The sequence below is a fragment of the Solanum lycopersicum genome, chromosome 12 (genome assembly GCF_036512215.1).
Source record: "Solanum lycopersicum chromosome 12, SLM_r2.1".
In the NCBI taxonomy this organism is placed as follows: domain Eukaryota; kingdom Viridiplantae; phylum Streptophyta; class Magnoliopsida; order Solanales; family Solanaceae; genus Solanum; species Solanum lycopersicum.
In genome coordinates this window covers 2,201,652-2,331,973 of record NC_090811.1, presented here as the reverse complement: position 1 = coordinate 2,331,973, position 130,322 = coordinate 2,201,652, and the positions used below count along the sequence as shown (strand labels likewise).

At 31.8% G+C, this 130,322-nt stretch overlaps 12 protein-coding genes across 21 annotated transcripts; 6 read left to right on the top strand and 6 right to left on the bottom strand.

The window, feature by feature from the left end:
- Positions 1-9,432: 9,432 nt before the first annotated feature.
- Positions 9,433-19,581, top strand: LOC101259712 (uncharacterized). Of its 3 annotated transcripts, none has more exons than XM_004251590.5 (14): positions 9,433-9,852; positions 12,338-12,393; positions 12,526-12,700; positions 13,149-13,250; positions 14,330-14,401; positions 14,997-15,113; positions 15,222-15,299; positions 15,972-16,034; positions 16,154-16,250; positions 16,773-16,851; positions 16,948-17,159; positions 18,263-18,408; positions 18,562-18,684; positions 19,089-19,581. In XM_004251590.5, exons 1-14 carry the CDS (start codon positions 9,766-9,768, stop codon positions 19,239-19,241), a joined length of 1,560 nt encoding a protein of 519 aa, XP_004251638.1. In that variant the 5' UTR covers positions 9,433-9,765; the 3' UTR covers positions 19,242-19,581. The 3 variants fall into 3 exon arrangements, with proteins under 3 accessions (XP_004251638.1, XP_019067180.1, XP_069148941.1); XM_069292840.1 differs by having other exon boundaries at positions 9,782-9,852; positions 12,506-12,700; XM_019211635.3 differs by lacking the exon at positions 12,338-12,393 and having other exon boundaries at positions 9,597-9,852.
- Positions 19,582-24,829: 5,248 nt separating this feature from the next.
- On the bottom strand, positions 24,830-28,002 carry LOC101259027 (cytochrome B5-like protein). Of its 3 annotated transcripts, none has more exons than XM_004251588.4 (6): positions 27,869-28,002; positions 27,478-27,575; positions 26,710-26,750; positions 25,689-25,766; positions 25,475-25,566; positions 24,830-25,036 (listed from the first exon to the last, which is right to left on the bottom strand). In XM_004251588.4, the coding sequence occupies exons 2-6, from the start codon at positions 27,557-27,559 to the stop codon at positions 24,970-24,972; spliced, it is 360 nt and encodes a 119-aa protein (XP_004251636.1). In that variant the 5' UTR covers positions 27,560-27,575; positions 27,869-28,002; the 3' UTR covers positions 24,830-24,969. The 3 variants fall into 3 exon arrangements, with proteins under 3 accessions (XP_004251636.1, XP_010313740.1, XP_004251635.1); XM_010315438.4 differs by having other exon boundaries at positions 27,860-27,996; XM_004251587.5 differs by lacking the exon at positions 27,869-28,002 and adding an exon at positions 27,683-27,866.
- Positions 28,003-29,042: 1,040 nt separating this feature from the next.
- LOC101258728 (senescence/dehydration-associated protein At4g35985, chloroplastic) lies at positions 29,043-35,301 on the top strand. The gene is made up of 5 exons (XM_004251586.5): positions 29,043-29,808; positions 30,893-31,011; positions 32,567-32,733; positions 33,141-33,225; positions 34,934-35,301. The coding sequence occupies exons 1-5, from the start codon at positions 29,236-29,238 to the stop codon at positions 35,088-35,090; spliced, it is 1,101 nt and encodes a 366-aa protein (XP_004251634.1). The 5' UTR covers positions 29,043-29,235; the 3' UTR covers positions 35,091-35,301.
- A 1,158-nt stretch (positions 35,302-36,459) lies between these two features.
- On the top strand, positions 36,460-40,514 carry LOC101258439 (tRNA A64-2'-O-ribosylphosphate transferase). Of its 2 annotated transcripts, none has more exons than XM_004251585.5 (7): positions 36,460-36,823; positions 37,351-37,508; positions 38,471-39,164; positions 39,414-39,514; positions 39,620-39,728; positions 39,989-40,048; positions 40,185-40,514. In XM_004251585.5, exons 1-7 carry the CDS (start codon positions 36,541-36,543, stop codon positions 40,352-40,354), a joined length of 1,575 nt encoding a protein of 524 aa, XP_004251633.1. In that variant the 5' UTR covers positions 36,460-36,540; the 3' UTR covers positions 40,355-40,514. The 2 variants fall into 2 exon arrangements, with proteins under 2 accessions (XP_004251633.1, XP_010313738.1); XM_010315436.3 differs by having other exon boundaries at positions 36,466-36,823; positions 37,356-37,508.
- An 857-nt stretch (positions 40,515-41,371) lies between these two features.
- LOC112940459 (E3 ubiquitin-protein ligase RDUF1-like) lies at positions 41,372-41,683 on the top strand. The gene has a single exon (XM_026028666.1). The coding sequence runs from the start codon at positions 41,372-41,374 to the stop codon at positions 41,681-41,683; it is 312 nt and encodes a 103-aa protein (XP_025884451.1).
- Positions 41,684-44,604: 2,921 nt separating this feature from the next.
- LOC101258131 (NADP-dependent malic enzyme) lies at positions 44,605-50,644 on the bottom strand. The gene is made up of 19 exons (XM_004251584.5): positions 50,436-50,644; positions 48,952-49,072; positions 48,716-48,790; positions 47,996-48,147; positions 47,803-47,908; positions 47,567-47,632; positions 47,390-47,485; positions 47,215-47,286; positions 47,057-47,140; positions 46,883-46,981; positions 46,563-46,610; positions 46,422-46,475; positions 46,259-46,357; positions 46,083-46,172; positions 45,921-45,998; positions 45,658-45,732; positions 45,468-45,558; positions 45,021-45,149; positions 44,605-44,879 (listed from the first exon to the last, which is right to left on the bottom strand). Exons 1-19 carry the CDS (start codon positions 50,579-50,581, stop codon positions 44,791-44,793), a joined length of 1,770 nt encoding a protein of 589 aa, XP_004251632.1. The 5' UTR covers positions 50,582-50,644; the 3' UTR covers positions 44,605-44,790.
- A 1,918-nt stretch (positions 50,645-52,562) lies between these two features.
- Positions 52,563-64,734, bottom strand: LOC101257834 (probable RNA-dependent RNA polymerase 5). 4 transcript variants are annotated; one of them, XM_010315435.4, is made up of 19 exons: positions 64,222-64,734; positions 62,049-62,265; positions 61,830-61,965; positions 61,470-61,544; positions 60,927-61,080; positions 60,114-60,315; positions 59,933-60,020; positions 59,623-59,763; positions 58,471-58,545; positions 58,271-58,342; positions 57,990-58,096; positions 57,218-57,366; positions 56,421-56,646; positions 55,550-55,775; positions 55,186-55,328; positions 54,489-54,660; positions 53,922-54,060; positions 53,675-53,838; positions 52,563-52,888 (listed from the first exon to the last, which is right to left on the bottom strand). In XM_010315435.4, exons 1-19 carry the CDS (start codon positions 64,625-64,627, stop codon positions 52,616-52,618), a joined length of 3,165 nt encoding a protein of 1,054 aa, XP_010313737.1. In that variant the 5' UTR covers positions 64,628-64,734; the 3' UTR covers positions 52,563-52,615. The 4 variants fall into 4 exon arrangements, 3 of the variants coding, with proteins under 3 accessions (XP_010313737.1, XP_069148938.1, XP_069148939.1); XM_069292837.1 differs by having other exon boundaries at positions 62,049-62,229; XM_069292838.1 differs by lacking the exon at positions 64,222-64,734 and adding an exon at positions 62,329-62,401 and having other exon boundaries at positions 62,049-62,229.
- Positions 64,735-69,411: 4,677 nt separating this feature from the next.
- Positions 69,412-75,008, top strand: LOC101264408 (probable LRR receptor-like serine/threonine-protein kinase At3g47570). Its single transcript, XM_004252013.5, has 4 exons — positions 69,412-70,471; positions 71,320-71,655; positions 71,822-73,828; positions 74,504-75,008. Exons 1-4 carry the CDS (start codon positions 69,550-69,552, stop codon positions 74,851-74,853), a joined length of 3,615 nt encoding a protein of 1,204 aa, XP_004252061.1. The 5' UTR covers positions 69,412-69,549; the 3' UTR covers positions 74,854-75,008.
- An 843-nt stretch (positions 75,009-75,851) lies between these two features.
- On the bottom strand, positions 75,852-88,905 carry LOC101257537 (golgin candidate 1). Of its 2 annotated transcripts, XM_069292836.1 has the most exons (22): positions 88,575-88,905; positions 86,950-87,030; positions 86,112-86,161; positions 85,363-86,031; positions 85,218-85,280; positions 84,727-84,804; positions 84,432-84,635; positions 84,071-84,127; positions 83,881-83,955; positions 82,761-82,832; positions 81,942-82,004; positions 81,674-81,772; positions 80,918-80,995; positions 80,699-80,767; positions 78,405-78,452; positions 78,213-78,308; positions 78,023-78,099; positions 77,441-77,486; positions 77,197-77,295; positions 77,041-77,085; positions 76,198-76,298; positions 75,852-76,086 (listed from the first exon to the last, which is right to left on the bottom strand). In XM_069292836.1, exons 1-21 carry the CDS (start codon positions 88,600-88,602, stop codon positions 76,227-76,229), a joined length of 2,169 nt encoding a protein of 722 aa, XP_069148937.1. In that variant the 5' UTR covers positions 88,603-88,905; the 3' UTR covers positions 75,852-76,086; positions 76,198-76,226. The 2 variants fall into 2 exon arrangements, with proteins under 2 accessions (XP_069148937.1, XP_004251630.1); XM_004251582.4 differs by having other exon boundaries at positions 75,852-76,298.
- A 10,955-nt stretch (positions 88,906-99,860) lies between these two features.
- On the bottom strand, positions 99,861-100,767 carry LOC101257239 (uncharacterized). The gene has a single exon (XM_004251581.5). The coding sequence runs from the start codon at positions 100,612-100,614 to the stop codon at positions 99,961-99,963; it is 654 nt and encodes a 217-aa protein (XP_004251629.1). The 5' UTR covers positions 100,615-100,767; the 3' UTR covers positions 99,861-99,960.
- Positions 100,768-108,086: 7,319 nt separating this feature from the next.
- LOC101256945 (SNW/SKI-interacting protein A) lies at positions 108,087-111,758 on the bottom strand. The gene is made up of 2 exons (XM_004251580.5): positions 111,394-111,758; positions 108,087-110,231 (listed from the first exon to the last, which is right to left on the bottom strand). Exon 2 carries the CDS (start codon positions 110,195-110,197, stop codon positions 108,401-108,403), a length of 1,797 nt encoding a protein of 598 aa, XP_004251628.1. The 5' UTR covers positions 110,198-110,231; positions 111,394-111,758; the 3' UTR covers positions 108,087-108,400.
- Positions 111,759-113,032: 1,274 nt separating this feature from the next.
- LOC101256652 (dolichyl-diphosphooligosaccharide--protein glycosyltransferase subunit STT3A) lies at positions 113,033-125,793 on the top strand. Its single transcript, XM_004251579.5, has 23 exons — positions 113,033-113,218; positions 113,363-113,425; positions 114,925-114,980; positions 115,086-115,157; positions 115,293-115,398; positions 115,552-115,602; positions 115,800-115,895; positions 116,030-116,089; positions 116,193-116,306; positions 117,129-117,215; positions 118,432-118,535; positions 118,700-118,795; positions 120,504-120,624; positions 120,720-120,800; positions 120,886-121,005; positions 121,099-121,323; positions 122,551-122,694; positions 123,679-123,865; positions 123,939-124,036; positions 124,513-124,592; positions 124,686-124,773; positions 125,197-125,286; positions 125,369-125,793. Exons 1-23 carry the CDS (start codon positions 113,099-113,101, stop codon positions 125,426-125,428), a joined length of 2,319 nt encoding a protein of 772 aa, XP_004251627.1. The 5' UTR covers positions 113,033-113,098; the 3' UTR covers positions 125,429-125,793.
- Positions 125,794-130,322: the final 4,529 nt, after the last annotated feature.

Here is a 130,322-nt window from a genome sequence, read left to right as displayed (position 1 = left end):
ATTCTGCCTTTCACACTCCTTGATTTTTTTATTTATTTTTTCATTTTATTGATTGAAGTCAAGGGGACACCTTTGTTGAATACTCACGAAAGACGATCGGGATCAGATGGATTTAAAATTTAAAATTTATATTTTTTTATAATAATTTAAATTTTATAATTATATGTTATAAAATTTAGATAAACATTATTAGATTATATGGAACAACGTCTTACCTAAAAATAAAAAAGAAAAGAAGTCAGTTTAATGATAAGTTATAGAGATAAGAATCAAAAACACAATTGAAATTATTATTTTATCACTAATTCGTAAGTTTTATTTTCAACTATCAATCGTTTTTTCTTTTCCTATTGAAACTATCACCATCTATGTATTAAAATACATATACTTGAGTATTAGGCTATAATAATTTTAATAGGAAAAGAAAATAATTGGTTATAGTTGGTCTAGTAAGCTTCGAAGTGTGTTTTAGTACGTAGATGGTTAAAGTTCATGTACGAGAACATAATACGATGATAATTTGAGTAGGAAAAAAAAGCAATTGATAGTTAAGATGAGAAACTCGCGAAAAAATAATAATTTATACATATTTCATAATATGTTGATCGTTTTTACAAAAAAAAATTAAATAAATTTAACTCAAAACGAACAGTATTGTATATATATTACAGTTATATTAAATTTACGTGAATCCGTAATTTATAAACGTGATTACATACGCTATGCCAACTTGTTGGATATATTTATATTTTCTATATAAATAATAAGGCATATGTATTGTATAAACGTAAGTCAAACATTTTGCGTTCACGTACTGAATATTATTGTAGCTAAGATATAAATGAACTTGAAATTTTAATTAGTTATAATAACTTAAAATTTATATTTAAATCACTTAAAACCATGGTAATTATTTTGTAACATTTAATGTTTTGTTTTGTTTCTTATTTGGTGTTGGATGTTTATTGTTATTAAATTCGAATTTGAATTAAAAAGTTTACATTGGGAGGTAAAACGTTTCGTATATGCATGAGCCTTTACCAAACGAGCTCAACCATATACTTCAAATTCTAAATTCGACAATTGAGGTTTAGTTATTCCACCTTAGATCTATCTTAAGTCGGACATTCATTGTTTTGAAGATATGTTTCAAATATTCCATAAAATTTGAATATTCATAAAGAGATCAGAACATATCGTCTATCACAAAATATTGAATATTTATACAGAGATCAAGACATCAAATATTATTTTTCACAAAGCAAAGTGTTGTCCGATATTATATTATTGTCTATCAAATATATTATAAAGAGGTCCATATCATTATATATTCAAGATATACGTTACTAACGACTCTCGAATCACAAAAAATATTTAGAAAAAAAGAATCAAAAGATAAACCAATACTATATCCATACATATTCATCACAAATCTATTGCAAATACACTATAATAAAAACGATTCAATATCTAAAATTTAAACTCCAAAACCTCTAATTAAAAGTGAACGTATATACAAACTTATTTCATCCATCAACATCATAATAAATCAATACGAAAAATCCTTCACTACTTTTTCTAAAGGGGAAAAAGAAACAAAACCTTTTTGTCACATTTACCAATTCAATGTTCAAACCTTGACTAATTAATTATTATATACTTTCTCCGTTAGATATTATTTGTTATATTATATTTTTTAAAAGTCATTTTGATTAATTTTTAAAGTTAAATTAATTTGATATTTTAAACAAAAAAAATAGATATTCTAAAACTATATGAAAAGTACTACAAATTGCAATTTTTTGTATATTATACATCTTAAAATATTAGTCAAAATTTTTATATTTAACTCTAAAAATAAAAACCATGACAGACAATAACGGGCGGAGAAAGTATACCATACGTCACTTTAATTTTTTTTGCCTACATCATTATATTTCTTTTTAAGCAAAGCAAATACTCATGTATTATTAACCAATTATCTCCTCCTCGAACTAATTTTCACATGATTCAATTAACCTATCACCATGATTCACATGTTCTCTTCTTGAATTAAGTTCCACATGATTAACTATTACGATTCATGAATTAATTTTCAAGATTCATTGCATATCACTCATATGATTGGATATGTATTTATTATCGTTGAAAATTAAAATCAACTTCTTATTGACACAGTAAAGGTTCTGCCATTTTCATACTATTCTCGTTGAAGCATAGACTTTAATATCAATTGTTAGACTAAAAGTTTTTAACTCTATTTATATATATATATAGTTATGTTTATACATATCTATTTACTTAGATATTGTGTTCATAATTAAATAAATCAAGCCTAAGCTAATAAGCAACAATTATTTTTTTTACCTTTTTTTTTTTTTCCATTTATCCATTTCAAAAGATTGATCTTTAGTTTTTCTCTTAATAATCGAACTTATATTTTTGAGACATAACTTATAAGATATTATGATCCAAAAATATAAACTTATACTCTGGCAAAATAATTACTTTATTATTGAGACAAACAAAAATTGCAAATCATCCATCTAAATCTTTATGTATAAGGCCCACTAATCAATTTATTTTTGTTTGAATGCACCTTTTGACTGATATAATTTGTAAAAGAGGCTGGATCTTGACTTATTTTTAGCTAAAAAACGTTTCGCACGTATAGCTTCAATAATTAGTAATAGTCGTTGTCGTGGTGTCGTTTTTAGATCAATTAAAATAGAAAGTGTGTCGTATAAATTGAGACAAAAAGAAATATATAACGAGTGTATCAGTTTGTGCTAATGACATTTGGAATTGTGAGACTGATTCACCATTAACCTTAGGTCTCGGGTTTGAGCCCCCGAGTATGGATAAAATTCTTTTGGAAGCGTTCACCCCTGAATGACTCATGCAATGCACGATCTTAGTTTAGTTGGGTTCTAATGTGGGCTCTGAACACCGAGTGGGAAACCAAGAAAATAAAAAGGCTACGACCCACTTTTGCACATTTAGATATATGGGCTAATTTTAGAACATTTTACTTGGGCTATATATCTTGGACCCAAAAGATCAGATCAATAAGTGGGCTGGCCCAGGTAACAAATTTAAGAACATTTTACATGGTCTATATGTAATGGGCCCAAATTTAATCAGTGATTTTAATTTAATTCGAGTATAAAAATTAGTGAAAATTTCATATATGACAAATTGAATTTATGAAATAACATTATATGGTATAGTTTACATAGTACATTTTATGAGTATAGTTTAGTTTGTTATGTAGCTTTTTATTTTGTATAAAACGTTTTTTTTTTAAAAAAAAACTTGTACTATATTTTACTTTTCCATTAAAAATAGTTTCGCCTTTTCGAAATTTGAACTATGACCTATAAATTGGGACGTCCGGAATATGTATTGTTATTGATATACTGTGAGTAACGTACATCAATAGGACGCCATCAACTTTTAAAAAATAAAATATATCCTAAAACGTTACTGTGGAATACGTTTATACTAGTTTTGTAAAATTTTAGAAAAAACATATTATTTTGGTGAATGACTCTATATAACGGCTTAGTTTGGTCAAAACCTCGTAATTGGTCAATATAAAAAATTCATCTGGTTAGAAATAATAATTTAATTAAAGTTTGAGTAGGAATCCCAATTTGATAAGCATTTGTTATTTATGGTGTTTACTTTTATTTATGATTTAATTAGGATTTTTCCTCTTCCTAGTTTAATTTACTATAAATATAGGATGTTACTAGTTAGTTTTCTATATATATATATACAGTAATACACAAAAAAAAAAATTATTCAAATTCTGTATCGAATTTGTGAGTATGAATGGTGTGTCTAAGATGAGAAAGTATGAGATTTGTGAAGATATTATGATAAAAATATTGGATTATTTGCCTTCAAAGTATCTGCTAAAGTTTAAATGTGTATCCAAAACTTGGGAAAAATACATTACTGATTGCCGTAGCAGACGATGGAACCAAAAACCACATCTAGTTGGTTTCTTTTGTCAACATTCATTCATTAAGAATTGTGACTTACGCTTCTGCTTGTTGGATCATCAGCTGGTGGACTGTATTTTGCGTTGAATATTGTAGTCAAGGCAATTGTTATTGTGTGGTACCTTGCCAGCGATATTCGTAATCGAGATCCATCATGGATTAAAAAGTATGAAAGAAATGTAGGCAGAACTATTCTACAATGCCCCGATAATGATTTTGAAGCGGAGGGCAAATTTTACATGATCAATTACATGGTCATTCATCCTACCATTCCACACATATTATTTGGGTTTTCGGCTTAATGTTATTTCTTATGACTTTGAGATGGATGTTGTACAATTTGTCAGTATTTTCTCAAGAAGGCCGACACTCTACAAGTTTTTTCCTTTTGAATGGTATCAATGGCCACGTCGTCTTGAATAATATTTATTCCATATAAGGATAATGCTCAAGTACCCCTCAAGCTATGTCCGAAATCTCAAAGACACACTTATACTATACTAAGGTCCTATTACCCTCCTGAATTTATTTTATTAATAATATTTTACCCCTTTTCGACCTACGTGACACTATCTTGTTGTGGGCCCAACGATGATTGACTTTTTTTTTTCAAACTAATGCCACGTAGGCTAAAAAGGGGTAAAAAATTACTTATAAAGTAAGTTCAGGGGTAATAGGAGTTTAGTATAGTATAAATGTGTCTCTGGAATTTCGGGCATAGGTTGAAGGGATGCTTGTGCATTTTCCCTTTTATATGTACTATCAACTTAGATACAAAATAATGGAATTCCTTTGTTTCTATTCTAGCTAATTATTTTGAAGTGCATATTTTCATTATATGGTTTTCAATTTGCTCAATGTTTGATCTAATATACTCTTTTAACATAAAATAATATATGCGTATACTGTATCTCCATCACTATTGACCTGGTCGATTCCTCACTTCCAATTCTAAGATTATGAGTTTGAGTTATCAGAGAACAAAAAGGTCGGAGCTCCTAGGGAGGGTTAAAAACATAAATAAATACATATTTATTACATATTGATAGTTTTTGGCTTCTATAAAGCAGCGGCGGAGCCTCGTAATAGTGAAGGGGTGACGATTTCTTTGTTGGAAAATTGCGTTGTTTAGTTAGAATCAAAATATATTTTATGTATATCTATATTACATATTGATAGTTTTTGGCTTGTATACGAATTTATTTTTTTATATTTTGACACCCTTAGACTAAATTCTAGCTTCGAAAGATAGCTCCAACATTGATGACAAAAAGATGGAATCTCAACAACAATAGAAATTTGAATTCGTATTACATACGATCCATTAAATTTATAAAAAAAATCAATTTTAAAGTTCGAATTCAAAATTTCTAATTAACCGACTCATTCGACATATGGGCCACTAGTTAAATGGTCAACTACATAGCTATTGCCACAAGGAATGATACTACTCTGCGCCAGGTTGCACCACTGCATTGTGTCAGCGCTAAAATATGCATAAAATTTGTTACGTACGTTAAGTTATATAAGACTCATTTAATCATAAAAGTTATTAATTTTTTTCCAAAAATATTTTACTTTATTTAAAAATTAATATTTAATAGACGTAATTAATATTTAATAGACGTGAAGTTTGACAAAAAATTTAAAATTATTTTTAACTCTTAACTTCATAACTATAAAAAAGTTCCATCCACTCTGTCCCGCTTCATCGTCATCCCTGCCCATCAACATGACAATGATTAATACTAAAGTATTTTGGTGACAAGTGACAATAATATGATTTTTTGTTATATTAATTAGTTTGCTAGTTGACAAGTACAGCTCTGCCAGTTGTATGAATAATGAAATGTTATATTGGCTTATTTGATAAAATAAATTTTAAAAACTTTATAATAATACTAACATGTCCAAAAAAAAAATTTGTTTTTTTTTAATAAAGGAGGAGGAATTTAAACGCATATTCCATTTTGATCATTGCCATTTGGATACAGCTTGCATCATTGGCAAAAATTTCTTCACACAACTAGTGTGGTCACGAAGAGGTCGATAGAATCGTAAAAATTTCTTTATTTTTAATTAGAATGTTGAATTTTTTGATATAAGTTTTTGTTAGGTAGATAGAGATAACATATTCACGTTCTTTTCTCTTATTTAACTCGTGAATATTTGAAATTTACTATATTGATTAATTTATACTGACATTGAATATGTTTTAGTCTTTAAAACACTTCGTATCAAAAAGTAGGGCGTAGCTAGTAAGGGTTAAGGGGCTTTTTGAATCCCGTTTGACGAAAAATTACATTGTTTTTATATATGATTAAAATTATTTTTTATGAATATATAATATATGTTGAACTTTCTTTGACTTTTTTATATGTTAAATTTCTTAATGAAATTTTTAATTCTACCACCATTAAAAAACGCTACACTCGTTAAAGTCAAATTTGAAATGCTTAGTTAAAAGTGAAAGAATGTCAATTGTCTAATATTTAGTATTGATATCTACTTCATAGTGTGTGCTTTGAATTATTTATGCTTTAATTTGATGCGTGCAAGCTAATAACGATAATGATATTGTTAATTTTCCTAATTAATAACTAATAAGTTTGATTTAGAAAGGTTTATTTAATTAAGATTTGGAAATTGTGTTTTTAAATTATTCAAGAAACCCTTTAATACTTTGACTAAAATCAAGACCAAATCTGGGAAAATCAATGAAGAAATTAAAAAATGAATAAAAGGGATTGTTGGGTCCAAATTATTATTTCGATACGTGTTTCTTTTTCATATGAGATGAAATTAAAATATTATATTAATATGGATTTTGAGAAATGGTTTGTGATATTATTGTTTTATTAGTGGTTTCGAATTTTGAATATTTACGTGTACTTTTTGTTTGTTAGGATCACTATTTATAGAAGTTGATTATGTAACATGTTAATTTGAGTTTAGTTAAATTTTAATAAATATATCAAATATCGAATAAGATAAAAAAGAAATATCTTTTATTTATATTTATATGTCGTTTTTATTAAAAATAAATATACCTTAATACTTGTAATTTCATAAAAAAATCAATAAATAAATGATACTATTCTCCTTGATTTATCGTTGAAAGTTACTAATCTTACATGTACTTATCGAAAAAATGCTTTTGTGTTTATTTATTAAAAAATTAAATTTAATAAAACATTAAAAAAACATAATAATAAACTTATCTAATTTCTTAAAATAATATAATCTAAAATAATAACAACGAAATAAGAACGGAACTATTTATTATTTTGCATTTAATGTGTATCATCGTAATTTAATTTGAAAATGACACTAATAAACACCTTATCACGTGTTAATAAATATCCTTTACAAATATAGCCACTAACGGTGCCACTTTCCTTCCTGGCTAAAAAGTGAAAATACTTTAACCAAAAATAAATAAATAAGTGAAAATACTTTCCCTTGTATTTTTCATAAAGATTCTATGGTAAGTATTTAAGTAATACAACTTTAAGAATTATTCAAACTCATATAATATGATATACAATAGCAAATGATTAATTAAATTAAATGCTATAAATATAATTTAATTTAATTGCACTCTATAACAAATTATTGTTATTTTCACTTTTTTTGGGTGGAATTTCGCTCGCTTGCTCGTCTCTCTCGTTTTTTATACATACACAAATATATAAAAATGTATTTGTGTTTGTTTAAAGCGAGAGAAAATTATATATATACAAATTACAAATACAAATGCATATATTTTAGTCCTATACATTTTTTATTATACAAATACAATTTTTTCATGCTCGGTTTTCTTTTGTCTTTCTCGCTTTATACAAACATATACTATTATCCGATTGATCTTTTGTATATGTATACTGAAACAAATTATACAAGTACTTTTTTTTGTACATGTATAACAAATTATACAACTGCTTTCTTTTGTATATGTATAACAATTTATATAACTGCTTTCTTTATATATGTATATCGAATTATACAACTATTTTCTTTATATAAATATAAAAAAATACAAATATTTATATTTGTTACGAAGTGTAATTAAACAATGGCTTAAGTCATCGATAGTCCATTAAAGTTGTTCGCATAATTCACTTAGACACCTCAACTAGAACTGTCCTTCTTTTTTTTGTTAATTACTTTTAAAAATTAACTTAGGGGTATAAATTAAGAAAAAAAAGGAAAATATTATTTTTAATTAATTAACGCGCTCAAGAAAAGTGAATTACACGTTTTTTGTCATGTCAGCATTTTGTGTCTAATAGAAATGACTTTTGAACAAATAAAGTGTTCAATTGACACAAATATTAATTAAGGTATCTAAATAAATTATGTAAACAACTTTGAGTGGCTGCAGATGACTTAGGCCTTAAACAAATTATAACCATAATATACGAATAAATTTTTTATATTTTGTATATGTGTAAGTAAATTCATAATTCATAGTGCACTTGGGATTGTAAATGACTCAACCCACGTGCGTCATTTGATGCAATCACTTTTCCTCTAATGGTCGTTAAATTCTTTTGGCGTTGGGCCAATAAAATAATGATTTGTTCACTTTAAAATAATATATATATTAATTTAATATAAATATTTGTTACAAATAAATTTTATCGTTTTTTAAAATTCTATCGTCTTAAAAGCAAAATGAGTTAATGACATTGAGATGAAGAAAATTAACTAATCTTTTATTTGGATTTATCCGAATTTCATATTTTCCAAGTGCAACATAATGTATATGTAATATTTTATTAAGTTTTTTTAGTAATTAAAAAATTGTCTACAATTTGTTGATTTTGTTATTTCTTTATTTTTAAAGCAAAATCAAGACCAAACCAATTTCTTCTTAAATAGAAAACTAAATCAAATCAAATTCAAATAAACATCTCCTCTTAAGACAATATATTAATTAATAGGTATATTTTAGTAAACACTCATATTAATCACTATTTTTTTTAATTTTTGTAACACCATTATACGTAAATTTGGATATTAAAATATTTAATTTTTTCGAAACAAAATTTATATATATGGACTATCAATTAAAAGCAAAAACAAGATGTTTGTCTTCTGGGTTGAGCTCGTCACATCATGCTTTCCTAGTGCGGGTTACCTCTCCTATGTGATTTGCGAGCTATTACATAGGAGTGGGGTTTTACCCTGTGCACACCAAAAGAATAGCGGCTGCGAGTTTTTCTTGTCGTAAAAAAAAAAAATTACTGCTAAAAGATAATTTTATTTGAATCGCGAAAATAAAAATATATTAAATAAATTGAAACGAATAATAAGATAAGAATTTTATAAAAAATGTGTGATTTGTAAAATTTAAAATGAACAAGTAAAAATCGATGGGATAAGTTTATATATAAGAAAAAAAATAGACAAGTGAAGCATATTCTTTCTCTAAATTACACCAAAATCCATTTTCCCCCTTTCGAAATATAAAATTACGCGGTCTCTCACAAGTTTTTCCTTTTTTTCCTCCATTCATTTCTTCTCTCTCAGTGTTTCTCTCTCTTCTTCTCCTTCCATGGTGATTGATCTGAGAGAAACGCTGAATATAACTCTGCAGAATTTCTCTCTCTCTTCTCTCTCTCAGATCTAGGGCATTGTTTTGATTGCCCTAGCACATTTGAGTTATCTCTCGCCTCGCAACAGACAGGGAGATTGGAGATATACATATATATATCTTCGTAAAAAAAATTGAAAAAAAAAAGTGAAAAAAATGGTGACGGTTGATACATTTGATGAGTATTTGTTTAATGCTAGCAGAGCATTGTGTAGTCCTATTGCAGTTTTCATTCAGATCCAGGTATGAATTGTTTTTTTTTGAATGTTCGTTGTTTTTTAAGTTTTTGTTGTTTTGAAAATGAGGAATAAGTTGCTTATTAATTTATTTTTTTTTGGATTTGGCACGGTTCAGATCTAAGTATTAGGCTTTAATTTGGCTCAATTTTATCTTTTGTTGTTAATTGCTTAAATTTAGCTTAGGATGTATTTGTTTGATGAAGAATTTCATTGCGTATATGTTGCTGAAGTTTGAATTTTTTTTTTGAATTTGCTAATTGTATGATGCTGCATTTTTACGTTAAATTCCCGTACTCCAATTATAGGATTACACTGTGTATGTGGTTGTCTGTATTCACGGTAAATTGCAGCTTGGAAGTTTCTTTTCTTCTGCTTTTTTGTTAGCTTATTATGTTTGTCTTTAGGATTGAGAAGTGTGTAATTTGGAAGTTTTTTTTAATGGTTGGGATTTCTTATACGGACGATCTTATTACTTACCTTTCATTACAAATTATTCAGTAATCAATAGTTGGTGGTGAAGCTTATTTGGCAAGAGCTTAGGCTTGTATGTTCATAAGGTTTGTCATTTAAGTAGAAAAGGTTTTTTTCCGAAGCAATTAATCAGCTCGCATCACTTTTCAATGACTCCACAGCTATAACAGAAGGCTTTGTATGCTCTTCTATGCATTACTGCAAGAGGTTGCTCTTCAAAAATCATTTTGTACGGCTTAGCCTTAGTGATAGAACAGAGAAATAATTTGACAAAAGTAGCTCATTTGTGCTTGTAGCTACAATGTCCTTTCATATCGGATTTAATAGGATAAGACTGATAGATGAATAAACAAAGAAAGTGAATGCCTACTACAACTTATTGAACAAGGCAACTATTGTAATATGAAATCTAATGAAGGAAAAAGGGAAATTATTAAGGTGCAGATTGCAGCGTGAGATGATTTTAATTTGTCAAGTCATGCTGGCTTATACTATTAAGTGCATGAAAGCTTACTACTTTCTTCCCAATTTATTTAAACACTTTTCGCTTCTCGAGATTCAAATTATATGAACTTTGATCATATTTTTTCATCATATTGACTCTTAAAAAAAAGAAATGTCCCACATTCTATATCTCGTTGTTGGATTGGAGTAAAAAGGTTTGATATGCTTGAAGACAAATGAAAGTAGTTGTCTGTTAATGTTTTTTCTAATTTAAAATATTTACTAGTTAAAGTTTCAAGTATCTTGGGTCTTTAGTCCAAGAAAATGAGGAGATTGACTATGTTGTCGCACATCGTATTGGTGCGGGGTGGGTGAAATGGAGGCTCTCTTCCGTTGTCATGTGTTATAAGAATATGTCACCAAAAGTTAAGTTTTACGGAATGGTGGTTAGACCGACTATGTTGTATGGGATGGAGTGTTGCCAGTTAAGAATTCTAATGTACAAAAGATGAAAGTTGCAGAATAAGAATGTTGAGGTAAATGTGTGGGCATATTATGGGAGATGAAATTAGGAATAAAGATATTCAAGATAAGGTGGAAATGAACTCCGCGGTGGAGAAGATGAGTTAGACCGACTATGTTGTATGGGATGGAGTGTTGCCCAGTTAAGAATTCTAATGTACAAAAGATGAAAGTTGCAAAAATAAGAATGTTGAGGTAAATGTGTGGGCATATTATGGGAGATGAAATTAGGAATAAAGATATTCAAGATAAGGTGGAAATGAACTCCGCGGTGGAGAAGATGAGCGCGGTGAGACTAAGATGGTCTGAGTATGTGAAGATGCCTAGATGCCCTATCGATGAGGTGTGAATAGTTGATAATGATGGGTGTGAGGCAAGGATGAGTTAGGGCGAAGAAGTTTTGGGGAGGTGATTAGACATGAAATTCCGCATCTTCAGTTTACTGTGGACATGACCGTAGATATCAGGGTAAGGAAGTCCTGAGTTAGGGTAGAAGATTAGTTGAGTTGAGCGCTATCTCGCTTTTCAGTGGGATAGGCTTGGTTGTAGTTTGAAGCACACATCATTATTTTCTTAGTTTCTTATCTTCGATTTTCTGTTACCACGTACGTTTCTTGTGCGTTAGTTATTGGATTAATTTACTACTGTTAGTTTTTTACTTGATGCTTCGTACTACTTTCCGTTTGTTTGCCATGTCTTCGTCATTTCTGTATTTCCTTTCTCAAACTGCTTTGAAATGCTTTTCTTGAAGCTAAGGGTCTATCAGAAACATCCTCTCCACTTCCGTGAGACTGGGGTATGGTCTTCATATACCCTGCCCTCCCTAGATCCACTTGTGGATTTCACTGAGTATGTTGCTGTCGATTGTCCGCTAATCAATGTTTTGTGATGTGTTTAACATGAATAAATCTGCTCTGTGTTCTACTAGTGTGTGTTATTTAATTTGTTACTGACAAATTTAGAAAACGAAAATTCTCATCACACTTTTCTACTTTCCTGTCTTGTTTCTTTATCTATTCTTCTGTTGTTTTTATGGGACTTTGTGTCTCCAGGGATGTTTAATCGTCTTAATCCTGGCTCTTGGATGGGCTTTAGCTGCTTATGTTAGGTATGGGATCTTTTTAATCTATCTTAGAGTTTATGGTGGACAATTATCTTTGCTGATAATTATAATCAACTTAGGTAACGAATGGATTCTAAGATTAGTGATTTTCATGCAGCTTTTGGTTTCTTTTTGCAGGGGCAGGGAGATCCGACGGATGAAGAGTAGTATGAAACGTGGAAATAGTTTTGCATTCCTTACATTGGACATTAATGAACTTGAGCATTCAAAACAGGTCAATTTGCCTCGAGTCACAGTTGTAATGCCTTTAAAAGGGTTTGGCGAGCACAATCTACACAACTGGAGAAGTCAGGTAAACGATAAGAAACCTTTTGCCTTGGAGCGTTCTTTGATTTCTCAATTAAGCTGTGTACTTGACTTTAATCTACGGTTTCTTTATGGCATCTTCTCAACTTGAAAATAATCTCAAGTTTGCTGCCTAATTTCTTCCTTGTTGCTTCTGAGAAGCCCACATTACTACATAATGAACTTAGTCACATATTTTTGTGTCGTTTAGTCTTTTTGTGAAGTTCTCTACTTTTTGTATATGTGCATGTTTGCCCTTTTATAATGAAAAAATATACTGCATAAATAACAAAGGTAAATGCTGTCTTTTAGCTCTCCATTTGGTATCTAATTTATATTTATGTTATTTTGGATGTACGATGAAAACCTTGAGTTACATGCTCCATTTTTTCTCACTTAGTTCAGATAATTTATAGTCTGCTGTGTCTGCTTATGTTCCTTTGTGAATGGTGCAGATCACGTCTCTTTATGGTGGTCCTTTGGAGTTCCTTTTTGTGGTTGAAAGTACTGCTGATCCTGCTTATCATGCTGTGAAGTGTTTATTAGCGGATTTTAAGGTGTGGTATTAGGGCTTCTTTTGTGTTCGAAGAGTTGGTTTCTGTTTATAGCTTCTTGCACACTTTTCATGATATTCGTTTTCTAAGTTGAGCAAACGAATATCTCCAAACTGGAGAGTTGGTATTAGTTGTTAGTTTAATCATTGATGTTTGCCTTTGATTTCATAGCATATTCAGCACTAATTTGATGTTTTCTATCATATTAATTTGAAAAGCCTAATATTCTTTGAGAAAGTTTTTGCATAGCAGTGATATTCATCACAATATTTCACGAGAACTGGTTATTGCCTTTGAAACTGAAATATAGGTTTTGTGCTGAAGTCCTTGTTATGTTTTCATCATTGGACCGATCTTTGTATTCTTTCTTTCCCTTCTCTTATTATTATCTTTCCTTGCCAAGAACCTCTCATTTTGTTCTTCTACTTTGTCTTTTTTGGAATTTATCTTCAACACTCGCATGTTAATTGGAAATCAACAAAGCAGAGGCACGAGAACAATTTGAAGTTTGCAAATAAAGAAATTTGTATAAACAGTTTAAGACTTGTGATAAAATTTAAATGGCATATAAAAGAGCAAATAAGCATACTATCCTAAAGAAAAAAAAGGAAAGAAAGAAAGAGAAGGAGCATTGAAGAAGAATTAGAGGAGGTACTCTAACCAGGGGTCTCTTTAAATCAATATTTAGTCGATGGCTGGAGCCATTGATATTTAGTTTTTTCCTCGGATGATAAGCAGCTACATTAGGAATGTCATTATTTTGAAGAACCTCCAAGGTATTCTCTCCTTTCCCCTCTCTCGCTTTCGTGGGAAAGTAACCAGATTTTCCTATCACCTATCAGATCATCTCTCCAGAAGAAACAATCTCTTCCCCATTCTGATCATCAAACTTGTGACCAAATCAAAAGACGACCATTATTATTTGAAAAAATGGAAGTATTTACCTAATTATGTCTTTGATATGACATTTTCCTATATCATGCAGTTATAATTTTTACCTGTCTGTGTGTTTATGTCAAGCTCATGTTACATGTATGCATTGCATTCTTACACTCATCAATTGTTTCATGTTCTGCATGCAGGATGCTGTTGAGGCTAAGGTTATTGTAGCTGGTCTGTCAACAACTTGTAGTCAGAAGATTCACAATCAATTGGTATGCATCTGATTTACTGTTTACTGTTGGAAATCTTGAGAAGGTTTTTTTTTGTCCATTTTTCTTTATATTGATTAGGCAAACCAATCTTACCTCTTTTGGAATGGAGGTTACAGTCATTTTTATTTCCATTCTTTGCTTTCTAAGATGGAACAATTTGTGTTAGCATAGTTCAATGTTGTACTTTACTTATTGATGCATGAGTTATAAGAGATGATACTGATGAAAGGGAAGGCAATAAAGCTAGTAAATGGCTTTTTGTTTCAACTACCTCTAGACTTCTATAGGTAAAGAAAGAAGTCATCTAGCTGCAAGGAGATCTTTCCTGTTTCTCTCTGATTCTGTTCTCTTTTGCTCTCTCGCTCTTCTTTCCAATATTCAATTTATGGTTCTTCAGCTGTTTGTTGAGGGGCAATTCGAATCATTGTCCCTTTCAAGAGTCACAGCCAGTTCTTGCTCAATCTTATATATACCCATTTGATGTGAAAGTGTTTGTGAATCAAAATTTAATGTTTGAGTGGTCGCTTAAGATAGTTGTTTTATGAACTAGCACTTCTTTGGTGTTCCTTACCTAAAACGACGGTGTTCTTTGCAGGTTGGGGTGGAACAAATGCACAAAGATACGAAGTATGTTTTATTCCTTGACGACGATGTTAGGTTGCACCCTGGGTCAATTGGGGCCCTTACTACTGAAATGGAGAAGAATCCAGAGGTAAATCCTGAAGCAACCTTTTTCTCTGGCACAACATGCCAGCTCGCTAATAAATCTTCATTTCATCTGTTTGGTAGAGATGTAATATTTTGTCTTTATGCTTGCCAGATCTTTATTCAAACAGGATATCCTCTTGATTTACCATCTGGAACTTTGGGAAGTTACTGCATTTATGGATACCACATGGTATGGTGACATTTTTGCCCGTATCTCTATATTTATTGCCTGTAAAATTTGTTCTTTTGCATCTATTTTTGGTAATTCATCTCTCTATAATGTAGATAGTGATTTTAGAGTAAGATGGTCTATCAAAGGTGTTAGATCAGTACTTTGGTCACTCAGCTATTTGTTTTTAGTTTTAGATCTTGCCGATCCAACTTGCTTGGAATTGAGGTTTTGTTGTTGTTTTTGTTGGTTGGAGTTTTTATTTTTCCATAATTTTTTTTATCTTAAGTAAAAGCTGTAGTAAAGACTTTATTGTTGACACAGATATCTTTCGAATGATAGCTTGAAGTTATGTAGTTTGCGGCTTTGCGCTCTTTGTTATACTAATGTAAATTGAAGTCAGATATAGTGAGCTGCACACTATATCTATAATTGGTTTTAATGAGGCTTTTTTTGTGTTTATATCTTGTATGGGCATGGACTCTAGCTTCTAAATTATATTTCTTGGCCAAGTTGAATTTTCTCCTCTAACTCTGATGGTTTATGAGCTTCCTAAAAGATGTGGGATTATGCATCTCTGTTGTCTTTGCATGTCTTTAGTGCAGATGATTTGATTCATAAAGGTTCCTTTTTAACTTGGTTGTAGCTTTGCTGACTGTCTTAACTTGTTGGTTCATTGCCATTTATTTACAGCCATGTTCAATGGGATTTGCTACTGGTGGAAAAACATTCTTTCTGTGGGGAGGATGCATGATGGTTAGTTTTACCATCACATTTTTTCCCTGTTTCATGAGTACATCCACGTTCTCTATTTGACGAACATTTTACTTGTGTAGCATCTGGTTACAAGTTATTTTGTACCTTTTTAATTCCAGATGCATGCAAACGATTTTAGAACCGACCGCCATTGTGTAGTGTCAGGGCTTCGAGATGGGGGCTACTCAGATGACATGACTCTAGCAGCTATAGCAGGTAAAGTTTACCTCCAGTTTCTCATTCCTAAATAAATGTTACGGCACAAGAGTGGCAATGTAGCTGGTGTGTATCCTCCTCGATGCTGTTGTGATAGTCGAAATTCATGGAAAAAAGAATTTTGAATTATTCTCTTATTCTGCAACTTATGACATTTTAAGAATTGTCCTGGCTATGCTTCACTTCACCTGCAAATATGTTAAATGATCTAGTTTTCTCCTCTGAACTTTTGTTTTTTCACTTTTACGTAGTGATATTCTCGTCACTGGAAGATATTTCTCAGGACATATGTAACTCAAAATAGTTGTGCTTTTTTTGTTGCGGTGATTGTTTTGGTAAAACTTCTTCTGTTGATTTTATAACCCTCGTATATCCACTGGCACTGCGGTGCGGTGGTACTCGTTGGTTTTAGCTTTAGGTGCTCTAGGGACTAGTTGTGAGATATGATTCTTTGCACAATCTTTCTTTTTGGTGGAAACTATTATTTCTTAATCCTTTGTTGGTTTTTGCTACGTCTTCTAGGTGCACACAAGAGGCTTATTACATCACCACCGGTTGCAGTCTTTCCACATCCTCTTGCAACTGATCTTACCTTCCCTAGGTTTCTGAAAAATAGATTAAAATCTTTTATGAAATGTTGATATACATCTGATAACTGTTTGCTGTTGGCTCACCTTATACTCATGTTTATGTGTAGATATTGGAATTATTTGAGGAAGCAAACATTTGTACTCGAATCATATACAACAAAGGTGAACTGGATCATGAATCGGGCTTTATTTACATCCCACTGCTATCTGTCTTGGGGTTTTGTATCTCCATACATCATGGCGGGGATTCATGTAGCAGCAGCACTGAGGCATTACCTTAAAGAAAACTCTCTTGAGGGTACAGCCATGACATGTAATGGTGAGTACATTTCTCTTGTGTAAGTAGAAGTAGAATGCGTCGTGGTAGCCATTTCGGTCACATCTTTTTCTTTTTCCCAGAACTATTACATAATGGAAACCTTTCCATGTCCTATAATGCTGATATGATTTTGAATCCTGATATTCGACTGGTTATTTACCAGTAGTGGTGGCAAATGGGTGGGGTTGGGTCAAATGTGGGCGTGTTGATGGGTAAACATAAAATGAGTAATAATTCAATTCGCCCATATTTGATATGGGTAAAAATTGTTGGGTGATGAATGGGTTGGGTAAAATATTAGTTTACTCATATTTTCATGAATATTTTAATTTTTTTTAGATGAAAAATGTTGAACATGCTTCATTTAGTTGTTTTTTTTAAAGTTTGTTCTCTTGCGTTCTTCTGGTTGTTGTTTCATTCTAGAATTGGGTTCTGGCCATTTGAAATAAAGTGGAGCTTTGGTCCTCTTTTAACAAAATAAAAAATGAATATTTGCATTTTAAGACCAAAACATGCTTAATGAGTGTTAAGCAATGTCAATACTAATACACCATTTGCTTATTTTGCACTAATAATTTATTATTCAATATAAAATTAAATAAATAAAAATATAATTATAATTAACAAATGAAATGTACATTTGACTTGTATATTTTTGGAGGGTCAAATACTTCACCTTTTTAATTATACAGAAGAATAGTTATGTCTATAGCATAAAAATGAAGAGAAGTTACACTATTTTTAGTGATATCATGAGTTTTTAGTGAATAAAAATTAGAAGCTTAACCCATTTGGCAAATTCACATTTTACCCATGTGAAAAAGCACTCACTCAACCCGTTAAAATATGGGCGGATCACCAAAATATGTGCTCATTTGCCGGCACTATTTACGAGTATGCTATTCCCACTTTCCCAGTAGTTGGAATTACTAAATCTTTGTTTGTGGGAGGTGCTTCATGAAACGTTAAGTAGCTCATAGTTGTTCTTGAAAATCTGTCTATCCTATTATTAGTTTAATGTATTCCTGTTCTCCAAGAAAAAATCTGTTTATTTGGTTGCATATTTCTCCCTCTTAGAAGCACATATTTTTGTACTTTGTCAGGGTTGTTACTTGTTGCATGCCTTGCTGTATGCACAGTGATTGAACTCCTTTCCATATGGAACTTGACAAGAATCGAAGTTCACTTGTGCAATATGTTGTCTCCCGAGGCACCTCAACTGTCACTCGCTTCTTATAACTGGTGTCTTGTAAGTTCATTCAGACTTCACCTGTAAACCAAACAGTTTATTTCCGTTTCTTTTCAGTATGAAAATCCTGTATGGTCCTGTTTGCTTTAGTTTTTTTTTTTTATCACAATACAAGTCACTAATGTTTAATCGTTTGATGTCTTGATTGAGTAGGTATTCATTGCAATGCTGGTTGACAACTTTTTATACCCACTATCTGCTATGCGTTCTCATCTTTCTCAGTCCATCAACTGGTCTGGCATCCGATATCATTTGAAAGATGGGAAGATATGCAAGGTATCCCTTCTTAAGTCACCCTTCTGCTTTCAAAGCAACATTATAATCTTTCATATAAATCTACTTGTTCTAGGATTCGGAACTGAGACTAATTACTTCAAAGAAAACCTAGATGAAGCAAAGAGAAATGTTTTCTACTGTGTTGAAACGGAACACTTTAGATGCTTAAATTACTTCAGATGGTTTCATACTTGCACTGACATGTATTAAAAAAATTCGAGTGTAAACCCCAAAATCACGTTACAAGTGTAAAGTAGGATGTTGAGTCATATAACAACACCCCAAACTCTCATTGTCCTTGGTCTAGTATCTCATCATTATACCGAACTATCTAATGAAGAAAAGTAAACACGTCATGAATCACAGCAACGGGAACCATCAGCTCTCCCTTTTTTCTTTTGCAGATCGACAGACACAAACACCTGGTTCCTAAAATTACAGATTTGGCAGGAAAAGATTTGCTTGGAAAACAAGGATCAATACCTAAGGTTGCTATTATTAGTACATTGTCCAGAACTTTAGCTCAATGGAGACAACCAAAGAAATATAACATTTAGATAATATATCCAATCAATGATAAATTATGTGATTCTTTTGTTCCCTTGGTATTAGTGACCAAGCATTTGCTTGACCAATTTTTTTTTTTTTTAATCCCTTGTGATCTTAAGGGGTACATCATTGATGTAGGTTGTAAGTTGTAAGGGTTATTGTTTCTGGCTATTAAATTTATCACTTCATTCTTGTCACTAAGGTCTACCATGCTTTTGAGCTGGTTTTTGTAATTGTAATGTTCATTTTGTAAAAATTTAATGTCCATTTCAAAGTTAGTTTAAGATTGTATTTTGGATGGTGGCTGACCAATAGATAACAAATGTAAGTTTATGTTGTTTCTCAGTATTTAATTTTCACTTCATTCTTCTCATATTTTTTTAATTATTATAAGTTTTTGCATATCTATTCACTTTGAAATTAGTTTTATTACACAACTTCTGAATTTAGGCTTGACAAACTCTTAACTTTATCTTGAAATTTTGGTTTTTGAAATGTTGCTAACACAAGGGAGAGGAATGGTGACATTTTTGCTTCAAATTCAGGTACATATGGCGAATTTTTTGTCAGTCACCTCTCTCTCTCAAACTCTTGCTCGCCACTCTCCCTCTCTCGCTTGCTTCCTCTCACTTTTATACAAACACAAGTGTATAAAATGCGTTTTTGTTTGTATAAAGCTGGAAAAAAAATGTATGTATATTTTTTCGTTCCCCTCTCCCAGATTTCGTTCGCCACCCTTCGCCTCTATCGCTTATACAAACAGAAACAAAATGTATAAATTGCATTTCTGTTTGTATAAAGCGGGAGAAAATTGTATATACACTTGCAAATACATTCATCTTCACTCTATACACTTATAATTATACAATACAAATATTCCCCTGTCCAATTTTCTTTTATCTTTCTCTCTTTCTCGTTTTATACATACACAAATTATGCAATTGATTTGTGTACAACTGCTTTCTTTTGTATATGTATAGCGAATTATACAATTGGTTTCTTTGTATATATATAGTGAATTATACAATTGGTATCTTAGTATATGTATAGCGAATTATACATATTTATGTTTGCTATGAAGCGCAATTATACAAACTTTGCTATAGACATACAAATATAAATTTCGTGTTAGCTATATGCGAAAGTTAGCTCTCCTTTATTATAATGATTTGAAGAAAAAAAAAAGTGATACACAAAAAACTAGCTATCTAAGATATCTTGCCGGCAAATAGGGCAAGAATTGTCATGCTCTAGCCATTTTACAATACAATCTTCATGAAACATATGTGAACAAGGTGTGCACATCACCTCTCTCTCTTTCCCAGGTTTTTCGAAACAAATCACACAATCATCATCCAAAATACTTTTATCAAGAAAACGTTTAACAGTGAATACTGTATCAACAGACACCTCCACTTTTTCGCGTCCCTTGTTAGATTCATCATCAAAAACGTCACGTACTTCCCCTATAATATAACGGATAATATCACTACGATAATTGTCTTCAAACTCCTTTCCTATATTCTTCATATTTTCTTGCAAGGCATTGTAGAACAAGTCGTATGGCACGTATATAGAAGGGTTATATTCAATATGATGTGATATGGTAAACATAGGGCGATAATATTGGAGTTGTTGAGGGTCACCATTGGGTGGTTTATACCAACATAATTCAATTGCACGAAGGTGAAATCGAATAGATAAAAGTGGTAAAGAAGAAGAAATATTATTGCTATCTTTATTAATGCTTAATTTTGCTTTTGGTGTTTTTATTTGACTAAATACTACGCACACGTCTGAGGAAGGAATACCGTAATAGAACATAGTTTCCATATTTATATATCGTTGGTTTTTCACTCGGTGCGGAATTGATGACATATGATAAACGGATATTGTTATTCCAAAAGAACGAAATAATAATAATAATCTCAAACGGTCTTTTATGTATGTATTTATAAGAGTTGAGAAGCAAATTTTAAACCGATTCGACTTGGGAACTATGAATTTAATTAGGAAAAGTTTAGTTAATTATGTTTCAATAATAAAATATAAAAAGTAAAAACAAATACCTTTTCCCTTTGGGAGGTGGATTATATTTTTCCTCGATATTTGAGAAAATCGAGAGTTCAGATAATTAATTAATCGAGTAACTAAAATAGTTAAATATCTGGAAGATCACGACGACAAATAGGGCAAGAATTGCCATTGGCTAACCATTTTGCAATACAATCCTCATGAAACACGTGTGAACAAGGTGTACACATCACACTTCCCTCCTTCCCAAGCTCTTCAAAACAAATCACACAATCATCGTTCAAAATATTTTTATCAACAAAACGTTTAACGAAGAACATTATACCAACAAACACCTCCACTTTTTCACGTCCATGGTTAGATGACTCATCAACAACAATCCCACGTATTTTGTCTATCACAACATGGATGATATCACTACGATAATTATCTTCAAGCTCCTCTCCTAAATCCTCCATATTTTCTCGCAAAGCATGGTAGAACAAGTCGTGTGACATGTATATAGAAGGAGAATATTCAAGATGAAGTGAATCACCACGAGTATGTCGATAATATTGGTACTGATTAGGTTCATTGGGAGTCGGAGTTTTATACCAATATAGTTCATGTATATCAAGGTGAAATAGAATAGATAAAAGTGGTAAATAAGAAGAAATTTTGCTATCTTTATTAATGTTTAATTCTTCTTGTGGTATTTCTATTTGACTAAATACTACACAAACGTCCGAAGAAGAACGATTGTGATTCAAAATTATCTTCATATATATTTTTTTCGATTTATCACTCGATATGAGAGTAGATGGTGCAGGGTTGACGATATATAAAAAATGAATGTTGTAATTCAAAACCTCTGATTAAGAATTAAAAAAATAGTTGAAATTAGGAAGTGGTGTCAAACAATCTTATGTGTTTATAAGAGTTGAGAAGCAAAAATCCTAAGCTAATTCGACTTAGGAACTCGATTTATTTAAGGAAAGAGTTAATTAATTATGTTCCAAGAAATACCCAAAAATAAATTATTATAATGACAAAAAAAAAAAGTAAAGCAAATATATACCTTTTCCCTTTGAGAGATGGATCATATAATAAAAATTAGTTAATATAAAGATTCTTTTGGATTATATATAGATGGACCGTGAAATTTTATTTTTAGAAATAAGTAATATTTTGGATTTCTAATATAAAAAAAAAAATAAAGTTTTTGTCTAATATTCAAACCCTAACCATATGGTATGTATATTAGTCAAATTTTCAAAGATCTAATAAATTAGTATCCATTTTATAAAGTGAGTTGCGTATACATTTTTTTAAATACAAAAATTACAAATATGAATAGTGTTGTTATAATAAAATATTCTTGATTTTTATTATTATTTTGGTTCAATAAAAATATAAATAAAATATTGGGATTGGGTAAGAGAAAATAGGGATTGAAGGATTACAAACTGAGAAATTGAATCTTTACTAAAAAAATTAAAATTCAGTAATCAATCAATGAATCGAACTACTAAAATCTTTGTTTAAGAAATCGTGACGACAAATAGGGCAAGCATTTCCATTCTCTAACCATTCAACAATGCAATCTTCATGAAACACATGTGAACAAGGTGTGCACATTACCTCTCCCTTCTTCTCAAGTTCTTCTAAACAAATCATACAATCATCCGTCAAAATATTTTTATCAACAAAACGCTTAACAACGAATATTGTATCAACAGACACCTCCACTTTTTCGCGTCCCTTGTTAGACTCATCATCAAAAACATCACGTACTTCACTTATGATATAACGAATTATATCACTACGATAATTATCCTCAAACTCCTCTCCTAAATTCTCCATATTTTCTCGCAAGGCATTGTAGAACAAGTCGTATGACGCGTATATAGAAGGGTTGTATTCGAGATGAAGTGAGTTGACAAACATTGGGCTATAATATTGGAATTGTTGAGGCTCATGAAGTGGTTTATACCAACATAGTTCAACTTTACGAAGGTGAAATCGAATAGATAAAAGTGGTAAAGGAGAAGAAATATTGCTATCTTTATCAATGTTTAATTCTTCTTTTGGTGTTTCGATTTGACTAAATACTACGCAAGCGTCTGAGGAGGGAAGACTGTGATAGAACATAGTTTCCATATTTATTATGATAATGAATATTGTGATTTGAGACCATTGATCGAGAACGAAATAATAATAATCTCAAACGATCTTTATTATATATTTATAAGAGTTAAGCAAATTCTAAACCAATACGACTTAGGAACTTCAAATTTAATTAGGGAAGTTACCAAAATAAAATAAAAAGTAAACAAATACCTTTTCCCTTTGGGAGAAGGATAAATATTTTTCTTTTCAATATTTCTCATTTAAATGTGAACGATAATCATTTCTCTTAAGCAATAATTTTTTTATTAAAATAAAATTTTAGTACAATAGGTATTTTTTTTTTAATTAATTAAATATGTTGTTCAAATATTTATGAAAATAAAAAGCATAATGTAAGTGAGCTTGCGATTCTCAATATTCAATATGTTGTATTCAATTCAACTAAAAAAGAATTTTTTAAAAAAATTAGGGTTGGAAAAATAGAAAACAAAAGAGAGGAGATTACAAAATAATAAATCGAGAGTTCAGGTAACCAATTAATCGAGCCAATATAAAACCCCTTTTCTCTTTCGTATAAAAAGTGAAACACAAAAATCTAGATGTTTGAGAGATCGTGACGACAAATAGGGCAAGAATTGCCCTTCTCTAACCATTTTGCAATACAATCCTCATGAAACACATGTGAACAAGGTGTGCACATCACCTCTCCCTCCTTCCCAAGCTCTTCGAAGCAAATAACACAATCATCGCTCAAAATATTTTTATCAACAAAACATTCAACGACGAACATTATACTAACAAACACCTCCATTATTAGACTCATCAACAACAATGCCACGTATTTTATCTATCATATCACGGATGATATCACTACGATCAAACTCCTCTCTCAAATTCTCCATATTATCTCGCAAAGATTGGTACAACAAGTCGTATGACATGTATATATAGAAGGATAATATTCGAGATGAAGTGAATTGACATGAATATGTCGATCATATTGGTATTGTTTAGGTTTATTGGGTGGTTTGTACCAATGTAGTTCATGTGTATCAATGTGTAATCGAATAGATAAAAGTGGTAAAGAAGAAATATTGCTACTATCTTTATTAATGTTTAATTCTTCTTGTGGTGTTTCTATTTGACTAAATACTACACAAGCATCTGAGGAGGAACGACTATAAGTCAAAGTACACTCCATATAATTTCGATTTTTCAATCGATGAGAGTAGATGGTTGTAGTTGTAGGTAGTAATGGTGTGTGGGTTGATGATATATATGAAAATGGATGTTCTGATTCGAGACCTCTGATTAAGAAGTGGTCTCTATGTGTTTATAAGAGTTTGAGAAGCAAAAATCCTAAACCAATTCGACTTAGAAGTGGATTTAAATAAGGAAATAGTAAATAAAATTATTAAAAATGGCATAAAATAAAAAAAGTAAAGAGAGTACCTTTTCCCTTTGGAAGATGGATTATATCATAGATAATATGAAATAACAAATACCAATCGATGCTTTATTATGAGGTAACACAAGCTCCTCGAGTTTTTTCATCACATGAACAATTCGTAATCAATCGATGGAAGTTATCATTTATATTTCTAGATCTCCGATGCAGAAGTCATCAATCATCTCAAATACTCGCGTAGCATGTTGTGGCCTGCAACGCGATTTGAATGGTTAATACAATAGCAAACAATGGAACTTCGATGAAAAAAGGCAATGAAGGAAATGCAGAACCACAAATGGAATAGGAGCAAGTATGATCGGTGATTACATGGTCAAGAGGCTACTTTTAAGTCTCGTATAACTGGGAAAAGAAAAAAAAAATTCCCGAAGATTGTAAGGATGTGTGTCAAGCCATAAGGGATTATCGGAGAGAAACTAGAGTGAAGAGACGAATGTGGATATGATTTTTTTCTTAGTGTAACTGAATTAGTGGAAGATTGAACCGAGTTCTATTGGAAACAGCCTCTCTACGCACAAAGGTAGGGGTAACGTCTGTGTATATCTTAGCCTCATCAGACCCCACTTCTAGGATTACACTGTCGTTGTGAACTGAATTAGTGGAAGAAGTATATATTTGACAAAGGCTTACCCGTAGAAACCTTCAGTTGAATCATCACCAGCATGATCTAGGATGGCATCACCCCCTGGGTGTTCTTCGACATACGAGGTAACATCAAACACCTAAAGACAGAAAAAAGCGAAGAAAAGAGTATATATTACGAAAAGAATGTGACCAGAAAAGGTTAATATTCCATAAGTGCTAAAGTAATGGTTTATGTGGTCAAGCAGAGAAATAAAAAGACCTTATCTTTGATAATAATCCAGCAATCAGTTCTCTTGTTATGCCGTGCAACTTCAGCTTTGCTATACGATTTGACTGCCTTTAGATCAAAAAGAATATATCGCAAAAGAAAGAAAAGTAATCAGCACAATCACAGAACATATGGATAATATAGAGACGAGAAAGCGATTATACAACTGCTGGTGCACAAACAATATGCACAAGAGAAAATTATCAAATCGGTCAGTTATGAAGCTTTGTGCAGTTATACAGCAAAATAATTCGCTCGCAAGAAATAACTACGATAGATGCAAGACTTGCTTTAAATACCAACATAATATTTGTTCTCAAAGGACTTAAGTTTGCCCTTCTTTCTTAAACACATTCCACCCTTCCCTTCGCTCACAAATAATAACTACAACAGATGCAAGACTTGTCAATTGCTTTAAACACCGACATAATTTATTGTTCTGAAAGGACTTAAGTTTTGCCCTTCTTTCTCAACACATTCCATCCTCCCCGCACCCTCCCAATCACAGACACGACCACCACAAACCTTACCCGTACCATAGAAATAGAGAGCTTGTTTCTGATAGACTCCCTACCAACAAGGTTTAACTTTTAAGAATAAGAATAGTTCATGCAGGGCATCACCTAGCATCTATAAAGAGATAAAATCTAATACATGAGGAGTAATTTACAAAATAAACTAATATATCCATGTGTTCTGCAAATAAACAAGAGAAATCTGAGATATCTAACAATCTCTGCTCTTCAAGTTAGGTACACAGTATATGAGTTGTTATTTCCTTATATGGTCTTGGGAAATATTCACAACTTCAGTTGGTTTGCTGACTTGAATTAGAACCAAGATGAAATTTTTTCAGACAGTACGAACCACTAACTATAATCTTGACAAGCATAATTATTAACTACACAACTGAAACGAACTGGCTAAAATTTAACAACAAAAGTAACTTATCAAGGAACTATTTTAACAACCAAAAAAGTTAGATAAATGATATGACTGTAATTTAAAGTACCTTGTTCTGAGCATTTGAGGAAACCTTTCTTTTCTGCGGAACTGTGTTAGAACACAAACGACAACAATCAAACATCAAATTCTTTCTGAGTATAAGAGCATTACAAACTTGAAACCTACAATGATATGACACTTAGACCTGACTCAATCCCAAAAACTAACTCCCGAGAGGACGATTCCCCAAGTCACACATATACAAACCACCCGTCCATTTCCCAACCAATGTGGGAACCTAATCCATCCTAACATCCCATTTACACCTAGACCCAGCTAGAGCGTGAACCTAGATCCCAATCGGGTATAGACTTGACCCCAATACTATATATATAACATTTAGGCCTAACTCAGCTTCAAAAGCTGACTCACGAGAGCGGTTTACCCAAATCCACATCCATTCCCAACTAATGTAGGACTCTAACTCACTCTAACATTACCTTACCCTCACAAGAAGCCCAAACAAGGATGAACCTGAACCTGACACTATGTAAAGATACGACATTTGAATCTAACTCAACTCCAAAAGCTAGCTCACGACAAAGAATTGCAAATCTATATAAGTTCAATGCGGAACTCTAACTCACTCTAACATTACCTTACCCTCACAAGAAGCCCAAACATGTATGAACCTGACTCTGACTATGACACTATGTAAAGATACGACATTTGAATCTAACTCAACTCTAAAAGCCAGCTCACGACAAATAATTGCAAATCTATAAATAAAGTTCACTCTAACAAAAACCCATACAGAATCAACTAAAAAGCTCACCAGATTTACTCCGCAGTCGAGGTAACACAATGAACACAGCTAGCAAGATACCCAACACTACTGTCGCCAAAATAATCTCCATATCTCAAATTTTAGCTCTATAGTTAAACAAATAAGCAAAACAATTAGAAATTAAAGCACATAAATATCGTCAATGGCGTTTAAACCCTAGAACCCCAAATTCAGCTCAAATACGAAAACATACCAAAAATGCACAAAAAAAAAACAAATTCCAGCAAGAAGGAAGATTAAACGAAGAACCAAAAGCACTGAGTGTGTGTATATATATAATATTATATATATATATATATATAGCCAATGAAGACGATGTAAAATATTATTAATGGTGAAAATCATTGTATTAAAAAAATAATACTAATACCATTTACACCTTTGGAAGTTTGCTACCCGTTGTATTGTATTATATTGATAAAACTCGTGTTTGATATTGTTGGCGGAAGATTGTATTTCTGCTTTTAGGGAAAAAAAAGAGAAGTAGGAGAAAAAATTATTTATTTCAAAATCAAAATATTCTCGTCATATATATATATATATTTCTTGTATTTTATTTATTATTTGTAATGAGTTTTTAGTATGTAGTGATTTAATTAGTGAAATAAGTTTTAAATTTATTTTGTTTTGATATTATTAATTACATAATCATCACGTAAGTTATTGCATAAGAGTGGGAATTTACCCCGTGCGCATTCAAAAAGAATAGAGACTGCGAATTTTCCTTGTCATGAAAAAAATTAATATAATTAACGTGTTAATATTTTATTAATATTTTAATTTTTTTTATTCATCTATGAAATATTGGTCGAAATATTTGGATAAATATATTTTGATTTAACAAAATAAAAGTTTAGATTTTATAGATATTTAAATAATCTTTAATATTAGAAGTGTATTCATATTTATTCTTTTTCATAATTGACTTTAAAAATACTTTTTTTTTTTTGGAAAAAAAATTAGTCAAAACACTTTACTTAAGCAATATTTAATTTTGGTTGTAAATAGAACAAAACTTAATGTTTTATTAATATTTAATTTTGATAGCAAGAGAAATAAAATAAAGGTATGCGATATACCTAAACAACAACTTCTCTTTGAAGAATAGAATAAGTATCAATAAAATCAATATATATATATAAAATATAGAATCAATTAAAGTACTAAATTTTCTCTATTAGCCATCTCCTTTGCATCTTTATATTCCCTTTAAATCCATCACTTTCTTTTAGAAAGAAAAAAAAATCATTTCGTATTATCTTCAATTTTAATTTTAAAATTATTTAAATTAATTTCACGTGTTAAAATACCTTTTGAAATTATTTAAAATTTATTAGTTTTACTTCTGATTATGCCTTGAAACTATCACATATTATACTTAATTGAAACTCCATAAGATTCAACGATATAAATATGCCACGATTTGAGTACATTTAAAATATAACTTGAGTAAATTTAAGATGAGTTTAAGTCAGGTACATTGTTGATGTAAATAATTTTTCATACGATTTAAATTGATACATTTAGGTACACTATAAATCAACTAAAAATATGAGATTTGTACTTTTGAAAATAAAACAAGTTATCTGCTATGACTATAAATCATATAATATAAAGATTGTCAACAATTAGTGACGGTGCATATTACTTAAACTCAAACTAAATTATATCCCCCCCTCTCTCCCTCCTTTCTATCCCTTTTTATATCACAAAGTTCTTCAAACCTACAAACACCAAAGAAACAAAATGAGTTTCTTTAAGACAAAGAAATCCAAAAGTTTCCCTATAGACAAAACACCATCACAAATACAAACAAAAGAAATCAAGAACATCAAACATGAAGTTATTTTAAACATCCCATCATGCAAAGTTCATCTAATGGATGAAGGGGAAACTCTAGAACTTTCCAATGGATTTTTCACAATTTTTTCAATATTTGAAGAAGGTGTTTGTGTAGCTACAATCATAAAAGTTGGTGATGAACTTCAATGGCCACTTACAAAAGATGAACCAATAGTAAAGCTTGATTCTTTGCATTATTTGTTCACTTTGCCTATAAAAAATGGACATACTTTAAGTTATGGTGTCACATTTTTAGAAAAGGGTAGTGGAAATCTTGGAGTTTTAGATGAATTTCTTAAAAAAAATGCTATGTTCACTTGTTCATCAAAATCATTAATTAGGAAAAGTGATATTGATTGGAAAGAATTTGCTCCAAGAATTGAAGATTATAATAATGTTTTGGCTAAAGCAATTGCTGAAGGAACAGGTCAAATTGTTAAAGGGATTTTCAAATGTAGCAATGCTTATACTAATCAGGTTTGTATACATTATTTACCTATTAATTAGTTTTGTTTTTCTATTCTTAGATTTTTATTACTATTTGTTGTTTTGTTAGCCTCGATTATTGTACTATCTTGTTGTTGTTGTTTCTGTTTTCTTTTACATTTTTCTTTGAGTTAAAGATCTATCAAAAACAGTCTCTCTACTGTGTTTATTGTTGTTGTGTTGTTTTTTATTTGATGGGCGAGGGAATCCGTTGTTGTCTCTTTATATGGTCTATCTATCTGTTAGAAATTCTTTACATACATAGACCTACTTACCTTCAAAGGATCTTTTGAGTACTCAATCGAAGTATTGTATTAAGGGACCTCTTAAGTTAAATATGTTATAGACTGATTCAGAATATGAAATTTATGAGTTTTTATAATGACATCAAAATAATAATACATTAATAATTGAGTTTAACGTCTATATTTATAGATATTTGATGCATTTCTTAATATATATCTAGTCAATCCATAGCCTACAAGCTAGGTCCACCTTTGTATAGTTCGTTCTCCATCAAAAATGATTTTGGAAGTTGCTTCTTCATACGCCATAACAAAAATAATTTTTAGCGGCATTAAATATTGACACTAATAAAGAGTGCTTAAGTTTTCACTGGTATTAATTAAGTGTCATTAGAATCAATGTCGCTAAAGGCTTTAGGAACATATACAAAGAGTGTCAATTGGCGCTAAAAATACATATTTAGCAGCAATTAAAAATTTAATGCCGCTAATGGACATTTTTGTTGTAGTGATAGAAGATCAGTCGGAGCGTAAGGGGTGGCCACTATTTATTAAAAACACATTACTTTACCAAGTGGTAACACAATGTATAGTGTCTGATACCAGCCCGATGCTAGAAGGTCAAATCAAAAAGTGTTATAAACTTTAAATTGAAGCTCCAGTAAACATCAATAATAACCCTATTTCAAAGTTATATTTGCGCTAAACTTTATTCTCTTGTCAGAATCAGAATTTAATATATGTGTTATATTAATGTCACTCTACTTTATACTTATAATTTTTGAGATTGAATTATATTTAAATTTTTTTTATTACGTTATTAAATGTAGGTACAAAAGGGAGGAGAAAATATTTTAATTCGAGCTATAGAAAATTCTGATTCTACTATTATCAAAAAGAAGGGCAATAATACAACAAATAAGAGTGCACTCAATGAAAGCCTAAAACGGTACTAAAATTCCTTTCTCATAATCTTTTATCATTAAAGTCAAAAAGCTAAAGAAAAAGAAGAAAATTTTGTCTACCCATAATGATTCTTTTATATCATCATGTCAAAAAAGTTAAAAAAGATATTATACGAAATATCTTAATTTTATTATATGTTAAAAGGATTTTGGTTCATTTTGACATTTGTTATTATGATACAAATCTTTTTTATTCTCAAAAAGAAACAGTTTGAGACTGTTCATATAAAACAGTGAATACTTATCTTATTTTACTATATGTTAAATACTTTTATTTTTTTTTGATGTTTGTGTTTTGATACGTCTTTTGAGTTAATAACTTTGATAATGATAACTTAACTACCAATTGTTTTCACAAAAGTTACTCAATTTTCATTTTCAACTCAAAAGTCAATTAATCTATTTAATTATTTTTTCAACAAAATTTAATGATATAAAATTTTAATTATTGACTAAAATTTTAAGAATTATATATATATATATATATATATATATATATATCTATTTAATCCGATCCGTTAAAAATATAATATTGAACATTTTATTTTACCACTAATTTCCTAAATCATTCTTCCTTGTATCCCACATTCTTTTAGCGAATTAATGGTAAAATAAAATGTTCAATGTTCAACGGAAAATGATTTAGGGAACTAATGGTAAAATAAAATGTTAAATATTATATTTTTAGTGGGTTGGATTAAATGGGCGGGTCATTAAATGGTTTAAAGGGGTATGTATATTCTTAAAATTTTGGTAAATAATTAAAATTTCATGTCACTAAATTTTAATGAAAAAACAATTAAATAGATCGAGTGACTTCTGTGCAAAAAAAGTCGTAGTTGAGTGATTTTTGAGTTGAAAATGAAAATTAAGTGACATTCTGTACAAAGAAATCATAGTTGAATGACTTTTGAGTTGAAAATGAAAGTTGAGTGACTTTCTGCGAAAACAATTGATAGTTGAGTGACCATCAAAGTTATTAACTCCACGTCTTTTTAATTCTTAAAAAGAAATTATTTTACAAATTTAATTTAACCGATGAATTTCTAAATTCACAAATTTATATATTAGTACTATCACATCATTTATATTTTTGATATTAACAAATTTATCTCATATTTAAATAATTGAAAAAAAAGGTGGGGTGGGGGGCTGGGAATATTTAGACATTTCTCCAAAATATTTTGACATGTGGAATCCAAGGCGTGTTTGGTAATAGACAAAAATGTTTTCTAATTTTTTTTTTATATTTTATTGATCAAAATACTTTGAAAACCCCACTTTTTACTAAGACAAATTCCTAAATACTTAAGAAAATAAACTTTTTAGCTGGACCGAAAAAATAAATTTCATAAGTGACATTTCAAGATTAATGTCTTTCTTTTCAACTTTTTTAGGTTACGCATAAATATTTTTAAGGATAAAATTACTTTTTTTTTATGAAAATATTTTTCTTCATACCAAACATGTGAGACAATTTGCTAACAACAAAGATATAGATTATCGCGAAATAAAACATGTCATTGAATTTGTTTGTAGTGTGAGGAAGTTGTCAAAAATGACAGAAAAAATGAGTAAATCTATGCTCAATGGAGTTGGAATTGCAAGTGGATCAGTTATGGGGCCAATGGTTAGGTCCCAAGCTGGCCAAAAATTCTTGACCATGGTCCCTGGAGAAGTTCTATTGGCTTCACTTGATGCTCTCAGTAAGTATCCCGTCATGTTGTTTGAAATCTTTAAAAATATTTTTATAATTGTACTGAATTTTTTATAATTTATTTTTTTCTATATTTTTTAGATTTCGAGATTCAAATAAATCTAATTATGATAGTAAAATTTTCATACATCTTATAATTATTTCTTTTATATAGTTTACAAATATATAAATTTCATTTCAAAAATTTAAAAGATTTTACACGTAAATTTCTGATCAAATTTAAACTGTTTGACTCTAGAAAAACAAAAAGTTCACTTAAATTGAAACAGAGAGAGTATTATTTTTGGTGAATTCAATATATACTCGATAGTATTTTTGAAGAGTTCGAACAATTCAGCCTCTCTTTTTCCCATTTCAAAAATGTTTGTATGATTTGATTTCTTGTTGTAAATGTAGACAAGATTTTAGATGCTGCTGAAGCTGCTGAAAAACAAACATTGTCTGCAACATCTGGTGCTGTTACAAGGATGGTCACTCAGAGGTAAATACACTAAAGATGGTGGAAGAAAATGTTTAGATTTTTTCATGTTTCGTTGATCAAAAGTTTTGAAAAATACTTTTTCGAGAATTTAAAATAAGAAAACTGACTTATCGTATAGAAATAGGAAAAAAGGATAAATATACCTCCGAATTATTATAAATGATATGTAAATATCATTCGTCATACTTTTGGAACATTGTTACCCTGTTCAGGGACAGACCCGCAAAAGTCAAGTGGGTTCATATGTACCCACTTTGTTGAAAAATAATGCCATATATATATATATATATATATATATATATATATATGTATGTATGTATATATGTATATGTATATTTGATTAGTTTTTAAAATTTTATATGTATATTAACTTTTGACTCCAAATGTGACTCTTGGCCTAATGGTGAAGAGGGCTTAATTTCTCCAACTTGCCTGAGTTTGATCTTTACTCCCACATTTTAATTTTATTTTTTATATCTTGAACCCACTTCTTGAAAATTCTGGGTCTGCTACTGATTCTATCGTCAAAAAATTAGATCGTATATATTCTTTATGCTAACAAACATATACGTATCATAATATTATCCTTCGATCCGACATTTATTATTAGGGCCCGTTTGGCCATAAATTTTTCAAATAATATTTGGGAAAAATTTGGCAAATAATGTTTGTCCATACAATTTGCCATTATTTGGCAAATATTTTTGGCAAATATCTCAAATTTTCAAATACTAGTTTTTTCTAGTATTTGGGCCAAATCTCATTATTTGGGATATTTTAAAAATTAAAATTTTACCCCAAATCTTTTATCTTTTACAAAAACACCCTCTCTAGTAGTTGTTTGCGTTGTATTACATCATTTTTTACGTGAACACCAAAATAGTGATGAAATATGTAGTGAATATTAAATAATGATATGATTGTTGATGAAAATTATTAAAAATTGGCTTTAGGTAACAAAGTCATGTACTTTGTCTACTTCACGATGTATGAAATAATTCTTGTTGCACTCACTCCAAATTACCACATTGCTTTAGTGTCATGGACAGTATTTGTTATTGTTGTAACGAACATTCATTGACTTGTAATACAAACTTTTAGTTAATTTTGATAGTTTTTAAAACTTGTGTGTATAAATCATATTTTTCTAAAAAGGTAAAATATATTTCCCAAATTTTATGGCCAAACACATGGTGAAATTTCACCCAAATTTTCACTCAAATAATATTTGCCAAGAATATTTGGAAATCTATGGTCAAACGCTAGCTAAATATATTCACATGTCCCTATTTAGTCTTTTGTTAGAGTGAAGAGCATATATGCTCTAGTTTTTAGACGGTAATATCCCAAAAGTGTGACGGAGAATATCCATATCATTTACGATAGTTTTGGGGTATAATTGTTAATTTTTCCCTACAAAAATAAGTACCCCACGCGACATCTCACATTGATTTTCTGCTCATTCCACCATTCTTAGTCTGAATCTAAATACACATCTGAATATTAAGATGTGCATTAAAATCTAGATATGTAAATCTGAATAACATCTAAATATTAAGAATGTTATCTCTGAAGCTGAATAATTAAGATGATTTGTTTTATATATCTGTTGGTTTCTCTTAAGATTCATAAATGATATATATTTGATTTTGTTATTGTATGAATTGACATTATATTAATTTCTTTTTTCTTTTGGAATGAGAAATAGGTATGGAGAGAATGCAGGGGAGGCAACAGGAGATGCATTAGCAACAGTAGGGCATTGTGCAGGAACTGCTTGGAATGTATTCAAAATTAGAAAGGCACTTAATCCTGCTTCTTCTGTCTCCTCTGGTGCACTCAAAGCTGCAAAAAATATAAAATAGATGGAGAAAAGGGAAGGATCGATCGTAAACAATCTCTATGCTCTACAAAAATAGACGTGAAGTCTGCGTACGTTTTACTTTTCCAGATCCTGCTTGTTGGATGACACATGGTGTATGTTATTGTTGTTTGTTGTATGGAGAACAAAAAGAGTTTAAGTTTTTTTTTCCGAGTTGCTTGAAAAATATATTAACATATTTTGAGCCATTATAACAGAGTCGTCAACTAATTTTCAGAAAATATGTGAATTAACACACATAAAAAAATATTTAAAATATTAAAATTTAATGACAACGTAACGCTGAAAATGAAAACGCAACGAATATTGGTCACCAGACCGGACCTGGCCTAGTTTGGAGGCCAACAAAGTCAATCGACCAATTTCTGAAAAATAAGTGAACTAACGCACATGAAAAATTCATAGAAATTAAAATTCCTATTACATGACACTGAAATACAGAAAAAATGGAAAAATTATGCGATTAGACAAATATAAACTAGTTAGTTAGCTAATATAGCTATAATTTGCATGAATTACTTCTAGCAATAATTATATTATATGTCTCTCGCATCTCTCTCATCTCTTTGGAATCTCGCTCTTCGCTCATCTCTTTTTCAGTCATCTCTCCCTCGTCTCTCTCCTCTCCCTGCCCTATCTCTCTTGCTCTCGCTTATCTTCTGTCAAACTGTTTGTGTTTGTATAAAACGAGAGAATTTCGATATACAAATACAAATACGTATCTCTTTGTCATATACACTTATAATTGTACAAACACAAATCTTCCCCTACCTAATTCTCATTTGTCTTTCGCTCTCTCTCTCTCTCGCTTTATAGAAACACAAATTATACAAACATAATGTATATTTTGTACTTGTATAAAACGAGAGAGAAAGATTGAATATACAAGTACAAATGTTTTAACTCAATTTAATTGTATACGATTTCAAATTGTACGTAAATATACAAATAAAATAATTGATACATATACATAATAGTTACATGGTTTTCTTCTCTCCACTCTCTTCCCTCTCCCGCTCTCCTTTTCCCTCCCTCTCCCAATATCGCTTGCCTTTCTCCTCCCTTTCTCAATCTCACTCGCTAGATATAATATATTAATTAATTTGACATATATACATATATAATTCACCTCTCTTCACTCTTTGCCTTCTCTTGATCATCACTCTCCTCCCTATAACATTTAGCTATCAATTGTAATTAGCAAATTATAACTATAAAATATAATTAAATTATTTTTAAGTGACTGTATATGAAAGTTTCCCGAAAAATTTCATTAATGAAAAAAGTATACTTCCTCCTTTGGACACCCCTAAGTGGCCCAAATACCTATAATAAGAAGCCCAACTTGTACTTCCCCTAAGGGTGAAAAATAAAGCTAACACCAAACTTATAGCAAATTTTCCGATCTGCAAACTCTGTTTTCTTCTTCTTCAATGGAGAATCTAGAAAACTTGAATACATACAAAGCTTCGAGAATTATAAAACGAAGTGAAAATACTCTGTACAACGCTCTCCGATCAATTTACGAGGATTCCATATTCGTCGGCGAGATTGCTCAGTTATGGCCGGAGCTTCCGCTGTTAGCAAATCTCCGTTGTGGACTTTGGTACTCTATGAAATTTCACTCTACTTGCTATTTCAAATCAACTGATGGACACACCAATAATTGGTCTTTCAATACATCTCGACTTAATCTACATGTTGCACTTCTTGCTGGTAACTTTCCGTTTATATATTTAAAGTCTCTTATTATAATTTAATTTGTCTGCTCGTAAATTGGTACATAATACACATTTTGAACTACAGATAGATTTTCAATTATATTACATATGGATTTACACTTGAATTACAGACTCATTCAATTGCGGATAGATAGATTGAGTTGAAAATTTAGAATGTATAATCTAAACTTGATTAGCATCACAGAGAATATGGCCATATAACATCACAATGTTCCAAATGGCTTGGTTATATATTGAGTTAATAGCTTTGATGGTCACTCAACTATCAACTCTTTTCGCAGAAACTCACTCAACTTCCATTTTCAACTCAAAAGTCACTCACACACACAAAAAAAATGATAGTTGAGTGACTTTTGAGTTTAACAACATTATAAAATATGAATTCTATGTAATATCTTTGTTTACTTTGATGGTTGGAGGTGGATTGTCTTTGTTTATATACATGATATAGTTGTTTATATACATGATATAGTTGGAAGCTAATTGATAATTGATGGTTAGGACAGAAGGGAGGGTGTATGATTGTTGATTCAACAAGGAAAGGGAAGCGGTTTCCAGATAGTATGTCAAAGACGATACCGATTTGGACGTGTGTGTTGAATCGTGCAATCAGGAATTATAGAACGAGATTTGGTTTGAATGGCAGTGCAGAAAAGAATGTAAGTAATAATTTATTCTTCTTGGTGTATGATTTAGGAATGTAGAATGCTTAATATCTTATTCTGTATCAAAAGAAAGATTTTAGTTGTCTGTCGTGAAAATCATGCATTTTGTGTATCATGTGTATTTATATTCTGGATAGACGTGTCTATTGCCTAGTCAAACAGCTTCACAGTAGAATGGGATGGAGGGATTATTAGTTACTGTTCACTGTAACAAAAACAACTTTTAGCGACAAGAAATATGCACATTAACAACGAGTGTTAAAGTTTTTACCGGCATTAGTTAATTGCCATTGTAACCACTGTCGCTATAGGCTTTAGGGACATTTATAGAGAGTGTTAGTTGCTTCTAAAAAAAACATATTTCGCGGCAATTAAGCTTTTGCCGCTAAAGATCATTTTTGGTTTAGTGGTTGATGTAATTTTGACATGCGTAAAGGTGAGCTAACATTACTTTATGGACAGAAATGAATATTGAACTTAGGCATCTACTTGAATATTTGACCCAACGGATATACTGATATACAGTGACATGCATAATTTATTCCGTGAGGCAGATGAATAATTTAGTTTGAACAAATAAATGGTTAGTTACTTGTACATGTTAACTGTAAATTGGAGGAAGAGGAGCACAAAAATATCTGTTTGCAGCTTACGTCAACATTGATGTTGCTGGTCTCTGAAATATTAGAGGCCATATACTTACTGAAAGAGGAAAAATATATAATGAAAGTAAAAACATCGAAATTTTAATATTAAGAAATTCAAGGCTTGTGATCTGTCGAGCTTTTTGCTCGTCTATCTTGTCAAAGACTACATCATATGCATAATGTGCAGCGTAGACTTGTTATTTATGATAAGTTGTAATGATGCCTCTGCATATGCACATCCGTGCACACATGCAAATGCCGTACGTATCCATGTGCTTATTGATATCTTCTGTGAATTTGTTTCGACAGGAGTCAAATGATTGCGCTGAATGTGGTAATACTATTAATGAGGACTCATATAACTGGGATTGTTCCTTGCATCTCCCTTTGTGGGTCTCAAATACTGAAAGAGTGCTTATTGAGGAGCGTTTAGACGGGTGGACCAAGGATCTGGAGGTCAGTGGAGCTGACATTGCCTCCATTGCTTTATCCCTAAAAAAACCGCTACGCCCATTATGGATTTCACAAAAAACTGTTATCTGGTTAAATGAAGTACCTGATTGTGATTCTTGGGATTTCACTCCAATAATACTTGTTTCAACGTCTTCCCCAAGTAGCAATTTACAGCAAAGAACAACCTCCGAATTTAGTTGGAGGTACATAGCTGGAGCTGGAGACGATGAGGAAAGTTGGGCAAGGGGCCTGTCACCATCTCTTTTCTGGAAACATGCTTATGATCTCATAAACTCTGGTCCCGATACATGTAATAAGACGGTAGCTGATATTGTTGAAAAAGATAGGGTATACCGTGCACAAAGGGGAGAAAATGCTCCTCAAATATCTATTAAGCCTTCAAAATCTTCTTCGAATAGTGGCCATCTTCCTGCTCAAGAACAACTAGGTCTGGAGCCTCTACATATGAACATAGACGAGAAGATTTATGATAAAAATTCCATATCTTGGCTGGGGGAAACGAATCTAGCAGTTGGCACTACTCAACTCGGTACGCTTAATCTGTTCTGTTGTTGTATTAATATTACTTCTGAATCTAGCAATATGTGTTGTGGATTGAAAGTGTAGGTTGGTTAATCACTTGGTAGTCCGAAGAATGGGCTATGATATTTGAGCATATCATGTAATTCTTTTCTCGTTTCTTTTATTTATTTGCTAATCTTTATTTGGTGCCGTTAGTGGTTTATTTTTCTTATGAACTTCTTGCAATGGTCACTCTGATTGATGATTTACCATGCAGCTAAGGACGCATCTGGTGTCGATTGTGTATTGAGTTGTGATTTGGAGACTAATTCTTTTAGTTTCAAGGAATCTGGAGCCCATTTAAACCTATCTATCGTGGTGTGTATAACTTCCTTAAACGTATATTGTCCATTTACCTAATTGTTAGCTAATAAGTACTCTCTTTTATCCTTTTTTTTTGTGGTTGGGTCATGAACAATACAGAGCTCGAAGTTTGACAGGTCTTCTTTGTTAAGAAATCTTCCTTCAGCGGTAAATTTTGCCAAGAACAACTTGAGAAAAGGGAAGAAACTCCTAGTTTGCTGCAATAGTGGTAAGTATGGCTTTACTATGTCGTAGAGTTTGTTTTCCACGTGTGATTTGACTTGTGCTATCTGATGGTGAAAACTGAATACATTTGGTCCTACATCAAATTTCTTGTTCTTGGGTGAGGTTAGTATGGAGGTGGGGTCTTTGAAGACGATACGATAAAGTTGTCTGATTTCTTCTCAATACGATCACTGATAATTCTCTATGACTGTCGTTTTCAAAAGACAAATTATCGTTCACAAAGTTATTTGTTTGTGTTTTCAGGGGAAGATATTAGCATCTGTGTATGCTTAGCAATCTTGATGTCATTGTTCGATGACAAAGGTACGAAACAAAATTTAGCTCTTGCACGTAATCCATTAACGATCCTATTTTCAGTTTTTTTTTCTCAGTAATTGGGAAAATGTAGCTCTCCTTGAGGTTTCAGACAGATATTCTAATTTTCGTATACTTTCTTTAGGGAACTTTGATGAAGGGAGATTTTTCAACGAGACACGAATCAATAAATTAGAATTAAGACGACGATTGGTATTTATCTGTCAATTTGCTGTGAATGCTCGTCCGTCAAGAGGGAATGTTAAACAAGTCTTTAGTTATCTTTGTGGAGGAAATGTTGCGATAACTTCTTGAGCCAACATGAAAGTTTTTGAAGTCTTATAAATTCAATGTATTTTAGCCTCATTGTATTTTACTATATAGTATGATGTAGAAATTATGTTTTCTACTTCATTTGTTGTTTCATAACTCTAAAATAATGTTTTCACAATTCAATGTGTATGAGTTCATCAAATTACTACGTACTTAGAATCCATAAAGGGAATATAGATGGACTGTTTCTGAAAGATCATTGATTATTACTACTTACAAATCCATAAAGGGAATACGACAATCCACCGAGGTAGAGAGACTGTTGTTTCTCTCGGCTCAAGTGCAACAAATCAAAATATACATGACAATGAAACATGTATAATATATTTTGAATTATCAGCTTAGACAACTTGGTCAATTTGTATCGTCACTTGCCAAATTGTATTTAAATACGTTCACCTAATTTATTGACTTATTATACAAAAAAAATAAAATGTATTGGTCCAGTATTATTTTAAATTAGCTCGTTTATGAAATTTCACTAGATATAGTATTATTATCGTTTGCAATATGTGTTAAAAACGCAAAAGCATGGTCAAGTGGCCGTGCAACAAGAAAATAAAAATGTACCTCTTATATATATACAACTTTAAACTCAAAATTTATTTATTTACACTATGAATATATAATATTATATAACTTGAACCTTTATATATAAGCTCAATGACTTGTTCTTTCCCTACTTAAATTAATTAATTAATTTACCCAAACTATGCTTATTTTTTTTATTTTTTTTGCATACGACGTTTTCTTTGTCAACCAAAACTATACGTTGATTCTTTCTAAAGTAATTATATTGTAATCTCATATATTTAATTTCTACTTTATATTATAAAATAAGAAAACCAAATTCATGACATTAAAGTTGTTGTCCAACCCACCACCCAATGGTGAAGCATGGGGTATAAAGTGTTTTTTTTTCCTCTAATAATTAAATCGTCTATATATAGTACATGTTCAAATATCAATCGATCATAAGTTAGATTTTTTTCATTTTAAATGGATAAAGATTTCGATCTTGATTTGGCGTTAACGGTGGTCGGAATTTCAGGCGGTGATGCGGCTGAGCCACCGGCACCGCGGTGTTTCACGCCTCCCGATGATCACGACTCGAGTTTTCGAGTTGAACTGCCTAGTGTTAACTGTGAAAATGGCCTTTGTATAGTATGTATGGAAGGTTTTAAAAGAAGTATTGATGATCAAGGCAAGAAAATGCTATGTGGTCATGTTTTTCATGCAAATTGTCTCATCAAATGGCTCTCTATTTGTAATTCTTGCCCTCTTTGCCGTTATAAAGTCTCCGCCGCTTAACGGTTGCAGATTCAGAAGTTAAATTTGATCGACTCGACTTTTAAGAATGAGTTTATATATATATATATATATATATATATATTTATGCGGATCTCAATTTTTGTGAATCCTTGTTACTTGTTAGTTCGATTAGAAAGAATGACTCTTTTCTAGATTTAGAATAATTTAATTTTATTGTTATGCTTTATCCTTAATGAGATGCTTTTATAGCCACAGAAATGTAATTATGACACGCTTGGAATCATAAATTTAGAAAGTTTTTTTTTTCATATACCATGAGCCCAATCGAATGGATTCACATGAACTCAGACGGAGAAAGTAAAATTTAAAGATTGTAAATGGGATCGATAAATTCATTCTCGAAGACGAGAACTATGTCCGTCGCCACATCTCTCTCCAAGAGCTAATTCATATATACGACGATCGACTAAAAATAGAAGACTGTTGACATGAGAGAAGATAGACGAAGAAGGACATAATTTAAGTTAATTTTGATCTTTAATTTAATTTGGATTTTCCTCAATATTGATTCACCTAGAATGTATCGAACCAGTTACAATTTATATATATTTTTTATATATATATCTTATTTGTTTTATTCTCTCTTATAAATTCGTAATGTGTAATAGTCAATGAAAGTTGCCTTCATTAAAAAAGTTAAGACTAATTTTGTCATTATAAAATATTATAACAATTTTACAATAAAATTAAATTTGATGACTATATTTTTGACTGATAATCTAAAAATATCATGAAAAAACATATAGGACTATATTCGAAAATTCTTCAATTATTCAAAACGTTAGATGATAATCTAATATTTATTTATTTTATAAGATGATAGTTGACTAAAGTTTAATTAAAACGAATAATTTTAAGAAAACAAATAATTATCTTTTAATATGTTATTGAAATTTTATAATCATAAAGTGTACTATTAAAAATGAAATAAAAAGACTTTAAGTTAAAAGTAAATTTAAATATAAAAAGGTGACCTATCCTTTGTAGAATAACTACGAAAAAATGTCATTATTAAATAAAATATTTCTCTTAAAAAATCAATTTTGATAAATTACCTTTATTTGGAAATGATTTTAGTATGATTAAAAAAAAGAAAAAATACGTAATAATCATAAATTTTATAACACTAAACAGATTAGGTTGAAATCAGAAGGATTAATTAAAACAAGTTAAATTTCAAATTCATTTATTTTATATGGATAAAAATAAATTGATTATAAATGGAGTCCTAGTATATTTGCATTAAATTAATCAAACATTCAAGACATATCAAAAGCATTTTAACAATAAGAATCAAAGTATAGAATTGGAGCATATGGTACTCATAAAGATGCTACTAGTTATATATTTGTGCTACAATTCATCTTTGGTTAGAAATGTTAAATATCATCTAAAATATAATTAGATAATTTGTGTAAATAAATATAAATAATAACTATATTGTATAAAATAATTGTCATATATGTATTTAATAATTTATATTATAAGTTATAAATGCACTCTTTAATAATTACTTATATATGAAAAAATTTAAAAAAACTTTTATCACATATTGGTGGAGATACAAAATAATCAAATATATTTAAAGTATTTGTGACCAAAATAATAGTAAATATTGAAAATAAAAAATCCAATTTCAATTTCAATAACTCACACCCCAAAAACTAGCTCTTTATTACCGTATAAGTCTACATACGGAATATCATGGTAGTCAATAGGCATTCCACGAATAAATTTCGTTAAACACCTTATTAGATCTTCATCCGTATATTTCATGTCTATAAATTTAAAATAATGTCAACTCCAACTTAAAAGATGATAGCCTCATAAGGAGTCCACCCATCTCATTAACCACCGATGTGGGAGTTTTGTCATTCTTTAACAAATATGAATACATATTATTGTAATTTTGATCCTAAATTGTTTTCTCGAATTGCTATTGACAAGAGATGTTACAGAGTCTACTAACCGTCTCAAGGGATATTTTGAATTTATACTTCCTTGACTCATCAATATTAATACATTTTGTGATACTTCTCTCATCTCATTTAACACGAAGAATGGAGGACACCAGTTCTTATCAAAGTGAAAGAGCGTTGAAGTCGAAAGAGCTAGAGTCGAAAGGACAGTTTGGATTATTATTTTATGTTGTATCATGATCATTTATTTTGTTTTGTACGAATAAAATTAGACTTTCCGAAACAGAAAACAACTGATACCTAATCTAGGATATGTTGCTTCTTTATCATACTCTACTTGAAGTGTTACATTTGGAGCCTCCACTTTTCTTTTCATTAATGAAATGAGCAAGTTATTGTTATTATGAAAAACACGCTGAAAAATGGATTTAGAACACTTGTTCAATAGAAAAAAATAACGGATTGAATTTGACTTTCAACTTGATTTCGACATAGCGGTGGAGCTAGCATTCATAAAGGCGGTATGCAATATACATAAAACATTAGTCTTGTATGTATAGTGTAACTTCCGAATGAACTCTTACTAGCTCTTTCCCTGATTCGACATGGAAGTGTAACTTTCGAATGAACCCCCAGACTCTTACTAGCTCTATCCTTGAATAATGTATAGTGTAACTTCCGAATGAACTCTTACTAGCTCTGTCCCTAATTCAACATGGAAGTGTAACTTTCGAATGAATCCCCTAGACTCTTACTAGCTCTATCCCTGATTCGACATGGACTACAAACAAGGTCTCAAACTTTCACGCAAAGGGTTCTTTGTTGAGTTCCCATAAAACGTTTTTGAATCTGGCCCATTTAATGTTAGTGGACTCGTTCCTTCACAAAAATGGTTTCTTCACCAAAAAAAAGTATATATATACCGCAAGATATACACATACTATTTATGTTTATGAAAGTTTTGAGAATATATATTTAACCTTTTTTTCAAATATAATATTCTTTATTGTCATATAGGTCAATCAAGACCCATTTTATTCAAACTATAGTACAAACACATTGCTACTTTTACATGGACTACAATTCATCCTTTCTAAAGGGAGCATTATTTTTACCTATAAATAAAATTACAACATGTAAAAAGTTTATTTATTTAATTTTAATTTATCAGCGATAACTGCGATAATTCGGAGTGTACATGCAACTCTCAGCATACTTCACCAAATCTGCAGGCTGAGGCAGACGTGTCGCAACACCTTCACGTATATAACACGATCAGATCACTTAAAAGGTAATTATAAATGAGTTTATATAATGGACATTGACTTATACGAATAGTGTAACATATTTTGCGTTGTCAGTACATATAACTTAAATCCAGGAAGAAACGGGCTCACCGAGTTCATATGCTTTAGCAGCAACATTAGCAGCAATATGAGCTGAGATCTTTCTGATATTACCAAATGGAGGGTAAATCATTCCCTTGCCATAATGTTCTTCAGTTACTTGACCAGCCAACGCTTCCGCTGTTTCGCGTAAACAAAAATTAATACTAAAGTTTAAAGTCGAGGGGAGGATGTTACACGATGGACGATTGGGGAGGGGATCGACTTGTCCAAATTTAACCCAACTCGTCCATTTACCACCACTTATAGTCAAGATAACTCCCTATGTTTCAATTTGATTGTCTGGTTTTAACTTGAGACGGAGTTTTAAGAAAGTAAATGTGGCTTTTGGCTATGTGGTACCGGGTACGTGAACATGACATTATGAAAAGAGAAAAGAGATCTTTGACTTAATAGGAAAGTAATAAGGCGAACAAATTGAAATGAAAGAGTACTTACAAGCTGCTAAAAGCATGTCGTTGTGCACACGGATAGCGCCAGCCATGACCAAGCCAAAACCAAATCCTGGGAATATATAACAGTTGTTTGCCTGTGATATTGCACGAAAAAAACGTAAATTAACCATAGTTGAGTCGATTGTAATGGTACTTCACAAAAGGAATTTAAGCATATATATGCATTTGAAGACCTGGCTAGGAATGTGGAGTTTGTTGTTGTACTCTACTGAAGGGAATGGACTTCCACTAGCGAAGACGGCTCGACCCTTTTCATAAAAGGATAAGAAACAACATCAACGTCGTGAGCGTTTAGTACAAGATTTAACCAAAACACAAATTTGAACTTTGATGGGTTCAACGTTCAAGATTCTTATTAGCATTGAACTCGTTGTACTTTCGAAATAATGGTTTCAAATCATATATATCTCCATTACCATGAATATTAGCTACTTACCTCACTCCAAGTGTAAGCTTCTTCAGCAGTGCATTCGGATTGTGCAGTCGGGTTTGAGAGAGCCATAATGAGAGGTCTCTGCGCAAATCATATTTTAATCCGTCAGCTCAAGAAAATTTCGATTGGAAGGAGAGGAAATGGAAAATCGCGGAAATGAAACACCTTGTTTATGGAGGCCATAGCCTCAATCACTTCCTTAGTAAATGTTTGTCCAACTCCAGACGTTCCGATTATGGCAGCTGGCTTAATGGCCTAAAAATATAAATTTTAGAAGCGTAATCACATACAGAAGGAGTTTAAAAGTGGTGATCCTCGATTAGAGAGCTCAGCGATCAAACCTTAACAGTGTCGAGGAGATTGTTGACAGGTTCGTGTTCATGTGCCCAAGGTTTCTTGTGAGCTTGAAGTGATTCCTTTCGCGCGTTTACAATTAAACCCTGCACATAATCACTTGATTATATAGACGCCTGTGTAACCAATCGTAAATCATGTTTTTTCTACCTTTGAGTCTACGAGCCAGATATTTTTACGCGCTTCCTCCACAGGGGCGTTTGACTGCAGATAACAAACACAATTTATTAAGTGAAACATACTAAACGAGAATACGACTTTAACAAACCATTGGCAACCAAATTCTTTTACCTTCTTTGAAATTGCAAGTGCTATGAGTTCTGCTATACCAGTTCCAGCCTGTGATCACGAAGAGATCGACATGAGAACAATTTAATGACTTTAAGCTTATTTCAATATGATACATCCATATCTGTTATCGACACGAGTAGAGGAAAAAAAATTTATATGATTTCCGATGCATAATATCTCCTCCGAATATAAATCGGATATCTCATTGAATTGTTGTATTCTTTCCCTAAGTTATTCATTGCTACCATTTGTATCCATTTTTAGATGCTTTAGACAAAAAATTGAAAACTTGAATCTTCAAAAGAAAGTTGTAGCCTTACTTCTCCAGCACCGAAGAACAAGAACGTATGATCAGCTAAGGATCCTCCGAGCAGCTTAAGCGATGCAACAAGTCCAGCAAGTACCACAGCAGCTGTCCCCTGCAGCATTAGTGGGATCAGAAACTCGAACAAAAGCAAATGTCCGGTTATATAGGCCAAAAAAAAGCAACATACCTGTATATCATCATTGAATACCAAATGTGTGGTACCATATTTCGCCAACAGCTCAAAAGCGTTGTGATTCGCAAAATCTTCATACTGCACATGACGTCACAACTATCAGACGTTACTTGAAAGTCGATGTGGTCCTCAACAAGTCTCAAACTACTAACCTGTACAAGAACTTTTTCGCCATAGTTTTGCTTCACAGCCTTCATGAATTCATCAAGAAAGTCGTAGTATTCCTACGAGAAGCAAAACAAATAGACATGTCTTAAGAACATGCTGCAAATCTCAATTTATATTTACAACAAATACGATACAAAGTTATGCTATTATAGAAGTGACCTTCCCGGTGACTCTCTTTTGTCTGAGTCCAATGTAGAACTCGTCTTCCAATAGTTGCTCATTATTTGTTCCGACATCAATGGTTATAGGCAAACACTGTACATTTGAGCAAAACGACAGGATGTTCATAATTACAAAGTTATAGTATAATATATAAGTTTTAACGAGTTTTGGTACCGCTGAAGGTCTGACTCCACCGAGTGCAGTATACAGAGCCAATTTCCCTACTGGTATACCCATTCCCTGTGACAATATAATACACAACAACAACATACTCGGTATAATTAATCCCGCAAGTGAGGTCTAGAAGGAGCAACGCATACGCAAACCTTACACCTACCTTTGTGGGGTAGAGAGGTTGTTACTGATAGACCCTCAATGACAAACTAATATAATATGTGTCGATGGATTACCTGGCAACCGAGATCTCCAAGTCCAAGAATTCTTTCACCATCCGTGACGACAATAACTTGTATTTTCCTTTCAGGCCAGTTCTTCAATACCTCAAGGATCCTCCCTCTGCAAAAAATAACCATTTTCATCTTTAGTCGAATTACTTTCATTAAGAAGTAGTAAATACACTTTCCACTCGTAAAAGTACCATACTTTTCTTTCAAACTGATGTATAAACCCTGCGAACGCTTAAAAATGCTTCCATATTTTTGGCAAGCCTCGCCAACAGTCGGAGTATAGACAATCGGAAGCAACTCTTCTACATTATCGATAAGAAGCTTGTAAAACAACCTTTCGTTTCTCTCCTGCAAATACAATAGAAAAAAGAAAACAAAGGCAGAATGAGAAGGCTGGCTAAATAAAATACCATCAGAACGTCAATTTCACGTATGGCCTCTCAACTTTACCGCGTTATAACAGCAAAGTCACAAAAACCATTTTTTTTTGCCACATTCAACAAACTGAAATTCACCAACTATAACAATAACATTACATATTCCAGACTTCCCAGTGTATATGTCATCTTTCAAATTTCGAAAGTCAAAACTTTTCTTTTGTCGACTCTCGAAATATGAACTATGTCATACAATCTTTACCAACTATAACCGTGAAATCACTAATTTTAAGTCTTTTTCCGCTACACGAAAAAACATACATATCAAGATTACCTTTGTGTTCTACCAAACTCTTGTAGCAGGTAAAGTTCAGTTACTTCAATCGAATAAAAAACTAGGCGACTTCACTATTGTGGTCTTATGGACTTACGAATGGATAAAGTTAAAGTGATCGTACGTGACAATGACCCGTGCCCCTGAATAGCAAAGCCGATGCATAACTAAATTCGTAAGTCAAGCCTTTGTGCTTATAGTTTACCTCTAGTTCCATCAAGGCAACATATTTATTCAGAGGGACTTCATATCGACGAAGACTCTGCATAAGTCTTTTCTCCTGAAATGACATCAATAAACAAACTATCACGTGTTCATGCAGGGTTCACAAAAGGGCCACATTACACGGTATATAATAATGTACGATCCTACGTGACACAAACATCAATAACTGATTCACGTACGACACAAATTCATGACCTATAGATCACTCTGGAATACCTGAAGCTCTTGAGGTATAATCGCGGGTGGAAGAAGGCCTCGCAAGTAATGAACATCTCTTTCGTTCTCCGTGAACGCGAGCCCTTTGTTGTAGCGCGGATCCCTCAACAAGTTGTAACCACTAAATTTTTTCCCAGCAAAAATATTAACAAATATACAACATTTTACAGACAAATTTGCTGATAAAAGATCACAAACTCCCAAAATGATCAGAAAAACTATTTTTTCACAAACTTGCAACTCTTAATAATTCATGAATATGACACTAGAACAAAAACAATTTTTTGCGGCAATAAATATTGACATTAATAAAGAGTGTTAAAGTCTTTACCGACTCTAGTACAGACACTAGTTAAGTATCGTTAGACTAATATCACTAAATGCTTTAGGTACATAAACAGAGAGTGTTAATTGTCGCTAAAACTACATATTTAAAGACAATTAAGAATTAATTACCATTATCTTTGATGTAGTGTGATCTCCCTATTCAATGTCTACAAGCTACGTTGCTCGGACTCTTAGAAATGTCAATGGGTGAGAATCGAATTCTCCAAAGAAGTGTATTTTCAGAGAATTTGACACTGGTACAACATCAAAAGCAAAGAATCCGCGCAATTTAGATCACAAGTTTGTTGGTCAATAATATTTCTTAAATATACCATTAACACACTTTACTCAGTGTAATCACCAATTTTTAAGTGAATTAATCAATCACTAACATTTTGTTAAGGTGTTAGTACGTTGAGAATCAAGAGTTCTTAGGTTCAAATACACCGCTACTAACACTACACTATTAATTTTCTCTGTTTCTTATAGGTCATTTCAGATTTCGAGTCAAACAAATTTTTCTTTCATCATAATTTTTGTACTTGTCTTCTAAGTAATGATTAATTATTATGATTTATTATATCATTCTGATTATATTCAAATATTTATCTAGATATTATTCAAAACGGTCAAATGAGAAAAAAAATTAAATTATGCACGTATTATTAGTATACTTTTTTGGTTTACTGAAAAATTAAACTTATTTATTATATTGACAAAAACAAAAACGTGATTTCACCGTATCAAGTTGACGGTAAATTCATAGGCACTTTAAAATAGTGTAGTTGGTTAATTATCGTGATTTACTATACTTTTTATTATTTAAAATTTTATTTTATTTTTTTATGAAAAGACAAAAATAGTTTTATTTGATTAGTATTATTACCTATTGTTATCTTTAACGTATTACTATATTAAAACAAAGAAAGTATAAATTTCAAATAATTATTTTTACTAGAATTCAATAAATATATCAATAATCAAAATTTGACTCTTCAAAACCAAAACAATACCATATATATAAATTGAGACAGAAGAAAATATATACATCATCCTCTCATTGAGGATTAATCGATATTTATACAAGTGAAAGGAAAAATAGCAAATTGTAAATTTAATTTGAGACGTTCGAAAGCTGATACGAACAAAATAATTACCTAGAAACAACGAAAGCCCATGGAGTTATGAGTTGATTCTCCGTGGCACAATCTTCTCCGTAGATATCCTCAACACCACCTTCAACCGTTGATTTGGGTGACATGTCCAACACCGCTTCACTCTTCTCCTTCATCTTGCTATCCATTTTTTTTTCTCATACACTAGTAAGTTGTAAGTAATTTACTTTTATTTTTGCTACATATATAATATAATAAAAAAAAAATAGATTAGTATTATAGTACACGTACTCAATAAATAAATTATATACTCATCAATTCTTGATTCTTCCTTTACTTTGCCACATGTCATTTTCTTGAGAGATGTGGATGATGATTTTGGCATTTTCTTTGGCATATTGTATATGGATGAGTTAATGAATTTTTTTTATGAAACATACCATCTCACCATTTTAGAATGTATGCTAATTTATAAGAATTTAATGGAACAATTTTTTTCTTGTCAATTTTGCGTGAGTGTTAATTTATAAATATTTTGATAATAAGATTTTGAATAATTAATTATAAAATTCGTCATAGGAATTAGAAGAGTAGCTAGCGTATACAATCTCACAAGAATAAAGATGCGTAAATTACAATACATTACATAACAACATAAATGTTTGAATCTCTCTTATAAATTACAGTTTTAAAAACCTTTTTAACAGAGTCAATTGTTACATGAACTATGAAAATTATTCTAAAGTATTTTAAAATAAAATGAAGACAATTTCAGAGTCGAAGTCAGAATTTTCAATAAGAGGGTTCAAAATTTGTAAAAATAAATAGCTGAAGGAGGTCCGAATTCTACTATGTATGCATATAAACTTATTTTAACTATGTATAAATAATATAATTCTTCGTCGAAAGAGGTTCAAATGAGCCCCCCTTCTACGAAGGTAGCTCCGCCCCCTTCTACGAAGGTAGCTTCGCCCCTGCTTGTATTGTATTTCGTAATGCTTTTAGTTGCAAAAATTAATATTATAGTGAATATAAGACATTTCAGGTTAAGATAATATTTTTTTTAAAAATTAATTATTTAATAATCTTATAAAGCCAAATATTAAATCATGACTGATTTAAATTGATCTGAATTAGATAAAGTAAGGAATCAAAAATAACTATAAATTTAATTATTTACGATTTATAAAATTATGATTATGTCAATAATAAAATTTCAAATATATGTAAGAGATTAGCAATAGACTACTAAGAAAAATTTATTAATTAATAGTAATAATAAATACATAATTTTCTTATATTCTACCTAGGGTCATGTAGTCAAATGATACTAGTTGACAATACTTGAAATTATTATTGGAGCATAGTTTTGACTTTTGAGGTTTCTAATTTTGGATATTTTTTAGTCAAATTATAAAAATTAAACAATTTTCTCAATTCTTTTGCGTGTATTCGTTCATAAATATTTTAACAATATACTTTTTTTTCAAAATTTCTATATTATAACAATATAGGGGAGAATCTACATGCTGACTAGAAAACCCAATATAATGGGTTTGTGAATTTTTATCTTATAATAAAATAATGATCGGGCTTTTACTTTTTAGAATTTTAAATTGAATTGTACAAAATGGCACGTTAAGTTTTTTTTAAAATAATACGTAATAATAATATACCAATGTGATGTCTTAAATTGGTGAAAAAATTCACTACAATTTGATCGAATTACTTCATAAATGCAGCTTCAGAAGTTATTATTATATAATTGTAGTTAGAGACCCCTTTTTTTAAAAAAAAAAATTAATAAAAATTGTAGTATGTTTGTAGCTCAAATATTATCCTATTCGAACGAAAACAATTTTTAACGATATTAATTATACACTTATAATGAATTTTTTATTGCAAATTTAAAGTTTGAACTAAAACTATTGAGAACTCGTAACGAACATACCAGCTTAGCCCCTAACTTTGAAAGATTTGGTTAAGAGAAATCTTAAAAGAGAAAAATAAATAGAAACACAATATTTTGAGTGAGGTATATAAAAAATAATTTATGGGGTCATGTCTCATTCAAGTGTGTGTAAATTCCAAAATATTTGCATTTCATACCTAAGTAACTTGTGTTTTTTGTAATAGAGTTCAATTAATTAAAGTGGGAGACAAGAATACTAACACAATAAAAGCATATAATACACTATATTGTCAATACATATATTTACATGTTAGACACTTCTTTGATGGATCCTTAAGTTCAATAAGTTATGTAATATAGAAGGTGACATAGCCATTACCTTTTGGTTATGTTCCTTTGCATGAAGCTCAGCATGAAGTCTACAAAGGGCTGTACCTGCAACTTTCCATGCAAAACCACACTTTCTAACATCGCCTATAGCCTTCGCATAATCATAAGTCACGCGATAAATAGCAAGTGCATCGTTGTATATGTCCGTTGTACTCCTTATGCTCTCCTCCATATCCGGTGCTTCATATAACAGCTGCATGAAAATTTGAAAAATCAAGGGAGAGAAATGAACACTCATAGTGGCTTTTGGATTAAGAAATTTTTTATTGCATCGATGAATCGTGGGAGAGGAAGGAGGAATGGGATCGGTGAGGATTGAACTCGCGATTTGTCTTGAAAATATCCACCTATACCACTAGATTGTGCTATTCGCGTTTGGTTTCTTATAAGAGAAAATGTCCAAATGTGCCCATTTTTTATACGAAATATCTAGTTTTACCCTCATCTAATACTTCGTTTGGTTGGAACAAGTTATCCCAGGATGGGATAACTTATCCGACCATTTATATGGGATAACTTATCTCATCACTATGGTATAAATGGTCGAAACAGTTATCCCAAACATGGCAACCAAACAAGACACAAATTTTATCCCATCACTATTTTCTTATTCGATGATTATTTAGTTTTATCCCTCACACCAAACGACCCCTAAGTCTTGCCAGTAATGGAGCTCCAGATTGAACCGACTTATCCTCAGCTAAACTTAAGTTAGGATACCGATACACACTGGAGCTCTATATTGGGGCCAAGGGTAAGTATGACCCCTAAGGTGTGAATGACCCCCAAGTATAACAAAAGGTAACATTAATATTCAATATAGTAGAGGGTATTTTTCACCTTTTCACCTTCTTAAAATGATTGTTGAAGGTTGTTATGGACCTTCGAACCTAATTCAATCCTAAAAGCTAGCTTATGAGGTGGGCCGATGTGGTTATCAACAAAGAAATTTTCAAAGCTTGAGAAAAGAAGGTTTTACCTGTTTGTACTTTTTAATAACCTGGTCAGCTAAGTCATTTTTCGATTCACTGCTGGTGTTCAGTGCTTCCTTCATCTCAAATCTGTACTTTCTGTACCTTTCTTCCCATAACCTCAAACATGTCTCAGGGATTCCAACCTCAAAAGCCGGAAGTTTCTTAATTTCTGGACATACAAAATACTATATGTCAAATGCACAACCAGAAAGCAATTGCAATATTCAATCAGTATATGGATCAAACACTTGCCTACAGCAACTGGTTCTTCAGCTTTAAATTTCTCAACTCGGTCATAAATTTCTCCTAAGACAGAGGTAGAGTGATAACTTTCTTTCTTTTGCAAGAAATGTGGAAACTTGTCTACTTTCAACCTCTTTGGGATGTAGACCTTGGATAGAAGCAAGAGCGGTAAGACAAGAATTTGATAACTCAACAAAATTAAAAACATTAACAAAAACATATTGAGGAAGACCAAAAACACAGCTAAAGTATCCTGGTTTTTCGAGCTACCTACTTTATAGTTCAGGTTTGAAACTCGAAAAAGGGATACTTTAGGTGTGTTTTGACCATTAATTCAAAAATGTTCAATCAATATCAACTCTAGCTTTAGAAGCAAGAGTAGATTGTCAAATCACTTATGGACTAGATGTGCATATTTTTCTTCAAAACATGTTTAGTAAATCTGAAGTTCTCAGGCAACAGAGGTATCAATCTAATAGAAAAGATTTAGGGAACAGAATAGTAGAAAAGATTCACTTGAGTATATGATTGTCACAATAAGGTCTATCAAACAGAGATAAGGTTAAAGAAAGTAACCTTATTCCCACTTTTTGGGGCGTCTATAGCATCATAATACAAATCAATCAACTCGAACAACTTTTCTTTCACTGACTTTGTCTCTTCATTCTCTATGGTGTTATTTTTCCCCAATATCAGAAGTCTATCCATGAGTGCATACCAGTTAGCAGAAGCATCAGCCATGCTATAGCTGAAAGAGTAAACCAAGTGAATAAAAGCGAAACATGAGCATTTGTTTTAATGTAGTAAAAGCCAGAGGTGGATGGAGAGTAGAAGTAACGGGTACAACTGAACCCAGTACATTTGACACAGAATATAAATATGTGTAAGGTTCATTAAAAAATTTCAAACTAGTAACTATGAAACCATAATTTTAGAAATGCAATGGGTTCAATGGTAAGAATTCAAATGTTGAACCCATCGCTCAGCGATAAATGAGCAATTAATTCAGGATCAGGATTGATATATACAACAGAAATCTTAACCAGGTTAAATTAAAACAACTTATCAAAAAGATTGTCCCTTTCAGAGAAGTGTTCCACAGTCATCAGATGTTCATTAGCTCGGGGACTTCCCGACTCCCAAGGATGAGCAACTTTTACCATTCAGATATACTGGAACTGTGTGTTGCACTCTTCACCAAGGAGACATGTTTTAGACAATATCAAAGAGACTATTCTAACTTTGAAAGGCAAAAAGGGCATTCTATACATACTTTGGCATCCTAGTTTCTAGAAATGTCTGAAAGAGTTCATGCTCCCTTTCCTCCGCAGAGAAGTTGTTGGGCTCCCTATGCAATGCCTTTGGTGTTGAATGGATTCGGCTCCACGGTCTACTTGCAGTGAAATATTTTAACAGCTGAAGCATAAAACATAACATGCGCAAATTGGACGGAACTCGTTCAGTATTTTCATTCATTCAAGAAATGAAATGACCTAACAATATGTTCTTTTTTCTTTTCATTGTCATTACTAGATGGGCATGTAAGGTGCAAATGGAGGATTTAATCTGAGGCAGTTCAATGAAATCATTAAGCAAAGAAATTAGAACAATTAGTCGGTAGTAAAGATAAAGTTGACCTGGGGGTTTTGAGAGATCCAATATTTATCTCCATCAAAATCACCATTAGCAATTTCAGTGGCCGCTGATCTCGGACCTTTTGTGGAGAAAAATATTCCATATTTAGCATTTCCAACTATGTCTCCGAGGTTCTTCACAGGGACAGCAAGTAGCCTATGGATATCACCAAAATGAAGTCCAGGATTCCTGTATATTAATACCTCTCCAAATATTTGCCCATGTTCACTGCATAAAATGTCGTAGTTTTACTTCATAAATTTCCAGCTAAAAATACAGGCTCTGCAACCTTATCATCAGACTAATGAGCCAATGTGCAAAGATAAGATAGATCGTAACAATCAACGGGTAAGTTGATAATGAGTGCATCAATGAAATAGATTCTACCAATCAGCTTTCATCAAACTACTTCAGAGTCATACTGCCCCTTAAACTTGCCGGATACTCCATTTAGACTCTCGAACTAAGGGTTGTTTCAATTGAATACCTCAATGAAGTGTTCCATTTAGACACTTTCATTCAATTTTTTGAACTTTTTGTGTGTGTTCTCATTCATCCATTAGATAGTCACATAAAATATGTCATTTCCTTTAATTATATACATTTGCCTAAACAGGCGATAAATTCCAAGGAATTTTCTACTTGAGGTTGATGCGTATAATTAAAGGATACGACATATTTTATGTGGCTAACTAAACCATCTAATAGACAAATGAAAATACACGCAAAAAAGAAATTCAAAAATTCAATCTTAAGTGAAAACTGAAACACTTGATTAGAAGTTGACAGCGTCATAACAAAAAGTTTTTTTTGGTGAGTCAGCAGGATTGGACGATAAGGATCATATAAGATATATATGAACAGTGTCCTTACAGAATAACACAGACTTCATGGCGATTTAAAGTATCAGTGGGATCAGCTGTCCCCATTAGATAGAAAGTATCAGCAATAGGAAGTCTTCCTCCCTTGAGCCCATTTCTTTCTTCCTTTGCCAGGGAAGATAAACAACACCATAGATACGGTTCAGTAAGAGGTACTCCAGCCATTATCATACTTGTGGCAGTAGAGGCATCATCACGATCTCTATGGTTTACCGCAACTGCATGGCAACAACCAGTAAAACAAAAAAGTAAGGGTCTGATTTGGTAAAGCATTCAATAGAGACTTGGAACAGAGTAATGCATATTAAGATCAATGCAGGTAAATGAATGCTTTCACTAAAACTTCAGCACCAAATCTGCAAAGATGGCATCAGAAGGTATATAAGAAGTGATTGGTTTTATGCTATGTTGCTATAGTTCTCGAACAATGTCGGAGGGTGTGCCAAATCCTCAAAATAATGCATTTTGGAGATCCGACATCGGTGCAACGGTACTTTTAGAGGATCAGAGCAACATAGTTTCTACTTTCTAGGATTTTTAGAAAAATGGTAATGGCACCAGATTGTTAATTGTTCATACAAACATGTCATGCTTTCAAGAGATTAGTTGAAATTTTGAGAACAAAAATGTCACCACATGCTGAAATATAATCCAGATTGCACACAAGTTAAAAATTGTCGCGTAACAACATCTGAAGGTCAACATTTCTCCATGAACATGCTAGATTATAAACTATAAACAGCTGCAGAGAGACTTAGTTTTACTATCATTTTTTCTAAACTAGAATACCTTTTAGTGCTGTCACCTCATCTGAGTATAACCTTTGTGTCTCCTCCAAAGTATTATTGAGTATATCGTAGAAATACTCCACGGGAACACCTCCATAGGTCAGCAGAGCAATAAGAGTTCTTGATAGATAAGTATTCCTAGGTTTAAGACTGAAAGAAGAACATAAGAGGTGTCAGTTGCAGCAGTTGATATACCTGAATTGACTGTAACTACAGAAATTTTAACAGAAAATTCTGTAATACAAAGATAGCATGGAAGAATTCTTTTTAAAAAAACAATCATTGGAAAAGAGATATGTCCATTTTTAGAGCCAGTTGTAATAGGCAAGTTGATCCTTCAATCTCCATAAAAAAATTCTAATGGTAAACCTTGTTTTACTTTTCTTTTTTATTAGGAAACCTTTTTGCTCTTTTAATACTACAAAAATCTCACAAAACAATTCACCTCTTTCACTTGGGATTCTACTGCGACGGGTATGACAAATCGGTCCCGTAAGCAATAAAAATATAGACTTGATTTCTATCAGTAATATTGTGGTTCTTCCAACCTAGTCTTTCCTTACTGTTATTTACTAACTACTGACATGCATAATAAAATATTTTCCCTCATATATGCACATGTATTTGCACGCTTTACTACAATATTTCTAAAATAAGACAGGAAGGGTCATGAAGTAACATTTCAAATTTCATGGTCAAAAGAAGATACCTACAATGAACTTTTTATCTTTCTATTAACAGAAATATTGAATTAACTAAAAACTACCATATACCTGGGTGTATTTATTTCCAATGAGTTAAACATATGAGCTCTTGACAATCTTGGATCTGCCTCGACCTTGATCATTGAGGGCCTAATCTGAATTGTGCGCTGTGGCAGCTAATATTTAAAAACAGAACATTGTATCCATCAGGAAGTTCACTTAGAGAGCAGAGAAATTAAGGGGTGTTTAAGATAAGGCTGCTTCAATAAGGCCATCGTACAGAAGTACGCAATTAAGTTTAAGATATTAAGCAACGCCATATCAGGTGGAGCAGAATATGGTTTTAGTACCTTTCTATTGACTAGAAGGGTTCCCTTTACAGCAAGACCATTGTAGAATAGACGGCACTGCATCAACAGAGGCTAAACAGACAGAGAAGAATGAAAACTAATCAGCTAAGAACCAACCTGACCATGTTAATGATGAAAATTTGCTAATTGCAGCGGTCTGGGATTCCAAATCAATTGTTGTAAACATCAAAAACATTTACCGGTTCCCCACTCTGAAATTCTGCCTCTCCCAACTCAGATGAATTCTCCCCAAGTTTGACACCATTGGCATATCTCTGAAATTGTTAGTTAAAAAATTAATGGGAGGTTCTTCAAGAGAGAAGGAAATAGATACAAAGAACTGAACAATGAACCTGTCAGATACTTTAAATGAATACAAGCATGCAAGAGACAATTTCTAGTGCACTGTCTAGTGCCTACAACCAAAGAAAATCAAGGGAATAAGAGAATTCAAATGAATTTAGATAAAAAAGTATATGAACTACCAATATATTTTTCCAATTTCAGCAGCTCTCTCCGTCAATTTGTTTGTTTGGTTTTGACTTGGCACGGAGTTTGAAAAAGTAAAGAAGACTTTAGAATCTTGTAATCTTAAACTACATAAAGATACATAGAATGCACTAAAATGCTCTTTAATCTTATGGTCTTAAGCATGTCATGTGGAAAGTTGGACTTAAAGAGTTGCAAAAAAGGAGAGGCATTTTTTTTAACGGATTAAAAAGGAAAGTAAGACAAACAAACTAAAACAAAGAGAAAACTATATTTCATCTGCTTGCCTGATCGAGAAGCTAGATACTGGTCCTCAAGTGTTTATGTTATTTAATTTCTCTAAGAACTTTGTAGATGAGCTCACAAAAAAATAATTAGTATGTCCAATGGCTACATGACCAAATGCTGGAACAGCAAAGATATGGGAAGTTCAACAAGAAATCACTTGCTTGATTTTTTAAATATTATTGCTTTCCTCACTTGAGGTTTATTCTTTCTTTAATGACCTTGAGACCCTCAAGGAATTGCTTTAAGTTTATTGATGTTTATACAGTGGCTTCTGCCCAGAGATGTGAACTTGGATACTTCAAATTAGATAAGGAAGTAAAATGCCTCATTATGAGTTGCATGGTTAATGAGATAAATTAGAAGGATTGTGTCTTTATTGCTCAGATGAAGAGCCACTGGAATTATATCCGAACATACGACAAATTTGGAATAAAGCCAAATTATGTGATTCTTGGGCCTCTATTCTTGAAAAGAGAGCACCTACTTCATTGATTAGGTTTACTGGTTCTTAATGCTATACAAAAGCATAATCAACCTCAAGAAAATGCTTAGTGAACTGGGTTTAATCAGATTACCACTAAGTTGGCACACTTATGCTTCACATTGAAAAAATCTTGCGGACACTTTCTTGCCAAGTCTTCTGAAATATATCCAGTCCCATCTGTGTGTATAAGTGGTTTCCCATCTTCATCATAGATAATTCGTCCACTCTTATCCTACAATTTTTTTCCCAAAGGAGGAGGCAGTTAAATGATAAAGAGAAGTCATTATCTTGAGACCATGGAAAGAGAAACTATAAAGAGATGGCATATACATGGAGAGAGAAACAGCAAAGAGTATGCATGATTATATATACACATATTATATGTTTGATAAGTAATATACATGACAATATATATCTTCAATTCTGTCAATATTCACTGAATTCAGATCAACTTGAAGCTTTACTGTCGTGGATAAAATTAGGGAGAACCTGCATTATCAGAGTAACTATGCACTTCAGAAAGAAAGACAGCAAATATGCAATAAATATTAAAAAGTTAAAAGAATCTGGGAAATAATAAACCTGGCCATGTATTTAGCCATGCTAGAGACCATGTGTACATGCATGAAATTGCACCTTGCTTCATGAACCATCTTGTCATGCAAAATGTAAGTTTCATTTTCATAAGGATTAAGAGATTCCATTCGAACAAAGTAGCATTTGACAGAATCGATCTTTTCCTCTTTGTCCTTTAACCTTCTCTTCTTCCCGTCATCCTTATAAACTGTTCAAACACCACATTGACACAAAATCTCATTGGCATCAAACACTTGAAAACAGAACCTCTCAGGTACTTTCACCCCTGATTTTGAGTACAATAATGAGAATGACAATTCTATTTATTGGTAACATGAGAAGTTCCATCAAACAGCTACTTGGGAAAACAAGATCCACATTGACACAGGACAAAAGAAGGCCATAAGACAGGAATTTCTTTTAATTACAAGTTGTTGTAGATAATAAGCAAAATATTTGCCCTCTAAGTACAGTATTTTCATGTTATGGAAGACCATCAGACTTAAATGGGAGCAAATGTTGGGCCTTATGCCCAATATATCTATGCTGTAGAGACACATATGTTAGATGAATCTACTATCATTCAAGAAGAGACAAGATTATATATGTTCTTATATTTGTGTTAAAAGAAATATCAGCAGCACTCAAGCTCAACAATAAATGGACTTGGCCACATGCATTCCAAAATAAAATTCACAAAATGCACCGTCGATCGGCAAAACTATCTAAATTTACAGAAAGGAAGGCAAATTCTCTTATATTTCCAAGACAAGGTAGGAATTTTGAAATACTTTGTCGACATATGTATAAGGTAATTACCAAAAAAGCGATAGCGCCTCAAACCAACAAGAATTCCATTCTGAACAATCTCTTCTGGACACCCTGGGGTGTTTTGCTCAAACTTGACAATCAATACATTCTCATCTCCTAATGAATGTTGCAGATGGGTTCTTTCTGCTTTCAGGTAAGGACCCTGAGGAGGAGGGAAATAAAACAAGTCAAGAAATGGATATTAATGCTTAGGGAAACGTGATGAACTGTCCAAAGTGAATGAATGCTGCCCACTCCTTAATCAATATAGGCATTACAGTTATTTCTTTCGGGCTCTTGTATCAGTATCAAGAGACGGCAAGCTTCAGTAGTTCTATATTCAACTTTTGATGCCTACAAAGCTTAAGTGAATCATTCACAGCCTAGTGCTACAGAAATCAAATATTTACATAATGCAGTATTTACTGGAGTCCGAAATCTTGTTCAGCCAATTCAAGCACAGGAATAACTTAAAAAACACTTTAAAGGCTAAAGGAGTTATCTTGAATAATTTTTAATCACAAAAAGTTATGAACCACAAGAATGACAAACCTTAAAAGTATAGCTTCGATCCGAATGGACATGACAATGATAAAGATGCGTCCTTCCTGAATCCCAATCAAGATACTGAAAGACACCGATACAAGGCAGTTCTTGGATTAATAGTTCCATAGTTAAGACTTAAGAGACAATTATGTGAGTACCTAGACCAAGGTATTACTAGTCTCTTATTTGTGGACACTAATGATAAAAAGAAATACATCAAAAGCAAAAATGTAACGACAGAAATATAAGTTCATAGTCATTAACTCTGGAAAAAGGACATCAGTGGTTGGGACCAAGACCTTAAATCCGAACTAACTAACAGATTAAAACAGACTATACAAGTGTGGTAATTGAATGGAAAATCACCTGCACCCGTTTATTATGTTCACAAAGATGACCATATTTATTCCAAATATATGACTCAAAATGAGACATAGGTTGATATATCATATCCAAAATGTCACCAACATCATGAAGCGTAATTACATCTTCCACCTTCCTCCTGCAAACGCATACCAAATCAAATACCAACTTGTAGCAATATAGAAGTCACAAAGTAAGTATTTGAATAAATGCTAAATTTACCTCCCAATGTAGTTTAGAATCAAAAAGAATTTCCTGAATTCAAGCTTATTGAGTGCCAGCAACTGTTCACTTATTCCTCGTGTGCTGGCCCTGTCTCTGAATTTAGATGGACTAGGATCGTAATGACATTTTTGAAAGCTAGTTGTCACTGGACTCAGTGGAGGTGATGGTATTCGTGGACCTGATGTAGGAGAATCAGATGTATCACCTACTATGTCTGCAGGCATTGGAAGACCATCATTGGTAAACTAGAATTTTTAAAAGGTCTGAGTGTGTTTACATGTTGTGTTGTTCGGACTCTTCAAAAGTGCGTATCGAATACTCCAAAAGTAGTGCATTTTGGGAAATCCAACACGGGTTCAACAGTTTTTGAGGGTCCGAGCAACATAGTTTGCATGTAGAGTTGTAAATATGCAAAAAGGGAAGAAGAGACCGCAACCAATAAAAAGTTTAAACAAGTTCTTCATTAAGCCTAAACTATTTTCCAGATATATACTCAATTTATACATGAATAAACAATACGGGAATTATTCTTTAAATATTACCTATTTTAAGGACATTTGCATCTTTAGATACTTTTATTCAAGTATTGCTAATACATGTATTACTTATTCCGCCTTCTATTCCGCAAAAAATAATACATAAATCCTCATAACTTATACCAATATTAGTTATATAACATTTACTTTCCAGTATTAAAACCTGCATATTTTGTATGAATTTTAATATCACAATCAACTATGGTATAAAGCAATATTGATTATATATCAAGCTTAACTTGGCTTATACCTCAAACCTAATGACTGTTAGTACCTTACAAATTTAGTAGGTAGTTGTGTTTGCTTTTCTTTTCAATCTTTTTGTTACTATCAACATTTGTCTATCAAGTACAATAAATCTGAAGATATTCTTAGACCAGAGACTTTTGAGTCGAATAGATGGAAGAAGGGGCATTTTTAACCCAAAAAGAAGAGGCGACTTTAGTATTCCGCATGGAATGATTAATTTCCAGTTAAGCAAAGTGATTGCATTCTTCTGTCAAACGCTCGTATTTAAGTGGAGAAGTGTATTGGGACATAATTATTAGTATTGACTACTGAGAATAATTAAGTAAGTAAAACTGAGCTATCTCTAACAACTCGGCTTTTAGATGAATTATCCCACAATTTGATATGGTATCAAAGTAGGCATAGATTTTTTTTTTTGAATCTTATTGCCACCTTATCAAAAAGAATTTCCACATGCTTGATCCATAATAAAGAATCGAGCTCACACGTGAGGGAAGGGTGAAGCTAGAGGGGAGCAGGAGGTTCCTAGTCCCCTTAACAAAAAAGTACATTGTAAGTATAAAAGAATATAATTGGTTTTTATCCATATGTAGCAGGAGTAGATATTGAGGCTTCTTAGTTTTCTTGTGGATTTACTTCCTTAAATTTAAATCAATATAATGAAATCATGCCACCATCGTAGAATATGTTGAGAATATAATCAACTAACTAAAAATATCTCCATAATAATAACTTAAACTTCTAGATGAAATAATCATACATTTCAATAATGATCCCAAAATTTTAAAAGTCGTGATTAATCGTAAAGGTTTTGTCCCGGAAGAATTTGTCAAACACTAACAAAAACTCTTCTACCAAACAACAAACTGACTAATGCTTCCTAAAGGAGCTCTCTTTGTATTATTGACTTTATAAGTTTATATTCATATAAGGAGAATCATATATGTATCTTTTGGAACTTTTAAATAGGAAATAAACATAAATTACTTAATAAGCTAACTAGAATTTTATGTATTGGAAATATATTTTTTATCTTTCCAAACTCTTAACTATAATAAAGTGTATCCCTGTTTTTCTAAGAACAAAAATGTTCATCTTCTTCTTAAATTTCATAAATATAACTTCTTTATAATTTTAATATATTGTTTCCAAAACAAATAAATATTATAAGGTTATGGTGTAAATAACCAATTTCTCTAATGCTAATCAGTGAACATAATTTAACCATTTGCAACAAGCCAAAAAAATATACAAAAATAGAAAAACATGCATGCAAGTTCAACAATTTATGTATTTTAAGCACATTTAAATTTGTAAAATAAAAAAAAATATCACTTTATCATTACACTATGCAAATTTTTTAAAAAAAAATTAGGAAACTTTACCTCTATCCTGAAAAATCGGCCGATTTCTAGGTGAAAAATTGACAGAAGAACAAGAGGAATTCGGAGAAGACAGTGAATTTCTTCGAATCTGAGGCGAATGATAAAAACTTTCAGCAGAAAGAACTGGTTGTTCATGATTTTGCTTCTGATAAAACTGTTGAGTTTCCGATTGATAGTATTTTTTCGCCATGAAAACAATGAATCCACTTAGGGTTTTTTTGATCTGACATTTTGAGATTTCGTTCAAAATATAAAGCGAACGTTCTTCTCCGATTGCTACAAGGAGTCTTCGTACTGTATCATCTGGTGAATTTTGTCGCTCTTTTTTGCAGATTTGGTTGATCATTTGCTGTACTGAAGATGGAAGTTCAACTTCTTCATCGTTGTGAGAGTAAAATTCTGCCATTTTTGCTGATTGAAGTGAAGAAAACTGGGATTTTTGAGAGAGAAGTTGAGGACTGCTTACAGTGGGAAATGTTTTAGTGGAGCTCAAATAAGTTAGTTCCCGCTCAATATTCGATATTCATAATATTTCAAAATTTTATTTATATTAAAATTGGATTAAATTAAATTTGAATATATATTGAGAACGAGGATGGTAATAAAGAAGAAATAATTGTTTTTAAAAATTTGAATTTTATTAACATCGAAGTTAATTACTTAGATACACTTGAATTTGCAATATTATATATTTTATCATATTTTTGGGTTGTTTAGATACTATACGTCCAAAATATATGTATTTAAAGATACGTGGGTCAAGCTTAGATATACTTTGTGCTAAATATATAATATACAAGTAGATTCACATGTATCTGAAAGATGCATAGTAAATCTTGTTCGCATTTCGATCATCACGCTTTCATGTATTTATCTCAAATATATATGAATGACATTATATACACTCTAGATGCACATATTGTCTGACTCACGTGTATTCATATTTCAAAATTTTATTTATATTAAAATCAGACTAAATTGAATTCAAACATATATTGAGGACAAGGTTGGTAATAAAGAAAAAAAAACTCATTTTCAAAAATTTGAATTTTATTAATGTAGGCAGTTAATAATTTAGATATTCTTGAATTTATAATATTAGTATTTATCATATTTTGGGTTTGTTTAGATAAGATAATTCCAAATACATGTATTTGAGAGTACATGAGGTCAAAATTATTTGTAATTTGTGCTAGATATATATAGTATACAAGTTGATTCACATGTATCTGAAATATGCATAACAAATCTCATCGCATCTCGATTATCACGCGTATTTAGAATCTCAAATATATAAATGACATTATATACACTCTAGATACATGTATTTTATGTGACTCACATATATTTAAATACATACGAATCTCGATCACTTTTCTCTCAATTTCGTCCATTTTTCCCCTTATTTTTATGTATCTTATAACAATAATATATGTATGTAAATTTATTTTTCTCAATATTTAATTAAAAAAATTAAATTATTGATAAACTACGTAATACTTTTAAATATATAAATAACTATAGTATATATGTCTAATTATACAATTTTTCAAAATAAAACATACTATAAAATTCGGATAAAAAAATAAATCGGTTAATATATGTCAATAGAATACGTAATAATAGTAATATATTAAACTAAAATGTAATCATTTTTCTTGAATTAAATTTACACAATCAAAAGTTACCTAAAAGTGAATAAGAGTACTATTTTTTAAGATATATAAGAGGATTCAAATTCAAATTTTTTTTTTAGTCAAAGTGAATAAACTTTAATCATTTCATGGTAATTCAAATAAGACAAAAGACTTTTTGAATTTTTTGAAAATAAAGTCAAAAATGAGATTAACAAAAATTCAAAAGGAAAAGAAGAAGTGACAATTCAAGATGTGACCATTCAAGACTACAGTAAAAGATCTCATAAAATCTTAAGTTTATATCTTTTTAAAAATCATAATTTTGAAATAAAAATAAGAAGAAAAAAGAAAAGCAAAACAAAAACTCATATGTTCTTTAGAATATTTGAAGACTATATTAAAAATCAACTTGTTGCTATAATGATTGTTTAACTGTAAGGTTATGTATATTTAAAAGTTTGAATCATATTCTATTATTTTAGCTCAAAGTATAATTACGATTTTTGTCATTCACTTGAACATTATTTGAATATATATAACATTATATGAAAATAAAAGCATAATATTTTAATTTTTAATTATCTGACAAATAAATTCACATTTCAATTACAATAATTAGGATAATTGAAAAGACAACAATATGAAACTTAAATTTAAATAACCACGAATAGGATACTCGAAAAGACAATTGAAAGTAATAAATCTTTTTTCCAAATGAATAAAGACTTTCTTCAAGTAAATAAAGAAATGTTTCATCTTTAAGTAAATCATTTGATCTTCATATACAATTCAAAAGCATGGAAAATATAGGAACACCATTTTAGTTAAGAAATCGAAGACTAAGACAATCGTATAAAGTGTGGTGCCTGCAGCGATTTCTCGACAGCGACAACGGTGAGGAACTGATTTTGTGTTCCTAGAAATGTCATAGTCCCCTTGCATCCCATGCCCTTCGTCAATTTTTTTTTTTTTTTTGAAACAGGAAGGTTTCAAATTTTTAACACAATTTTTTTGTTGTTTTCTTAAAATGCTGCTCCCCCCCCCCCCCCCCCCTTATTGTAGAACATGCCTCTTTTTAAATTAACTTGTGATGTAATTCGAAGTGTTCTTGAAATTCAAAGTATATAGATTTATTCGAATATTTTTATAACGTAGTTTCAGTCAGGATATGTAGACCCGTGGACTTATCACAAGTAATTGTATTCTCAAGGCAATCTTATCGTATTGTTGTTAAACTTTAATGTTTAGGTGCTTTATAGAAAAATAAGTCATTTGTTTGGTAGTTATTTTAGGATCTTTTTGTTGTAGTATGCAGAATATATAATTGATATTCATATTTCTGATAAATTTGTCTCGCTCTTTTGTTATTTCATTAAAAGCATTAGATACATATATTATTTTTTCAATGAGGAGTTCATAGACATATTTTACAGTTAGGGTTTCACATATTTCTGGTTTGATAGAAAATGCATCATTCTATTTTTTGATTTATTTTAATGAATAAAAATAAATAGTAAAATTAATATTGTTAATTCCAATATTTTATATCTTATAACTCACTTTTAAATAAATAAAAAAATTATAATAATAGTAAGGGATAAACGTGCAACGCACCTTATCAGAAACTAGTTAATATATAACCATAAATAAAAGAAATATAGAGATATGTGATTTATTAATGTGAAGATTTCACGCATATTATGCATGAGTTATTAATTTTCTAAAAAAGATGACACATATTTTTTCTAACTAACTTTAAAGTAATATAATAAAAAAAATTAATTACTATTATATCGTGATATGTTTTACTACTATTTTAACTCTAAGTCATTTCAAATTTCAATAGAAAGTAATTAAATCGAATTTAAATAAAATCAAATAATTTAATCAATTTGATTCATTTGTTTCAATTTAACTGTTTTTTATCCAAACCGTAAACACCACTAAATATAACAATATGATAATGAAAATAATCAAACCATCATTATCAATTCCCTTTCCCTCCTTTTCATTTTTCCATACTTTTCAATGAAGCCATTAATGCCTTAACCTAAATTTGAGCACTAACATGTTTTTTTGGGTCATTTATAAGAGGGACATTGGCACATTTAGTCCCTCAAGTATTAAAAAATTTTATTTTTACCTTTGTAATATTTTATTAAGCATTTTGAGCCTTCAACTAATTGATACATGCACTTTTGATCCCTCAAATTGTAAATGTTCACAAATTTAATAAATTATCAAGTGCTAAACCATTTAATGATTAATATATTATGTTGAATTTGTATTGCTACTTTAATTTTTAGGTGATATAGTTCCAAAAATACTTTAAATATCACCTAAGTTTGCTCAGATTTAGGTGCCGGTGTTCGATACAAGTGCAAATCTAGAGGTCGAATCTTTTATAATCTAAATTTTAAGATTCAGAGATAAGAATCTATGTATGGATTTAGGTGCGACAATTCGGTTAAAAATAATTTAAATATCTAAAAATACAGTTATAAAATCTAAATTATGAGATATTATGCGAGAAACTTGAGGAGAATATTGATCAAGAGAAGAATCCGGGAAGTAGACAAAAAATTAAAAAGGAATGACCGGAAAAGTTTATATAGACAAGCTATTCTATTTTCTTCAGTTTCACCTTAACTTTTGTTTTGATTATAGACATCATTGAATATGTTCAAAATTTCTCCTCGAATTTGGTCAAATTATCCAAAATTGGTTGACCTGATCCGGTATCGGATCCCAAACTCACGCCCACATCATGTCGACATAGGTGCAATACTGAAAGTGAAGAGTCCAAGCAACTTAGAATGTGAAATATTCCATATACAAAGAGACCCAAAAAAATACAAATTTTAGTTAACTAAAGGTTGAAGACCTTATTTGAATGAACTTATAAGTTATAACTTATGAGTTACAAATCAATTGACTCTGATTTAACTATATTTGGTTTTCAAATATGTAGCAATCACTAATAAAATAAAATATATTACCTATTATAACTTTCTAGAACTCCTCCGTCTCATTTTATGTGGCACTTTTCGTTTTTTGAGAGTCAAATAATTTAACTTTGATCGAACATTTGCGTTTGAAATCTTTAAAAAAATTTAAAATGAAATTTATATATTTGTAAACTACGTAAATGTATTATAAGTCACAATGATTGATAATTCAAAATGTTAAAAGGATCTATGAAATACTTCCAGCCAAAAATAGACTTGTTTAAATCTCGAAATGCGAAAAGTGCCACATAGGACGGAAGCTAAATGCATCATGAGAAACAAGTTGAGAATGGGCCATACTTGCATAATTTAATGTAGGAATTAAAGAATCCTTACCTTCCACACATCCATGGTAGATAGAACATTAATAGGGTTATCTACCTGATTTGACAATCAAAGGCATAGCTAATCCTCCAATGAATATAAGAATTTCTTAATTCATTTATTTTTTTTAAATAATCGTAGTGTCCGAGCAAGCTTGCACCATCACAAATACCAGGTAACTTTATCCACAAAGGCTTGAACAAACGGAAAATACGAAATACCTGAATTATGATTCTCAACCTATTTCATTGTCGACCAAGTCAAGCCTTTGAGTGCAAAAGGAGGATACTATTAATGTCTCTTATCATTTTACAAGCAAATGTGACATTCCATAATTGAGAATACATCAAAATCCACATATGGAGAAGTTATACCTTTTGGTTTTAACCTTCATAACAATTTGGTTGAGTTCAGTCAAGGGATTTACAAACATAGAAACAGATGAATCTGCACTTATTGCTTTTAAAGCATACATCACTTCAGACTATGATCATATCTTGTCCAAAAACTGGACGCCGTCCAGTAACAGATCCTCGATCTGTTACTGGATTGGCGTCTTTTGTAGTGTAGAAAACGAAAACCAAAGAGTGACATCTTTAAATGTCTCAGGATTCAGACTCTCAGGCACAATTGCTCCTGATTTAGGAAACTTGACATTTTTAACATCATTAGACATCAGTAACAACAACTTCAGTGGTTTGATCCCTAATGAGTTAAGTAATCTACAACGATTACAAGAGATAAACGTAGGATTCAATGATTTAAGTGGAGAAATTCCGAGCTGGTTTGGTAACTTACCACAGCTCGAGAGCATTTTTATGAACGATAACACGTTTGATGGTCTTATCCCACCGGTTTTAGGCAACAACACAAAGCTGAAGAGATTGGTACTGTCATACAATATGTTACATGGAAACATACCTCAAGAGATAGGAAACCTTTCCATGCTGATAATAGTTGACACTAAGTATAATGTGCTTACAGGATCTATACCATCTGAATTATTCAACATCTCATCGTTGAAAAGCATCGATCTCACTGGTAATAGTCTAACAGGTGGACTAGCACCGGATATCTGCAGTAATCATCGTCTTGTTGAGCTTCAAGGAATATTTTTATCCGCGAATCAGCTTCATGGACTGATCCCATCGACGTTTCATCTTTGCAAGGAACTTCAGGATTTATCCTTGTCCTACAATCAATTTAGTGGAAAAATCCCAGATGAAATTGGATATATAACCAAGCTCAAGACGTTATATCTGGGGATAAACAATCTCATAGGTATCATATTATATTTATTCAAGTTATATACTAGTCAGCACTCTTATTATATAAAGATGACTGTTGGAATTGCATGTTCAAAGAATTATGTTTCTCCGAATAGTTGTGTTTTAAAAGATAGGGGCAGAGCCAGGAAGGGCCAAATTATATATAGTAATGTTGGACCCTTTGGCTTCTTCATGTGTTTACTTCTTCATATTCTGAACCCCCTTTCTGAAAATAGGGTCGGGGTTTATATTCCTTAATGACGGAGATTTCAGTTAAAACCATCAGTTTTCTGTTTCTTACAAGTTCATTTTCCCAACATATATGTATAACAACTTCAACTCATCGAGGATATGACCATAGATAAGAGGTTGTTGAGTAGATGGATTAGAGTAGAACGTTAGTAGGTAGGAGTGCATTGTCTTGATGTCAGTCCATACTAGTAGTCGTAGTATTACTCCTTAATGACTATCTGTTGTTTCTTGTACTTCAACTATCGTAATAGTATTTTGTTGTAGTACTGTTCTGTTACTATCTATCTGATGTTTTTTGTACTTCCGTTACTTCTTTTTCTGGACTACTGCTGTCTGCTGCTTTGGACTGTTTTCTTCTTGAGTTGAGGGTATTATCGGAAACAACCTATCTACCTGTGAGGTAGGAGTAAGGTCTGCGTATACTCTACCTTTCCTAGACCCTACTTCGTAAAACTACATTGCATATGCTGTTGTTGTTTGTATATGTGTTGCAACTAAATAAGAGTTAAGTGAGTTTTAATCAACAAGAAATTCCTACTTACTACACCAGTCGATCGAGGTGTTTTGCTATATATCTATATTTATCTAGCTTTGACAATCTTTTCGCAGGTGGAATTCCTGAATATTTAGGCAATCTTACATATTTGGAGATGCTAAGCCTAAGAGGTGGTTCACTAACAGGTCAAATTCCACAAGCTCTATTCAACATGTCCAGCTTAAAGCAACTCGATCTTTCAAACAACAGTTTGTCCGGGAGCCTACCATCCGTGAGCAGTCAATGTAATCTTCCTCACATAACTGGTGAAATCCCAGAAAACACGTTCAGATGCAAACGCTTTGAAGTCATACAATTAGCAGACAATATGCTTACAGGCAGCATTTCTAAAGATATTCGGAACTTTACTTTCCTTCAGATTCTAAATTTAGCAGAAAACAACTTTACAGGTACACAACGCCAGATTGTAGTTTCTATTTATAAACATCAAAGTACTAACTTTATGACATCAGATTTTTGTAGCTCATACTTTAACGACACCATGTAGCTTGTGTTGATGCACGCGTATCAGTTATAGTGTACATTACATTCCTAATTCATTTGATACTTTGTCAGGGAGATTACCAGCTGAGATAGGTAGCATAAATCTGAAGAAACTTAACGTCCACGGAAATCACTTGTCAGGTGTCATTGCATCTGAAGTATTCAACATATCGACGTTGCAGATTCTAGACTTAAACAGGAACAGGCTCACAGGAACTCTTCCCTCAGGCTTAGGCCTTCAGTTCCCAAATCTGCAAGAGCTTTATTTAGGTGAGAATGAACTTACAGGATCAATCCCAAGCTCTATCTCAAATGCTTCACAGCTTGCTACTATATACATGTCCCTCAACTCGTTCACTGGCTCGATACCCAACCTTGGCAATTTAAGACTTTTGAAGAGGCTATTTCTAGCAGAGAATAACCTTACAGAGGGAACTTCCAAAGGAGAACTAAAATTCTTGTCCTATTTAACAAATTGTAGACATTTGGAAACCGTAGACGTGTCTTTAAATCAGTTAAATGGTGTCCTTCCAAGTTCACTAGGGAATCTCTCTGCTAGCCTTCAAATTTTCTCAGCATTTGGTAGCAAAATCAAGGGGACTATACCTGTCGGAGTTGGAAACTTGACAAGCTTGACCGGTATGTACTTGGATAGCAATGAGTTGACTGGAGTTATCCCGAATACAATTGGAAAGTTGAGAAATCTCGAACGTATATATCTGGAATACAATAGACTGGAAGGGCATCTCCCAACTGATATTTGCCAGTTGAGTAAGCTGGGGGATATCTACATAAGTCACAACATGATCCGTGGAGCCATACCAGCATGTTTTGGTGAACTCAAATCACTACAGAGAGTTTTCTTGGATTCAAACAATTTGACATCTACCATTCCATTGAACTTTTGGAACCTGAATGGCCTTGTAGCTTTGAACTTATCCACAAACTCTTTCAAAGGCTATTTACCATCAGAGATCTCTAATCTGAAGGTTGCAACAGACGTGGACTTATCGTGGAATCAATTTTCAGGAGATATCCCCAGCCAAATAGGCAGTGCACAATCGATAGTTTACCTTTCTTTGGCACATAACAGATTGCAAGGTCCTATTCCTGAATCTTTGAGTAACTTGATAAGCTTAGAGACATTAGATTTGTCGTCCAACAATTTGTCCGGAATGATTCCAAAGTCTCTCGAGGCATTGAGGTATCTCCGATACTTCAATGTCTCTGTGAATGAATTGGAAGGAGAAATTCCATCAGGTGGATGTTTTTCAAATTTCAGTGCTGAATCTTTTAGGCAAAATCATGAGCTATGTGGAGTAGCTCGGCTACATATTCTGCCCTGCCGGACAAAACATTCCAAGTCAAAAACTGTTTCGTCTTTGATTAAATATGTTGTTCCTCCTCTCTTGTCAACAATTCTCATAGTGACTGTTGTACTTATATTGATAAGAAAACGGAACCAACACGTAAAGATGAAGATGGAGGAATCACAGCTTGCTGCAATTCTTTCACCTATTGCATACTTGAGAAATGTTTCATATCTTGAACTTGTAAGAGCTACGCATTCTTTTTCTGAATCCAATCTACTAGGAAAGGGAAGTTACGGTTCAGTTTATCGAGGGGAACTCAACGATGGAACAGATGTAGCTGTAAAAGTTTTTAACACACTGACAGAAGAATCAACCAAGAGTTTCTATGCTGAATGTAAGATATTGAGCAACATACGTCACCGGAACCTTACAAAGATCCTCAGTTGTTGTAGTACACCAGACTTCAAAGCTCTTGTATTAGATTACATGCCAAATGGTAATCTTGAAAAGTGGCTATATTCTCAACATTGTTGTTTAAGTATGCTTCAGAGATTGAACATAGCAATAGATATTGCTTCAGCTTTAGAATATCTGCATTGTGGACTAACAACTCCTATTGTACACTGTGACTTGAAGCCTAACAATATCCTGTTAGATGAAGATATGACTGCACATCTCTGTGATTTCGGGATCGCAAAAATTTTTGAGCAAGACATGCATATGGCTCAAACCAAGACACTAGCCACCATTGGATATATGGCACCAGGTGAAACTAAATCCAAATCCTTCTCTTTTGTAGCAAGCCCTTTTTTTTCTTTTGGTTTTTTTGAAACAGACTAAGTAAACTATCGAAAATCGTTCATAAGCTACATTGCTTGAATCTTTCAGGAGCAACAACTCCATTTCATTGATCACATCTTCCCATATTACCAAATCCTTATCATGTCTATGACGATTATTTGACAGAAAATCTACACGTTTGTTTACCAATATCCACAAGATTAAAAGATGGGAAAATGCACAAGTATCTCTTAGACTATGACAGAAATCCCAGAGACACACCTTAACTAAACTAAGGTCCTATTATCCCCGATCTTTGTAATTTTGTACACCTTTTTGTCTTACGTGGCACACTCCGTGACTCCATGCAATTGAGGCGCGTGGGAGATATTTGGATGCTACGTAAGCCAAAAAGGTGCACAAATTACAAAAAAAATAGTTAAGAGGGGCGATAGAACCTTAGTTTAGTTAAGGTGTATCTTTGGGATTTCTGTCATAGTCTATGGGGTACTTTTGCATTTTTCCCAAGATATTTTGATATATTATAAGGTCTTCTTTACTTTCTTAATCAAACTCTGTGAAGTAAAAACCAAACAAACAAAATGAAACAGAGGGAGTGTAATATTAACTCTATTTGCTTAAAATTGTAATGTCATTGCAGAGTATGGAACTCATGGGATAGTTTCAACAAGAGGAGATATCTACAGTTATGGCATTATATTGTTGGAAATGTTTACAGGAAAAAAACCAACTGATGATATGTTCGGGGAGACAATGAACTTGAAATGTTTCGTGGGCGAAAGCTTACGTAGAAAATCTTTAATGGAAGTTGTGGATTCTGATTTGATTAGAGATGTTCATCAGTTCTCTGAAGTAATACAACAGTTTGTGTCATCTATCTTTTGTTTGGGATTGGAATGTCTAAAAGATTGTCCTGAAGACAGAATGAGCATTAGTAATGTTGTGGATAGCCTTAGAAAAGCTAAAATTGAATATTTAGCAATTAGATAAAAGGTAGAAGAAAAAGTGGTGTAAATTTTATGATGGTGAAAAATGTTGTAAATATTTTGTTTTGTTTTGTATTAGTGGTGTAATGCTTTTTCTTGATTTACTTTTGGACCACGTAAGAATTCATCGTCTGATTGAATATTCTTTTTTTTCCGAAAGTTTTGTGTATTTAATTTCCCTTGGACCATGTAAAAATTCGTCCTCCGATTGAATATGTTTTTTTTCTTGGATCCTCTATAGGAAATCATCGCAATCTCTTTATCTCACGCGGTAAGGCGTAAGGTTTGAATACTTCCCAGTCTCTTCATGAAAAGAAGTCTTGCTGAGTTCCTCTTTTCTTGCTTTGGAACTTGGGGTAAAAAAAGGAAAGAGAGGGATGGGGTTTCTCTCGCTTTTGGCATAGCGGTCCCAGTGGGAGGTTCACATGACGAGCTATTAGCTCAGTGATAGAGCGCACCCCTGATAATTGCGTCGTTGTGCCTGGGCAGTGAGAGCTCTCAACCACATGGATAGTTCAATGTGTTCATTGGCGCCTGCCCTGAGATATGGATCATCCAAGGCACATTAGCATGGCGTATTCCAGTTCGAACCAGGGTTTGAAACCATACTCCTCCTTGGGAGGATAGATGGAACGATTCAGGTGAAATTCAATGTAGATCCAACTTTCGATTCACTCGTGGGATTCAGGCGGTTCGGGGGGACCACCACGACTCCTCTCTTCTCGAAAATCCACCAAAGTCATATCAATAGGGGAGTTCACACCGGGACTTTCTACATAGAGAAACGAATATCTACTTTAAAATCCGACTAACTTCTTGCAATAAAGTTCCACTAAAACACTTTTTACCAAAGAGGCATATTCAGGACTCGAATCCGAAACCTCTAATTAAAAATGTATAAGTTCTGAAGAGATTATTGTGGACTTTGCAGTAGAATTCATCTAATGAGAATCCTTTATATACCACAAGCACACCTTTTCTGATAATCAAAAAGGTAAAAACTTTTGGGAATGAAAAAAATTGTAGTCATAGTAATCAAAGAATATACCGTTCCACAAAATTACTTTAGTATATAGTATATACATTCATTGCAATTACTGAAATCATTTCCTTCCCAAGTGTTCATGTACACACAATTCTGATTCGTCAGTAACATACTTTGTTGAAGTTCAATTTCTTTTTTTTGGACTCATCAGACTGCAGTTACAGTATAAATCACGCTATCTTCCAAGTTGCGCTGAAAGCAAACCAAATGAAATATTCTTCTTCAAACGTTTAGTGATTCTGCAATACTACGGGTGCTTAAATGAGATTGGTTTATCGAGCAACTCATCAGCAAAGAGAGAACCTGAATGGTCGGTCCTCTAGCAGGAAGGCTCATGGTAAGGTTTGGTTGACGAGCCCCATTGATATTGCAACTTCTTTGGATTCAAAAGTATCAGCTTGTTCCTGCAATGTCACATTAGATCATTATTTGTTTCAACGTCTTTACGTTATCATTGAAAATAATACTTGAAGAAATGCTAGAGCAGGTGCCTCTCTGCTGAGATATTTATATATAAATCAGATCTATCGACTACATGAATTCTAAGAATCCGTAAAACATAAAATGGACATGCGAAATTACATGCACTTGTGGCTATATGAGATACAGAACATCATCCCACAAACAAAAGTATTTTATGTACAATTTGAAAACACAGTCTAAAATGCACGGGACAGGAAAAGCTTTATTGATGTATACCTTTTATACATATGTTACAAATGGAAAACAAAGGTGCAGACTCTATCAGTGTTACGACCAAGTAAAAGGTAAGAGAAATCCGGACAAACTCAAAAAACTCCTAGAAAATACCAGACGTGATTGTAAATCCAACTAAGCCTAATTTCCAACTAGTAGGGATCACTTATATGAACTCTTTTACTATTATTGAGTTCTATTATTTGCTATGTCTATATGGATTTTGAGGGATTCTAAATCTATAAAACTTCCTTCCATGTAATCATAAGGCCCATCTTATTCTTTTTTAACACCTTTCATCAGCTAAGTTTCATCAATTAACATAATATCATCCACAGAAATCCTTTATCAAAAAGAACCAAAAAATCATCCCCAGAAATTATGCATCATGGAGCCTCATTAGCTAGACACTCAATTACCAAACTTGGGCGGAAGTTCAAATAATCATACCTGAAGGCGATGCAAGAGATACATCAAGAACAAATGGACAAACACCTGTCAACAGTACCATATACCTCATTAAATAGAAGGTACAATTTTACATCAATTCACTTCAAAAATTCAACAGACACTAAGGTTTTTCCAGAGTAAATGATCTGTTCTAACCAGATAAAAAAGCAAGATAACTCGAGCAGTTGGACATCGCCAGAGAAATCGTGTTGCCCTGACAGCCCCGGAATCCAGAAGCTTCGCGGCCTTCTGTAACTGCACAGTAAAGTTTAAGTCATATGCAAAAATAGTACAAAGATATGGCTCTTTTTCCCGTTAAGTACAAAACTTGTATTCTTTTTTTTTCATGCTTCTTTGTACACCCTAGTGTGAGGATGTGGAAAAATAAAAAAGAGCTTACCTGTATCGTCGCCCTAGTCATGTGTCGGTGATGTAAAGGGAGAGGCCTGTAATGTTAAATTGTTTCAGAAAAGCACGTCATGCTCAGAGGAACTTGAAAACTGGGAGACTTCCTTTATTTTCCAATAAATAAATCTTTGAAGCCTCACTGAACAGCCTAACGAATTCGGATCACGTGTTACAACTATAAAAGGCTTATAAGTGATTCCCTCCATCCCAAATTTGTGTGGCACGACTAGAATTTCGAGAGTTCACCAAGTTTTTCTTTGATAGAAATTTCTTTATATGCCTTTCAAATATTTTAAGTTGTTAATTATTGTGATCTATAGTATTTTTTAACGTAGTTTCAAATATATAAATTTTATTTCAAAAACTTAAAGCTTCTATGTCTGAATTCATGGTCAAAGTTTAAAAAAGGAAAGGCTGAGTTGGAAAACGAAGTTCAAGAAATAATTTTAATGGTCAATTTCACATTTTCCTAATGGACTGGCCAAAGTATAACGGGACTCAAGGTCTAATCATAAAGGCAAAGATTCACAAGTGTCTCCCAAAAGCATAAAGTAAATTCTTAATAGTAACATACTCAAGTGCTTTGATGTCAGTGTCTTCCTCCCACGAGGATGATGCTCGACGAGAAGATCTGTTTCGTTCAGCTTCTAACTGTAGTAAGAGAAATTCTTAAGTAACTTAACCCACTTTATCAGACTGCAAATGTAAATTCAAGGAGTAGAATGTAATGCAATGCCAAAATACTTATAAACCGAAGCACAAACCTGTACTTCCTGAAGACGCTTTGCTTCTTTCTCCAACTGAAACGCAGCCGCAGCTTTTTCACTGGCCATGGCTTCAAGCTGTGTTTGCTTGTAATACTGAACTTGCAGGCAAGAAATATAGCTTATTAAGTTACCAACAGTAAATAATGGGAACCATATAGAGCATACATGAATTAGTGTAATTTTACTTACCAATAGATCAGTTAATTCACGATACCGCTTTTCAAGTTCCACATGTTCCTTTTATCAGAAGCAATAGATTCCAATCAATATGTATTTAAAGATTGATAAATGAGGATATGCAAATGGTTCAAAGTCATACAAAGCACAAAAGAAGAGAAATAAGAAGCAATTCATGTGTTAATACCTAAAAGCACCGCCTTGGAGACTTGCCGTATATGGAAAAAAGAATATAAAAGGTATGACAATATTTTTAGATTATTGCTCAATCATTGACATATATAAGACTAAAAAGCAGGGATGGGCACCAAAAAAATCGTAGATTCTATGCTGCCTTTGCTCAAGGAAAGCACTCTCTTAAAGTAACATCATGTTGCTGATTCAAAGTTTGTAATAGAAAAAGATAGAGTGTGAATGGCCTAGTGATAAATATCTTGCAAATGTGACAATATCTCTTCTTACATTTCTGTATTTTAAGACTCCTGTTTTGATAGGCTTAAAAGTTGGTCAACCTACTTTTAAGTCATTTTTAGCTTTTGGAGTGTTAGACAAAGTTGAAAATAACTTAAAATAAGTTTAGAATGACTTAATAAGTTAAAAACCAAAAGTAGGACTCTCCCTACTTTTATTTTTGAAGTTAAAAGACATTTTGGTTTTGACTTTAAGAAGTTACTTTTTAAAAGCAATTTTTTCAGCCAATCCTAACGGGCTCCAAGTATAAATCATGTACCACATTTACACTACCCCAAACCTACCTCAATCTACAACTAAGTTGAAATGACGAGGTCTCAAAATTTATCAAGCACCAAAAGTTAATGTAGACTATGCGACTGAAAAATGCTATAAATTGCAATAAAAAGTAGAAATTTCGCCCATAACCAAATTAGTACATATATATTCATCGATAGAGGATCCATCCCTCATTTAATCTAAAGCAGAAAAACATTTGCAAACACAAGAAGATGTTTTCCCCCATCAGCAGATTCCTGTTTCAATTTGGGATCGAAGTAAGAGGGAATAGGAGTAGAAGTCCATCAAAATTACAGTGGAGTAAGTATCCACTAAGGCCTCTTGATAAGAATTCAAATTCTATCACAACATTGGTTTGGCGAATCTCTTTCCTTTGTTATTTCTGTAGATCAAGGTGAGTCTTTCAGATCTGAGCTTCTCACCCTCTTTTGGGTAGGCAAGGAATACCATGTATTGAAATACACTACTGTGATGCCCCTTTTGAGCTACCAAAGGACATGAACAATTGTGCAACATACAATGCTCAAATTGTCGAGGGAAAAAAAGAACTATTCATGCCTGAAAGATAGAGCTCACAGGAAATTCATTTAGGATAGACACTTAAAATGGCTGAGCAAATCTATGATCTTCTGATAGAATACCATTAATTTCATTGTACGAGTTGTAAACTCCGTAATCCTTATATGATCTTTGGGCAATTCTCATCACTTGAGCCAGCTTTTCGAGAATGAGTTTAGGGCTAAGGTCCATTTCCTTAACAATGTACCAAAGCCACACCCATCTCTAATTGGGCTAACCAATGTTGGACCACCCACATTTTACTCCCTCAGAGATATCCAGCCTTAGAGGTATGTAAGAACGTCTATAATCTACTTATATGGTCTTGGTCAATCCTTGTTACATGAGCTACCTTTTGGAGGCCCAAAGTCTAGTTTCTTCATATGATATCAGAATAGATAGAGGTCCCAGGTTCAATCTTATTACCCATTATCAAAATAAATCACGTGCTTAAATCAAGAGTAAAAAAATGGATCATGACAGCAAATGAGGAGAGTGCTAAGACATAATCAAATATATCCTCTTTAACAGCTTAAACTTTAGATATAACATGGAATATCAAGAAAATGGGCTCGGGTCTAACTACAAGCCAAAATTTATCTCATGTTATGAAGACTTTCAAGGGCCACAGAAGAATACCACTACTAATACACTTGCCCAATGTGGGACAATAACACCCGTAACACACATGAACTAGATATTTGGAGCGTGTAGTAACATAACATGAATGACCAAACATAACACAACTTATTTTTAGGGATAGTTGTGGCCCTGATACCATGTTAAGATAATGAACCTACGGCATAACTCAACTCTAAAGTTGGAGCAAGTGGCAGGAATTCTCCAAAACTATGTAAGGAGACTACAACCTATACACTTAACTTATGTGGAATCTAACACTCTGAACACCTCATAATAAATTCAGGCAACATGCATGGGTATTCAAATCATCAAAGAAACACCTTAACACCCCCATAAGGGCAAAAGCAAGAGTTTACCGGGCGAGAGTAATGTTCAGCATCCCTTTTCATGGCAGCTGTTTCAACTCTTAACTTTTGCATTTCAGCCTACAGTCAATCAAAAAATTACCCATTAATGATCATCATTAAGGCTGATACTTAGAGCAAAAGATAATTATAGTTACGATAAAAAACGAACAAGTACAATAATAGCACACTAGTTAGTTATTGAGCCAAACTATAGAGCTATAAACTTGCCTCCAAAGAAGCAAGCTTGCTTTCAGCTTCCCTCTGACCTTGGCGTGCACGCTCCACTTCTTCTTGCCATGCCTGCACCTGCATGTTCAGAAAATGAAGTTAAAACAGACATCTGCAGGGTGTCTGTTTTATCGAGCTTACTGTGATGATACAGTTTCAAACAGTCTCAGGTTGCAACTGAACAAAGGATTATGAGAATTGATGGAAGCACCTATGTATATCAAGGATCCAGTTGCATGTGTAAACTTTTTGACTGCTGCGCACGTGACTGATAATGTACAATAGGGGCATGAAAGCACATAGTTTTGCATGAGTTACAACTTCAATATCAATTTTGCATGAGTTACAACTTCAATATCAGAGCATAACAATTTACTTAGTAAGATGAGAATTTTTCTCTTTGTAATCTTTTTCTAACTCAAGTGTAAACTTTTTAACTGCAGCAAGCATGGCTGATAATGTCAAACACAAGGTCCCTTGTCTAAGTTAAGAATCGTAAATTTCATATTCACAAGATTCCAGGACAGTTCACCAGGCGTAATATGTAAAGTAGGCATGAAAACACCTAATTTAGCATGACTTGTAACTTCAATATCAGGAGTATAATAATTCACTTAGTAAGATGAGAATTTATCTCTTTGTATATCTTTTTCTAACTCAAGTGTCTTGCAGCCACCAACGATTTTACGTCTACTTGTATCTGTGGTTCTCTCATGTTACTTCAAAATGCATTCAGGTTAATGACAGATATAGAACCTGAAGCACTTGATTTGCCTCTTCTGAGGACTTCTTTTGTCCACGACGAGTACGAGCTTCCATGTCTTGCAGTTCTTGATTTAGAGTTGCACATTCAACCTGCAAGATTCAGACACCCTTGGATAAGTTGAGAAGTGCTGAAGAAATCCTTTCATTATTCTTTTAGGTATCATCATTTCCAATTAAGCCAAAGAGCCACATAAAGGATTTTCTTTTTTGATAAGGTAAGAGTCACCTAAAGGATGACATCCAAAAAAATATTATTTACCTCAAGCAGTGCCACCTTCTGCTCAAACTCTGTTGCCTTGGCAGTCCTTTCATCAGCTGTTCTCTAGTGCCAATAACCATAACAAAATTTTAAGACATCTTTACTTCATTGAATAATAACAATCACGCGTGCAATAGTAATGAGATTATGTGCAGCCAAATGAAAGGAACTTATGATGTACAAGTAGTCAGTACAAACAATAAACCAATTGCTAGGTACACCGGTATAATTTAAAGAGAAGCTAATAGCTTCAGTTCTTTGAGATTCCTGCTTATGACCTAATGACAAGTACTAGAACCTAGCCCACTTAAGCACGATGACTGAAGTGGTAATATGGACCAAAGTCAAGCTGTTGGGAAAAAAATGAAAGTAAAAGTAATCCCTCTTCTTTTCATATTTGACGACAATGTCGTAACGATGGGTAACTTAGAAATGGCTACAATAAATTATTACCATCAATTACGATGTAGACAATATTCATGCCACAATTCTAGCTCTAGAGTCAGGTCAAAGTCAACCTCTTATTATCAACTCATCACTACCATAAATTCACACCCTAGAAAATACAAATAATCAAAGAACAGGATACTGCATCATAACCCAAGCAATGCATTACAAGAACACTAGAACTTTTCAATGAAAGTTCACATCTTTATTCTATTCAGGCTAATACCATTCTGGCTTGTCATTATATGTGGAAGGAAATAGCTCACTGTTACAAAAGCAATAGCATGAAAAAACCAAAGGATCATAAATGTGTACTTTATTACAATTCATGATGTAACAGCATAAAAGATTATACTTGAAGATGGAGAATACCTGTGCCCTAGCCAAGGCTGTGGATGCCTCTAAAGCTCGGTGCTCCAGTTCTACCTCCCTTTCCATAAAAGCCTATTATTACAGACGAAACGAATTACTAAATTGCAAACAGCACATCTCCATTATCCTTTATCAACAACAACAAACCCAGTGTGTGGGATCTGGTGCTAAACATACAGAGTTTGGCAGATATACTAGGATGCAAATTGGAACATCTGCCTACAGTTTACTTGGAACTTTTTTCTTACTCTCACAGACACAAATTGGACCATGTCTGAGCACACTGCAGATCTACTCAGCTGCCGGATTAGAAGAGGAGGAAGCAAGAGCCAGAAGAGATGGTGGAAAATCATTCCACATTGCATCTGGTGGAAAGTGTGAAGAGAGAGAAATAGCAGACGTTTTGAAGATAAGTCCAATTCCATTCATAGAGTTATATGGAATTGCATTGTATCTTTGTTCTTCTGGTGTAAACAAATAAATATATAGGAATTAGGGCTTGTAGATCTGTTAGGCTCCCTGTAAGTAGTTTCTCCCTTCCTCTTTTTTTTTTTTTTTGTTTTGTTCCCCTTTTGAAGGTCTCCTGCATATCGTTAATGCTGAGGAATACACCATTACCAGTTTCAAAAAGAAAAAAGTGTACGCCAACCTTACCCCTACCTTTGAGAAGGTAGAGGGTTTTTTTCATATAGACCTCGGTAAACAACAGTTAAAAAGAGGCAATAAAAACAAGTAGAAACTACAACAAGGTAATAAGAGGTCGAGGCTAAAGAAACAATACATAGTGATGGAAACCTAAACATAAGGGAAAAAGAATAATACTAATACTCTGGGAAGGGGGGCACTGCGATGCAATTTTAAAATCAGAGAGTGAGCAAGGGAGGGGCATTGGAAACACATCTATGCAGATTAAAGCAGAAAACCTATATTAGGGAAGAATGAGAAGTTCTCTGCTATTTTGACCAAAATGATCCACAGACAATGTGATAAAGTTGTCACAGATTTCAGGATATGAACTTGTAGTCACTCAAGACTTTAAATCACTTTTCAGAATCTTGAGTACAAATATTTAGCTACTACTTTTTTAGAATGCTCAGCAAGTAAGTTTTCAGTTATAAACCTTTTTGGTAGAATTATGAGCAGCACGCTCTTCTTCTGATCTTCGCTCTGCAGCACCCAGCTCCTCCCTTAAAGCCTGAGCACATAAAATTTTCTCACTGGTAAGAAAAACTATAGTAATAAAGGTGTTCAGGAGCAGCAAAACAGAGTAAGTAATATCCAAAAGTTGTTGTGAATAGAGATCCACATACTTGCATCATCCTTGTCTCTGTTAATTCCCTGTTTCTCATTAAAGACTCCATATTAGCCTGAAAAAAGACAGACAAAACTCAGCCTTCCTTTCCATTTAAAATAATTGATTTCCCGGTACACAGTGGTAAAAGAGCTGATAGCTCAAGTCCTCACAGGAAGTCTTTTTTAAATATAGAAGTTTCACTTGTATTGGCAAAGGAAAGCACCAATAGACACAATTCCAAGTACCAGAATTCCAAAGTAAAGTCATAACAACAAATCAAACTGATGCAGATGATCCCAGAAATAAAAACAGATAAAACGAGAGGTCACTTAACAAGTGTGGCAGTACAAGACTATAATAGGTAGTTTGAAATGAACCTGCAATGATGCCAAGTTTCCTTCGGAGAGTGCAGCTTGCTTCTTAAGTGCATCCATAGAACTAACAAGAGCCTCAATTTCAGCATTCTTTGCAGCAAGAGCCTCAGCCATACTGGAGTCTGCCCTCGACACCTCTTTTTTGGCTGCAGATAAATCTTTCTGAAGCTGCTTTATCCGAGCCTCGCAAGATTTACTCAATTCCCTCTGTCACATCAGAATAAATGGCATATAATCAAGACTTGAATGCGGTTATTTTAGAAACTCGGGAACTCTTCAATCAAATGCCCATATTCACCTCAGCTACAAGAAGCTCCTCTAGCTGAGCATTTTCAGATTTATACTCCTGAAGACGTGATGAAAGTCCAGCACAAACCTGCACATTTGAGTTAAAGCACCATAATTTGTGAATATAACTTCCCGCAAAACAAAATAGCAGCTATCTTACAAGTAGTTGGTGAGAAAAAACAAAACAAATGTAAATTCAAAAGCTAGTTGCCAGATTAATTTTCAATTTGTATAAGTTAATAGCAGCTATTTCTTTGAAACACACTCTGAAACGGCTTCTTTGAGAAAAAAGTTTTTTTTGGAAATACTTTTTGGGGAAACTTCTTTAAAAACTTAAATGAATATGTTTGTTGAATTCCCTTTTTGCATCATTTCAAAAAAATATGCACAAATAAAAGCACCCAATAATTCTAACTCAGAGGTTAATGAAATAATGAACTCTTACAAATAAAAGCACCCTATAATTCTAACTCAGAGGTTAATGAAATAATGAACTCTTACACGGGCTAACCGTGCTTCTTTGGACTGACCGGTAGAAGTTGCATTCTTAAGCAATCCCTGAGCCTGAAAAAATAAATGTAGTCAAAAGAACTTATCAAAAGACCTAGAAATACAGGAAGAAGTTAGCTTAGAAAACAGACTATACCTCTTCAAGTTGCTCTTGTTCTTTCATGGATGACTTAACAGTTTTACGTTCCGGAAGCTGCTTCTCGCCTGGATTAACAGTTCTATGTTCTGGAAGCTGCTTCTGGTCTAAATCAGGTTCAGCATTGGTTTTAGCATCCTTCATCTGCCTATCAATTTTACCAGGTTCATCTGCAGTTAAGGATTTAGATCTTTCCTGCTGAAAGTTCACAGGAGATCCTGAATCAAGAAGAACTGTGTTTTGACTGGAACCTACGGGAGACTTGTCCTGCACACTATCAACCACTTCTGCAGTAGGCAAGAGAAGAGTCTCTCCAGAAATATCTGGGGTGTTTCCACTTGTATGCTCACCAGTAGATTCTGAACTCACGGCTCTTACATCAACAGGTTCTGCTGCTTCCACGTGATCAGCATGATGATTTAACTCATTGTTAGATGCTGTTTCTGATATAGGAGCATCCAATGACACACCATCTTCAGAAACTTTTGGCTTATCTTCGGTGCTAGTTTTACTGCTAGGACTACCTGGATTTGTCCTACTGTCTTCAGTAAGTACGATAGCTTTATCTTTATCAGAGGCAATATCTGACTGTGACATCCCTTGGCTAGTTTGTTCCCTTTCAAAATTGACTGGTTCTGAAGGTTCATTAGAAGAGAGTCGTTTTTGAGGCTGCAAAGAATTTGATTGTAAATATTCTGTGAAAACTGTCGGAAGATAAAATAGCAGTGTACTGAGAATGAACACACTACCTTCTTTTTAATCCTTGACCTTTTTGGTTGAGATCCTTTTTCATTCGGAACTAAGCCAAAGAAAAAAACAAAAAGATTATGAATTCACCATCCGCAGAGGTTACTTCAAAAATAATAATGTAATAAAATGGAAAGTTAGAGGACGCTTAACTAAACACATTTCTTTTCCAATCAGCATGATCACAAATAGAATCCAAAATGTGCATCTTGCAGTATCCTACTGGTTTCAGTTAGCGTAGCATTACTATTATTATTATTTATTTTGAGGATAGTAACAGTAATCTATATATTCACAGGTAGACTACATCCAAAATATGTAGTCCCCTTCAAAAGGTATTACAGTCTAGTCATATTGCCGTCTATCACCTCTATTTCTTACAAATAATCTAAAACATCCCAGATATCTTCTGCTTGGACTAAAATGTTCTCTTTACACCAAAAATAAAATAACCCTAGACAATTCATCTTGATTGAGATATCCCTTGGCTAGCTTGTTGCCTTCTCTGACTGTTGCTAAAGGTCCGTGAGAAGAGAGTCGTTTCTGATGCTAACTACAATAACTCTTAAATCTTAAACAGGAATTTTCTAAAGGGCCTGTTTGGATTGGCTTATAGCATAGCTTGTAAGCCATAAGTGAGAAATCCTAACTTATGTTTTGGCTTAAAAACAAGTGCTTAAAAGAACCATATTATTTTATCCAAACACTAGAAAATGCTTAAAAGCACATAAAATAAGTCAATCCAAACTGTCTTTAAACCAGTTCAAAAGCAGAAACCAGAAGGTGCATTTTGAGGTTGAAAATTTTATAATAAAGGAAGCAACACTATAAAAGATATACCTGGACCCCGAACATTGGGCTGTTCATCAGAATTCTCGCCGACTACACTCTTTGCCCTCTTATCTACAACTTCAAACAAATCTGATACAGCAATGTACATTTCACCTTGTTAGGAAATCACACAAGAACTGGAAAAATTTACCATGTTGATGAGTTAGAAATCGATAACCCCGAAGAAGATTAAAAGTCAATTAGGGTACATTTCTATTAGCGCAAGCTGGTTGTTAATATATAATTTCTCATTTTTCTTATCAGATTGGTACAATGGGAAGTAGGAATACTTTGAGTATCCATAATAGCAGGATGTACTTAAAACAATCTTTGGTAGTGAGTGGAAACAGGATTTTTGTACAGCATCGAGTTCCATTTACAATTACAAGTAGCATGCACATCAACAAACTAGCAATGCAGTAAAATCTACAAACATCAAACTAAAAGAAAAAGGAAAACTTGTGAACAACTAATAATTTATCAACATTAGAAGGGGAAGGGTCAAATTTTGCCTCTTTATTATACGAAACTGATCAACTTTGTCCCAAGTCAGACTTTCCGTTTAACATTGCCCCGCCAATCAGGAAAAGGTATCAATTTTTCCCTCGATCTCTCAGCAAGCTCCAACCTATGGATAATATTAAACAGTAGTCGAAAGTTGCAGGGTAAAACTAGATCTTTTTTCTCAAATAATTTGGACATTTAGCTTCATTTCCATCTCCATTAAAGCTAACGGGGAACATGAGACAATGGGTTAACAACAAGGGTATGAAAGTGACATGGAGGACAAATTGAGCACTTCCGGTTGTATATGGGCAAATTTAAACCTTTTCCCAAATTAAAATAGCCAAAGCTTTCTATTCCACATCTCTTAATTCATTTTCAACACCAATTACTATATAAACTCAAACTTCATGCATCCCAGCTCAGCTACTGAGTCTGAAGACTGAAGCAGATGTTGCATTCACTAAAGGTGTGCCTCCCTAGTGGTCAATGAAGTGACTTGAAAACCAGGAAGTCTTAGGTTCAAATCCCAACACAGACAACATTAGTGATTTCTACTCATATGTCCTAGCGTTAGCCTTGATGGTCAAACTTACCTACTACATGTTGCTAGTGGAAAGTGGCAAGGCAAGTAAGTATCCCATCAGTACACCCAACAAAAAAAAAAATTATCTGTCTATATTGTCAAAAATGAAAATTTAACACCTTAAACCAACACTACAAGCAACAACAACAACGTACCCACTGTAATCCTACAAGTAGTGTCTGGTCAGTATAGAATGCACACCCTACCTTGGGACAAGTTAGAGAGACTATTTCTAATATACTACACACGAAAACGCAAACTAAATTTCCAATTAAAATACACTCACTAGTCTATGCCAGGTAATCACAGTTTTACAAAATCATCTTAAATATATATATACACACACACCATAAACACTGATTTCACATACACCTACTGCTAAGAACACACATATACATATATATAACAATTCATCAATAAAATTAACATATCTATATACATTAAACAATGCATTCACCGATTTCAAAATTCTGGATCCGCCTAAACAAATATCACTTCCATAACAAAAAAATCAAAAAAATCAAAAAAAAATAAAAAATCATACCTTCAGCAGCTCTGAGCCACGAAGCCATTGATGGAATAACTGAAACAGTTGATATTTACCTATATATCAATCATAAAATGCAATAATACATAGAATTCAATTTTTTCTTAAATCTGCAGAAATTCAACAACGAAGAAGCCAAATTGAATGATGAAAAAGTGATAAATCAGAAATTTTTCTAATTTATTTTGCTTTTTTCAGATCGCAAAATGTATAATTTTGATGTTTCTCTCAATATGGAATCGTTAGTTAAGAGATCTCTGTTAGCAAAAGAGGAAGAAGAAAATAGCGTTGATTCAGTGTGGTGGTGAATAGGGTAACTAAGGTAAGACCGTATGAGAAATTTGGGTGACCCGACCCGGGAATAAATGGGTCATTTAAGCCCATGTTAATTGGGCCTTTAGTTTTTGGATTAGATAGAGGAAAATTACGCGGCGTGAGAAATGTTTATGTATTTACGAGATGTAGATATAGTTTTAAACGATTATAAGACGTAGCTAATAGTACTAATGTAGTGTTGATAGAGCTTTTTCGCATTATTTTTAGTTGATACAGTATGCGATGATACTAAGTTGATAGTCAGGAGCAGAGCCAATTTAGGGCTAGGGATTCTTTTGAACCCTTTTGGAAAAAATTACGCTATTTATAAATGGTTAAAATTATTTTTATATATATATAGTAGATGTTGAATCCTTATATACTAGTTTGCGTGATTACTTACTTCTTCAGATTTTGAACTCCCTTGGTGAAAAATATAAAGTGATACAAAATTATAGTTATGACTCGTAAATATGCAAATTGTAATTATGTTTCATAAGTACACTATAAACTATGTCAATTTGTGATAATTTTGTTCCTTGTGCCTCTTAATAGTTTCATTTTGAGATCTTTATACTACATAACAAACCTATAAAACTCATAAAAATAATAATAACATATCTGGTACAATTCCATATGATGAGTTCAGAAATATAAAGTATACTGAACTAAGAATTCTCTTTCTTCATCATCAATCGAATCACTGTTCGCGATCGAGGATTCTATTTTCTCATCAATTCGATTCCTATCTCGCGGAAAAGTTAATGGATCCAAACTCTTTTTTCTTTGTTGGGCTGAGCCTCATTGTGGGATCAAGCAGATATCACCAGCCAAATATGGGCCCAATCACTTTCATGGATTCACAACTCCAAAATCATATAAAAAAAAAATTACTGATTTAAAGTTCATAAGTATATTCAAAAATATTGTTTTCATTGATCTTTTGAGGTAGTGAGAACATGTTTGTATGTATAAATATTTATCATATAAAAAATATTTGTGAAACTATATAGTGTAATTTTTTTTTTACCAAAAACTGATTAGTGCAAGATATGTCTTTCTCACATATATTATTACTTAAATCATGTTGTTAATTAAGAAATAAATCTCATTCTTAAAAAAGTTAGTTAGATTATGAGGTGATAAATGATAATTATCAAATTCATATAAAAGAGACTCTCACAACTCTAAATAGTTTATCTACTAACTTAACACCTTCGCTCAGACCTGTCAACTGAAGCATGAATAATATAATATGGAGGTCTTAAATAACCAAATCAAGAAGAAAAAGAGAAAGAACATCGACATTTGATAATACATGTCAGTTTAAAAGCAAAAGAAAAAACTTAATATCTTCAATTTTTCACATGTATAAATCTGTCAATTGAAGCGTGAATAATATAATATGGGGGTCTTTAAATAACCGAATCAAGAAGAATAAGAGAAAGAACTGTCGGCATATGATAATACGTGTCAGTTTAAAAGCAAAAGAAAAAAACTTAATATCTTCAATTTTTCACCTGTATAAATCTGTCAATTGAAGCGTGAATAATATAATATGGGGGTCTTTAAATAACCGAATCAAGAAGAATAAGAGAAAGAACTGTCAGCATATGATAATACGTGTCAGTTTAAAAGCAAAAGGAAAAACTTAATATCTTCAATTTTTCATCTGTCTAGATTTGTCAATTGAAGCGTGAATACTTATTATGAGTATTTAAAATAACAATAAGAAGAAACTATTGACGATACATGTCAATTCAAAAGTAAGGAGTAACTGAACACCTCCCTGCAAGCCTAGACCTGTTAATTGAAGCGTAAATAACACAATATGAACGTTTAAATAACTGGATCAAGAAAAAGAAGAAACTATCGACTATACATGTTAATTCAAAAGCTAAAGGAGAAACTTAACACCTTCCTACCTATCAAAACATGTAAATTAAAACGTAAATAATATAATATAAGCATCTAAAATTATCAGATCGCGAAAAGAAAAAACTATGGACAATGCAAGCCAATTCAAAAGCAAAAGGAGAAATAAAAAAAGTAATCAAGGAGCAAGACGACAATGCACTAAACTAAATAAAGGAGAAATACAAATTTATCATCCAAGGGACCAAGGGTGTGGTGAACTAACAAGTTTATGAATTTTGAATTTTAAATTAAAAAAAATCATTGAGTTTTGAACAAATCATAGTGTATACACATATAGTTAAGTAGGTTTTAAAACACATATATAGAATATTGTCCAAAACCTACTTGATTATATTAAGCTGGTAAATAGTATTGTATTATTGATTAAGTAGAGATATCAAATTCGACCATTGAAAGAAGAACGTCTACTTTAATTTACTTCATAATGAACGTATCCAATGTGAATTCCAAATGAAGAATTCACCTAAATAGTTATTTATCCAATTGTTTAAAACAAAATTGGTTGATGAATGTATAACATTGATCATATTAATAAACTAATTGATCAAACGATTGAGTATATTACCGTAACTTTCCTTGTCATTTAACTAAAAATATTATACGTTTATAAGGTTTGGCGAAAAGTCACTCTTTAATTAAAAAGTGTGATGTATTCGTAGTTACTTAGCATTAGAGTCATATTTATCACCTTTTTATTAAGATTTTTGATATTGAGTCACTATCTTTCGTTGTGTGTTTAAGATGTCTAATTCTAAATGTGTAAGTAAGGGTACGTATATCTAGGATGGTGAGAGTGAATTTTCCGCAGATTAATAGCTTTCACATTGGCCGTGTATTTATATTGAGAAATCTATTAAATATAAAGAAAATACTTAATGAAAATCAATAATAAATTAAGTACTCACTTGATCCAATGGTAGAATTTACTGAACTTGAATAAGTTTTGATAGGTCCCTTTTGATGATGGATCGATTACTCTTAGGCTCATGATATAATAAAGAAATTGCTAAAATTCATAAATTTCAAATTTGCTTTTCAGTACAAAATATTGAATTCCTACATAAGGTAGGATGTAACTATTTAACTTTGATCTTATATAGTTTTAGATAAAATTTATTTTAAGATTTTTGAATTGAGTTAAAATCGAAATTTATTTCTGAATGACTAATATTGTCTATCGATAATGTTAAGATAATTCTCCAAACCTCAACTTTAGATAAACAAAAACCTAAAAGGAAGTATCATTTTCAAAAATCATGACATCCAACTTGTATATGATGAATCTTTGATGTAGAAATATAGGATAATCAATTGGATGAGCAATGAGTAGATGAAGAGTTCATAATGTGCATGTATGCATGGACACATGTCAACTTCATTTACACCATAAAGTGTTTGAATATAAAAGATAAAAATAACACCTATACAAAGCAACCACTACCACTAAAATTAAAATATCATAATATGTTTGAAAATTCAAGTTTTGTATGAGAAGGAACAGATTCAAAATTTTAAGTTTATAATTGTTAGAATTTTGAAAAATAAAATATGTAACAAACTCTGTATGAATTATAAGTGGATATCTTAAACTCAAATACATATAATAACAAAAAAAAATATCAATTTCTTTTTTAAGGAAAAATTGTAATGTAATCCAGAACCCCTTATCGTTGAGCTAAATTACAATGTGACATCCATCGGAAATTAACCATTTTTTGATAATGAAACTTAACGTCAAAGCTATTAAATTATATCGAAATAATAACTAGAACTTTAGCTCTGTCCTTATTGCGCATATATATATATATATATACACACAATCTATTTCTCCACTCTCTGCCCTCTCTTGCTCGACTCTCTCATCTCTCTTTCAAATCTCGCCCGCTTCTCTCATTCATCTTTCAGTCTCGCTTACCAGATATACAAATAATATATGCATATCAGTTATATATATATAGAAGTTGAGTTGGAAATGTAAAGTAGTGGATAAACATCAAATAGGCCAATCAAATTTAAAATTAAAGAAGATAGAAACTTAAAGGTATATATGTGGAATTATAGGAGGAAAATTTATCTAGGTCACCAACTTTAAATGCATGAGAAAGACTCTTCATTAATCATAGAGAATTCACAACCACAATTTCTTATTTTTTATTTTTCTCAACCTACCATTAATCTCTCTTAATTATGATTTTTGTAACTAGGTGTAATTTGCTCTTCACCTTCTAAAGAGCCAACATATATTTATGAAAAATTAACTAAAGGATAATTATGTTATAAACTCATATAATTAGGTTATTGAGTAGACAAACAACGTATTAAATTTTAACCTATCTTTTCATAACGTAACATGTGTTCTCATTAGTATCATAGTGAGAGTTTTACATTCGAGTGAAAGATTATATTAATATAATATCTTTTTATTCTGGTTTGATTCGAACAAATCCCGTTGAACAGATGCTAGTGGAAGCCTGACGCTTTTAATTTGCATTTTAAGGGTTATACACTTCTAAAAATATCCAAATATAACTTTTTTTTTAAAAAAATATAAAGATAATTAAATATAACGCATCATATATAAAAAGATTTAAATTAAAATTTGTAAATAATTGAGAGATTGAAAATGCTACTAGCTATTTCAATTATTTTAATTTCACCTAAAACAAATAAATTAAAATGTTGAGGTAGGATTCCCACGTACGATTAGAAGAAAAAAAAAAGAAAAGTAAATATTTGCACGATTCGTACCGTTGGTACATATTACAAAAATAAAATAAAATTGAAATATAAATAATTATACTAATTAATTCCTTTATATTCTGTTTAAACAAAACATTGCATTATTGATCCAACAACATAAATCCAATATTCAAATAAAGTCATTTTCAATAAATTTACATGGCTATATTAGTTGGGGGTGGGTGGATTTTGTTGGCATATAATATAATGTGTGTATGTATATCAATGAAATTTCGATGTATTTGCATGTTGGCTCATACTATGTTTATTCTAAGACGTTTTGGGTTTAAATATTAAAAATGAAAAAAAAAAATCTTTTGATACGTTAGAAAATGATTATTTCTTTAATGAAAAATTTAAATAGTTAGATCAATAAATGTAATTTCACTTTATTAAATTTAAATCAAATAAATTGAGTATTAATACGCAACTGATCTCATATTGCGAAGAAGAAAATGTATTTTAATAACTCCTCGATTGAAGTAAAATATACTAAAAATAATTATGAAACAGAAAAGAAAAATATAGTGATGAAGTGATCATGTAGAAATATAATGAAAAATTATAGCGATAACACATGATATAATAATTGAAATAGAAATACAACTATAAAAACATGTTTTATGCGTTGTTGGGTCAGTCCAACACCATCCCGTCCATGTCTTGCAAGTGAAGGAATTTGATAGGTTAGGGCACGCTGACCCTCAATTCGGAAGGGCATGAAAATGCTCAATCAATCTGACCTTAGAAGAGCCGCGAGCTAGCTTTTTTTTATTTTTTGAAACTTATAATTTTATAATATGAAGAAGCTAAGAAGATTTACAATTCAGATATAACAAACAGTTGTGTTATTTCAATAACACTAACAAAAAATCTAATGTGGTTAGCATATAACGGTGATACTAGATACATGAGATACATGTTTCTAGTGTGATGCATTGAGATAGCGAGAGATATAAGAGAGTAGCGAGCGCGATGGGAGGGAAGCGTGGGCACGTGATTTGTTTATGTATCCTAGATACATGTAATTCCACTTGGATATAGTGTATCTAGAATAAATTACACCAAAGTTTGGATCCATGTATTTGAATGCACAAAAAACTGATAACATTCGTAATATTACAACATGACATACTTCTAAGTAATTAGCTCATACACTAGTGAGATTTCTGTAAGTTACCCATAAATAAATAGTTTTGGTCCATGATTTGACGTTCCAGCCTCCTATCAAGCCTCAAGGGCCAATGACTTATATGGATCGGGTTTATAAACCCTAGCTTTAACTAAGTTTAAAAAAAAAAACTATCTCAGCCCTACCCAATAATGAATTGGGTTGAACTGTCCATGGGCTAAACCCATTTTGACAGCTCTATTCGACATATATAATTTTCTCTTTTTATAAAATTATTAAAAATTGACAGATATATATAGGAAATTCTTGTTTATAATCACTTAAAAATAACTTAATTATACTCCATAACTATAGTTTGCTCATTATGATTCGTAGCTACATGTCAGTGGGAGGAGAGAGGCGGGCAAGATTGAAAGAGGGTGAAGAAAGGCGAGCCAGAGAGGGTAGAGAGTGGAGAGAGTCGAATTGTATATGTATAATGTCAAATTTTATATGTATATCTCTCAAATAATTGTATATATGTAACTGATATGCATATATATTTGTATATCTGGTAAGCGAGACTGAGAGAAGCGGGCTAGATTGGGAAGAGAGATGAGAGAGTCGAGCAAGAGAGGGCAGAGAGTGGAGAAATGAATTGTGTGTGTGTGTGTATATATATATATATATATATATATAAATATATATAAATTTGATATACACATGTATTTGTATATCTGGCGAGTGAGATAGGAAGAGGCAGGAAAGAGGCAAGCAAGACCGGAAGAGAGAGAGAGAGAGAGAGGCGAGTGAGAGAGGATAGAAAGTAGAGATAGTCTAATTGTATTTATATATTTGTAATATAATTGTATATGTATATATATAATTGATATATGATCATTTTGTTGATGTATAAAAGAGGAGAGAGAGGAGAGAGATGGCGTAATTACAAGTATAATTAAATTGCGAGTTCTAATCAATTCAAACTATTATATTTATTTATTCACATAATTATCCTTATATATATCTCACATTCAATGTGAATAATAGTACTCCATCTATCTAATGATACTTGTTCACTATTAACTTTATACACATTTTAAGAAATTATAAATAAAAGGGTAATTTTATGATATCATCTTTTAAATATAATAAATACAATGTCTTTTAAAAAAAGATAAAGAAATGATTATAATTAATAATCGTGATGGATTAAAAACTAAATTTAAAATTATCTATTAATTTATAAAGTATGCAAATATTATTAAATATTTTAAAATAATATAGTGAAAAATTATTATTAAACGGAGATAAATAGTTACTCCGACTCAATATTAATTGATAATTGCCACATAGCCACATATAAATATAGTTGGCTGACATTTAAATAAATTGTAATTTTTGCAACTCATTTTCTCTTGCAACTTGTCAAAAATTTATTAATCCTACATTCTTCATTGCACACAAAATTAATGCACAAGATGAGTTCAATTGTTCAACATCACATATGTATTTTATCTTTTTTTTATCCGGTCTATTTTAGTTTGATTACGTTACGTTAGTTAAGTTGAAAGTATTTAAAAATAATATGTTTTTTTTTGTTATTATAAAATTGAAGTAAGATTTCTATGTGATTGTATTATGTTATTGTTGTTATCGTCTTAGTTTGACTAGGTATAAAGATAAAAATAAAAGAAAAAAAATTCTTGAGATGTTAATTCTTTCCAAAAAATAATAATTATGGGCTTCTTTTTTCTAAACATTTATTTCAAAAAACAAGTTTATTATTTCTTCTTTTTTTTTTCTTTGATTGGTTGCTCATTATGTTGATGAATTTAAGTCTTAATGTTCAACTTAAAATTGCTAACTCATTATGATTTTATGTTCCTCTCACTAATTGAATGACTATGAACATGTCAAATACTCAAATACGATTAACACACAAACAAATTAATTTTCAAATTCAATATAAGTTTTTCATGTTCTTTTTCATCAACTGATTCACGAAACCCGCCTTAAAAAATTTATATTAATTTCTCAAAATACTTATATATAATTTAGATAAATATTACGATGGACGTAGGGTGTGGAGTTATTGGAATTGGGACTACGTGGGTAGAGTAAAAATGAGGTGTTTTGATAGGTAGAAATTACACAACAATATGAAATGTTACTTGCTAAACTAGTTTAGTTTATCGTACTTCTACGCGAAAGTCATTCATAGAAAAACATTGTACTCCATGTTGAATACATCTTATAAATCGAATCTTTATTTTTTTGAATTTTTATATGTTTTTTTATTATATATATAGATATTGTTCGAATCTATATAAGTATCACCATCAATCCATTCCTCAATTGATGTAGGATTCTAGCACACTTTTCACGCTTAGGCCTAACTGAAACATGGGTCGGTAGCCCAAAAAGAGACGAACCGTAGAACTCTGATACAATATAATAAAAATGTGACACCTAAACTAACTCAATTCCGTCCAAAAGCTAATTCTAGCAGGAATGATTAATCAAATCTATATACAAGTGTTATCACCATTTTCTAACCAATATGAAAACTTAGTTTTTATATCTTTTAATAAAAATTCTGACTTCACTACTGTTCCATCATTAACATCTCATCAAATTATTAGTGTGTATATTGACAAGCTGGACTCACCAAAAAATATGTAGCTAACAACTGACCAAGAAGATGACTTTCTAACCCTTTTTTTGTTTTTTGGTAGTAAAAGTTGTACATTTATAGGACCAAATAAATATATAGATTCTTTATTATTACAACCTATAAGCCACTAAGAAAGGGTATCTTACTTACCACATAAATAAAGGTATCTTAATTATTATTTTATTACTTAAACCCACAAACATGAATATATTAAATTAATATTTTAGTTGGTAAAATATTTTTTATAATATTATCTAAAATCCTTGTTTTTATTTTTTCACTTCATAATATATATATCTATACACACACTTCTTTTAAATTATATTCTAAATCTATATGATAATTATTGCAAAAAATACCCTACTAATATAAGTGAAAGAAAAAGGGGTACATGTTATATTCAAGAGAGAATTAATTATCATGCAAGGTTTATGGATGTTATAATATTTTTATGGAATTTAAAGGGCGTAAAAAAAATCATCAAGAAAAACATCATCGATTTAATATTTTTTTCATTTATTGTCTTATATCTATTTTGAGATCGAGTAAAATTTGAATTCACTACGAAAATCTCACTTTGACAAGTAAAGCTCTCCCTATTAAAAATAATTTTTTTTTACACAGAGCTCAAATATCCAAATATCTAATTAAAGATAATTACAAAAGTCGTTCATCATAATATTTAATTTGATGGTCATCAACCTAATTCTTTAATTTATTTTAATTAACAGTTAAATGTCACACATTATACTTAATTAATGAGGTAATTAACTTATGTAAAATTGGCTAATCTAGAAACAATATCTCTCTTAAAACACCAATAACTATTTGTTTATTGAAAATTTCACACCTAAAACGTATCCATCATATATTATAACTTATGACTTATTCAAAAGCTTATGGTATATTATTAAATTATTAATCACCATAAATGCTATAAAATTAATATTTATTATTATAACGTATTTTCTTTTCTATCTATGACAGGTGACCTTCTAACTACTCAAATTGACTACCACAACAAGCACAAATTAATCATTAATAGACCGTTACTAATGGAAAAAAAAAAGTCCCTAAAGTTTACAATTAATTTTTAAACAAAATGATTAATCCCAACTCCCAAACCTATAGTTTCTTCTTATATGTTATTTTATTATTTATTTTCCAAAAAAAAAAAAAAACTCTTCAAGTTAGATAACAAGAATAATACAAATAAAACGCCAATGATAAAAATGAAAATAAGTCATTCATCCTTAATTAAAGATTTAGGATAAAAATATTTTTACTGGTTATTTTTAAATGATGGAATGATATATTAAAAGCGATGCATTCTATATGATTCTTTATAGCGATATATTTTACGTTTATACTATTAGAATAAACGAACACGTGTCCCACCCCACCCCACCCCACCAAAAAAGAAGCAACGTGTAGCCCTATCCACCATACCAACTAGAGGTTCAATGTCATAATTGATATGTAGAAGGAATTAAAGAGTTGGCCTTTTGTTGGTTTAAAATTCAAGCATAATACATCTCTTTAAGCAAAAACAATGTCCCACCTTTAACTTCTAACCAAAAAAAGAAAAAGCATATATATATATAATATTAATTTGACGGGTCGTAATTGCTAAAATTTATCGTTATGTGTTCATGAGATTACATGTTCGAGCTGATGGAAATAGTCTCTTGCATAAATACAGAATAAGATTGTGTATAATAGATTTTCTCATAGTCTGATCCTCCCTTGAACTTCGGACATAACGAGAATTTAGCATATTGAATTCTTTGTTTTTATTAGTTTGACTGTGCACAAACAGGGGCGGAGCTACATTGCATTAAGGGGGTTCGATCTTCGACAGAAAATTATATTATTTATAAATGGTTAAAATAAGTTTATATGTATATATAGTAAATGTCAAACCCCCTTCGACGATCTATTTCTACAGATTATTAACTCCTTATTGAAAATTTTGGCTTTGCCTCTTTGCACAAATATAGCAATGTAAAAAGAACTTTTGAATTTTATTATTTCAAAACTAAATGTGTAACATAACAATATTATCTTTATAATGTTAAACATGAATAGAGAATTATGTCATTAATGATAAAATGAAAATGTAGGGTTTACAAACTTACTAAACATAAAAAAAAAATGACATTTTCCCCCAAAAAATTACTTAAAGAAAAAAAGCTAATTAAGACATGTAATAAATTGAAATAAAAGAAATAATATAAAAACAAAGAGTTGCCCTTTTTTGGTTTATAGGATCAAAGCACATACATCTCTTAAGCAAACTAATGTCCCACCTTCAATTTCATAACCCAAAGAAAATAACTTTGAAAAAGTCAAAAAAATAAAAATAAAAATAAAAATAAAACATAAGCAATATAATTTCGATTTCTTTTATTTCTCATTTGGTATCTGATATCTGATATCCATCTTATAGTTGGTCAAATAAAGCGCTTTATACCAAAAAGACGAACAAACTTGATTTTGTGTGTCAATGAAGGTAGTCAGGGAACCCCTAGTCCCAAAAAAAAAACTTTAGGAAATAAAAAAAAAATTACTAATTTATTACACAATATTTTTTTTTTAATTTTTCATCTAGCATAAACATGATAGGGAGATGGAGATTCAAGAGATGCTATTTTTCTTTGTTGCTTTAAATCTTTATAAAATTTTTTAATGAATTCTTCAGCATCTTTATCAACTTGTGAATTATAATTTTCCTCTGAATCTTTAATAGGAAATGGTGAATCAGTAACTCTTAATTTTCTCACATTATTTGGACTTTTACCAAATCCAAGTAATGCTAAAGGTGAAGCAAGAGCAATAGAAGTTGTACCACCAGCTTCATGACTTGTACTTGTTGTATTTAATATTTCAAATACTTTTTGTACAACATCAATTTCCCCTTTACGATTTCGCCTACGTTTATTATACAGGGGAAATTTAGGACTATTACTGCAGCTAAACTCGTACTCACGACGTGTGATAAATGACATTGCAACGTCGTTGTTGTTGTTCGATATGCATGTAAATGAAGACGATGAACAATGTGGAGGATGTAACATAAGATTGCTTATCGCCTTACCCGCGATTTTACCTCTTTTTAACATGTCTTGAAAGGTAATTTGTATGTCTAGTATGAGTTTGCTCTTTAACATGCCTTTCCTTAACATGTACAACATAATTCTAACTATGTTCCATAGTTTCTTCCCCGCGATTTGAGGTGCACTTGGCTCGATTTCCATATTGTTGTATGTAAAATTGTCTGACTGTGAAATCGACTGGATAAATATTTAAAAATTTATGAATATAATAATATAAGTCTATCTGATCGTAAAATGGAATGATCTCTAAGAAAGTAGGAGAGAGAAGAAGAGGAGGTAGAGAGATGTGTTTATTTGGTTGTGAAGAGAGAAAAAGGGTTAAAGAGGTATATATATAGGAATGTAAAATGAAGGTGAGAGGGCACAATAAATATTTTTAAAAAAATTAGTATTGAATTTTTTATTTCTTTTTGGGAGGAAAAAAACAAATTATTATTGCACTCTCTTTCAATGATAGTGAGTGGGTACAATAATATTTTTATTTTATTATATTAAATAAAAGGTTATAAACTAATTAAATTAAATCACTCCAAGATTGTTGCAAGTTCTCCATAATTTTGGGGTATCTTCCTACTCTCTTTCATCTCTATGTTGGGAAACATATAAAAAATAATTGAGGAATATTATATATATATATATATATATATTGCTTGGTCACTTTATGTTTAAAATATGCGAGAACATGTAGACAGACACATACGTTTGATGTGACAATAACAAATTAGTTGAGTGTATCTCACAGGAAGCATCTCATACGATGCTAAAAAGGACGTATGTCTCTAATTGTTTAACTTTATACAAATTTAAATATCTATTTGTGTACACTCAAAGTTTGAAGACATAAATATCATTTAAGACCAAATTAATATGTAATTGCGTTGATTATTTATAGAATTATACAATTAGTATCAAATAGGAAATGTGAAAGGATTAACAATTGTAATAAAATTGTGAATATTCACGAGTAAAACAATAAAAAAAGGTATGGACAATGCAATTAAAATGTTCTTTAATGAAAAGGACTTTGCATAATTGATTTTAGAGAAATTAAAAGATGTGACAAAAGGATAGGAAAATACACACTTTAAAATGCATATATATCGTTTACATTAAAATTATAAATTTATGATCGAATGATAAAAGGGTTGTGAACTTAATATTTCTGGTTCCGATTATGTATATGAGTTACAAATTAACTAAATAAATACAAACGATAAAATTTCATACATGTAATGAGTGTGATTAAATTCAGAATTCAATCAAAGTCATAATATCTGTAAATTCTAAATTTACTTTTATATTTGACGTATCAAACCTATACACGTTATATTTCACTAAAAATGACCTGATATAAAATATTCTCACCTTATTTGATCATTTAATTATAGAAACTTTATTATAATTTGTCATAAATTATTTAGTGTGAAAAATATTACCCATATATAGAACCACACAATTATGGACACTTTTTTTTTTGCCTGCCTAATTGGAGAACTCATTATTAAATATTAATTAGTGATATTGTGGTGGAAACTTGTTAATTGTTTTTTTTTTAACATTAATTATTTGGAAGTTGTTTAATATAATATTACTAGAAGCTGTCTTCCAGCTTCAAGAATATTTTAAATGGTGCCTTAAAAAAATTAGACCAAGCTTAGATTTCAATGATTGAAGTAATTAAATCAAATAATATTTTCTCAAAATTGTGCAAATTACTTTTTTTTTTAATGAGGGAGTATGAAAGAAAGAAATAACTTTTTTTTCTCGATTTGATTTTGTATTACACTCTTTTATTTTTTATTAATAGTTTAAAAAATATTTTTTTTATATTTAAAAATAAATCAACTTTAAACTTTTCTAATATCATACTTTTATAATAAGATAAATATCATGGCACATGCAAGATAATAATTTTATTTTTAATATTGAATCAAACATTATCACATAAGCTGAATCGAAGGAGAAATTAAACTGAAACTTGCGTTTAGCTATAATATAAGTGAAATCAAATAAATCGATCCCTAATATAAATTCTGATGAAAAATAATTTAAAAAAATTATGAAAATATTTTTAGAGAAATGTTCGAATCACATCATAGTACGGATGTCTTCAAGTTTTTATGTTGTTTAGTGGTGTAAATGTTTATTTGTCAGTGGGTGTTAAAAGAAGCATTTCATGTAGGTCATATTAAAAAAAAAAAGTAGTTGCAATAATTAATTAATGTAACGTAATAATTAAAAGTTGTGTAAAGTACTTTTCATTTTTAAATACATAATTTAATTACTAAAATTATATTTGTTATTGACACTTTTTTTTAAAAAAAATAAATAAGTGAGAACTATGTTTTAGTAAAAATATAAAATCACTAACAGACTTAACTAAACGTCTCGATTTTGAATTGTGTATGGAGTAACCTTTTGTTAGGAATCTGTTTTACTTTTTAATATGAGTTTCTGTAATGAACTCAAATCCAATGAAACTGTAACAAACTTCTCAACTGTATTAACATGACTAGAGTTCAATTACAAAAACTCAAACGTAATCGTAGAAATACTAAACATAAGAACTAGGGAATTGATAGACGGTAGAAGGAAAATGATAAGCTTAGACTCTAAAATTGGGGATGAGAACACAGAAACGCCTTTGCACATAATCATCTCATCCCCTCTGATAGTGATGCCCTAATCTGTATTTAACTATAACAAACGTACCCTCGATATGGATTCCAAATTATTCTTTGTGAAGGCCTGATCCGATTGCTTTCACTTGACTCAATATCTATTTGTGTGATGTCCTTATTGGTATCCCTATTGAACTGAGGTTGATTCAAAACAGTTTCTCAACATAAATTTGAATTTAATTAAACGTGAATATCAGACCACAAATGAGGTTAAAATAAAAAAAAAGGAAAAGCACACATTATTGGGGTTTTAAAAAAGAGCACCTTAATGTTCTCCAAAAGTTAAACCATGCATATTCTTATATATTATCCACTTTTTAATTTATCAAGTGACTAAAAATATAAAATTTTAATTTAATTAAAACGGCAAAGTCGTTGGAACAATAGCGATTTCTTCCATCGGAAAAAGTAAAATTGCTGCAGTAGCAGCGATTTTATAAAATGTGATTTTTTTTTAAAAAAAATTCAAATCGCTACCTAGACAGCGATTTTTATTTATTTTCTTTTTATAAAATAAGTACCTAAATGTAATAATAAAATATTCAAATTTTGATGTTGTAGAATTAAAAAGATTTATAGGTTTTTATTTAATTGTCATCATCTTAATGAGAAAAAAAATAATACAATAATAACATGTTTAATATTATCCTACAAAATAAAGTTTGTAGAGAGCAATGTTATGTTATCTTATTTCTACCTTGCGAAAATAACAAAATTATATATCTTAATATAATTTACTTTACTTAGAACTAGTTTAGGTTTTTTTTAAAGAAAAATAAACAATTCAAATATATAAATTAAATTGCCTATTTTTACTTCAATATTCACCAACATGTACCATCAGTAATAAAACTATTTTAATTCACAGAAAAAACCAATTAAATTTAGCCTAAATTCAAAGACGGCAAAGAATCTAGAAATTTAATAGGGAAAAGATTTGGAAAAAAACTTCACTTAATACATTGACTCTTTTATTTGCCAATAATTATTTTTTAGATATTCAAAATTTCAAATTATGGTTAGACTTGATTAAACATATAATAAATTAGATAATTTTAATTATTTTTAAAAAAAAATTGCACGTATTCACAAATATTTATTACCACTAATTATAATTAAATATTAAGAAGCAAATAAGGAAAAAGGAATGATAATTGGCTACATTTTTTTCATTGTGAAATCTTTATTTTAGTGGATAGACTAAATGCAGCCAAAATTATTTTTATATATTTATAGGGAAAAAATATTATTTTTTTTGTTCTAGCGTTAAGGCCCTGAGTAAATTCAAGTTATCCTGTCAAAGTGAACGTATGTCGTGGACATAGAACGTTTTCAATTTCTTTTCGTGTTTATTTTTTTATATTATTGAAACTCCTTAATAAAAATTTTAACTTTGTTACTAATAGTTGTCTTACGTATATGTTGAATTCATTAACTTCTTCGAAAGTTTATTTCTTCATATTTTAGTGAAAATTTTGACTCCGTGTCAACAAAACCAAGCAATAGTTTTCTTCTCTATTAATTTTCTTATTGAATATATCTTCTAGTTGTCTTAAAGATTTTTTAATTAGCTCACTAAGCTCCAAAAACTCAGTAACAATATGTCTTTGTTGTTGCATTAGGTTCAATTAATTAATAAACTCAGCTCAATATCTAGATAATTGAGTGGTTAATTTATTAAATTAATTAATCATTAAAGTACTAAAAGTACATATACATTAATCAAAATGTACAATAATTAGAGCATTTTAAAATTAATTTGATAGGATCACTTTCCATATGAAAGTTAAGAAATTAAAAAAAGACACTTGATGTTAACATCCCAATAATTCATGTAATATAATGTGGTTAGATAGTTTAAGACTGTTTCATTCTTCGATTAAAATTATAAATTTGAGTTCTGAAAATGATTTTTTTTTTGTTAAGAACGCTCTTCTAAAAACAAGTTTATAATGTACAAATTCAAATTTAATCTGATTTTATATGAATACTGAGCACTAGATTAAAAATAAAACATTTTAAAAAGTATATTAAGTTTTGTTATTCAACCTAACAAATATTTATTTAATTGGTAATATTAAAATAGTGTCATCACCTAACATATATTTATAACAAATATTTATTTATTTGGTAATACTAAAATAGTATCATCAACCTAACATATATTTATTTTTGGTAATACTAGAATATAGATACTACTACATCATCAGGGTGAAAATACAAGAAATTATTTATATATATATATACTATTAATTTTGTGTTTAGATAAAATATTTATTGACATGGTTTAATCATTAATCATCTCTAAGTGGGATATAATTGAAATATATACTATTAATCATCTCTAAGTGGGATATTGTTCCCTTCCATTACTTGTTAAATAATTTTTTTTTAAAAAAAATGTTCACTTTAGCTAACTAGAAGATTAGTTTTTATCACAAAATTTAACCCTATTATTAATTAATAATTCCTAAATTCAATACAGTTTCAGTAGTCAAATTTAAAATTTTTAAAGTAACATTGATAATGATAAATTAGTAAAACAATCACTTTACTAATATTATTTAAGGGAAAGTATATATAATAGTCATTTTAAAATGTTTTCGAATACGTAGATTCGATAAAGAAAAAGATTAAAAGGATTTATATACTTGAATTAATATTAAAAATTTAGCAAGTTGATGGTTATACTTCGAATCAGTGGCAGAGCCAGAATTTTCAATAAATGGGATAAAAATTCATAAAAATAGACACACGGAGTAGTCGAAGAGGGTTCGACATCTACTATATATACATTAACCATGTATAAACACTATAATTTTTCGTCGAAGGGGATTCGGATGAACCCCTTGTACCAAGGTGGATCCGCCATTGTTCCGAATTCCATCACATGATAAAAAAGAGTTATTACAAACAATAATAACTCAATGTATTTCTGCAAGTGGAGTCTAAGAAAATGTTGTATATTAACGTTATTCACACCTTGTCAAGATGGAGAAATTGTTTACGACAAATCTTCAGCCGAAAAAAAAAACTATTAATAATAAAGATATTTGGAGAGCTAAATTATATTATTGGTGGTCAAGGCCAATAGACATGTCATTTTCTTTGTCCTCCCAAAGTTCTTGCTAAACCTATTCTCTCTTTAATTCTTCAACAACTTGCTTTCATAGACTAGGCCACAAATTAAATCCCCTATATAATTTTCCAATTTCATTAAACCTCTAAATTTAAAGTTTCAAACAAATAATACAAACTTTGATGTTGATCTCTCTAATTATTGGGTGATGAAATTCAATCAGAGCTCTTGGTTCGAGTTTTTGAAATAGAAAAACTTTGAACGGAAAATATTTCTCTTTTAACAAGTGTTATACGACATGAATCATAATAATCGAACTAGTGGAGTTAGAAGACCATTGTTAGTACCCCAAGATACTCTAAAAATTGTTGCTCAATGTGCAAAAGTTACATACCTACACAAAATAATTATTTGTGGTCATATTTGCTAGTCGTTTGAACCCATGGTTTGGCATAACATGGACGGGATCTTCCCGTCCATGTTATGTCCTCGAGCTTGAAAATCTAATCAACGATCATCGATAAGATCTTTATAAACTTTCAATCCATATTTTTGTTTTTATATTAATGTTCATCTTCTAACCTAGCTACAAGTGTATCATCTTGAAATCAAATCCATTAATAAGCTCAACTTAGGCCTTGAATTTGTGTCATTTTATGGCCCAATTAATGAAGTGCTAAATATGGGCCTTTTCATGTTGAGCCCAACAAAAGAAATCCTTTGATGCTTTGGTTAGTATAACTATAACTTCATACACATTAAGCAATGATATTTTTACTTTTTTTTAAAGGTCAAATTACTTGGTTTGGTGTAAATATTTGATGCGGAAAATATATATTAGTTGCAACCCTAGTGAAAAATTTATCCATATTTCATGAGGAAGACCTTGTAAGGCTGTTTTCTCTTAATTGTAACTGATCATAAAAGATCATTTCCTCTTCAACATTTATATGTAATCTAGCAAAACACTATGGAGGTCATAGATAGTGAGATGTTCGAGGTGTAGGGGTGTGTGAAGAGGAGACAATCAAATTGAAATACCACATATATTGTTTTTTTCTACTTGTGGAAAGTTATTTTTCACATTTTTTAATGTAATTTTCAAAACATTTCAACCAATTAAACATAAAAAAGTTCCCTACCTACCTAAGCACTTCTTTTTATATATAACAATCTTTTGTCTCAAACTTTCATTCAATTAGTTGATCCCCAAACTCTTAACAACCTATTGAAATCATATGATCAGTCACTCGTTCAACAAAAAGAAGAAGATTTTCGAATGATCATCTGAGAAATCAACTTTCATATAATTAGTGGACGAGGAGTCTCCCATACATCAACAACATCTTTACTATGTATGCGCGAAAATACATCCATCATCAATTGAAAAATCACAAATTGGACCACCATGACTCTGTCTAATCTGTGATGTGAACACCCAATCAGAATCACAATTCACTGAAATCCTATCACTCATTGATGAACAATTGCCCCTCATGAAATACCAACTTGGGATAACAAGAGTAAGTATTTCCCAGTATAAGAAGACGATCTTCGCGAATTCACACACTTACCATCATCACTCCTCAAATCCAAAAAAGCCAAACACTCGACAAAAAGAATTGCTCAGATGGTGAACACTCTCGACCTCCAACTCTAAAATTATGAGTTCATCTTACCAAGGCTGAAAAAGAATGGTGTATATACACATCAAAGTGCAGTCTATACCAATTCCCAAAGAGAGAGAGATGTCTTTGGGCATTACAAAATTTTATCAACTCAATGTGCAATGAGAGTCCCTTTGCAGCAAAAGATAAAGACACAGGCAAGGGCCTTACACCAGAAAACAAAAATGCAAAAACTACTCAGAAATTCCACATATCCAAACAAATGATGTTCATATCAAACTGGGTCAAAATCACGTAACCTAATTACGCGATGGATATTCTCATCTTCCAAATCTAAGAAACCCACTGTTTCAAGGCAGAAAGACTTAAAGCAATAATAAAGAGATGATAATATCTTCTGAAGTAGGCATGTCTTCAACACTTCAAAGCTCAAGTTGCAAGAACAGATTACATTACGACAGTATAAAGATTGAGAGTAGTTCACTTATGCAGCAAAGACGAACAAATAAAGGCCAGGGATGCTGGCAGTGGAAGACAATTCAACGCCCTTTGTCGAAAGCAATACGAGTTCTGCTTGATGTTTCATAACCATCTCGCGTGGAGCCAGCACTAGCCTTCATGGTGCCTCCACTACCAACATTTGACATGGCTTTCTTTCCCTTCTTAACCTCTGTCAAGAACTGGTCTAGACCAAATGGATCAGCTTCCTCAACTTCCTTTTCAAATGCCACAGGCCCATCTCTGGTACTAGTCCTCTCAGATGTTCCAGAAAATGCCTTGTCGGGCTTAAAGCGCTCTGTCTTCATGATCTTATCCAGCTGCTCATCTGCACCTCCATACATTTCAGAATCAGTATCTTTCTTCGGTCTGTATAGAGTAGAAAGAGTGGGCTGAGCGGTAAATAGTCCCTTGTCATAGACGTTGTAGGAATCATCCACTGCAAATCCAGAATCCATCCCTTTCTCCTGGTTGAACAATCTCTGATCATACATGACTTCTCCTCTTGATGTGCCAGTAGAAGCCATTCCAAGAGCCACTTTTTCACTCACATCACGGTCTCTATCTCTGGTGATCTTACTCTTCTTACCCATTGCAGCATCTTTTGCCTCCAATCTCCTCTCCCTCTCCCTCTCACGGCGCCGCTCCTCACGTATCTTCTCTCTATTCAATCTTTCTTCCCTTTCCCCCCTTGATTCTTTGGGCAAATCTCTTGCTCGCTCATAGTCCTCATTCATATCATCAACATTCCTGGAGTCCCTCTCAGAAGGTACATGTGCAGCAGCTGAAGGTACCCCAACCAATCTATCAGATCTTGCCTTGCGGGCCAACTCCCGAAGTTCTATCTCTTTCTTCTCCTTTTCTTTCATCATCATCTCTTTCTGAACCTTTGACCGCATTGCAACTGCTTCTCTGGCTTTCTGTTCTGCAACATACAGAGCCTCTGATAGTTTTGCAAAATTATCATTGATCTGAACATCTTGAAGTCCCCTGCCATCAGCAGCAAGACGCTTATCAAGAGGGATTGTGTAACCTTTGGGGTTCTTCCAGTTTGATATACAAGGTGGAATCTTCCAGTCCTGCTGGTCCTTCACTGTAACTGGACGGGGAGGAGAATGCATAACAGGCACAGGTGGAGAACCAGAGGCCCTAGGGACCCTCTTGTGTTTGAACTTCGGTGGATCCAGAGGGTCCACAGGCATCTCTACCATCCTAATAATCCTCTCCTTTGCACCCGAGTTAAAAGCTGCCGCTTGCTGAGAAGGTTTGTACTTAATAAACTTGGACTCCTGAGATTGTGTGGGAACATTTTTGGGCTGTGCAGCACTCAACCGCACATTTACAATCTTCTCAAGTGCTGCTTTAGTTTCCTCCATTGTCTCATCTATTACTTTCTGCTTCTCATCCTGATCCATCTCTTCGTCACTCTCATCCTCCTTCACAAACTTGGGGATAAGATCTTTATGTTGAGAATAAACAATTTTCTTTGCATTCTCACCCTGCCTCACAATTGCATCATATCGCACTTCACCATGCTCATCCACAGTAACAGGCAAATTCTTTCCACCGGCTTTCCAGTCTTTCTTTCTGCCCATATCAAGTGGGTATTGTGCATAATGGATTTCAGGGAATGCTCCTCCATCCCCAAAGTCCTCAAGCTTGGATGGCCTAAATCCAGCCCGTTTTAGATAAGGGGGTACAGGATTTGCCTTGATTACTGCAGATTTCTCCGCCTCAGTTGCACTGTACCTATTCTTGAACCATGGGTCACTTGTATGGTCATAGACTGTGCTGGTAGTGGACTTTGCTGCTGGAAGAAGCTCCTTGAGAGATGCCATACTGAAAATCCCAGATTTAAAGTTCCCACAGCCACTGCATACACAGAGAAGACAGGTAACAGGTCAATATATCAATCTCTCAACATGTCTAAAGGGACCTTTTAAATATGCTGCTGATAAACATAACCAGCTAAATGCAAAGATCAGTATGAATCATACTAATTACTTAATTAACCGGCTCTAACATATTAAACTAAGTTCAGCACCAGTGTTGATAGATCAATCGGAATATATAGACTTTTTGTCAATCAATTAGTTGATTGTTAAAGCTCCAAGTAGTTGTTCGAAATAATCAGGAAACAGACTCGCAATGACTTTTTTAATTTAAAATAAAACAGACTTGCAATGACTTTAAACTGATAACTTCAATTATAGCTGCTAACCCCCGCAAAGCAGTGGTAAAGATTCCATCTTTTATGGCCTTACTCCCTTTCCCTTTTTTGTCAATCAATAGTTGATTGTTAAAGCTCAAATTAGTTGTTCGAAACAATCAGGAAACATACTCGCAATGACTTTTCAAATTGAAATAAAACAGACTTGCAATGACTTATAACTTCAATTACAGCTGCTAACCCCCACAAAGTAGTGGTAAAGATCCCAAATTTCATGGCCTTATTCCCTTTCCCTTTTTTTTTTCTTTTTTTTTTCGAGAGGTCAGCCTCATCTCTCCCACACCCCACTTGTCAACTTACGTTGGGCATGTTGTTGTACTCCCTTCCTTGAAGTTTCTACACTTGATTCATAATATTGTACCACATAAGAAGCAAATAGCAATATCTTTTAACTAGCAACAATACAAAAGCACTGCAAAACTCAGATCTGAGGACTTCTGTTATACACCGGAGTAAAACATAGCAATACAATCTTATCACACATACAGTATTTCACAACAAAAAAAACTGAAAAAAACAGGGGATAGGGTTTCAGGTAGATAGTAAAAAAACACTGGTAGAGAAAAAAAGGTGCATACACCTCGATTTCTATACATTGAATCATATTATTAAGCATATACAGCACACAGCGACTTTGCAGACATATCAAAAGGCAAACATACAAAGTACAATACAGCAGATTTGAGGGCTTTTTTAGCATCGATTTCACAAAACAAATGAATAAAAGTATATAAAAGAGAGGCTAGGGTTTCGGACGAAAGAGACGGATATAAGTTAATACAGAGAGAACAATAAGGTACTTACAAATCAAATTCTTAGCTGAGTTCGCCGGAGAAGAAGCCGAAGAAGAGTAGCCGGCGGCGGGTTGAAATCGCCAATGAAACGTCGGATTTTGGGTACTTAAAATTGGGATTTTTTTGCTTCTATGTATATATATAAAAAGCCCAAAATATAAGGTGTTTGCAAATTAAAAAAATTAAACTTTTTACTAATATATGAATCAGTGTCAAAATGATAGAATTATTTCATTTTTAATCAAATATATTTTAAAGTTGAATTTGAATTTTATATATGAATTTTTTTATTGGGAGTATTAATGTGGATTCGAAATAGTTGATAAAATATTGAAAAACAAAATAAAATTCTAAGCACTTATACTGAGTTGGAACAAAATAAAAAGTATGTTTGAGCTAAAATTTACAAATTATAAGTACTCCCTGCGTTCTATTTTTATGTGGCATCATTTGATCTGACACAGAGTTTAAGAAATAAATGAAAAAATTAAATTGTTTATCAAATTGTGTTTCAAAAGCGGATTCATTTTTCTCTCCTCATAAATATATTAGAGTATTATTTAAAATTAAGTGGAACCAACAAAGATAAAAGAGAAGTTGTACCTTTAAATAACTTACCATATAAGAAAATATGATATTTTTTTGAGAGTGACAAAAAAGAAAATGATGTCACATAAAATGGGACGAACGGAGTAATTCAAATACTCCTTTTAATTAGTAATAGTAATTACTAAATAGTTAGTTCTTTATCAAAATTTAAGTACGCCCAAATTACCTTAATGCTTTGATTTATTTTTGTTTTAAAATATATTTGTTTCATTATTAATATAATTGTGATATATATATAGAGATATTATTAATTTAAAATATTTTTTTGTCCTCAATTTAAAAAGATATGTTTTTTTTATATCAAAGTAAAACTCACAAGTTAGAACCATCCTTACTAACCTTCAAACCTTCCAACATATCCAATTTTGCAATGATTCTTATTATCAATCTCACATAGAAAATGAAGATATAGTTTACTAAATTATCAAAATTATAATAATATATTATCAAAATTTTATAAATAGAGTATCCAAATGATAAAATAAATTCATATTTTTTCTTATTTTCTAACAAAGATGATAAAATATTTCCTAAAAATTCTCTGTTTAAAATATACTTAATAATAAAAAAGATTAAATAAAAAATCAGATACAAATACAAATTCCTTTTTAACACAACACAAAAAAAAAAAACTCATTTACTCCTTTCATTCCTTTTTTTTTCTTTAGATAATAATACATTTAAACTCAAAATATTTATAAATAAACCCACCTTATTAATTATGCTTTTTTCAAAATACTATTTTCAATTAATAGAGATGTTATTGTAATATTTAAAAATTATTGGACCAAAATATAATTTCTTCTATGTAATTATTTTCCATTTTTACCCTCGAAACTAAAGAGTAGTACAAAAAACAAGGCCAAGTATCGTTAACGAATAAAAACTTGCCACGTTGCACTATGTCCGAGCAAGCCAATTAAAAAATTTGAACAAAAAAATGGTTAAAATATATAAGGGTATAACAGTCATTTTACATTGATCTATGAGGACAAATATGTCTTTTCAAATGTCAGCTTCTACAAAGTCTTCCTCAGATTTCACAGATCAAAAACCCTTAAACAATCACTTCACTCTTCAACTCGAAAAGCTTCAGCTGGCCGTTAATGGCGGCCTCTTCAGATACCGTTACGCCGTCGAGCCTCCGGTTGGCTTTCGGCAATGTGTTCTCGTTGTTCATTCTCATACTGATCGGAGTTCTCGCTTTCTCGATCCGTATCTTCTCCGTAAAATTCTTCTCAGTTTAATCTACTAATTTGTTATTTCTACGTGAAAATTAGATCTGATTGTTTATATGCTGAATTTGTTGTTGCTGTTCAGCATTTCACATTTGATCATGTCTGATTGCTTTTATGATTTTTTTTAAACAGGTGATTAAGTATGAGAGTGTTATTCATGAGTTCGATCCTTATTTCAACTATAGAGTCACTCAGGTTTGAATTTCATTTTGTTTTTTCATGAGTAATTTATTAAATTGTTGTGATGTGCAGTTTGTATTTGGTTCATTTCTTTTAGATTATGTGTAGTAGCAGAAAATGTATTAGGAAGTGATAGAGCTAGGTATGGATCCTTAAATTTTTGCTCTTTTCTCGACAATGCTCCTAAAAACTAATTGAATCAAGCTGAATTTGGGCAAGCATGACGAGAAGTTAATGTTCAATCACAACAGATCTGATAACATGTACAGGTGAAATGCATAATTAGCTTCAATTCAAGCAGAATGCATTTAAATTATGTATTGGTTCATTTCTTTTAGATTATATGGAGTAGCCTAAAATGCATTAGGAAGTGACAGAGCAAGGACTGGATCATTGCGGTTTTGCTCTTTTCTCAAGAATGCTCCTAAATACTAATTTGAATTAAGCTGAATTTGAGCAAGCATGACGAGAATCTACCGTTTAACCACAACCAATCTGATGACATGTAGAAGTGAAACGCATAATTAGCTGCAATTTAAGCAAGTCAATGCATTTACATTATATATTGTTTTGTGTGGAGCACTTTGATATGGTGCTACAGAAAAGGATCAACATGGAATACGATCTGTTTCCAGTCCACAGTCATTCAATCAAGCATGCTTCAATATTCACGTGGCCATGATGTTTAATCCCAGTTCAATCTTATGACATGCACCTACCACACAACTCATGCTACCTCTAATGTTAAACCTATCCATAGGTTTTTTCTTCACACTCTTCTATATGCTAAAATATCTTCTAAAAGGTATAATTGGATGAGTTTTTTATACTATAAGAAGTCAAAACCATTCAAAAAAAGGTAAATTTATTTTTGAATCTATTCTATTAAAACAAATCATTCCAACAGGATTAATTCTCAAAAAATTATTTTAATAGAATTTCAATCTTATCTCAATAACATTGCCCATTCATTGATTTTTCAAACGGAATGGGCTGAGACCCGGAGTAATTAGAACTATATTGACGTTGTCTTTTTAGCGGCACCTTGTGTACTATCAATAACGGTAAGTTCATGAAAGCTGTACTGTCCTTAATCATAGAGCTAATGCGTTTACTTATCAATATCATAATTAAGCCCATTATGTATATTTTGGTCAAATGTAAGTTTTCTATTCAACCAAGTGTGAACTTTGAACATCCAATGAACTCTTTTTGGACTCTCGAGTTGATTTTCAGATTAACTTGAGTGACTATCTATAATATCTCTATGAGCTATTCTAGTGTCAACTTATAAGTCAATTTGTGGTGCTAATCTTGGATATCTTTCTTCATGAACCTGTTGCTTGCCATCAATTTTTGATATCTTTGATCATGAAACTGTTCCATTCTTATAGAGTATTTCCTTGGATGGTGATAATGATCATATCATATTATTATTGCTATTTTACTATCATACATATGTTTGTCAGTACCACAAAACTATGTGAAATATAACCATGCTATGCCAATTGCAGTTTCTGACTAAGAATGGAATTTATGACTTCTGGAATTGGTTTGATGATCGGACCTGGTAATTATGATTGTAGGAGTGAATTAATTATTCCAGACAATGTTGTCATGACTTGTAGTTTCTTGATTGAAAATGACTAGTAGTTAAGGTTTCCTTGTCTGATAGGTATCCACTTGGACGAGTGATTGGTGGAACTGTTTACCCTGGACTGACATTGACTGCTGGCACTTTGTGGTGGTGTGTATTACAGATCATTATTTTTCTAGTTCCCACTCTTCAAATTATGGGCATCTTTGTTGTTTGTTTAATTTTATGAACTGATCTATTTCAGCACCTAAAGGAATAACGGAGTACATATATGTTTCTTGGCAGGATAATTAATTCCTTGAATATTCCTCTTTCTGTGGAAACAGTTTGTGTGTTTACTGCTCCTACATTCTCTGCCTTTGCTGCTTGGGCAACATACCTTCTAACAAAGGTTTGTTCTCTGGTTTGATTACATTTTTTTTTCACTTTTATCAGAATGATGTAGATACTACTTGTTTCTTTTGTTCTCTTGGATCTGTAGCAACCTAAAAAATGTCTCTGTTGTGAAGCGAGAGCTCTAAGCCATACGACTCTGCTTTTGTAGGAAGTTAAAGGGGTTGGGGCTGGACTAACTGCTGCAGCTCTTTTGGCCATGGTAAATTCTCTTGCACACATTTCCATCTGATGACTCTAAAATGTGGCCTTTGCATATAGCTTATTCAAGATAAAGTAGCATTATATTTTGGATTTACAACATATTTGCCCATCTGTAGTAACATTTAGTTCCGAAAAGAAAACAAATTGCTAGTGTACTTCTTTAATGTGGTGAATTCATTTTCATGCTGCCTGCAGGTTCCATCATATATATCTCGATCAGTGGCTGGAAGCTATGACAATGAAGCTGTGGCCATATTTGCATTGATCTTCACTTTCTATCTCTATATAAAGGTTCAGTTTACATGATGATTTTCAGATTTTATCTTGGTGGTGTTACATGCAATATTCTGGGGCCTATCCTTCTATTATTAAGATTTTTGTGTTCCATTTCAAGTTATGCAATGATGGTGAATTTTTGGTTGCAGACACTGAACACGGGGTCCCTCTTTTATGCTACTCTAAATGCCTTGTCATACTTTTACATGGTAGGCATTTACTTCCTCCATGGTGATTGTTATTTTTACCTTTTATTCCCTTCTTTACCATATCTTTTCCGTCAAATTTTATTGTATTTCCATACTCTTTCAGGTTTGCTCCTGGGGAGGATATACCTTTATCATCAACCTTATTCCAATGCATGCCCTACTTTGCATCGTAACTGGGCGTTATTCTTCACGGCTTTATATTGCCTATGCTCCATTAGTAAGTACTAGCATCTGAAAAACATATTGATAAACAATTTGTAGTTTTAATTAGGGGTGGGCAACGGTCGGTTCAATTTCCATTTTCCAATTCAGTTATTTTGGTTAATGCATGAGAAAACCGAAAGTGAACCATAAATAGTTCACTTCAGTGTTTTCAGTTGGTTTCTTTTGTTCAATTTTTTATGTGAGTGCTATTTTGGGAAAAAAGTTTGCCTTCTCTTTTTTCTCAAAAATGAGTTTGTCAAAAGGAAAAAATTGGGCAAAATAAAAAAATATTCTGTACAAGCAAGAAATTGTTTATATGTTAGCCTGGTGGGAGCATTTTCTTCTCATTTCTACTATGAAAGTACTTTATTGAGTAATTATTAACTATTTATATTTGTGAACCCAAACTATGATAAATTTAAAAAGGCAACCTTCATTCATTTGAAATATCACATTTTTAAATGAAAAAATGTTTAATCGTCTTTAGCCAAAAAAAAAAACAAGTATATCGTCATCTGTGTTAGTGCTTGATAACCGAAACACCATCAGTTTTTAACTATATGTAATAGCTGGTGATACCTTGTCCCTTATGAGGTTCCTGCAGTCTTTTTGAACATGGTTTTTGATTGTTGTTTAATGATCAGTCCTGCTGTTTTTAACAAAAAATTATCAGCAAAACTTTGCAATTTTTTTTTTGCTAAAAGCATTCAATGAATGAGTAAATTTCCTTCATCAAGGGACTTAAAATCTTCTAGTCTGAATATATCCCATATACAATTTTCTCTACAAAGTTGAGTTTGTGTTATTCTTCTAACCATCTGGGATATGGGTGCAGGTTATCTTGGGAACACTATTGGCTGCTTTGGTCCCCGTTGTAGGTTTTAATGCAGTAATGACATCAGAACATTTTGCCTCATTTCTGGTAAGGTCATTTCTATTCTTTTTAGTAGTAAAGTCCTGATTGGAATATATGATTGATGATGTGTTCCTGCATATTTCCTACCTAATTTTAGATGTTCTCAAAGTACCACCATATTTCCTTGAAATAGCATTGGCTTTCCTTATTGCATGATTGAAGTATTGAGGATATTAAAATCATCAAGCTGAAAACAGCTTGTAGCATTTAGATGGCATGGCTGGGTTGCATATAATGATTGGCTATGTTTGTAATTTCATTACCACTCCCTTCATCTCCATCCGCACATTGTTTCTTAGTACATGTAAAAATTCTATTTACTTAATTTAAAGCCTTTTAAAGTAATAGCACCAATATATTATTTTCATTTCTTGTGTGCATATCACTTCATGAGATTAAATGTTTAAATTCATTTAAAAATTTACGCTATTTCCAAGTTTGCTCTCAGTCACAGTAAATATACAAGCATGAACTACTTCAATCAGTCTAAGTCGAAGTAAGGCCCTTTTAATATGTGGTGCAGGAGAATTAGATTAAACAGAGTGTTAAACACTATACCAGTCTACCTCCTATTCTACTATGCTTTGTGATTATCAGCTTCTATAAAGGGGTCAAATGATTAGGCCTAGTCTTCATCTATGTTAGAAAAAGGAATTAGGAAGTTACCAAAAAGCACTTGTAAATGAAATTTGGAAGATTATACATGCGATGATAGCTAGGATACAGAGTAATATTCTGTGTTTTAGTAATATTGTAGACATTTTTGGGTCCTAATTAAATTTACATGTGCACTTAAGGGTGTCAAACGGGGGCCGATTGGGCTGAATTTAGTGGGTTAAAATGAGATGACTTAATAAATGGCCATTCATTAACCTGGCCAAAGGTTTTTGGGGTTGAGGTGGTCTAAATAATGAGCCATAACCCAATCCACTCAACTCTTATGAAGTTCTATTTCTCTGTTTGTTTCTTATAATTCGCTTGAATTACTAACAAAACTAATATAACCCTTTTTTCCTTATTGTAACTATAGTAATATATATCAAACAATTTTTTTTTTTGACAAGGTTTCTCATGGATCAATTTAGGATAGATATTTAGCCCAAACCGGTCCATCTTTTAGGTGCGCTGAGTTGGGCAAGTCAAAGTGGGGGGGCGAATCATCTTTTCATGGGCTGATTTTGCCACCCCCATGTGTACTGAAATCTCTGGTGGCTATGTACAGGTGTTCCTAATTCTCAATGTTGTGGGGCTTGTCTATTACATCAAAGGGATGCTCACACCAAAAATGTTCAAAGTAGCTGTGACTCTTGTTGTATCTGCAGGCTTGTAAGCTCCTCTAATTTATATGAATAGCTTGTTATATTGATGCCTAATGGGCATGTATTAATAAAAATTTTATTAATTGGATCAACCCCCATTCATTAATTTATTTCTGTTTTGAATTTTGTTATTTGTTCCACTGATGATCAACTTCTACTTTTGTCATGCAGGATTGTTTGCTGCGCTGTGGTAGCTGTGCTAGTTGCGCTTGTTGCCTCTAGCCCAACAAAGGGATGGAGTGGACGAAGCCTTAGTCTGCTTGATCCGTATGCTCCTTGCTTTATGAATCATGTTTCATCTTATATGCTTACTTTACATTTTCATTAGTTTTCTACCATAAAAAGGACGCAGTGATATCGCACTACATTTTCTAGATAAAGTTGTGACTTATGGTCTCTGATGCACATTGGTTAACAGAATTTAATATCTTGAAGCAGTGCAGATAACATTTGGGTCTTGGTACTAAGCTCTCAAGGAACTTGTATAACCTGATTATGAGATGATTGTGCACAAGCTTTAAGAAACAAAATGTGATCTTCATAAACCCATGGTTTTCCTGCATTCACAGATGCCTCTATTAAAGAACATCTGTGTGTGTTAGTTATGAAGATATTGGCTGTTACAATAAAGATGTTGAGTCATAAATATCATGAGTTTGATTGATTTTCCTACGACCCCATTTAAGGCCAGTGTTGTTAGGAGTGATTGCCCCAGCACTTTAAACATGAAGTGAGGGTTTTTTGCTTCTCATTCACAAGTAATGTGATTTTAAGAAGTGCACGCTTGAGATAGTGGAACATGCGCAAAAAAAAAGGATCTATTTTTTCAATTTCACTTACTCAGGTGGAGAAATAGAAAATAGGAGAAATAGCTTTTGCTATCTTTGTGTTAGGACTCCTCTCCGAGTACGCCTCAGTTTTCTCCTTGTTGTCTTTGTTATCATCTTCTTTCTACCTTGCCATGCAACTACTCTCCGTCTAGTGCTGACTCAACTTCTCTTGTATACTTTTTCTTCTCTATGCTGATTCTTTCTTCCTTTGAATATATAAGATCTTCTTTTGCTTCCCTTTTTGGGTTTCTTATTTTCTTTGTCTCTTAGTACTATTCTTTTTTGTTAATTTCTAAACCTCTGATTCATATTCAGTTCTCCCATTATTATTTTGATTGTTTAAGGAATAGAAGTAGATTTTGTTTTGATTATCACAGTTTCCTAGGCAATTTTTTGAAATTGATTTCTGCATGTTACTCTTTTTGATAATTAAAGATATAGTATTGATATCTTCAATAAGAAGGTGCTGTGAAATAATTACAAGAAAAGCAAATTATGAATGTTTACTTCTTTTAGATTGAATTATGCCTGCTACTTCTTTTTGATAGATGAATAATCAAAAGTGAAAATAATTTTAAATTGAACTTGTCTTTCTATTGGCTTGTTGAAATTGCATTCTAATGATGTATTTTTTTGACAGTTGGATGTAGAAATAAGTATTACTAAGAGCATTTTTATGTTAAAGTACTCTATTCATAAATGCTTTATATTTTTTTATTTTCTTTAAATTGTGAGCTTACCTTTTTTTTTCTTTGATAAAGTAAGAATACTATAATTAGCCCGTACACAAGAAATATACCAAAAAGTAGAAAATCTTACACAAATACATGATTTTCTCCTACATACTCAGTTATCTATATAAAAAGTAAATTATGAGCTTACCTTCATGCTTGTAGCTAAAGCCCCTCCTGCCATTCACTCGTAAAAAATCTTGTCATTTCTACTTGGTGCTTTTTTGAGATCTGTCCCTTGTTAAATTCTGGGGGAGTTGCTTCTAGGAGATTTTAGGATTTCAAAATTCTTATCTCATTGATTATTAGTTTGTGATGATTCCGGGGCCATAGCTCTTTTTATACCTATATTTTTCCATGCAACCAATGTACTGAAGCAACTTTCTGTTTTTACTTTTCTTTGAATTGAGACAGAACTTATGCGAGCAAGTATATACCAATTATTGCCAGTGTTAGTGAACATCAGCCACCTACTTGGCCTTCTTACTTTATGGACATAAATGTATTAGCATTTTTGGTCCCCGCAGGCATTATTGTAAGTGTCAATTTTCAGCTCCATTTATCATGACTTTATCATGTTAATTTGATCTTTGTTGGGCTTCCAATTAATGTTACTTTTGGCATGTGTAGGCATGCTTTTTGCCCCTGACTGATGCTAGCTCCTTTGTGATTCTTTATTTAGTGACTTCAGTGTACTTTTCTGGTGTTATGGTAAGGATTTCAAGATTTTATGCCGTTTTCTTCTGTTTCCTTTGCTCACTAATTTCTGAAAGTCATTACTTTTGCTGAAACACAGGTCCGCCTAATGCTTGTACTGGCCCCAGCTGCATGTATAATGTCTGGGATTGCTCTATCATCAGCTTTTGGTGTTTTTACTCGATCAATCAAATTTGCATCAACTGGAAAACAGGCTGATGTAAGTGTCTTTGTTGTTCTTCGATAGGTAATGCCAATCATTGGCTATTTTGATAATTCTGAACTAGTTCTTGTCATTTTATTCACCATCAAGGCAGGGGATAATGGTGATGGGGTTACACAGAATGATGTGGTGAAATCTGATAGAAATGAAGAACTCCCAAAGGAAAAAGCTTCGAGAAAAAAGAAGAAAGAAAAGGAGAATGTTGAAAAAGTTCCCATTGCTAATAAAAAAAGTGAGAAGAGGCTTTTGATGTTACCCATGGAGGCTTCTTTTGTTGCTATTCTATTACTTGTGTTGCTGGGTGCCTTTTATGTGGTATGTGCTCTGTCCTGATTTAACTACTTGCAGCTGTATCAGTCCCATTTAGTTATTCCTTTATTATGTTTATACATGAAATTAAGCTCTTTTTCTTTTCCTTGCTGATAATTGATACATCTTATGTTTATTTTTTTCATCGCTAGATTTCTTTGCTACTTTTTTTTTATTTTGATTCCCTAACTATGTTACTTGGAGAAAGCTAGCTCTTAAGACTAGACAAGCTTCAAATTCAATTGTTAGATGTTGATCCATGCCTTGGCTCAGGTCTTTCACGTTACTAATATTTGGGGAATTCTATCCCACTGAGTAAGGCACAAAGTGGGATATCCCATCATTGCTTGGCAATCTGGATGCTATCTCCCTCTCCATTCATCTGTCTGCCATCACTATTCATAGTTGCTGTTTCTGGGTATATAAGGGAAAGAGTGGAAGGAATTAATTTGACCTATCCTGAATTGGAGAAAACTAGCGATCAGATTCAATTACGTCCTTCCTCAGCACAAGTTAGTTAACTTTAGTAGTGCATTGCTTTATTGATAGATTTCAGTTCTAAGTCTGACAAGTAACTTGGATCAGTAAATTAAGTGCACACACACACATACACAGATTTGTGAAAGAAGAGATTGTTGGATGACTTTTTTGAGAAGGTAACATATTTCAGTGTATAATTATAATCATCTTTGTACTAGAAACCAAAATGTGGGTGTTGCAACAAGCAAAATTAGTTATAATCCTTGTTCTTCTCACCAGTAGTCTAAAACTTCTAGAATTGAGTCCAGATCAGCAATATATTCTGATTTTTACCAAAAAATTTAGAACATAGTCCATCTCGAGCTTCTATACTGTAGGATTATTGACTACCTCAGACACATGAAATGATCCAACAGGCTACCCAACTTAGCTGTGAGTAACAATTGCTTTCAGTGGGAACGGTTCTCAGAGATATGATTAGGAGCATGTGTCCTATGTTGATCACTAACAGTTAACCAGTTATTTTAAGTTGCATATTTCTGTGCCATAGCAAACTGAAAAGTGTTACCTAAATTCCTTATGAACTAATGAAATATCTTATGACATTTGCATTTCTTCAAATACTCATATCTCCTTGCGACCTTTTTAAAAGCTTTTTTCTCCTTTATTTTTTGTTTTTTCTGAGAGAAAAAGGTAAAGGTATTGTAATTTTATTTCCTTGTTGACTTAATCGGAAAATAAATTTCTTTGTAGGTTCATTGTGTCTGGGCAGCTGCGGAAGCTTACTCAGCTCCTTCTATTGTACTAACATCACAATCGCATGATGGACTTCATGTTTTTGATGACTTCAGAGAGGCTTATGCATGGTTGAGCCACAATACTGATGTAGATGATAAAGTGAGTTCTTATCTCCTTTCTGTTGATTTTATTGTTTCCTTCTGTTGATGAGATGGTTCTAGAATTTGCAATTTGGTTTCCTTTATGCACAAATTCGTTTGCTTCTGGAATGGGTGTGGTGACAGTGCAGTTATTTTTTTAGGACGGTGCAGTAGAATATTGTTATGGTAGCCAAGAATTTGGTTTCACTTTGCTTAAAGTATATTTTCAGTCTGAAATTTCAACGTCACTTGGTAACTTGTTGCAGCTGAAAATATAATTTAGATAATTCTTAGGTAACTATTATTAACTGGAAGAGCTTGTTGGCAGAATACTAGCCAAGATTGTATTGTTCTTTTTTTACTGTGCAAACCCAATTAACATTCAGTGAGGAATTAGACCCTCACAGCTGATGTTAACCTTCTTTTTTTTTGAAGTTGGCTTCATATTTAAATAATGTAAACCATTCTTTCAAAGTGTACAAGCTTGCTTTTTAGCCATGTGACATGGATAGGCGGAATACGAATTGCAAACTGTGGCTTCCTTGGCTTATGTGGTGCTTCAGTGAAGGTGCTGAGGCATGCATCTTGGTAAACAACAGCCAACCAACAGCTTATATTATTTAGTTATTATATCTTATATTAGATATAAACTTATAAGATCCATAAGTTCCTTCTTCAAATCCTTAATTAAAAAAGGTTCCTTCTTGAAAAAGAAGGCACAACAATAAGGCCAACAATACATTTTAGGAAATTCCATGGATGAATATGTTAGTGATTAGAGATGTGAAATTAGAAATATAGCATGAGCAGGTTAGTCACTAGATCTAAAATTTAAACTTAAATTTATGCATTTGAATCAAAATCAAATATTGTTTTGAATGTGATTAGAATGGTTTCTTACTATGTTTTACCCATGTAATTATTCACTGTCTGTAGTTATTTTCTTGCCACCTACATGTGTGTGTTTGCCTGATGTATGTGGTATTCTGCTAACTCTTTTCAGGTGGCATCATGGTGGGACTATGGCTATCAAACTACTGCTATGGCCAATCGCACTGTTATAGTTGATAATAACACCTGGAACAATACACATATTGCAACAGTTGGTACAGCCATGTCCTCTCCTGAAAAAGCAGCCTGGGAGATCTTCAACTCTTTGGATGTAAAATATGTTCTTGTTGTCTTTGGAGGTTGGTACTTCAGCTCAATCAAGATGTATTGTTTTGCAATAGCCTTAAGTCTAATGCCTACTATCAACTTCAGGTCTTGTTGGGTATCCCAGTGATGATATCAATAAGTTCCTCTGGATGGTTAGAATCGGTGGGGGTGTCTTCCCTCATATCAAGGAACCTGATTATCTGGTGTGTTACTATCCTTTAGATACCTTCTTTTTTTGGTCAACTACTTAACTGTTCTTGGTTATTTTACTTCAATGAGCAAATATTGAGGATATTTTTTGCTTCTTTAATAATGTATTTTATGAGGCAAGTCCTAGGCTGATTAAGGATCTTCCTTCTGGAATATTTTCAGGCTCTTATGTCGTGATTATATTATCATATTCATTTGCAATTTCCAGATTATGCCTAGTACAAGTAGATAACTCCTGATATGGTTATCATAGGATGCAGTTCCTTTCTTCAAGAGTTAAAACCAATAATTGAGCCATTTATAATTGTTTATCAAGTTCATTTATTCATTTGCATGTTTTATATCTGTTTATTAAGTTTGTGCTCTTACTCACTAAGAGGCTAAGAGCCAGTGAGCTACATACTTGATGTTTGAGTTTGTCTTAGATTCATAGTTTCGATTCCAACTATAATTTCCTTTTTTTTGATAGAGAGATGGCCAGTACCGGATTGACTCTATGGCTACTCCAACCATGCTGAACTCCCTCATGTACAAACTGTCTTATTACAGGTGCTAAATTCTTGAGAACATGCAAGTTTACATTTTGGTGGCCTTGAGGCATGAACTTCAAATTATTCACATCATCTCTATCTTGTGCTGTAGGTTTGTGGAGACAGATGGCAAGGGGTACGATAGAGTAAGGCGGACTGAAATTGGAAAGAAACATTTTAAGCTCACCCACTTTGAGGAGGTAAGCATGAGATCATATTTGCTGAAAATCACACGTGTATTAAGTGAAGCAGTACAGTGTGTGTTTGTAGCTATATCATGTTGACCGAGAAGGTTTAGTTAATCGTCAACCAATTATCATTTTGATGTCTGAGTTTGGCTCTTTGGGAATTGATAATGAAGAAACAAAAGCTTATTAAAGCATTTTTGTGCACCAACTCACATGACTCACTATGGCCCTATTCATATACTTTGAGGCAAGGATGAATGTGACGCTGTTAAAGGAAATTTGTCCATGACCTTGCCTAAAAATGAAAAGAAATTTCATAAATCTAAGGTCATACATATAACTATTCTGGATAGCCTAACGTAAACAAAGAATACTAATTCATGCAACGTGGTGAACCACAAATTATTCACCATCTGATATTTTGTTTGTATGCAGGTATTTACCACTCACCACTGGATGGTTCGGTTATACAAATTAAAACCTCCTAAGAACAGAATCCGTGGAAAGACAAAGAAGTCTAAATCGGTATGTCTAGCCTCCTCTGTTTCTGAAATATATGCAACTTTAGATATCTGACTCCAGTACTGTTCTTTGTGAATATTGGCAGAAAGCTACTTCTTCTAGCTCGAGAAGAAGCGCAACTCAAAAGAAGAATCCCTGGCAATGAAGGGCTACTCATAACAAGTAACTTCTATTTATCAGCTACATGATAGGAATACTTCATACGATGAGTAGCTTCATGTGAAAGGATTGTGCTTTAAAACGCGGTCCTCTTAGGTTTTTCGTTCAAGTTTTGAATTGCGTTGATATTATACACAGAGAAGACGATTATCCCGGAGCTCCTTTTTTGATATAGACTTAGCAAGGAATCACATGTATCTATTGCTCAATGCTCACTAGGTTCGTATCAATTAGTCTATTTTCGAAAATGCTCATCTGAGTCCCAACACCCTATAGTTGTAACTGAGACTTTTTGAAGTGTTAAAACTATCAGCTGATATTAGTGTTATACATGTTTTTTCACTTCAATAATTCTCTCAAGTCCATTACTTTAAACTATAATATGCACAATTTAGGCCTATATTCACTTGTAGCTCAACTCTAAGTGCCTGTTTGAATTGACTTATTTTAAGTGTTTTTAAGCAGTTTTGAAGTGTTTGGGTAAAGTTAGAAAGTGCTTATAAGCACTTGTTTTAAAGAATCTAACTTGTGGCTTTTGGCTTATAAGTCATAAAATAAAAGCCAATCCAAACCGGCCACTCTTTAGGCCCAAAAAACCAAAACCCTATAAGTTCGATTGCTAGAGGCAAAAATTAAATATCAATCTATTTGAAGGATAAAATTACATGTAACGATTTTAATGTTCTAATTTTCCAAGGTAGCTTTTGTGTTAAGAAATTTTGATGTCTCAAATAATAGAGCACTACATATCTTTGAATATTGTGCTATCAAAAGAATACTTGTAAAGAGAAATGGTAACTTTTGTATTCGAGGGTACGGTTTAATGGTTTGAATATTATGCGTGTGAGTTAGTTCAGACATTATGGTTATTAAAAAAAAACTACAATGTGTAATTTTTTTCAAATGAAAAAGACAAATAATGAGTCGATCCATCTCTTATTGATGTTTTCTTTATCTCAAGAATTTTAATATCTGAAAATAATAGAGGATTACGAAACTTTTTTTCCTTTTTCCGCTATTGGATGAATACTTGTAAAGAGAAAGATTATCATTTTTTCTATATATATTTTTTCTTTCCGTACTAGCGTATGATACTTTTATAAAGAACACTTTTAAGAAAATTTACAGATGAATGTTGGTTATTTTTCACTTAAAATTTTTGAAGGAGGAAAATTAATTTTCTATAAGAAAATCGATAAATCTTGAAGTGTAAAATTGCAATTGAAGAATATAAATAAAATACCAGAAGTATTTCATCAAATCAAAAAGTATGTGTAGTCTAGTGGTAGAATTGTTCAATGTTATTGCAATTAAACACTTGGTTCTAATTATTTTTTTATATGTATAAGTTCTGAAAAATGAACGCGTCTATTGATTTTAGCTCTCGATATGCAACTTGTTTTATTAGTAAAAGGAGATAACTTCTTCGACGTATCAATTCATTTTCATATGAAAAAGATAAAAATTACGTGTCGTCTTTAATAGTCTTTGTCTTGAAATAATTTAATGTCTCGAATCATAATAAAGCATTATATAACTTTTTCATATTATAATTGAATGATTTAATTATTAAAAGAAAGAAAACTTTTCCAAAGAATCAAATTCTTTTTTCATGTAAAAAAAGATGAAAACTACAAGTTGAACACACATCAATTGACCAAAAAGATTTTGTTTTTTTTTTAAATAATTAATTTTATGACATTGAAATACATAATTTAAACATGTTTGGAATAGTAGGAATGTCAATATCATAAATAAACAACCAATAAAGTTTCTATAAAAAGTTTATTTTTCCTTTTTGTCGTCTACCCTTTAGTACGTGTGGCACTTGTTTTTTTTTTTTTTTGTCTACACCATATAAGTATTCAATGAGGTAAATTAATGTGAAAGCTCAATTGCACCAATACCTTTCAAATGTACTTTATCTATTCTAAAATAAATCTATCACGTTTTACTTTTCGAGAGTCAATAATAACATATTCAAGTTTTAACATAATTTTATGAGATAGATTGTGGAGAAATGATGTTTATGCAAGCTTGTTCTTACCTTGATAAAAATAGAAAGATTGATTTTGAAGTCGATGCTGATATTTTTCACTTTGAGAAACAATTTGATTAATTGGATTAACTCGATCATTAGTCAGACATAAAAGATTCAAAATATGAGAAACTGATTTTCGAGGATTCTCGACATTTATTTTTTGAGAATCGGTTTGATTAAAATTTTCAAGTGATCGGATTGGATAAACCCAATTTTTTTTAACATTTTAAAATTATTTGAAAAATTGTATTAAATTGCTATTGATTTTTTGATTTCAATATATTGTTTTAAGTTCAGCGGAAGTGAAATCTCGAAAAATGAAAAATACCGTATAATTTGGGATGGACAAATTGAGTACATGTTTAAAAAACTATAAAACAAATGTGTTTGTTGGAATAGGAATTGATTCAAAATTTAAGTTTAATAAATTCGATCTTATAAATTTAGACCAAACTCCACTTTTTTTTTCTTTAGATGTTTTTATATTGTATGTTTCTTATATGATTTGTCCATGCATTTCCAGCTCATTTTGTTCATCAAAGTACTATTTTATTACATTTTTATTTATAATGTATCGTGTTGAATTCACTTCTGTCTCATTAAATAAATAATTTTAAGCAAATTTATTATAAAAAATGTACATAATAATTAAATCTTGAATTTGTCTATTTGAAACAATTCCTTTTGAATTGTCAACTTCAAAGTGGATTTATGGGGTAAAGTGTGCATTATAATCAAATCTTTTTTCTTTAATATTTTGTCCTAAATAACTCATCATATAATAATGCCATAGAAATCTTTAAAGTAAAAGAAAAAAAATATATTAGGTGGCCAATCCCTTGAGAAAATGAACACACATGAATTGACTTAAAAAGAGATACACCATAATTGTTATTTTAATTTATATGATATTATATGAGATATAATTTATTTTTAAAAGTTAATTATTGTATTTTTTTTTTGTCTAAAACAAGTTTTTCTTTTTATATTTATATAATTATCAATTCTCTCATTAAGAATAAAATAAAAAAATTTAAATTAAGTCACTTAAATATAAAACGATACATATCATTTTCTTGAAACATATTTAAGCGATGAAGGAGAGTACCCGACGAGGGCTGGTTAAACAAAAAGATGACCGATGAACTTCTAGGTTAACAAGCTCAGATGCATACGAAACTCTCAATGAAATATACGAAAATAAAAATCAAAAATTTTACAAGACATAATACAAATTCATATATACTATTATGCTAACAATCGAGCTCAATGATCGACAACATACTCAAAGGAATAATTTCAAGATAAAACTTGCATTATCGATTCGAAATGAATAATACGTGTTACGAACTTAAAACACTAATAATATACCATATATTCATATTTTGAAAAAATATGAAGTGCACAAATTTAGTCAGTGATGATGGGCTGAATAAAATTTGACTATTTTTAAGAAAATTATAAAATTTATGTCTGCAAAATCTAAAATGGGTCCTCACTATGTTCCTTAACAAAACTACAAATCTATTTCCAATCCCACCGCCCATTAATTTATAACTCACATTTTTATATTATTTTTTCAGATACAAACATTCCAACCTTTATATATTATTATTAATAATATTAATATTATTACTATTTATTATTATTTTAAATATTATTATTTTAGTCGGCATATATATATGCCAATACAACAGTCAACTCATCATGTACTTTGCATGGATAGACAACCATTTACATTTTTTTTTTCTAAATCTTCAATGATAAGAAGTAGTTGAAGTATATTTGATTATCTGGTATTCGATATTCGATTTTCATATATAAAGTTAAGAAATATTAACGAGGGGTTTATTCGGTAAGTATAACCAATTATAATTTACGATGTAATGTAAATATTGAATCACCTTTTATTGCTATATCATATTTGATTGGTGTGATTTTTTTCGTTTTAAATTGGATTAATTTGAGTTTGTGTTGCAGAAAATTTCAATAATAGAGTAAAATGTTGATTTTTTATTCAAAGGTCAAACATGAAATTTCAGATTAAAAGTTGAAAATTTTCAATGACGTTATAATATCTGGTTAATTTGTTGATGTCCCTATGATGAGACCAAAATTAATTACTTTGAAGTATAGACAATATAATATGAAGGGTTATTACTAGGTAAATAAAACAAATTAAGATAAAGATCGATCCGATATTATATTAACAAGTGAATTTCGATTTATCTCTACCTTAAAAGAATTACTTGATGAGGTAAATCTATAAAAGCTTCCTCTCGCACATATCGCTTAAAACATGAATAGTATAATTATAGTAACCAGATATTATGTTACGATTAAGTATTCAATTTAACTCAATTTCAAAAGTCGATCATATAAGACCATATAAAAACAAACCAAAAGAGTCCACTATCTTCTATTTGTCTTGTTGGAATTATGTATACTATGTATATTACGTGTATATTATGTGTCGACAAGTGCCTTTTTCAACTTATTTCAATCATGCTCTTTCCCTTCTTTTTCCATATCTAAAAAGTTTATTATAAGTGGTGAAAGTAGGTATGAATTATTATTATTATTATGATGATGATATATATAAATATGTCAATATTATGATACTTTTGTTCTTGTTCCAATTAATCTAATGATCTTAATTTAATATATTTTGTACTGAATTAGAAATATGTGGACCCTTTTTGCTTTTTTTATCTTTGAAAAAAATTTCATCTAAAAATAATAATTGAATGTTGAGAAAAAGACGTGTCAACATTGTTAATGGACAATATCAATTGTGGTTAATATATAGTCCAAAAACTATTTCATCTTTTTAGGTTTT

What these genes read in the sequence shown, in the direction of transcription:
- LOC101264408 (XM_004252013.5), top strand. Translation starts at nt 69,550, where the DNA reads ATGGAGAAGTTATACCTTTTGGTTTTAACCTTCATAACAATTTGGTTG. An exon ending in GGGGATAAACAATCTCATAG is followed by an intron (nt 70,472 to 71,319) that starts GTATCATATTAT and finishes ATCTTTTCGCAG; the next exon opens with GTGGAATTCCTGAATATTTA. An exon ending in AGCAGAAAACAACTTTACAG is followed by an intron (nt 71,656 to 71,821) that starts GTACACAACGCC and finishes ATACTTTGTCAG; the next exon opens with GGAGATTACCAGCTGAGATA.
- LOC112940459 (XM_026028666.1), top strand. Translation starts at nt 41,372, where the DNA reads ATGGATAAAGATTTCGATCTTGATTTGGCGTTAACGGTGGTCGGAATT.
- LOC101258131 (XM_004251584.5), bottom strand. Translation starts at nt 50,581, where the DNA reads ATGGATAGCAAGATGAAGGAGAAGAGTGAAGCGGTGTTGGACATGTCA. An exon ending in AAGCTTACACTTGGAGTGAG is followed by an intron (nt 45,733 to 45,920) that starts GTAAGTAGCTAA and finishes TTTTATGAAAAG; the next exon opens with GGTCGAGCCGTCTTCGCTAG. An exon ending in CGACATGCTTTTAGCAGCTT is followed by an intron (nt 45,150 to 45,467) that starts GTAAGTACTCTT and finishes TACGCGAAACAG; the next exon opens with CGGAAGCGTTGGCTGGTCAA.
- LOC101257537 (XM_004251582.4), bottom strand. Translation starts at nt 88,602, where the DNA reads ATGGCTTCGTGGCTCAGAGCTGCTGAAG. An exon ending in GTGAATTAACTGATCTATTG is followed by an intron (nt 78,309 to 78,404) that starts GTAAGTAAAATT and finishes CTGCAAGTTCAG; the next exon opens with TATTACAAGCAAACACAGCT. An exon ending in ATCTCTTGCATCGCCTTCAG is followed by an intron (nt 76,299 to 77,040) that starts GTATGATTATTT and finishes GTGACATTGCAG; the next exon opens with GAACAAGCTGATACTTTTGA.
- LOC101258439 (XM_004251585.5), top strand. Translation starts at nt 36,541, where the DNA reads ATGGAGAATCTAGAAAACTTGAATACATACAAAGCTTCGAGAATTATA. An exon ending in ACATGTTGCACTTCTTGCTG is followed by an intron (nt 36,824 to 37,350) that starts GTAACTTTCCGT and finishes ATTGATGGTTAG; the next exon opens with GACAGAAGGGAGGGTGTATG. An exon ending in ATGGCAGTGCAGAAAAGAAT is followed by an intron (nt 37,509 to 38,470) that starts GTAAGTAATAAT and finishes TTGTTTCGACAG; the next exon opens with GAGTCAAATGATTGCGCTGA.
- LOC101256652 (XM_004251579.5), top strand. Translation starts at nt 113,099, where the DNA reads ATGGCGGCCTCTTCAGATACCGTTACGCCGTCGAGCCTCCGGTTGGCT. An exon ending in TGTTCTTGTTGTCTTTGGAG is followed by an intron (nt 123,866 to 123,938) that starts GTTGGTACTTCA and finishes TATCAACTTCAG; the next exon opens with GTCTTGTTGGGTATCCCAGT. An exon ending in AGACAAAGAAGTCTAAATCG is followed by an intron (nt 125,287 to 125,368) that starts GTATGTCTAGCC and finishes GAATATTGGCAG; the next exon opens with AAAGCTACTTCTTCTAGCTC.
- LOC101259027 (XM_004251588.4), bottom strand. Translation starts at nt 27,559, where the DNA reads ATGGAGATTATTTTGGCGACAGTAGTGTTGGGTATCTTGCTAGCTGTG. An exon ending in CCTCAAATGCTCAGAACAAG is followed by an intron (nt 25,767 to 26,709) that starts GTACTTTAAATT and finishes TTTGATCTAAAG; the next exon opens with GCAGTCAAATCGTATAGCAA. An exon ending in TCAACTGAAGGTTTCTACGG is followed by an intron (nt 25,037 to 25,474) that starts GTAAGCCTTTGT and finishes ATCGCGTTGCAG; the next exon opens with GCCACAACATGCTACGCGAG.
- LOC101256945 (XM_004251580.5), bottom strand. Translation starts at nt 110,197, where the DNA reads ATGGCATCTCTCAAGGAGCTTCTTCCAGCAGCAAAGTCCACTACCAGC.
- LOC101259712 (XM_004251590.5), top strand. Translation starts at nt 9,766, where the DNA reads ATGGTGACGGTTGATACATTTGATGAGTATTTGTTTAATGCTAGCAGA. An exon ending in GTTTATTAGCGGATTTTAAG is followed by an intron (nt 13,251 to 14,329) that starts GTGTGGTATTAG and finishes TTCTGCATGCAG; the next exon opens with GATGCTGTTGAGGCTAAGGT. An exon ending in AAGATGGGAAGATATGCAAG is followed by an intron (nt 18,685 to 19,088) that starts GTATCCCTTCTT and finishes TTTCTTTTGCAG; the next exon opens with ATCGACAGACACAAACACCT.
- LOC101258728 (XM_004251586.5), top strand. Translation starts at nt 29,236, where the DNA reads ATGAGTTTCTTTAAGACAAAGAAATCCAAAAGTTTCCCTATAGACAAA. An exon ending in GCAATGCTTATACTAATCAG is followed by an intron (nt 29,809 to 30,892) that starts GTTTGTATACAT and finishes TATTAAATGTAG; the next exon opens with GTACAAAAGGGAGGAGAAAA. An exon ending in ACAAGGATGGTCACTCAGAG is followed by an intron (nt 33,226 to 34,933) that starts GTAAATACACTA and finishes AATGAGAAATAG; the next exon opens with GTATGGAGAGAATGCAGGGG.
- LOC101257834 (XM_010315435.4), bottom strand. Translation starts at nt 64,627, where the DNA reads ATGGCAGAATTTTACTCTCACAACGATGAAGAAGTTGAACTTCCATCT. An exon ending in GCCGATTTTTCAGGATAGAG is followed by an intron (nt 62,266 to 64,221) that starts GTAAAGTTTCCT and finishes CAATGCCTGCAG; the next exon opens with ACATAGTAGGTGATACATCT. An exon ending in GAGGCGCTATCGCTTTTTTG is followed by an intron (nt 60,316 to 60,926) that starts GTAATTACCTTA and finishes GTGTTTGAACAG; the next exon opens with TTTATAAGGATGACGGGAAG.
- LOC101257239 (XM_004251581.5), bottom strand. Translation starts at nt 100,614, where the DNA reads ATGGAAATCGAGCCAAGTGCACCTCAAATCGCGGGGAAGAAACTATGG.